The 144179-nt window shown below is 39.1% G+C and overlaps 1 long non-coding RNA gene and 1 pseudogene across 1 annotated transcript; one reads left to right on the top strand and one right to left on the bottom strand.

The window, feature by feature from the left end:
• Nucleotides 1–25939: 25939 nt before the first annotated feature.
• LOC114221206 (uncharacterized) lies at nt 25940–75467 on the top strand. Its single transcript, XR_003611702.1, has 3 exons — nt 25940–26097; nt 74894–75103; nt 75204–75467. It is a non-coding gene; the product is annotated as an uncharacterized LOC114221206 (long non-coding RNA).
• On the bottom strand, nt 66006–66994 carry LOC114221205 (5'-AMP-activated protein kinase subunit gamma-1 pseudogene; annotated as a pseudogene).
• Nucleotides 75468–144179: the final 68712 nt, after the last annotated feature.

The following is a 144179-nucleotide window of genomic DNA, read 5'->3' as shown; positions in this document are numbered from 1 at the left end:
CTACATAACTTGAGGGGCGCCTGGGTGGCTGAATTGGTTAAGTGTCTGGCTCTTGATCTCAGCTCAGGGGTCGTGAGTTCCAGCCCTACATTGGGCTCCATACTGGGCATGGAGCCTACCGAAATTAAATAAATAAATCTCTGCATAACCTCATCATTACATTTTAATTGATATTTATCATGTCTAAGCAGTTCTTATTCCATCTCATTTTCTTTTCTTTTTCTAAAGATTTATGTATTTATTTGAGAGAGAGAGAGAAAGCACACACGTGTTCAAGGGGGCAGAGGGGCAGAGGGAGAGCATCTTCAAACAGACTTGACAGGGAGCATGGAACCTGACTTAGGACTCCATCTCATGAACCAGGAGATCATGACCTGAGCCCAAACCAAGAGTTGGACCCTTAAGCGACTGCACTGCACAGGCGCCCCCATCTCATTTTCTTTCACTTCTTGACTTTATAACTTCACAACATAGCTCTAGTTATGTTTTAACATTATTAAGAGGCAGAAATCTGCTGGTTTATATTTGTGCTTTTTTAAAATTTTTATTTATTATTTTATTTTTATTAAAAGAAGTTGGAATATGAAGTTTCTAGGTGTATGTTTTTATTTTGATTTATTGATGTATTATTTTTAAGCCTTGGGGTTTTCTGATCCCTTTAGCATAAGGCTCCTGTCCATAGGAGAGAAGAGCCTTAGTAGGGCTTCCTGTCTTTCCCACAGTGGTGACAACTTCCCTCCTCTACATCTGCATCATAAGTGAGGCTTTCACTTGTTTCCTGCCATGTCTTCAATCTCTCACATGAGCATCAAACAAAGATTTGTAAAGAAGAGCCCATGAGTGGGTGTGGATTTCCCCGTATCTGCAATTTCCATGGGTTTTACAGTATCATGCTAGTTGACACTGTGACTCGAGCATTTTGTTAAAAATTGTACAGAAATTCTTCTTACCCACCTATATGGATGTCACATATTTTCATTTGTGCTCTGCCCCAAGTAAGTCAATGATCGCATTCTGTCTCTTGGATTTCTGGTCTTTCCTTTGAGTTCAGGCTAAGTGGTTGTCCTCAGATCTCAGCTTTAGAAAAGTTATGATTTTGAGAATTTTCCACTTTTTTGTTGTTGTTTAGATAAGAGTGATACTCCTCCCATCTTTCAAAATTCATAGCAGAAACTTGAAGTCCAATAATCCAGATCTTTTGGATGGACAAATTATGTATTTCAAGCAGAAAAGGATTTCATAACTTAACTAATAGTCATTGAAGAGAGGAAATAAGTGTTCTACCTCAAAATGCTGACTTTACAGAAGGGCTATAAATTTAATTTTTAATGCTTTTCTAAAGAAAAATCTAAACATTTATTAATTATAATTATTTTTTAAAGATTTCTATGAAGGAATTTTACAATTAACCCTTTTAGAAGCAAATATCCAGTTTCTGTTGTCCATAATCTGATTGATCTGATCATAGTATTTATATATGCATTAGTGTGAGGTTTTCAAATAAACATCTGTCAATCATATACCAATAGTGATTGTCAAAATAGATTGTGAGAGAAAACACATTAAAAAAAAAGCCTCACAACAATAAGAATAAAACTTTCTCGCATTACTTAAAACCACTTTATTAAACTTCTTTGTCCATTAGAGGCCATTGCAATACTTTCTATGTGAATATCTGTCTTAAATATGTTTTTATTAATAAACAAATTAGGTAAATGAATGTTCTATGACATTAGTACATAATTGAAAAGCCTATTCTATTGGGCATTTGCTCTATGATGCTAATCAATGAATATTCTATGGTTAAATGTTATATACTTTCGGGTTAAAGAAAGTTAAACAGGATTTGTGTTTATTTTTTTTTAAATAACCAGACCAAAAGAACATGCATTGTAAATCTCATAAAGTAGACTAATTTTCAGTGTTTCCAAAATGTATTTAATTGCCAAACATTTTAGGAAATGCTGTATATTTTTAACTAGGAAAAAAATGGATGGGTATCCACTATGTGCCAAGCTGTGTGTAAGATTGTAGAGATTCTTACAAATAAATTAGGTTCTTGCCCTCATGGAGCAAACATACATTTTTAAATAGATTCTATTTCTTAAAATAGAGCTAGATAATCATTAAAGATTGTTAGATTCATTGCCATAGAAATTAAAAGAAATCATTTTAAGTATAAAATATAATAAAACTTAAATTAATAGAAAAACAGATTGTATAAGATATGAATACTGATAGGTTAATGTAATAATATATAAAGAATTAACATGAGTTAAAGACAAATGTTAAGACCTAGTAGCAAATGAACAAAGACTATAAGCAGATAAACCACATAAACGAAAATGCAAATAGCAAATAAATATTATTAAAAAATCTATTGCCCCTAGGACTCAAAGCCAAATTTTAGTATCACTTAACATCAATGAATTTGTTCAAATTAAAGAACATCCAAACAAAACAAATAAACACAATATTGACATAATTGTAATCAAACAAGCTTTTGGGAAAGCATTAAAGGCAATTCCCATCAATATCCAAAACTAAGTCCATCTGCTCATTGAGTAATATTACTGTTGGGAATTTTTTCTAAGGACATAATCCAACAGAATAAAACTATATTCATGATCCAATACATGTTCACTCTGATTTTATTTATAATATTAAAAATTGGAAACAACCTCAATTATCGTAATAAGCAATGGTAAATTAAATATTGTTATGCTAATTTGGCAGTTGATTACAATTTCTATTATGCATCTAACGTAGACAGCTTAGACTTTCTGGAAACAATGACAAAATTGAGGTTAATTAGGTGTGCTGCAGTGGGTTTACAAAATCCTACATTTATGATGAGTAACACTTCATGCTTATGTGGAAAAGATTGTTATTGGATGATTAATTTGGATGGTCTATGGCTGGCCTTAGGGGTTGGTGGCCAGGGTAAGTAGCTGAACTTAAACTGTGACCTAAAGGTAATTTTGATAAATTAACATGGAAACAATATTTTCCTGTGCTAGAAGCCTGATCTAAAGCAATTTATAAGCATGTTGCATACACCTGTGTAATCTGTAAGTAATCTATCATACTGTTAATAGAATGGCCATCAAATAGTGGTCAAAGAAATAGATAATGAGTAACATATAAAAAGGGTGAAATAACTATGAAGGGGGTACGAAATTCAATTAACTCTTATAATTGAAGGCAATTAGCTGGATTCCATGTGGGTGGTATAGAATTCTATCTATCTGAATCAGTCGATAAAAAGTTGAAAAAATTAATATAAAGGTGAAATTTGAAATATACCCAGAGAATATATTTTAGGAGGGCATAAAACTATATGGCAGGTAAAAACTATTTCTTTTGTGGTTCCCCTGTTGATGTGGCAAGCAGCATTGGTTTGGAAAAAGAAGCATTAATCTGATCCCACATTCTCATCCTCAAATTCAGACTAATTACCCAGATCTGTAGCTGTATCTTAGTTTTGAATCTTTACCCAAGGAACCTGGTCCTGCTGGAGATAGTAATTTTCACTCTGTAGTTGGATAAATGACTTTGCAAACACAGAAAATTGTAAAAATAAGTAAGGAGATGATGAAATAAATCTATAGAAAATATTAATACTGCTGTGGTCCGTTTATGTGGAACATATTTTAAGTCACAATAATAATGTATTTTTCTTATACATAGTTTTGAAATGTCCAAGAGATGTCATGTTAGAGATTGTCTGACATGTTAGAGGATCTAATTTTTTGCCTTGTTCCTTTAATTAGGAACGCCTGATTGCCACTTGTGACTTAAATCTGACATGCATTTGGGAATGTAATTAATTAAGCTTAAAAACAGTGTTAGAATGCTTACTAAAGTTGTAAATTCAATTTGTTATATTTCTAAAAGCTACTTAAGAACTTACAAAGACTGCTTTAGTTTATAACCTGGCCTTATTAGGAATATGATGTACTTGAGGAAAAAAATTAAATTTGCATATGTAAGTTAAAATGTCTAAGGAAATTTAGTGAAATAAGACTTCTTGCATAGGTTTTAGTAATGACATGAGATCATTTAATATATTGAGTTTATTAAAATTAATAAAAATATAAGTAAAAGTGATTGTGCTTATTTTTAATAAAAGTGATTTAATTCATTAATCAAGTAGCAAAAATTCTAAGTTGAATTTAGAGGTTTAAGTAAAATTTAGTCTTTTAATTAACTACAGTCACAAATTGCATATTTAGACAGCTCTAAGTGGTTCACTTTGCATATAAAAGCCCTCCCTTGGACATTAAAATATTCACTGACATGCTAAGCCCAATGATAATTGTCAATTGAACATGACAACATGACAAATGCATAAGTCACTCTGGAAAACCCATTCCATTATACCATTTGCATTTACACAGTGACATTGCTTGCATTTTAAATAAATATTAAATTGAAAAGGATCATATTTGTTATAGAAAATTTGTAAGTTAAAGAAATGTGTAAGAAACAAATAAACATTACCAGTCATCTGCCCAAAGATAATCACTGTTAATATGCTGGTGTATTAGCTCTCAGTCTTTTTCTATATTTTAAGCATTAGCAAACTATAATACATTAAAGTAAATCAGCAGCCTGTAGTACATACTGCACATGCAGCTTTTTGTAGATTGCTTTTAAAATTTTAACTTTTTACAATGGCAACGTTTGCAGATTTTCCACATCCAGAAGAACGAGCCAGGAGGCTTGGGTGACATTTGATGCCATGTGACGGAGGGAGCGTAGGATCTGGTGTTAGCAAATTAAATCCCGCTCTCAGTGTTTATGACAAGGCAGGAAGGCTTTGGACAAGCTCCTTAGCCCCCCTTAGCCTCAGTTTCCATGCCTGTGAAGGGAAGATGATGGCTGCCTAATTTGCTCGTTGGAGAACTGAGGCAGCTATATCTACAGGATACAGGGCAGCAACTGATACTTGCTAATAACAGTTATCTTGATGCTCAGAGTCCTAGAGATTGGTGTCAGTAGTGATTTTTGGCTAAATTTGTGATCTGAGCTGCTTCTGAGGCCAAGGAATTTCAGAGACAGGGTAGGAAGTCTTCCTTGTGCTCTCAGTTTCACGTTCAGCTAGCCAGAGCTGTTCAGTGTGATTGTCAGCAGCTGGGGGTGGGTTTTAATAGCTATGCAAAGGGACCACAGACTGGCTCATGGCAGGAAATTCAAAATCAAGAAACAAACCAAAGAAAAAACGGTTGAGGGTCATAACACCTGGGTTTGTAGGAACGTATTTGTCCCAGCTCCTTTTATGCATAGTGAGAGACGCATGATTCAGAAGGACAAAAACAGGTGCTTTGGAAACTCAGCAAGCACTTCGGACCCTGGAGAGCAATAGTTAGGCTGGAGAAATACTAACAGGGTGGCCCTCGACTTTCAATAGGAAACTCGGAAGCTGTGTTTGCGTGAGTCCAATTAGTGTAGCTGGTCACGTCCTGTCAAAACGTGGAATTGTAAGCAGTTTTTAGAAAGAAATTATTTATGTAATCCTAACAATTGTCCATGTCCTGTTGTGGTTGGAAACAACGCTTTCTGTGAATGTTTCTTCTCAGAAGAGAAGCATTTCACTTTATGTACAAGACATTCTGTCTTCTTAAAAGAAAAATGAGCCTCACAGAAAGACATCCTAGCAATGATCAGAAGCCAAATTATTTTCCACATATACGTTCTGATTTCCAAGTATTCCCATCCACCTTTGCTTAGAAACCCTCCTGCCCTTCACCTGAGGCTGCCCTCACTGCCAAACTTCTTTGACAAGCTTTTTGCTCTTACTTATCCTTGTGCTGATATCCAGTGTCAGAACGTTGTGAATTGTGCTGGGAACACCGTGTAATTACATGGGCTTTCTGTGCTCCGAGTTACTTCCCCGATCTCATCACGATACTTTTCTAACGGGGGAAAAGAAACCCAAGATATAAGACATCAGTGGGAAATTGGCACCATGGATATTGGAGAACCAATGATGGTATATTAAACTTCAAAATGAAAGAAGGATACTGATGGCAAAATTCACTTGCTTCCACTTTCAAAGGTCAACAGGTAACATCCCGGAAACGGGAGTGATTTTTCAAGTGATGTGTAAATACTTCACGTGCTTAGAAATGAATGTTGTAACCTAATCATTGTGGTGACCATAAATTTCCAGACATCATTGCTCTCTGTCTTCCCCCTTATATCTGAGAATCTGCACGATGTGTAGACTACAATAGGTTTCCAGCTAAAGTAGACGATCAAAGTCATGCTTCAGCATTTTTTTATTAAATATTTTAACACAATTTTTACTATGTTCAGATTAATAGGACTGAAAGAAAGTGGGGTTTTGGATATAAATATATTCTGCTTTGTGATTTGAAAACAATATTTATCCTCACAAAGTCCAATAAGTTGTTTTCAATCAATTAGCGTTTTATTGGCAGCGGGGCTAAGTGTTGAAAGAAAAAATGGGAACAGCATTAAAAATTTAAAGCAATCTATTTTGGTATCAAATGACATTATTGAGGTTATCTGATGTTTGCACTTTTGAAACTTTCCAATTCAATGTCTTTTCTACATTGACATGCAAAGATTTATTATAGAAATTAGAGGAAAAAGAAAAACACTAAGAATTACTGAAGTGTACAAGTCATACGATTTTAGTCTTTTAAGCACGTACAAAGGGTGCTTTAAAAATGTTGCATAATAAGTAACATAGTAAAAGTAATGTTTTTTCTTTGTGTAAAAATGCTTTGGGAATCAAGAGCTTTGTCTTCTCTTAGATCAGTAAAAATAATTTTCACTTCATTAGTTAAAGATGGAGAATTTATTATTCTTACTATTGTGGCTTTGTCAAAGGTAGCTTACCCTGGTCAACTCTTAGATCATCAATTTTGATGGACTAGACTCTGACGTTAATTAGGGATTCTTTTTCTTTTTTTAAAGATTTTATTTATTTGACAGAGAGAGCACAAGCATGGGGAGCAGCAGAGGGAGAGGGAGAAGCAGACCCCCCTGCTGAGCAGGGAACCCGAGGTGGGACTTGGTCCTAGGACCCTGGGAACACGACCTGAGCCGAAGGCAGATGCTTAACTGACTGAGCCACCCAGGCGCCCCTTAATTAGGGATTCAAATTTTTTTTTTTTAAAGGATTTTGTTTATTTATTTGAGAGAGAGACAGAGAAAGACAGAAAGAGCACAAGCAGGGGGTAGGGACAGAAAGAGAGGGAGAAGCAGGCTTCCAACTGAGCAGGGAGTCCGACATGGGGCTCGATGAGACCCTGAGATAATGACCTGAGCTGAAGGCAGAAACTTAACTAAATGAGCCACACAGGTACCCCAGGGATTCCAATTTTTAAGAGGTACTAATACACTGGCTGCGACCACTTAAGAGTATCTTCCAATAATAATACATGTATCTTCAAATATTCATTTCTAAATAGGTTCCCTTTAAAAATACGAACATTTTTGTTTGCCTGGGTTTCTACTTTGAAGAATCAGGTTTGTCCTCAGAGGTCAACACTCATCATTGTCTTCTGGAGATGATTAACTCAAGGTCAGTTGACCTAATTGGTTAGATCAGAGTGATGACTCAAGGCAGAGGGTTCAGCCTGTGTGCTACAGCCCGTCACCTTCACAAAGAGAAGAGTTCTGACAGCCACAACCCATGAGCTCTAACACTAGCATTCTAATCTACGCCACTGGCCACTGAGAACCTAGGGAAATTGGGAAATAGGGAAAGCGAAGGCTTTGTAGATCTGCCAGAAGAAGTGGAAACCTGCTCAAGTTTATGTTTTTGGGTCATGATGGTCATTTAAAAAATTTTTTTTTAATTTTATTTATTTTTTTAATTTAAATTTTAGGTAGTTAACATACGGTGCAATATTGGTTACAATGGTCAGTTTTGTATACAAAGAACAGCATACTCATTTATAGCTCTAGATCTGCCTCTGCTAAAGCTGTGGCTTCTAGGATGGACTACCTCTAGAAAGAATAGTAGCCTCTGGTAAATGCAAATGGTTCTTTTCCTTTGTACATAAAGCAACATTTTGACTGTATGGCTTAGTCAAGGAATAAAATAAAGAGCAGGTGCAGGGGCGCCTGGGTGGCTCAGTCAGTTAAGCCTCTGACTCGGTTTTGGCTCAGGTCTGGATCTCTGCGTCATGAGATTGAGTCTCAAGTCAGGCTCTGTGCTTGGTGCGGAATCTACTTGAGATTCTTTCCCTCTCCCTCTGCCACCCCTCCCACTTCCCCCCTGCCCCGCTCACATACATACTCCCTCTCTTTCTAAAACAAATACATAAAAATCTTTAAAAAAAAGAATAAAAAGAGCCAGTGCAGCAGCAGAAACAACAGCAAAGATGTATGAAGCAATGAAAGGAGCACAGTCAGCAGGACAAAGGGTAGTTTGCATCAGGGAGTTGGCAAACTATGGCCGGAGAGCCAGCTGCATGTTTTTGTAAAATAAAGTTTCCTTTTCTTTTTTTAAAATTTAAATTCAATAAATTAACATATAATGTATTATTTGTTTCAGGGGTTAAAGTTTTCTTTTTAATTGTAAAATAGACGTAACATAAAATTTACCATTTTAACCATTTTTTAGCGTACAGTTCAGTGGCATTAATTATATGAACAATGTTGTACAATCATTACCACTATCCATTTCTAGAACTTTTCCATCATCCCCAACTGCAACTCCATATCCATTAAGCACTAACTTCCCATTTCTTCTTCCCTGGAACCCCTGGTAACCACCATTCTACCTTCTGTCTCTATTCTAGATACCTCTTATAAGTGGAATCATATATTGACTCTTCTGAGTCTGGCTTACTTACCATGCTTTCACGTTTCATCCATGTTGTCGCCTGTGTAAATAAAGTTTTATTGGAACCCAGCCAGGCCCATTCACTTGCACATTGTCTAAGGATATTTTTACATCACAATGACAGAGCTGAGTAGTTGTGACAGAGACTTCAGGGCCTGCAAAGCCTAAGAGGTTTACTCTGGACCCTTTACAGAAAAAGTCTAAACCTCTGGTTTAGATGAAAGAACCACAAACACCTCCTTGTTTTTCTAAAAGCCTGTTTCTACTGTTACTTGCCTATGGTGATTTTGGCTTATTTCACAGTCTGATAAATAGGATTAATGAACTGTTTATCACAGTGTGGTCGTTCACAGACTCACATGTCAAGACTTAAATTTTCCTTTCCTGGATCCAGGTTACAGTGAAGAGGGCTCATTTTTGCGTTTTACTGATACATGTCTTACCTGAGGATGTGTGAGCCATAGCTGATTCGTGGATCTTGGGGCAGAAGTCCTAAAACATGACAGACAGTTGCAGAAGCAAAATGATCAATGTTTCACTGCCTGTCCTTGTTCATTGTGTGTTTGTAGGAAAGATCTCAATGTTTACACAGCACGTAATGACAAAAAGCATAGGTTTTTGCTGGAAAGTCTGAAAAATCATTTTCTACCTGAACTATTTGGTAGAGTTCATTATTTTATTGTATTATATTAAACATTTGTTAGGAGTCTCCTAATTAGTGCCACTAAATTATATGTTGACAAGTACAGACTAACCTGACAAGAACATTTCTTTCTCTGTTATCAAAGTAACCAAGAAGGAAATTTATATGGTGGTTGTAAAAAAAAAAAACCCACTGAAATGGTGGGTAATGCTAGTTCCCATGAGATCAGGTTTCAATGATCAGTCCCAGGTTAGCAAAATGTGCAGTGTGCGTGGGGAACATTCCATATAAGACAGCGCCCAGTTTTATCCTACATAATAAACATGAAAAGATCTCAGGGATGTTTTATAGAAACCATCAAGGTAATAATAACAAAACAGTAGTAGACTGTGCCAGGCATTATCACCAAGGACTTGGCATATATCAACTCATTTGGTCCTTGGGCAAATCTATGAAATAGGAATTATCATTGTTATCCTCATTTGACAGAAGAGGTATTTGAGGTGCAGAAGTGAATATTTCTAATTTTACTCTGCAGGTAGAAGTGGCAGTTGGCTACAGAGCAGCTGCTGTGTCTATTCTGTTTTGGAGGTCACGTTCTCAATCCAGAAACCCAGAATGCCCCTTCCTGTGTGGACCATGTCACTGGGTCACAGGGGAAGATCATGATGGAAGTGATGGGTTGGTGACCCTTCTCTCCTCCGGAGTGTCCCCATGCCTGTGTCTCTGTTGCTAGGCTTGCCTCCGCCAACCTTCCAAGGTGTCTTCACCATGGAGACTCTGATCCCTCCTCCTGCTTCATCCTTTGCCCTTCTTTCGCTCCTTGACATTCATGCTTCACTGCAGTCGCATCAAACAATTTGGAACTCCTGCAATGTGTGTGTTCCTACCTGATTTCAAAGGCAACTTTTCCTCGATGTGTTGTGCGGCCCTGAGCAACTTACTCAACTTTTTTTCTTTTTGACCATCTTTTTTCTCTTTTAAAATATTTTGGTAAAATACAAGTAGCATAAGATCTCCCATTAGTAATATTTAGCCCCTTCATAATGTGGTACAACCATTACCACTAGCTGGTTCCAGACATGTTCATCACCACAAAAAGGAAATGTCGAGACTCATTAAGCAATAATTTCTCATCCCCCTCCCTGCAGTCCTTGGCAGCCACTAATCTGCTTTCTCTCTTTATAGATTTACCAACTTTGGATATTTCATATAAATGGAATCATATGGTATGTCACCTTTTGTGTCTGGTTTCTTTTACCTGGCATTATGTTTTCAAGATTCACCCAGATTGTAGCATGTATCAGTACATCATTCCTTTTTATGGCTGAATAATATTCCACTGTATGGATGTACCACATTTGTTTAACAATTCCTCAGTTGACAGACATTTGGGTTGTTTCCACTTCTTAGCTATTGTGAATAGTGTTGCTATTAATATTCATGTGTAATATTTTGTTTGAACACCTGTATTGAGTTCTTTTGGGTGCATACCCAAGAGTGAAATGGCTGGGTCATAGGGTGATTCTGTGCTTAACTTATTGAGGAACCACTAAACTGTTTCCCACAGTGGCTGCAGCATTTTATATTCCCAACAATGTACGAGGGTTCCGATTTCTCCACATCCTTATCAACACTTGGAACTTTCTGTTTGTTTGTTTTTTTTAACAGCCATCCTAGTGGGTATAGAGTGGTATCTCATTGTGGTCACTTAACATTTTTAAGCTTTTGAATCTATGTCTGTAACAAGGAGGCAAATAACAGCACTTAATTCATAGGATAATATGAGGGATAAATGGGGTCCTGCATGCTTGGGACTTTGCAAAGTGCTCAGCAAATGTAGGCTCTATTCTAACGGCTGCCCTTGGGGCTGTGTTATCTCTGCTGGAAAAGACACTATAGGCAAGGCTCAGATGCTCGGACTTGAACTCGAACTCTGCATTTACCAGCTGTGTGACCTCAAGCATTATTTAACTTCAGTGTGCTGCAGCTTCCTTGTCTCTCTGTTCTCATAGTACCTGCATTGCCTGCTTATTTGGAAGATTCAATGATTTGCTGTATGTACAGAACAGTATGGTGCCCAGAGGAGGCACTGTTAGTGTTAACTATTGTTACCCACTCTCTCCACTTCCCAGGATAATTCCTGCTTAATCTCCAGATTTCAGCTGGGGCTTTTTTTCCTCTAAGAGAATGTTCTCTTAACCAACACCCTACTCTCCCCTCCCCACCCCCAGCCTGCTCCCACACAAGGTTAAGGTAGATGCCCCTCCTATTTGCCTCCCGAGTTTATTATGTTTGTGGCACTTTACAGATTGCTGCCTATCTCTTTTGCACCTTTGTGTGCTCAGTATCTAGCACGGTACTTGTCCATAGTAGCGGCTCAATTATTAGCAGTTAACTAAATAAATGGGATGAATGTTCATCAATTAGTATGATGGTAGAGTAGATTCATTCATCCATAAGAAACTAGTATTTTCAGGGTATAATCTTGGGATTACGTATGCCAGGAGAAATTTGCTCAATACCATGAACTCAAGATACTAAAGAATTTTAAATGAAGACTTACTGGAATTCAAGAAATGAAATTGTACACACTAAATTAATGCATCAAGAGAGGCTAGATACAATGTGCTTTAAGTGCTGATCACAAGGTCCATTTGTGTGGAAAAAGTCAGGAAAAACTGTTAACTGGACACTTGATGTAAATGATGTACATCCAGAAAAAAAAGCCCATAGTATACCTATTTTAAAGGGGCTCTTGAGATGTTAAATGTAGAAAACTTCCCAGAAGAGAAAAACTGCAAAGATATTTCCCGTGTTATAGTCATTACCCTTGGTTGAGTCCAGGGGCAGAGTATGACAGAGGAGGGGGAGAGAACATTTTCTGTTATTGAAAACAATTATTTTAAAGCTAAAGAATATTACCTTCCATTAGGTTGGTAGGGACATACAGTGCATGGTATAAACTACGGAAATTTTATAATAATATTCTTAGTTACTGAGGATGGGACAGCTAGTGAAATTAAAAGTTATTAAAGAGGACACATTTAAATTTCTTTAAGAACGAAATACAAAACAAAATCTAGCTAATTTTATAGATTTTAGCAAACTTGAAATTATATCACTAAGGTGCCTGAATTATTTGGTAAACAGATTGAAGTCTGGTCATTATAGGTTAAGATGACAACAAAGTCTTTTGGGGCTGCTATAACAAAAATGTCACAGACTGGGTAGCTTATAAGGAACAGAAATTTATTTCCAGTCCTGGAGGCTAGAAGTCCATGATCAAGGTGCCAGCATCAGTGCCAACATGGTCGGATGAGGACCCCCTTCAGTAACTTCTCATGATAGAAGGGGGGCTTGGGAGCTTTCTGGGGTTTCTTTTATGCAAACACTAATCTTACTCATGAGGACTCCATCCTCATGACCTAATCACTTCTCAAAGGCCCCACCTTCTAACACTCATCACAAGGGGTGGAAGATTCTAACATGAGACTTTTAGGGAAACACAAACATTTGGACCAAAACCCTTAATATAGGTTTTTTTTTTAATTAAAAAAATTTTTAAACGATTTTTTTTTGAGAGAGAGAGAGAAAAAGAGAGTGCTCGAGCATGGGGGGAGGGGCAGAGGGAGAGAATTTTAAGCAGACTCCCAGCTGAGCATGAAGCCTGTTGGGGGGCTTGATCCCATGACCCTGAGATCATGACCTGTGCTGAAACCAAGAGTCAGATGCTTAACTGACTGCGCCACCCAGGCGCCCCCAAAGCCCTTAATATTTGTTAAATTTATTGTATGTACATAAAATGTGCATTTTATGATCACTTTGGTGTTTATATAGTTTTAGTTCCACATGATCCTTGTTTTCTAAGATGCAGCAATGACAGTTTTCAACTATAGTGACTACTGCTTGGGAAACTAATTAGGAAAATGATGGGTAAATATTCTGTTCCGTATGATCCTACAAGGTAACTTACATTTTTGATAAGAGAGTAAGAGTAATTGGAACCCACATGAACTGAAGAGTTCCAGAAACTAAATATTAGCTTGGTGCCAATATTGGGGCCAGGAGTTGAAGTTTAAATGCCATTTCCCCTCAGCCAAAGTTTCCAGACATATCTTTGTTCTTCTTTTCCTTAAAATAAATTCCATTTTATGAAAAAAGGCTTTAGGTTGGGCAGAGTCTCTTTCTCTTTAAATTATCAAAAGTACCTAATAATGCTATCAATGATTCAGGTCCCTCTGCAGAGCAAATTAAAGAACAGTTTTTGAGAATCTATTGCTTAATTTGCTGGATACTGTTGGGGGCATACAGATTATAGAATGAGTTTTCTGCTCTGCAGGAGTCTTCTATCTGGTTGGCATATAAAACTTATACATAAAAAGGGGCACATAACATAGTGGGGTAAATAGTAGATATTTTGTAGATCACATAGATTGTGTATAAAGTAAGGAAAGGAGGGAGGAGGAAAGAATGGTAAAAGAAAGAGCAAGATTTTTATCCTTACCTAGTGCCCTTTATTGAAACAAGCCAACCTGGTTATGGGCAGTTGGAAGGAGATGATTCAGTTGACAGGTACACGAAATGCTGCCCAGTTAGGAAGCCAAAGTGGTAGCCACTGCGGGCCTGATGTGTGATCAGATTCAACATCCAGGATTCTTCTAGAAAAGGCTCTGGACAACACTGAAGTCTATGGATTAAAAAAAAAAAGTTGTGGATTTTTCACTGGACTGTTTGGGAACTTCTTCATGGCATAGTGATATTGATGCGGCAAAAATTGTTCTGTCCAAATCACATGAAGCTATGAAGTTACTCCTGTTTGGCAGAAGTAGGATCACATATGGGCAAGCAGATAATGGGATAGTTTGAACGACAGTCTATGTAAGAGGGAAAGGCAAGATGGTGGAAGGAGATATGCAATAGGAAATTTCAAGTTGAGGGAACCAGAATGAATTGTGGTATAAGCAAGTGAGGGATGTGGCCAAAAACATACTCACCTGTTAATAAAGGTCAAGTCAGATAAAACAGAGAACATGGTAAAAAAAAGTGATTAATCCAGGAAGACAAAAGACACCAAACATGGGGTCTTTACATTTTAGAAGAATACCATTTTGGCTTGGATGACAGAATGGATCCAGAGCCCCATGAGAAATTTCCAATGATACTCAAGTTTCAGGGTTGGTAGAGTCACCAGTGGCCAAGAGGAAGAGAAAAAGGAATACACTGGGCAACCCTCTTGGGTCCCCTCCCTCCTTGGGAGCTTTGTAGTATCACTTTGTTATCACTCAATAAACCTTGCTTTGCTGCCCACCAAAAAAAAAAAAAAAAAAAAAAAAAGGAATACACTGTGAAAGAATGAGAGGCGTGTAAAGCTGCAAAAAGAGGAACAGGAAAATGAGCTTGTACCTTTGCAAGTGTAGTACATACAGTTTATGCCCCATACAGCTGGACACCAGCAACGAGAGAAGGTGAGATATGCTGAGAACCAAGAGATCAGTGCTAACACAGAGAAACAAAGGATAGCCTGAAAGGGAAAAGTGTGTATTTCCTTCGGGGTAGGATAATGGTAGGAAGTCTTCTGATTGGGAACACCTGCCTATTTGCTAATTTAATTTGTATATAAGTCAATTATATAAATACAGTCTTTCATTTGCTCGTATCAGGGTGGTTCTTAAATTCCAAACCCCATACAAAACTGGAGACCATGTCTAGAAACTCCCTTCATATACCATGTAGCTCCGTACAGTATTGCTAAGATACGCCCTCAATTGTTTCTCTGATGCTGGGGCCAGTATGTTGGGAATCACTCTAATATGAAGGAGAGAACACAGGTTTTACTCTCGTGGATCTGGATTTGAAGCCCCAGTAGCACAAATCGGTAGCTATAATGCTTTGGCTACATTTCCGATCTTTACACAACACATTTCCTCTTCTGTAAAATGAAAATAGCAGTATAGTAATACTTATTATCAGTTGGTAGTTATTATAAGTGATAATTTATAGAAAGTGTCTAGGGTAGTGTCTGATAATACATAATACTCAATAAGCAATGTTGTCTTTAGAAGTCTCTAAGGACTTCCAGTATTACTACAAAATGCATTATTGTCTCATTGTTTGAATGTACTATTTTTCTCCCCTCCTAGGAATCAGTGGGGGAAAAAATTGTCACTTTTCACATTCTTTCTTCACTGAGTACAAGGTGATATTTCCAAGACAGGTTATCATGAGTACAATTTACTGTTTTTATGGTATTTTTTTTTCTTTTTTCTTCCTCTCATGGCACTGATGCAGGTTGGATTTTTTTCATTTTTGTTTTTATTTTATTTCTATTGGGCAGGTAGGAGCAAATTTGATTCCCTCTTCCTAGAAGAGAACAATAGACAACCAGGATTGTTTTACTTAGGAGTATCTTAATATTTTTTTTTAAGATTTTATTTATTTATCAGAGAGAGAGACAGAGGCAGGCAGAGGGAGAAGCAGGCTCCCTGCTCAGGAAGGAGCCCAATGTGGGACTCCATCCCAGGACCCTGGGATCATGACCTGAGCCGAAGGCAGACGCTTAACCGACTGAGCCACCCCGGTGTCCCAAGGAGTATTTTAAATTGTACTTTAGGTTCATCTTGGATATAAAAAATAAAGGCAGTGACAAAAAGTATCTAAGAATGACAAGTGAACATTTTCACTTCCCTGTTCAGAGAGACCTCCCGACTGTAAGAAATCTCAACCACCTAATCCCATTAAAATCTGTCAATCCTACTGGTCAAAATAATATATGTCCATTGCTTCCACTTAATGTGTCCCTTCTTTGATCAAGTTTTTCACTTTTAATATAGTGACTTGTGGCAGAATTTAGTGATTTTATGAATCTCTTCTTGACTTCAGAAAAAGGACCGCCATGTTACACAGGTCATATTTTCCTGTCCTCTTCTTCAGTGATTGAATGATGGTCAGTGTTTAGAGAGAGTTGTTACTTTGAGTCCTTCATGCAGATTGCAATAATTCACTTGTGAAGTGTTTAAACAAGGCAGCTGATAAATCACAAAATTCTTCCCTTTCCCCCAGGGATTAGCTCTTGAAACTCACAAGGGAACAGAGGAGATTACTTTCTGATATCTCTTGGAATTATGTGGCATTTTAAGGTGCTGCTCCTCAGGGGAGAAAAACAAACAAAGCTCAACATCTTTTGTGGGGAGAAGAGCAGATCCCTGAGTAGACTTCCATACACCTTGATTTACAACCACATATACATATATATTTTAAAAATTTCATAGCACACATATCCAGCCGCCTGACATTGAAGGAATTTTTCCTAGGAGTCAATTTACTGTACCTTGAAGGCCCCCATAACTTCATTTGGCTTCCAGCAGTCCCACAGAGGGGCACAAAATGAATGTGACACTGAGTAACCCAGTTATTTCAGTCTCCCGCCAAAGAGCTGCTGAAGAGTTTCATGTCGAGGCTGAGTCTCCTGTAATGATGGTTAACGACTCTATGCTCTAACTAGATGTGGCCGTGGGTTACTGCTGCTCTGAGAAAGAGAAGGAAACCATAATTCATCTGATGTGGCTTTTTTGCCGAGAAGCAGGTTAGCATTGACAAATAGCAAACGATTGTGCAAAATCCTGCATAAGTTGTGTGTAACTAGAGGGCCATCATTTCCTCTGACACAGATCCCTATTGCACTGTTAGATGTGGGGCATGGCAGAACACTGAAAATTAGCATTGGGTGACTGATTTCTTTACAAATAGAGAAATGTTACAATACAACTTCTATAAAAATATTTTTAAGCTACAGTTCAATAGGGTCAGTTTGATCACCTGCATTCAAATTATGAGTACCATAACTCACTACTCTAAATCTTCCTAATTCGTTCATACATAGGGGCATGCACACAGCTAATATGTACTAAAGCCCTACTATGTGTGAATCATTGCACAAGGAACTCTGCGGGATATAAAGATGAATCAGATATAGTCCCTGATCCTCATAGCTTGGGAAGAAGTCAAAACAAGAGCTGTATATCATATATATATATATATGATCTCAAAAATAGTAACATAAGAGAACATGTGGAAATGCTGAAATAGAGCTTTTGAGGTTGTTAGAGATGTAGAGGTTACTCCTGGCTAGGGTGGGTGGTCCAGGAAAGCTTGCAGACAAAGCTGGTGGTAGGAGTGCAGACCTCGTGGAAAAAAATGTAACTGTGAGTCAGAGATAATTTCAACAGAGAAAGTAGCATGAACAAACATACAGAGGTGGGTAATTGCCATTCCCAAACAAGGTCACATTCTCAAGTGCCAGGTGGACATGAATTTTGAGGGTACGCTGTTCAGTCCTGTGGTCACGTGGTACAAAAGGTGGCTCTGTAGAGTGCCCCTTGGACAGAGGATATTGGCATGTTAAGGCATATTATGATCAACATATTTAGTCAAGTCGCAAAAAATGTTACTCTAACATGGTATGGATAAAAATGAATAATGCCAAATGGAGGTTTAGAGAGCTGGTATGTGATTCTTTGAGTTCTGTATCCTTCTGTGCTTTAGTCACAGACACCAGTAAGTTACAATTGGAAGAGCTTTGCTTTGAACTCACATAAATCATTCATTTGTTCAAGAAGATTCAAGGCTGATGAGATTCCTCCCTTTATATTGAACTTACAGTTTAGCAGGGAAGTCAGATCTCAAACACTAATATGCAAATAATGATTTAAGTAGGCTTGTAATAGATGCTTTTGAAGGAGCATACAGATGCAATATGAGTGGACATATAAACCAGGCCCCCCTAAGGAAGTAATGCCTAAGCCAAAACCTTAAGAGAAGTTGGCCATGTGTGTCTGTTTGGGTTGGGCACTGTAAAAACCCCCGGGGCACCGTACAAACCCCGGGGGCACTGTTTACGTTGAAATCTATGTGAATTGCGCAGAGCAGAGTCTATAGAGCTGAACATGGTAGTTCTGCTTCACAATGGGTAGGAATTAGATGCAGAATGTTAAGCAGGTGTGTGTGTGGGGGGGGTGTGTGGTGGTGATAGTGCTGAGAAAGAAGATAGATATTTGAGAGAGAGGGAACAACATATTACAGACCCTGTTGTGGGAAGGTGCTTCACCCTCCTAGCTACGAGACATGGAAAAAATTATCTAAACTCTCAGAATCTCCATTATTTGATTGGTAAAACTGGGGATAATAGTATCCAACTAGCAGAGATCTTGTAAGGCTTTGGTGCTCTGGGAGGAGGCACAGTGTCCAGCACTGAGTAGTTTCAGTCCCCGTGTTTCCTTTTGTCTCCGATTTCCTAGACACCAGGTGAACTTGGGGTCACCAGTGTGACACGTAATAAATAGCATCTACTCGCATACACCTCCACCACCAACACTAGAAGTTAGTTCTAGGACTGCCAATGGTTGCTAAATAGAGCTTGCTTTCCAGGCAGCCTGTGTGAGAAAGTCAGGCCTTTCTCATATCTGGCCTAAAGGAACAAACAACTCTAGGCTCGAGATGACCAAAAAGAGAACTGAAATTATGCACCGCCTGTCCCCACCACACAGCCCACACCCTCCTCGGTGCCCACACTCTGATCTTATCTCCTGCCCCATCGGATGCCTTGATCTTCCAGGAGGCAGCTTATGCTGTTCTTTTCCTATGCTCCCACTCATTTTTTCAACGTTTTAATTTCTTTGATTGTGGGAGAACAGACATAATGTGAAGCTTACCATTTAAACCATGTTTCCGTGTACATTCCAGGGCTAGTAAGTCCATCCAATACCAATGCTGTGCAGCCATCACTGATAGGCATTTCCAGAGCGTTTTCATCATCTGAAACAGAAACTCTGAGCTCATTAAACAAGAACTCCTCCTTTTCCTCCTCCCCTGGCAACCTCTATTCTACTTTCTGTCTCTATGAATTTACCTCTTCTAGGTGTCTCATAGAAGTAGAATCATAAGGTCTTTGTCCTTTTGTGTCTGGCTTGTTTCACTTACCTAATGCTTTCAAGGTTCATCCATGTTGTGACATGTATCACAATTTCCTTCCTTTTTACAACTGAGTGATATTTTATGGTATGTACCTATCACATCTCATTGTAATGCTACTAGTGTATCCTCACTAGATGTGAGCACCACGACGGTAGATGTAGTAGGGAGAATGTCTGTAAGGGACCCCACAAATGTCTTGCCTGAGACCCTGGGATCTGTGGATATCTGTGGGTCAGGAGCTATCGTCAGGAGCTATCACTCCTGAGATTTTGTTTTTATATAGGAAGATTAATCTGCATTAGCTAAAGAGGCCCAATGTAATCCCATAAGCCTTAAAAGCAGGAAGTTTTCTTTGGCTGGTGACTGAAGAAGGCAGAGAGAGAAGGCAGGGATGCGCAGTTGTTGGCTTGAAGAAGGAAAGGGCCATGCGAACAGGAAAGCAGGTGGCTTTAAGAAGTGAGAGAGGCCCTGGATGACAGGACAGAAACCTGGACCGCTGTCCCATAACTGCAGGAAATGGAATTCTGCCAACCACATGAATGCATGTAGAAATGGGTTTGTCCCCAGAACCTCCACTTGAGATCCCCCCAGCCTGGCTGACGCCTTGATTTTTTGGCTGTGTCATCCCCTGAACAGAGATTCCAGCCAGACCCAGCTGGACTTCTGACACACAGAGTTGGGAGCTGATAGATGGGTTTTGGTTAAACTCCTACATTTGTGACCATTTGTTACTGAGCAATAGGAAACTGCTATTGCAGGCTCTCTGCTGTTCCTTTAATCCCTAGTGTTCAGCTCAGTGCCTGGAATCGATTAGCTTCCCAGCAAACACTAACCAAATAATTAATTGAAGGAGATGTGAAGTGGGGACAATGGAAGGAAAAGTGAAAAAAGAATGGAAAAGGGAGGGGATGAAGAACAAAAGAGAGATCACGCAGAGGGTGTCTCCCCTGAAAAGTGCCTGATAGAAATATGTCCAAAAATTATCTGGATTCTTCTTCACCTTCCCCAGAAATCCTCTCTTGCCAATGCTCTTTTTATCTGCACAAGATGTTTTGATTATTCAGTTGTGTAAATCAGCTGTTTGCATAGTGTCCTGCTGATGTGACTTGTGACTTGCATGAACAGAAATCATAAACATGATTTTGTTTTAATTAAGAACAGTTCAGATTTAAGGATTAAACATTTGTTTTCTGATCTTGTATGCATCCAGAGAGTAAGGAACGGCCTGCTGGTGAAAGTCTCTGAGGGTAGTAAGTCAAGGGGAATCGGGACATTAATGTGTCTGGATTTTGAAGGAACTTGGCAGAAATAATTGTAAGTTATTTTTGTGAAATTATATGGCTTGTTCTACTCTAGGAAACAAGGAATGAGTTGATCCCTTGCATGACCACATATCTAGATTTTCAATAACGTAAAGAGATGCACAAGCTTCTAATATCTAAAATGTCACTCTTATAGCTCCTCATGTAAATAGGAGGATAATTTCTTTGACACAAAGTGTCGTTCTCCTACACACACTACAGTCCTTATAATTTCACTATGAGACAACCATTTCTTCAGATTACAAATTGATGTTAACCCTTATGAAATACAGCTATATCACTAGGAGGAGTAAAATGTAAGTTCAATAACCTTTACACATTAATAAAACATACCAGCTGACTTTTCTCTCCCTTGCACGTGAGCAGGGAGAAACTGTTTTTATGGGGGGGCAGAACACTGAGGAGAAACTAGCACCAAAGTCAACTTCACTTTTCTGGAATTCTCTGTATCACAAGCCCTAGACAGAAGGATTGTAACTGAGTTCCAATTTTTTTTTTTAAAAGATTTATTTATTTATTTGAGAGAGAGAGAGCATGGTGGGGGTGAAGGAGAGGCAGAGGGAGGGAGAGAATCGCAAGTAGACTCTCCACTGAGCGTGGAGCTCCACGTGGGACTCAATCCCAAAACCCTGAGATCAGGACACAAGTCGAAACCAACAGTTGGACACTTAACCAACTGAGCCACCCAGGCAAGCTGAGTTCCAATTTTGATTTTGCATCCCCATCTTCTGCCCTGTCAAAGTCGTGTTCAAATGTCAAGGCAAGGAAGGCTGCTATAGAGCTTAGCTGCTTCTTTTATCTGATTAGACACATAAAGTGATGATGTTCATCAGGATGTTTATTCAAAAATATATAGGGGCGCCTGGGTGACTCAGTCAGTTAAGCATCTGACTTTGGCTCAGGTCATGATCTCAGGGTTCTGAGATTGAGCCCTGTGTGGGGTATCCCACTCAGCAGGGAGTCTGCTTGTCCCTCTCCCCCTGCTCATGCTCTCTCTCTCTCAGATAAATAAAATCTTCCAATTATATATATATATATTTACCATTGATGCCATTTTTAATTTTCTTATTAAAAATTATAAATCATATTCCCCCCCCAGCCCCCAGCGTTATTAAGGTATAATTGACAAATGCAAGGATTATTTCTCACAGTGATGGAATGATGACCTCATGGGGCTAAAGAAAAACAGGACTGTCTTTGGGCCTGTTAACTGAAGAGTCCAGAAGAATGCAGATTTCAGAGATGGAGGGCCCTGGTGTCAATGTTCACAGAACTTGCTCCTTGCTCTCTTTCTTCCTCACCATCTCTCTCTCTCTTCTTTCATTCTTCCTTCAACCCTCACCACCCCCAATCTCTTCTCCTTCTTTTTTTTTTTTAAGATTTATTTATTTATTTATTTGACAGAGAGAGACACAGCGAGAGCAGGGAACACAAGCAGAGGGAGTGGGAGAGGGAGAAGCAGGCTTCCCGCTGAGCAGGGAGCCCGACGCGGGGCTCGATCCCAGGACCCTGGGACCATGACCTGAGCCGAAGGCAGACACTTAATGACTGAGTCACCCAGGTGCCCCTCCTCTCCTTTTTTCCATGTCTCAAATTCTGCTTCACCCTGGGCTGGCTTTAATTTCTGAAATTTGTTTTCCCCTGGTAAAAGAGATGGTGTCCTACAGGGCTCCAAGGAAAGACATCCTGCTTTCAAGCTTAAATAACTTCACAGAGAAAAAGTGCAGCACAAGTACTAGGAATGACCCTCACTGACAACGGTTTGATGACTGACCTCCTCATCCCTGAACAGGGAAATTGGTTTCCTGTTTGCTATAGGAGAGGGAGGTTCTCTTTATCAGAAGAGGAGGGAAAAGAAAACTGTTTTATGCAGATGAATCTCTGTTTCCACCATCTAATTTCAGGGCTCTACCACGACTGGTGGGATGAACCAACACTTGGCTTCATTTCTTTACAGCAGAGAACGAAGTTTCTACTTCGTATCAATGACCAATGTCATAGTCTTTCAGCACTTCTATATAGCAGAGATGGAAGAGGAGAAGGAGGCGGGCGGGGGGGGGGCAGTCGTGGAAAGCAAAGCTGAAATGTGATTGTTCTCTCTTCTAAGAATACAACGGCTGAATCACTGCCCTTAAAGATACAAAATTTTTTTTTCAAAAATAGATGCATGTGCTATTTTGATGAAGTGGGAGTTCCAAATTCCAATTTGACTCCTGTATTTTTAGAGTTAAAAGGTAGTGACATCTTGTCAAGAAATAAGTTCTGAAATAAGATTTTTAAAGTAAAATGAAGAGTAGTAGGTTTGGATCTGACTCCAAGTGTTTTTTTTTTAATATTTTATTTATTTATTTCAGAGGGAGAGAGAGAGCGAGCATGAGCGGGGGGAGGGGCAGAGGGAAAGGGACAAGCAGACTGCCCCGCTGAGTAGGGAGCCCAATGCAAGGGCTCTATCTCAGGACCCTGAGATCATGACCTGAGTGGAAGGCAGATGCTTAACAGACTGAGCCACCCAGGTGCCCCCTGACCCCAACTGTTTAAGAGATCTTTGTTGCTTAATCTTTTTTCAAATAAAAAATACACAAATACTAGTGCCCATTTATAGGATTAATGAAGATCAAAGACCTCTACATCAATAAAACTAGCATTATAATGCTTCCAATGCAGAAGAAAAATGGATTTGAATCTTATCTTTTTCCTCCTCAAAGTGCTTCTTGTGGACTTGCTGAGGGACGTGTTTGGTACACTCCTAGTGCTGAGTACAAATATGTAAGTAGAGAGGGGTCAGGGCTGCTCCAGGGAAGGATGAAATAAAGTTTAAATCCTCCCAGAGAAGATACCACCTCCCATCCTTCCAGAGTGGTCCTTTTTAAAAAGAAGCCCCAACTAAAAAAGAATTCAATCCAATAGACCTAAAATTACTGCTAAAAGAGTTACTAAATGTTGACTCTCCTGTACTTTGAGTTGTACTGACAAAGAGCATTGCCCTCTCATTTTAAAGATACTTTTATTTTAAAAGAATTTTAAGATTCTTAGAGTTGTAAAAATAGTATGGATTTTCCATATAACTTTTACCCAGCTTACCACAGTACTGTATAACCATAGCACAATGATCAAAACTAAGAAAGTAACATTGGGATAATACTATTACGTAAACTACAGACTTTATTTGGATTTTCTGTTTTTCATCTAATGTCCTTTGTCCTCAATTGAACTGAAGATCCCATGTTGCATTTTACTGTCATGACCCCCTGATCTCCTCCAGTCTGTGATAGTTCCTCAGTCTTTCCTTGTCATTCATGATCTGGATACTTTTGAAGAGTCAGTGATTTTGTAGAAAACTCCACAATGGGGGTTTGTCTGATGTTTTCTCATGATTAGATCGGGGTTATGTAGTTTGAGGAAGGATATAACAGAAGGTTTTCCATCTTAGAGCACATCAGAGGGCACAAGATGTCCGTATGTCTTAATTCTAGTAATGTTCTCCTTACTTACTTGGCTAAGGTAGTGTGTGGTGGTTTCTTCACTATAAAGCTACTATTTTTTATTTTTTAAAGATTTTATTTATTTATTTGCCAGAGAGAGAGAGAGAGAGCACAAGCAGGGGGAGCAGCAGGCAGAGGGAGAGGGAGAATCAGACTCCCCGCTGAGCAGGGAGCCCGACGTGAGGCTCAATCCCAGGACCCTGGGATCATGACTTGAGCTGAAGGCAGATGCTGAACTGACTGAGCCACCCAGGCACACCTAAAGCTACTATTTTTTATTTTATAGTTAATACAATCTTTTAGTTTAAGGCCACACAAATATCCTGTTTTTCCTCAAATTTGCCTACTAAATTCGGTATCCATTGGAGGATCTTCTCTGAACAATTATTACATATTAATTGATTTGAATGCTTCTGTAAAGAACAGCTGTCATTCTTTATTTATTAATTTGTATTGGCATGGGCTTATGGATATTTGTTTTGTTCTCTGGGTTATGACCCAACACCCTAGTTATTTATTTGGTTGCTCAAACTCTTCTAGTTTTGGTCATTGGATGTTCTTTCAGGTTGTCCTGTTCTACACTTCTTGTGACAAGGAATGAAGGGAGGAAAGGGGCCACATGTATTTTGAACACTAGAAAGCCATCTGATGAGAACCTTACCTGAGTTTCTCATGTAATTTTCACAATAGCCCCATCAAGTAAGCAGTAGCGTATCTAGTCTACGTGGATTATAGATCTAACACTCAGGCTAAGCAGCTTGCCTAAGACCACCAAGCAAATTTGGGGTACAAATAGGATTTACATCCGGATTTGACTTCAGAGCCTCTTTTTGATACACGACACTGCCTCACTGTAAGACTCAGGCTTTGCCTTAGGGCAACATTCCAGTAACTGAATGTTTAGTATATGTGCTCTCTCTGTATCAATGCCCCCAATTCTGGACTTCTGTCTTCCTTTTCCTGAGCCTCTTTTTCTTCTTCCCCCAGAGGGACTGAAGTCAGAATCACAAACAATGAGGGCTCTAGAGGACCTCAGAGATATTCTGTTCCAAATCTCTTACAAGGCAAGTAAGAAAAACAAGGCTCAATCTGGCGGACACGGGTATGTCGTGAACTAAGTTTGGACCCCGGGTCCCCTGAACTATAGTCCAATGTTCTCTCCCTCACAAGATCAGAGCCCAGCTCTCTACGGACAGAGTCAGTTCTCTGTTTCTGAGCTTAGAGAAATGCATTCTGGAAGCTGAAGGCTTTCCAAGGCACATCAGAGCTATAAACATCTGTTCATTCATGTCACTATACCAGTATCTCTGTAAGAATAGAGCCCATAAAAGAACTTTTTAACAGTACATTTTTTTGAAATAAAAAGTATCCCGGTTTTGATCCATAGGGGATCAAATGGACCCTTCCTGCCATCTGGGAGAACTGACTCCTTGACATCTTGGAATCTTCCTGCCCCATTTGAGTCTGGGAAGTCCCAACTGAATCAGATGTAGAAAGAGGAAACCAGACAGGTGGTGGGGGGGCCGGAAGGAGAGAAGACTTTTCTGTCAGTTAGAACAAGACTGCTAACGTTTACATCACGTACATTAAAGCTGTCAAGTATTTCATGCAGGCTTTTTTACTCCTCCCCCACCAACCAAAACCAAAACCAAAACCCAAAACTCCAGAACATTTAAAAAATGCTAATGTTATATTTAGAGAATAGAAACCAGACCCAACAATTACTGCCTATTATATCTCAGGTTTTCAGAACCTGAATGATACTTTTTCTAATAGCAGAGAATAAACACAGTCAAGGAGAAAGCAAGATACCCAGCAACTGATGGCCGGGAGATAAGCCCAGTGAATGGGGTGAGTAGAGCCGCTAACTGCACTGGCAAAAACGAGGATGGGACCACTCACTGTCTGAGCATCTAGGGACCTAGGTACTAGGGCAGGGCCTTTACTTATAAATTCTCAGTCATCTACCTGACAGAAGTGCATGATCACTACCATAATATTCATTTGCAGAGAGGCCAAGTTACTCAGCTAAGGTCACATGGTTTAAGTGCCAGTACCCCAGGGTGACTCAAACCACTCAGCATTGGAGGCCGGTGGTTCCTGGAAGAGGTTGTGGTCTCAGCCAGGCAGACAGACTGTGACACTGGAGTAGAAGGGCAGGCAGTGTTCTGGAGTCTTTCGGGCTGCTGGTGTTATCAGGGAAGTCTGTCTTTGGTGTGTATTGGGCTTGGATTCAGGGGAAGGCTCTGAGCCTTCAAGGAGAGTGACAAAGACAGGAAATTACAGCCTGGTCGATAAAAGTTAGGGCTCTCGAGTGAGCCACATCTGGGCTAGAGATGAACACGACAGTGATCTGTGTCTCCGGACGGGGCACCTGACTTCTTTATACTGCAGTATCCTCATCTGTCAAATGGGAATAATGGTCATATCTTCTCACAGGGCTTTGTGAACATTAAGTGAGATAATAATATATGTAAAAACATAAGAAGGCCTCACAATAATGCACATTTCAGACACAATGCAATTAGTAACTGTCTCCCGGGCCCCAGAACTCCAGCTGCTTGGCTCAGAGGTGGGCTGACTCTGATCAGTTTATCAGCCTTGCAAGAAAGCACCTCACATTTTATGTGGCTGAATTTTTGGAACCCCCACTTACAATCTTAATGTGGGTATTTACTCAATAGTACCTGAAACATTGCACACCTTTAATAAACCCACCACGGTCATGATAATAACAATACAAGAAAAAGGAGGAGAGAAAAAAATTTCTCAGGAGCCCGGGCCAGAGTTCATATACATGGGCCCAGATTTAGAGAAAAGCCCTCTCCTATCTCCTCGAAGCCAGAACTTTAATTTAGGAGAGCCTCAGGGGCCTGGAATTCAGTATTGGGATGAGAGGCTGTTTAAATCCTCTTTGCCTTCTGTCAAGAATGACAGAGGAGATGTGGCTGGTGACCCTTCAGGAAGCAAAGTCAGCGCCACTGAGGGGAGTCAGAAAACAGACCGAAGAGAAACGAGATGAAGATTGATAAGTTCATCAGTGCTAAAGACATTTTAAACCAGGGAGACGTTGACGGGGATAAAACTACTCCATGTATCACAGCACAAAATTCTCCTGACAACAGTTTTGAGGCTCCTTGACAGTTGCTCAAATAGAATTGATACTTGATTATACATAATCTGCCTAATAAAATCTATTTAAACTGACGTGTTAAAAATTACCTATCATACCTCATGTAGCTAAAAAGGAGAGTTTTCTTTGGTAGAGCTAAATCACAATAATTGGTTTTAAACTGAATGGAAATGCACTGATTATCAATTAAGCAATGGGGTTGATAAAAATGCAGTACTTGGCTATTTGTTTTCAAGCTTTTTCTTTCTTCCTGATACTCCACATTTACTTCTATCAATCTAGTGATTAGAAAAACAAAGTTCTGGTAAATGATGAAAATACTATACAAACAAGAGCTATGGAGCAAAAACTGTATTGTGCCAAGTAATGATGCTCTGTTCATCTCAATGTGTTTGTCAGCAAGTGCACATAGCAATTTTCATTATGAGCTTTTACTAGAAATAAATACGGACCCAAATTTAGGGAAAAGCCATTGCTTATTTCCTCTTCCCGGGAACCCCATTTGGCTGCATCTTCAAATATGTGACTTCCACATTCTGTTGCTACTGTTAGAGCCAGAAACCTACAGAGTAATTAGCTTAGGTTTTGTCTACACAGCACCAACATAAGCAATTGGAAAGTGAAAAATTCAGCCAAATAATTGGGCTTTGTGTGCGGAGGTTCCTACATGACTTTAAATAGCCAGTTAGCTCTGTTTTGTTCACTAACAGGAAAATGCATTTGGACTAATTGGCTCTCTCTGCACCACATGGACCACATTATTGGTGATTGGCCTGGGAGAGTGCCGTCCATTTGAGTAGGTCTTGGGGATGGGGTGGGGGGAAGGACGGATAAGACTGCTGAGAAACAATGGAGGGGGGAGGCAAGTGGCCTGAGGGAAGCTGGAGGCGTGTGTGAAGGGGTAGGGGTGATGGGCAGAGTATGAGATCCACCATATGCTAACAACGCTGTCCTTTGTTCTTCACACTTCTATATCTTTTTTTTTTTTTAAGATTTTATTCATTTATTTGAGAGAGAGAGAGAGAGAGAGTGTGCACAAAGCAGGCTCCCCAGGGAGCAGAGAGCCCGATGCAGGGCTTGATCCCAGGACCCTAAGATTATGACCCAAGCCAAAGGCAGACACTCGACCGACTAAGCCACCCAGGCGCCCCACTAAAGCATTTTAGATGTCATTTTAAAGAGGAACAGGTGGATGAGAGCCTAACTTGTCCAGGGCCACACCTATCCTGAGTAGGTAGCGGAGCTAAGATTGAAACTCAAATCTCTCTGATTCCATACCTCTGCAGCCTCCCTAGGTATAAAGGTTGGTAGGGACCTGATAATTTAAGCCAACGGGCATTTAAAAATCTGTCTTACTTTACACCTTGTTCCTGAAAATATTAACTCTCTGGTGTTCTAGGAGTCCATTCTCTTCATTTCTACACCTTCTCTTTAAATGCTGATGTCTCCCAGGGCTCCATCTTTGGCCTTGTTCTCCTACTTCAATAAGATATTATTTTGGTATATGAACAGATGCTGCTTTTCTGGTATTTGGTGAGCGATCACCCTTGCTGAGAGCTATACTTGAGGTACTTACAGCTTCATGGTGAGTTGGCACCGAGAACCAGAGAAAAAAGTCATCAAATCCTTAGTTATTGAATTTCAAAAGCCAAGGTTAAGGTGTGGGGAAAAGAAGGTTTGAAAATCTACATGACAGGTAGAGTGCTTATTTTATGGTCTTACTACATGAAGACAACATAAATTGGTCAGATGGTAGGAGTGGGGAGGGGAAAGGAGTGACAAGGTGGAGCCAGGATTTGAAAGGACCACCCAGACTGAGTTGAGTCAACACCCAGAGACTGTCCAGCCTCTACTCCAGCATGCCCCATTGGGAGCTAGTGCTAGGAAGTCAAAAGGGATGAATCAGTGACCCAGACCAGCTGGTATCCATTCAGCTGACAGGCCTGAGAAGGCTCCTTTGATGACCTCCCTGTTGGTTAGCAGAAAGAGGACCTCTCATGGACAGGAGCTGTATACATCTCACTGGCCCACATGCTGGACATTTGGTCCTTGACCTTGCTTAGTCCCTATTCTACCACTTTATGGGGTCACTCCTTTCAGTGGCCTAGGACACTTTTAAAACATGGTGAAGGTATGGTTTTGGGCTCTCAGATATGGATGCTGCTGGACAGAAAGTTGGCCCACCACACACAAGTTAGAAATGCTGACCTGCCTTAGTTTAGTGTAAAGAAGGGAATTTCAGAAGCTGCCGAGGATTGGAATGTTAGAGTGAATTTGTCATTTAAGACCTACTCACCCACACTGGGAAGATCCAGAAAACATACCTTTCATCATGACTGTGAGAAATAAATTCTTGAGGGTAGTCCTGTGATTGCTCTTCTCTGTAGGCAAGATCTTACAGTGCAAATTGTGGTCAGTGAATTGGGACACCTAAACGCAATGGGGTGTTGGAGATGCAGGGGCCAAGTGGAATGTTGCCAAAGGCAAGATGGGAGTGGTTACCGTAATGGGCAGCAGAGTCAAAGCAACCCTCAGGATCATCTGGCTCCCATACACCTCTGGGTTTGGCTAGTTAATTGTGGTGTTCCTTGAAGTTAAGGGATAGGAAGCCTACTGCATTTTTACTTGATTTGTATAAACAAAAGAGTTGCAAGTCAAGCAAACAAAGATCTAACCTGCATCATAAAAATAGAGTCACAGCCCCTCAATCAATTCCCAGACCTGAGCCAGTTTACATATCCAGAATCCCTTGAATGAGAGTTTACATATCCAAAATCCCTTGGTACACTGCTAAAAATTTATGCTGTTACTCTTTCTTCCAGCTTTCCTCAGAGGAGCCTATGGCCTTTCCTTGGCTAATTATGCATTGGGGAAAAGGAAATAATCAGACCTTTAGGGGACTACTAGACATGAGCTCTGAGTTGACACTAATCCCAGGAGACCCAAAAGGTGACTATGGCCCACCAGTCAGAGTAGGGGCTCATGGAGGTCAGATGATCAATGGGGTTTTAGCACAGGTGTGTTTCTCAGTGGACTTAGTGGGTCTCTGAACCCATCCTGGGGGTTATCTCCCCAGTTCTGGCATGCATAATTGGAATAGACATACTCAGCAACTACGGCATCCCTTCCTTGGTTTCCTGACCTGTGGAGTGAGGGCTATGACCAGGAAAATACTAAGCCAAAAGCAACACTGAACTCCTACAGGGACTAGACAGATTAGTGCTACCATTAGGACTGAAGGAGGCAGGGGTGGTGGTTCCCATCTCATCCCCATCTAACTCACCTGTTGGGTCTGTGCAGAAGACGGATGGATCTTGGAGAATGACAGTGTATTCTCCTAAGCTTAACCAGCTCTGACTCTAATCACAGTTGCTATATCGGATGTGGTTTCATTGCTCAAGCTAATAACACATCCTATGGTAGCTAGTATACAGCTACTGATCTTGCAAATCCTTTTTTTTCCCCCATTCCTGTTAATAAAGACCACCATCAGTAGTTGGCTTTCAGCAGGCAAGGCCAGCAATACACCTACACTGTATTACCTCAGAGGTATGCAAACTCTCCAGCCCTATGCCCTAATTTAGTTCACAGAGATACTGGGCACCTTCCCTCTTCCCAGAATATCACACTGGTCCATTAGAGTGTTGACATTATGCCGACTGGACCTAGGCAGCAAGAAGTAGCAACTATTCTAAACTTATCGGTAAGACATTTGAATGTCATTGGGTGGGAAATAAATAAAAAAAAAAAATTGGGAGCCTTCTACCTCAGTAAAATTTGTAGGGAATCCAGTGGTGTGGGCCATGTTGAGATATCTCTTCTAATGTGAAGGGTAAACTGTTACATCTGGCCCCTCCAAGAAAGAGACACATAGCCTAGTGGACTTCTCCAGAGTTTGGAGGCAACATGTTCCTCATTCAGGTGGGTTACTCCAGTTCACTTAGTGAGTGACCTGAAAAGCTTCTAGTTCTGAGTGGATCCCAAAACAAGAGAAGGCTCTGCAGCAAGTCCAGGCTGCTGTGCAGGTGGCTCTGCCACTTGGGCCACATGATCCGGCAGATCCAATGGGGCTTGAAGTGTCTGTGGCAGGTCAGGATCCTGTTGTGAGCTTTTAACCTCAGTAGGTGAACTACGGCGCAAGTCTCCACAGATAATTCCTCTCCTTTTGAGAAACAGCTCTCAGCCAGCTACTGGGCCTTAGCAGTGGCTGCATGCTTAATCACGGACCACCGAGTTACGAGGCAAGCTGAGCTTCCCATCATGAACTGGGTGTTACCTGACTGAGGAAGTCATGAAGCTGGGTGTGTCCAGCAGCACTGCATTATCAAACAGAAGAGATGTATTTGTGATTGGGCCCAACCAGGTCCTGAAGGCACAAGGAAGTGACAGGAAGACCAAATGCCCATGGGCCCTGCTCCTGCCACATTACCTTCTCCTTCCCAGCCTGCACCTATGGCCTTATGGGGAGTTCCCCATGATTAGTTGCCAGAGGATGTGAAAACTCAAGCCTGATTTATAGATGGATCAACGTGATATGTTGGCACCCCTTGAAAGGGAACAATTGCAGCACAATCACAGAACTTTGGGAAGTGCACCTGGTTGTTCACTTTCTGGAAGGAGAAATGACCAGACATGTAATTATATACATATTCGTGGGTTGTGGTCAATGGTTTGGATGGATGGTCAGGGACTTAGAAGGAACATGACTGGAAAATTGGTGACAAGGAAATTTGGAGGAGAGGTCTGTGGATAGGGCTCTTTGCATGGACAAAAAAAAAATGAAGATATGTGTGTTACATATGAATGCTCACTAAAGGTGACCTTAGCAGAAGAGGATTTTAATAATCAAGGGGATAGGATGACCCATTCTGTGGATACTAGTAAGTATCCAGTTACTAAGATACTAGTAAGTCTCTTTCCCTAGTCACCAGCGTTGCTGTCCAATGGGTTCATAAACAAAGTGTCCATGGTGGCAGAGAAGAGGTTATGCATAGACTTAGCAAAACGGACTTCTCTTCATTAAGGCTGATCTGGCTATGGCTACTGCTGATGGAGCAATCTGCCAGTAGCAGAGACCAACAGTGAGCTCCCAAGATGGCACCATTCCCTGGGGTGATCAGCCAGCTCCCTGGTGGCAGGTTGATTACATTGGACCACTTCCATCTTGAAAGAGGCAGTGTTTTGTCTTTGCTGGAATAAACACTTACTCTGGATACAGATTTGCCTTCCCTACACACATGCTGTGTCATTTCCCTTTAGCATGAAAATTTGCTTTTGGGTTTTTTAGTGCAGATCTGCTGGTGATGAATTCAGGTTTTTGTTTATCTGACAATATCTTTATCTTCATTGTGGAAGAATATTTTTGCTGAATGTAGAATTCTTAGTAGGAAGTATTTTCCTTCAGCACGTTGAATATATCATTTCATGGTCTTCTGGCTTCAAATGATATGTCAGCCATTAATCTATCCTTGTTTCTCTGATGGAATGGACTGTTTTACTCTGACCTCAAGATTTTCTTTATTACTTGGCTTTTGGAAGTTTGACTTACAATGTTTTTAGGAGTGGTTCTGTGTTTATTACTTTTTGGTTGAGTTTCTTTGGCCAATAAGTTAGTATTTCCTATGGAATTTGGGAAGTCTTCAGCCATTATTTTTCAAGTATTTTCCCCCCTCCTCTCCCTATGGGATTCCAGTTTTTCCTTCCATCACTTGCCATTGTCGCATGGGTTCTAAGGCTCTGTTCATTTTCCTTCAATCTCTTTTCTCTCTTCTTCAAATTGGATATTTTCTATTAACTTCAAGTAATAGATTCTTCTGTTAATCTGCTTTTTAAAAACTGCTTTTAATTTTTTGTAAGTTTTTAATGTTTAATCTATTATTGGTAAAAGGGAATCATCGTGTAAAATTTTGTTTTAATTTTCACCTATAGAATTTCAATTTTCTGCTGAGATTCCTGTTTTTTTTTCGTTGATGTTATGTTATTAATTCTTTGGATATCTATACATATGTAGATGCTGCTTAGAAGTCTTTAACTGCTAATTCCAACATCTGGACCCACTTGAGGTCACTTTCTATTGACTGCTTTTTTCTATTTTTTGGTCTTTTTTTTTTAAGTTTTATTTAAATTCCAGTTAGTTAACATGCCATGTAATATTTGTTTCAGGTATACAATATAGTGATTCAACACTTCCATATAACACCCGGTGCTCTTCACAGCAAGCGCACTCCCTTAATCCCCATCGCCTATTTTATCATCCCCCCCCACCCACCTCCCCTCTGGTAACCATCAGTTTGTTCTCTACAGTTAGGAGTCTGTTTCTTGGTTTACCTCTCTTCCCCCCCCCTTTGTTCATTTGTTTTGTTTCTTAAATTCCACATATGAGTGAAATCATATGGTATTTGTCTTTCTCTGACTGACTTATTTCACTTAGCATTATACTCTCTAGCTCCATCCACGTTGTTGCAAATGGCAAGATGTCATTCTTTTTTATGGCTGAGTAATATTCCGCTGTGTGTGTGTGTGTGTGTGTGTGTGTGTGTGTGTGTGTGTGTGTATAGAGAGAGAGAGAGAGAGAGAGAGAGAGAGAAAGAGCACTACCCTATGATTCAGCAACCATACCACTAGATATTTATCCAAAGGATACAAAAATACTAACTCAAAGGGATACATGCACCCCTATGTTTATAGCAGCATTATCGACAGTAGCCACATTATGGAAACAGCCCATACAGATTTCTGTACATTGATTTTGTATCCTATGACTTACCTAAATTCATGTAACAGTTGTAGCAATTTTTGGTGAAGTCTTTCAGGTTTTATATATAGAGTATCATCTCATCTGTAAATAGTGAAAGTTTGATTTCTTTCTTTCCAATTTAGATGCCTTTTATTTCTTTTTGTTGTCTGATTGCTGTGACTGGGATTTCCAGGACTATGTTGAATAAAAGTGGTGAGAGTGGACTGCTTTTCTCTTAACTATGGGTCTCACGTTGCTGTTTGCATGACAAGTGTTTTTTGGTTGATACCTGGACATATTGGATGATCTGTTTTAGCAGCTCTCGATTCTTTTGTGTTCTGCTGAAGATTGTTGATTGTTGTTGTTGTTGTCGTTGTTGTTCTAGTAAGCAGTCAGCTTGCCTGGATACAAATTGCAAACTCTGTCTCCCCTACGGTTTATAGTCAGTGATGTTTCTGCCCTGTCCCTTTTGGTTTCCCATCACTGCTTTTTCAGCCTGACTTCACGGAATCTCCCCTGTGTTTACATAATTTGCTAGTCAGTTAAGGGTGGGGCAGAGACCGGCTCCTCCTTGCTGTATTTTCCTTGCTTCTAGGGAAGGAATCTCACTGCTGGTCTTCTGCTTTGTCCTCTGATACTTCAAGTCTGGAGCTACCTTCAGGTTTCTACTGCCTGAGCCATGCTCTCAGTTAAAAAAGAAAAAAAAACAAAACCAAAACAAAAGAGGTAGCAAACTCCCAGATCAAGCCTTGTGTGGATCTATTTTGCAAGAGTCAATTCCTCTCTGGTCTCTGGTCTTTGTTTTTGTTTTTCCTGGGCCATGCGAAACACTCTCATGATGCATAATTAAGCTGTCAGCCAGGGATTTTTGGCAGAATTTGAGTCTTACCTCCTTTTCTAGTTCTCTTGTTGCCTGGATTTCTCCTTTAAAGTTCCACCTGTTTTTCCAGCCTTGAACTTTGATCTCTCACACCTTGAGCTGGTAGGGACTGTAATTTCCACTGCTTCTGTTTTCCACAATGATAGCTTTGGGTACTGGCAAGCGCCCAGTCCAGAAAGCCACAAACTGAGAACTGTTATCTTTCCCATTTGTAGTTTTTTAAAAATAAACCATCCAATGGCTTCTATGTGCTTTAGGATGCTTTTTAGCATTTTAATTTTTTTAAAAATTCGGTTAAAAAAATTTTTTTAATGTGGGATAGTTTCTACAACCACCATTACCAGAAGTCTAGTGAGTTGGTTAATTTTAGAAATATGTCTACCAGGGTGCTCTAAATTCATTCTCTGCATGGAACATAGGCCATCTTTTATTTACAGATAAACCAACAAATTCTGGAATCATGTAAGAGGATTTACAGGATGAAGAATTTTCTAAGCTTTCTAGAGATATCTTGGAATTAACACTGATCTTCATGTGTACATTGGACTCTAACATTATAGGCCTTATAGGAATGCCTACTACACAATAATTTCAATGTGGAATTTATCAGGAAAGTTTCCTATTGGTTACATTCTGCACTATCTCCATTATAATTAGTTTTTAGGTCATTAGAATTTGAAATATAAAACAATATCTTCCTTCATAGGGAGTATCTTTCCTTTTTTAGAGTTGGATGCTTTGACTATCACAACAAAAGTATAAGGTATACCATTCCTCTTGGGATCTCTTAGTTTCTTGAGATTGTATTTTCTATTTGTATAGAAATTGGCTGAGCCTTAGCCAACAGCCTTATTAAGACTGATAGGACTTGTCATTCATGGCTGAATGTTCTGAATGAGCTGGCCAGGAAGGCAGATTATAATAGTCAAGAGTGAATGCTTCTATAATAAGGAAAATTCTTCTGCATCATTTGATCATTCCCCAACATGCCAATCTACAACCATCTTAAACCACAGAATTCTAACATTGCTATTGCTTTAGAGTTTTTCAATTTGTAGATTTTAAGGCTAGCATTGCAGAGAACTATTTTATTTTTAACTTACTGTTCTAAACATCTGGGTATCATCTCTTTGAAGTACCTTTGAAACTACTGGAAAAATACTAACTCCATGACCTATTCCACCTAGAGATAATGAAATCAGTTTTGGAAGGTATTGTAAACTGGATGCAGCCTAAGATATATCTAAAGCCAGGTGAGTTATGTGAATGTTAACAATGACCAAGCACTTGTGTTAACTGTAGTGTATGCCCCTTGGATTGTTTTAAAAATTGAAACCTCAAGGGTCTTCAAATTTTCTAGACTTCAGAGGTCACCCTTCCCTTTAAGATTTAAATATTAACAATCAGAGGTCCTATTCTGTAGGTTATCAAGAAGTTATAGCTGTGCCCCCAAATGTTTATTAGGATCCCTGGGAGGGGCACAGAAACAACTCACCATACCAGTCTTGGAATATAGCTGTGCTAGAGATGCATTAAAAATGGTTTAATCAACTATAGGATAGTCTGCACAAAACTGTTAGTGTCTTAGGAACAAAACCAATACAAGTTAGCTCCCAAAGTATGTCAATTCAAACACTGAGGTTTTTCTTACATTTACGAAAATGTAGGGAAATGGTAGTAAATAAAAGATACTTACTCAATGAAATGATTGACAAGAAAAAAAAAGGCACTATTATGGTAGGCAGAGAAATAAGCCTTAGTAGAGATGCAATCTGGCTTAATGAATGTTCAAGGAACCCAAAGGACTCTGCTTCACAACTCTGGGGAGAGAAGTGATTTAAAAACAGCAAGGTAAATTTGAAGTCACCATCTTCCCTACCAAAGAGCATATTTCAGCCTTATAATCCTAATTTAAATGAATGCTTCTATGAAGAAATGCAATACCATGTGCCATAATAGCCTTGTGATTCGGATTCTCATGGCCTCACACAACACTTGGATTCAGAACTGAGCTGTGTGGGGGAAGGAGCACAGGGCAAAAACATCCATTTTGCTGACATGGACCGTGGCAGCAGCAACAGGCCTCTGGAGCTGGCATCTGTGGCGGCTCATCATTGGGGTTCAGCAGTTTCCCGAGTGTGGTAGGTGCAGCAACATTCTTGGGGAGGGGGGGCGCTCATTGTGCTATGTGGCTGTGCGTATCCCTGCTGGAACACAAATCTCTAGTTTCTTTCTAGAGCTCCTCCAGTGATTTTTATGGGCTACCTACATTCCACAATAAGTCCCTGTATTGAACCTAGAAAGGAAGAGATTCTGTTATCTACAGCTGAGAACCTAGCTCATTATACTTGCCAATTCTCAGTATGTCAGCCCGATCTAATCTGGTATTCATTTATAACCTTGACAAGTACTATTGGAAATCACATAACCAAGCTCATCAAGGCAATAAACTTAAAATACATCTGGAAATCAAGTTTAGTGAAGTGTCAGTGTTTCTCTATTTCAGAGTAAAGTGCCAAGTAGTTTTTGATATTATTTTTGTGCTTTACTCTGATGTAGATCATTAGGGCCGTAGTTCAGGGAAGTGATGGTTAAAGATGTCTTGAGAAGCAGAAATTACTTTAATACAAACTGGAGATATAAGAGTGAAATGTATACACTAAAACCCTTCAACTTGAAAAAGGTAAGGAAGTGCTTATATGAAAAGAAAAATTCAAAATGTCCAAACATATTCCACAATTTTCTACATGATTTTCAAATCTTTTCCCACAAAATGTATTTTCTTTTAAATAGCATTATTTATATTGTTTATCACAAATCTTCTTCCATGATGCCGCCCATAAGTTAAGTTAAATGTAAACTGGGATGTACGCTATAGGGTTAATATTGAGACTTAATAGTCTGAAGATCCTAAATCCCAAATATACTAGCATCAGTAGCTCATTATAAAATTAGAGCTGTCTCGGTTTCTACTTTCTGACTGAATTTGAAAAGCAAAGTAAACATGGAAACACAGTATGTGGTAAACATTTGATAATTGACTTATAAAGTTGATAAAGATTAGGTATGAGTATTAGCATTAAAAACAAAAAAGGGACAAATAAATAGAAAACTTTACTATGTAGCACAAATCTTAGATAATTTTAGATTTTTTTAAAAAATCCCTGAATAATAATGAGAATATGGAAATTACAGAGACAGCTATAGTTAACTCTAGATGTTTAATTCCAGTATTTATTCTATAGTTTTTATTATATAAGTACATGAGAATCCTATGAACTGTTTCTTTCACTTAGTTTTATAAACATATTATTTTTTTATTATTACATAATTCAGATAATTTTATGGGTGTATATTACTGGTTAGCATACAATGGTTTAAGTTAGTCTCCTATTAACTACTACCAAACTTTGGGTTGTTTTCAGTTTTATGGTAACATACACAATTGCATAATAAACATCTTCATGCATGCAGCTGTTTTTCTTATTTAGGATTCCTTAGGAGAGATCCACAGAGTACTAATTAATAGAATATCCTGATTAAAATTAGCTAAACTCTTTCTAAAACAAATATTCCCAATTATACTCCCCTTGAGGTACCCAGTCTTTTGATTTAACACCCCAAAGAACAAACCAAACTCCTGGGAGTGAAAGAGGGTGGTGCAGAGACCATTGTACTCATAGATTTCCTTTGAATTTTGTAATTACTAATGAAATTGAACAATTTCCCATATACTTGTGAACTAGTTGAGGCTTCTCCTTCACCGATGGTGGTCTTTAAAAAATTATTAATTGAGGTCTTGAAAAAACCCTAACATTTAGGAAGACAAAATTTCAATATGGGGCCTTAGACAAGGCCACAAGGTAGCTGAGGGAGAGACAGATCTCAGAGTCCAAGTAACAGCTAGAGATACGTACGCCCCTTAAAATAGACGTCTGAGCAGCAGGAGAGACCAGAGAAATAAAGATGTAAGGAATGAAGGCCTATGTCCAAAGTCAGCTTGTTGGTGTTCTTGTGGCCTCATAAAAGAGTTAGTGGAACTAACTCATATTCTTGGGTGCTTCCTCTGGAAGTGTCAGTGTAGTATGATGGACAGCTGGGAAAGTTGAAAGACAAAGTCCCAGCTCTGTCCTTCAGTCAGGTGTCCGTATGTGGTAGATAGCACTGCTGGTCACATTCGTTTTGACTCTATGCACCTGCCCCTGTGCAATGTGCTTTTGCAGCTCCTTCCATTAGAGATAAAGCCTATTTTCCCAACACTTGAATTAGTGCTTTGTCACATGAATTGCTTTGGCCAATGGGTCCTTAACAAACAAATCTGGGCTGTGGGAATCACTGTATGTTTTTAAGCAGAACCGGGGATGTTTGAACTGTGATTTTTATTTTTTATTTTTTAAAAGATTTTGTTTATTACAGAGAGAGTGGGAGAGAATGCATAAGCAGGGGAGTGGTAGGCAGAGGGGGAGGAGGAAGCCAGCTCCTTGCTCAGCAGGGAGGGCTCCATCCCAGGGGACGCATGAACTGTGATTTTTAAAGTAACTCTGATAGTGATATAAAAAAGGGATCATGGAGGGGCGCCTGGGTGGCTCAATTGTTAAGTGTCTGCCTTTGGCTCAGGTCGTGATCCCAGGGTCCTGGGACTGAGCCCTGCATCAGGCTCCATGCTCAGCAGGGAGTCTGCTTCTCCCTCTGCCCCTCACCCCACTCATGCGGGCACTCTCTCTCTCTCAAATAAATAAATAAAATCTTTAAAAAAAAGACAAGGAGGATGTGCAAACAGACAGTACAAATGGCACCACCACTGAGGGGAGTTACAAGTTATTCTGGAGGAAACACTGATAGGGGCTTTGAAAGTGATTAGATAGACATATGGGGTGAGGGAGAAAACTGAGTGAAAAATAACAGAAGTTTCTAGATGGTCCTGGGAAGGTAGTATTGCAGGATCGAGGTGCTGGCAGGTCATTCATCTGGAGATAATCCGGAGGCACTGAAGATGGTGCCACAAACACATTATAGCCCCAAGTCAGTTTCTCATTTTTCAGCTGGCTTACTTGATTGTGTTATGTGGCTGCTCCATGACTCTATTCTGGGACTCAAAAGGCTCAAAGGACATTTGTGGGAAAAGAAGGCATCATTATAACTCCAACTTATATTTCAGAAGTATAGAGTTAATTTGTTCTATGGCTCTTATATTATGACTAATTAATTTTCCTCATTACTATGTAACACTCATCAACATATTACCTGTTATAATAGTTATATGGTATGAAAAATAAATAAAATTGTGGGCATGCTTTAGAGTTTCTCTTCTTACATTGTATTATTCATTGAGTAGCTACAGAAAAGGAAAGACAGTAACCAGTAAAGACCAAGGTTAGGGCTACCAGATTGAGCAAATGAAAATACAGGACACCAGTTAAATTTGAACTTCAGATAAAAAAAAACAAATAAGGGCGCCTGGGTGGCTCAGTCAGTTGGGTGGCTGCCTTCGGCTCGGGTCATGATCCCAGAGTCCTGGGATCGAGTCCCATATCAGGCTCCCTGCTCAGCCTCCCTGCTCAGCGGGGAGCCTGCTTCTCTCTCTGCCTCTGCTCCTTCTCCCTGCTCATGCCCTCTCTCAATATCTCTCAAATAAATAAAATCTTAAAAAAAAATAATGTTTCTGCTTAACTATATCCCATAACGTATTTGGGATATACTTAAACTATTAAGTTTTTTTTAAAAACTGAAATTCACACTTAACCCAGTGACCTATATTTCACCTGGTGGTCTACCTGAGGTATCTTTTACTGAACATTCCTCTCTGAAATGCTGATACATGTTAAGCGGAAAAATTTTACTGGGAACTAAAAAATTAGAGAAGGGCTGGAAAAAGCAAGCTGAAACAGAATTCCTTTCTGTCAGGACTTCTCAGAACCTTTAACCAGCTACTACATAGTAAGTCTCCTAAAGGAAGATAGTATGAAGCATTTCCCACCTTTTATTTGACCAGATGTTTCCCTGATGCTTTGTAGATACTGTGTGGAGGAAGGTGGTTAATCTACTACTCTGCTCGCGTAAGTAACAGGTCATGTGATGCAGTCGACCTGGCATAAAATATAAACTAAAAAATCTGGGTTCAAGTCCCTGGTCCATCAATCACTGGGTGTTTGCAAGTTGCAAACTGGACTGAGCTTCAGTTGCTTCTCTAGGGATAACATATATCTAACTCACAGGATTCTTCTGCGGCTTAGAAGGCATCACCTAGCAGAGCACGTTGCATACCAAGAAGTATAATACAGATGCCCCGAACAATGTAATAAGAGGAGAGAAACAAAATGAAGGATTAGAGCTAAGGAGGAATTTCCCAGCAGGTACTGGAGTTACACGCTTCACAGCACACCTGTCTTTGGGGTCCTGGCCATACGATTCGAATTTGCAGGCTGTCTGTCTGATTTAGTGCATTTTAGGCACACCACCAAGCCTCATCATTGTCTGATACTGCTGGGTGTTTGGGAATTGTACTGTCTGAGGGGAGTTTCCATCTCGTGGTTGTGACTAATAGTTGCTACCCGGTACAGATTTCCCCCAGTTCTGTCCCTGAACATAGCTGTAGCCTATGAGGATTGATAAGAACACACAGGATGCAGTCTGTCGAATTCTCTGAAAGCTAATTTAGCTAATTTACTTGTTTCCATTAATTATTTAGTTTCAGTTGACTGCTTTTCATTGTCATAACAACTGTGGTTGTTTTTGTACAAAAAATCATAATAGAATTTTGAGGGATGTTCAGTTTGTCTTGCCCCAGCTTCTTCCTGCAGCTGGAAACTGAAGGGGATTGAAAAGAGAATTGGGCCAGAGAGAAGGGAGATACGAGGGGCTTACTTGAATATGAGGGATCCTTATGAAACTATTACATTACTAATAAGTTATTATTTGTAAAGATTCTTCGGACCTAATATTGATAAATGAGTCATTTGTTAATGGATTTTAGGAAACTTGGGGCTTCTTGGCCCCAAGACAGCAATTGATATACATGTACATTCTTAAGCTTTTCTGTCATTAATACAAAATCAGCAAAGTGACCGGGGAACATTGATTCCTGAGTACATTTCTAAAGAGAAACGTGGGGCTTTCAGGCTTCTTGTGATAGTTAACATTTCCACTGTTTATTTCTTAACATTTCTCACCTGCTCATCATTTCGTGTTGACTCACAGATGATGATTTCGGTCTCTGGTTCCATTGTCTATGAAATGCTGAGACTCAGAGGGACTTCCTTCCTCTGAGTGTTATTAGAGACTTAACAGAAAAGGGTGTCATTTAACTTGCCAGCTAAATGCATAACTGTAGCTGCATAGAACAAACGAGGGGAGTGTGTGCTACAAGCTGGTACTCACGTGACCTTTAACATCTTAGTGATTTATGGTTGCTGTGAGCATAACTGAACTATAACCAAGAGAAAAGAATTTATTTTCTCTTCAGAGTATCATACCCCTAAAAGCCTTCTCTCACCCAATTTGTTAGCAGTAAAAGCTTACAACAGTAAGAACTTGCAAAAGGACGACAGAATGAAAGAATTTTAATGCGTTTTGCCAAAGGGAAATTTACCATCTGCCTGTCTTCATGAATCACATATGCTGAGAATAATATTTTAGAAGATTCTGACAACAAGATGCAGTAATTTGTAAATGAATATTACTGATGCTGCCCTTTTTAAAGCAATCTGTGGAATAAATCAGTACAGTAATCTATAGGATTACAAGTCAAAGACTTGAAATAGTAGAATAATAAACTATATTATTGACTTTTTGTAATTGTAATAAAGATCCCAAATCTTTAAAATGTAATTACTTTGATTCAAATTTCACTGTTCCCATATGCATCCTTTCAATGTGTTGCTGTGTGAGGTAGGATAGGAAAATACATTATTAGGCCAAGACACAATAAAGTCTTACCGGCAGACATTGTCAAACATGCAATTAAAGAACACAGAAATGTGTCACTGACTGGTCTGATTTCTCGGAAAGCATCCCATACAGCACAAATCTTGAAGGTGTCATCAGTGGAAGACTTCATTTTTCAACGTGTAGAGCTAACTCAAAAGACTTGATTTTAACTCTCAGAAAAAGCAAAACATAATTTAAAATTATGGAAATTCAGTTTGGACCTTGAGAATAACCAAATATTTTCAAGCAGTGGTCTAATGATGTTCTTGCTTTATCTATCATACATTTAGAATGAACACTCTTTACAGTTGATGAAAATTAGGAATTAGGTATGGTCCCTTAAAAATTGGTTTGGGGAGCACTGGGGTGGCTCCGTGGGTTAAGAGTCTGCCTTTGGCTTAGGTCATCTCAGGGTCCCAGGATCGAGCCCCCGTCCCCTTCCCCCTACTTGCATGCTTTCTCTCAAATAAATAATAAATAAATAGCATCTTAAAAATGACTGGTTAGGAAGAGGGGCACCTGGGTGGCTCAGTAGGCTAAGCGTCTGACTTTGGCTCCGATCATGATATTGGGGTCCTGGGATCCAGCCCCACCTTGAGCCCCGCATCAGGCTCCCTCGCCCCACTCGTGCTCTCTTTCTCTCTCTCTCTCAAATAAATATAAATAATACAAATCTTTAAAAATTGTTTGGAAGAATATAAAGAAAATGGAAGAAAAGGGTTGTATAATCAGTGACAATTGTTCTATCATAAGTCAGGTGATTTGAGCCTGATTGTATATGACCTGAGAAAACAAATTTTATACCATTTTCTCTTCTCCCACTATGTCAGTGGTGGTACTGACACTACCACAATTTCTTATTGGCTAATAGAGGATCTTAAACATGATTTTTTAATGATAGAGGCATTACAAGAAAAGCAAGTCTATGGTCAGTAAGGAGGAGGGGGATTATGACAATTGTCATTTTCCAAAACAATAAGTAAATTTTTTCTTCTCTGGAAACCGAATAAGAGGAAAGCTTATGAAAATGAAAATATTCATGCAATATTTATGCATGTTTCTGCCATTATTTCCTTCTTCCGTAAGGCTAAGTTTTTTTTCAAAGAATAAAAGCATGTTAGTTAGGTATACTCATCTCTTGAATCTGGCAAAGAAAAGTCTGGCAGTTTCATAATTATCACTATCATATGTGGTAGAATATATGGTATATACTTATCACATATTGTAAATAATATAGTCATAGTTCCTTTCTGAAAATAACCATTTGCATGACAATTAAGTGGCACTTTGGAAGCTATTTTCTGTTTTCGTAGTCCCTTGAGGAGTAGTCTCAAGTGATTAAAAAAAGTATATTTTCATTTTACCTTCATTTCCCTCCCCCTATAATTTTTAAGGAGGAAAGATACTTAATAGTGTCTGGATGTGACACTGAATCAGTATGAATTCCAAGCTGTTAGACATTCCAAAGGAATCAAAGTGCCTGTGGAAGCTTTTTGCTTTTTCCTGAGATCTAAGAAGTACTAGGTCATATTTTGGAAGCTTCCAGAAAGAAAATGAGGGAAAACACTGTTCTCAGAGAAGAGTGCAATTCTCAGATTACTGTCTCAGATGATAATTAAAAAAAAAATATTGTGGGAACAGAGCTGTAGGCAGAAGAAATGTGAATATTTTACTCATCATTTTCATTTTGCTTATTTCTAGTAAATGTGGAAATATGGTCACAAAATTTACTTAGGAACAGGCTTCCCAAGCATATGTGGGTTGTAGACTAAATCCTCAGCCTGGCAAATTATTTGTATTCACCTAAAATGGCAATAATAAGGAGTAAAGATTAAATACAGGAGAAACACTATTTCTAGGTTAATCTGGTGTATGATAAATATATGAAGAAAAGGTGAAGAAAGAGCAATCTGGAAAAATTGTGGCCCAATGTATGGTGGTAAATTACAAGCTATTTATGATTTTGACATTAGAAGGCATGACAAATTGTTCTATTTTAAGGTTTAAAAGTATGCATAACTGGTTCAGGGTAATAAGATTGGATTCTTATTTCAGTCTATGTAACAATAAACTGTGCTTTATCTAATAGTACCATAGAACGCAATATTTAAGTCAAGCAAAAAGTAATATTTTGATGAAGTCATAATAAAAATCAAAGGAAAATTAAGTGAACATTTGAATATTTTATGACCTTGAGGGTGGAGAAGGCTATACATACATAAATGCAGAGGAAGGGACCCCAAAGGAAAATACTAATGATTTGGCAACATAGAATCTTACATACCTTACACATGTCAACAGACACCATAAATAAAGATAAATGACTAACTGGGGAGGGCGGAGGGGGAAGAATATATAAGCATGAGCCTGTGATGACTTCATTGATGCAACCTGGTCAATTTGTTTATAAACTCCCCTTCATAAAAAAAGGATGGCTAGGAAAAGAAGCTGGCATCATAGGGTGGGCCACTGTATTTACCTGATGAGTTGATTAATGATCATGTTCCTTACAGCTATCATCACGTGACACAAATATTCTTACTTTGTGCCCATCCTTCCTGTAACTAATTTTCCAGTTGAACTTGTACAGATCTCTGACTATTCATCTTGACCATTAGCCCTACCAATGCTGTGTCCCATAAATTTTGATATATTTTTTTTTCATCGAGCCTAAGGTATTTCCCATTTTTCCTTGTGATTTCTTCTTTGATCCATGAGTTATTTAGAAATATATTGTTTAATTTTCAATTATTTGGGGATTTCTGTTGCTGCTTTCTAATTGAATTTCATTGTGGTCGGAGAACATCCCTTGTATGATTTCATACAAGGGATGCTTTAAAGTTACCGATTTTTTTTCCAGCATAGCACATGGTCTATCGCAGAGAATGTTCCATGTGTGCTTGAAAAGAAAGTGTATGTTATTGTTGCATGATGTGTCCTATACTTATCAGTATGGTCCAGGAGTCTGAGAGTGATGTTGAAGACTTTTACATCCTTACTGATTTTACTTGTAGTTGTTCTCTCAACTGGAGATGAGCAATGAAATCTCCAATTACAGTTGTTGAATTGTCTATTTCTCCTTTCAATTCTCTAAGTTTTTGCTTTACATAGCTTAAGGCTTTTTTAGGTACATAGACATTTATAATTTTTCTATCTTTCTGAGATATTCTTTATCATTGTGAAGTGTCCCTCCTTGTCTCTAGTCATATTCCTTGTCTTGAAGTCTGTTTTTATGACATTATAGTTACTTCTGCTTTTATGGTTACTAGTTGCATGGTATAACTTTTTTTCATGCTTTTACTTTTAACCTATTTGCATTTACAAAATTTTTTTGAGATATAATTGACCTATAACATTATTTTCACTTTAATATAATGATTTGATATTTCTATATATTGTGAAGTGAGCACCACAATAGGTCTAGTTAACCTCAACACCATACATAGACATTTTTTCCCTTATGATGAGAATTTTTAAGATTCTCTTAGCAACTTCCAGATGTACAATATAATATTTTTAAGTATAGCCACAATGCTGTATATTACATCCCATGACTTTTTAACTGGAAGTTTGTACCTTCACCCATTTCGCCCACCCTCTACCCCCTATCTCTGGCAACCACAAATATGTTCTCCGTATCTATGAGCTTGGTCTTTTTGTTTGTTTGTTTTGTTTTGTTTTAGATTCCACACATAAGTGAGATCACATGGTATTTGTCTTTCCCTGACTTACTTCACTTAGCATAATGTCTTCAAGATCCAACCGTGTTGTCACAAATTGAGAGATTTCCTTTTTTATGGCTGACTAGTAATCCATTATACATTTTATATAAATCACACCTTTTTTATTCATACATCCTTTGGTAGACACTTAGGTTGCTTCCCTGTCTTGGATATTTTAAATAATACTGCAGTGAACATGGGAATGCATATATTTTGAATTAATGGCTTTATTTTCTTCAGATAAATACCCAGAAATGGAATTGTTGGGTCATATGATAGTTCTATTTTCCATGATTGGAGGAACCTCCATACAGTTTTCCATAGCAGCTGCATCAATTTACACTCTCACCAACAGTGCACAAGGGTTCCCCTTTTCCTCCATATTTTCACCAACACTTGTTATTTCTTGTCTTTTTGATATTAGCCATGCTAACAGTTGTATGGTGGTTTCTTATTGTGATTTTGTTTGCATTTCCCTATTTATATCTTTAAGTCTACTAAAGTATGTCTCTTGTAAATGGTGAGCCCATTCTAATTTAATCTAATTATTTGATATTACTGAATTTATACCTGCAATTTTCCTATTGTTTTCTCTAAATATCATACCTTTTGTTCCTCTGTTCCTTTTTGACTGCCTTGCTTATATTAACAAAATATTTTCTATTAGGCCATTTTACTTCCTTTGTGAATTTTTTAGCTATAATTTTTGTGTTGTGTTGTGCTGTGTATGTGTGTGTGTAGTGTGTGGCTATTTTAGGCATTAACATATGTGCTTTTATCTTATCACAATCTATTTTAGGTTTGTTCCAATAAATATACTTAATAAATATACTTACTTTCTGTAAATAGAGTAAATTTATTCCAATATAGTTCCATTAACTTTTCTCACTTTTGTGCTCTTATTGTTATATATATTACAAGTGCACACGCCATAAGCTGAACAATACAGTCTCATAGTTATTACTTTATATAGTCTTATGGTTTTAAAAAATATTAAGATAAGAATATGTACATATACACTTTTAAAAAAATATATTGATCCATGAATTACTACATTGTACACTTAAAATTAATATAGCACTGTATGTTAACTGGAATTAAAAGAAAAACTTAACAAAATCTATTAATCCCCATATTAACCATTTCTGATGCTCTCCTGAGTTACCATCTGCTCTCATTTCCCTTCAGCCTGAAGGTCTTCCATTAGTATTTCTTGTAGAAAACATCAATTGTCAATAAATTCTCTTAGATTTTTGTCTGTAGGTAATTTCACTTGATATAGAATTATTGGTTGACACGGTTTTCTTTCAGCACTTTAATATGCTATGCAGCTTTCCTCTGACTTCCATTGTTTCTGATAAGTCACCCATTAATTGTACTGTTTTCAGTATGTGGTGCAACATTTTCCCCTTGCTTTTTCAACAGTTTGTCTTTCAGCAGTTTGACATGACACTTCTGTGTTTTGGTTTCTTGTGTTTATCCTTTTTGAGACTCATCTGGCTTCTGGAATCTTTAGGCTAATGTGTTTCAGCCAAATGGGGAATTCTCAGCCATTATTTCTTCAAATGTATTTTCAGCCCTTTTTTTCAATCTCCTCTTTTTCTTCACTCTTGTTATATGTATGTTGGAATGCTTGATATTGTCCCAAAGATCCCTGAGACTCTGTTTATTTTTTCTTACTTCTTTAGGCTGGATGATTCCTATTGATTTATCTTGAAGGTCACTTATTCTTTCTTTTACCATCTCAAATCTGCTCTTGAACTCATCTAGTGCATTTTAAAATTTCAGTTATTGTATTTTTCAGCTCTTGAGTTTTTATATGGTTCTTTTTAATTTTTTAATTTTTAATTTTTTTTAGGGGGGGTTTTCCTTTTGTCCAAGGGCAAGTAGAAGTTGCTGAAGGACTTTAAGCACGATAGTGACATGATCTAATTCACAGATTCCATCACTTTCTCCTCTTCCTTTGTTTTTTTTTTTTGTTGTTTTGTTTTGTTTTTTTCTTACTGGGATGTGACTTCACTACCAAGTCCTGCAGTATCGGTCTTGTTGTAGAGAGTATATGGTTCTTTTCTTAGTTTCTACTTATTGAGATTCCCCATTCATTGGTTTATTGCCATGATATTTTCCTTTAATTCTTTAAATGTATTTATAATATCTGCACTGAAGTATATAGTATATGTCTGATAATTCCAGAATCTGGGCCCACTCAGGGTCAGTTTCTATTGACTCCCCCTTTCTCTCCACCCCAGATCCCCTGTGTATAGGTTACATCTTTCTTTTTCATGTTTAGCAATTTTTGGTTGAAAAGTGGACTTTTTAGATAATATATTGTAGCTGCTCTAGAGTTTTTTTCTTTTTCTGGGGGGTTGTTAGTTATGTTTAGTAAATGTGCCTGAAGTTAAACTTCAGAATATGTGTATCCCATACTGTTCATCTGCTTATGTGTTTTTAGTGTTTCTATTTTTTTTTTAGCCTAACATCCTAGAAGTCTCCACTGTGTCTACATAATTTAGGGGTCAGATACTAATTTGGGCAGAGTTACTCTCAAGTATCTCTAGCACATAGAGTTTCCATTCGGTACTGAAGTTATCTTGGTGTGGACTGAGGGATACTTTCAAATTTGCAGCCAGTTCTCAGCTCCCCCTTTGCTTACACTTTTTGCTAACCTCTTTCAAGTTGCTTTAGGCATGAATTATATCCCAGTGAACCAGGGATGTGTGAGGAGCTGAACTCAGACAACTTATTTCTCTCTTATTTCTAGGATCTCCCTGTTAAGTTTTTTGGCTGGTTTACTACTCACCCCAGCTAGAGCTGCAAACTTGGCTCAGTGAAATTAGGTTTTTCTCTGCCCATTTCCATTCCACACCACCAACTTTAGCTGGAAAAACCACCATCATTTTGTTTTCTACTCTAAATAAAGTCTAGATATCTCTGGCAGCAAACCTGGGTTTCATGGTCTGCTTCAGGTTGGTAATGTTGCATTCCTGTCAACCAAGCCAATTACAAAAGATGACACACTATATGATTCCATCCATATGAAAGTCGAGAATGGGGTAACCAATAGAGACACAAAGTAGTTTAGTAGTTGCTTAGGACTAGGAAGGGACTGGAGTATGGAGATGTGGAGTGGTGGGGGAGATAGCTAAAAGGTACAGGTTTTCTTTCTGGGGTAATGAAAATATTCTAGAATCGTGTTGATGTTGGCTGCACATATCTATGAACATAGTAAAAATTACTGAATTGTTCACTTTGATGTGTGAATTATATGGCATATAAATTATGTCTCAATAAAGATATTAAAAATAAAAAGGATAAGCAGTTGTGGCCAAGAGCTATATAAGACAAAAAGAGCAAGATCAGAATATAGACTTCAATCAGGCAGTGAAGAAATTTGCAGAATCCAAATAAAGACTGTAAGAAATAATCTGCAAACTGAAGGGAAGCATAATATTCTATTAAAAGATGTCAGGTGCTAAAATTAAAAGAGATTATGAATGAATTATGAAAGGTATAAAAACTCAAGAGGTATAGGTTATTAAATTAAATTCCAGCTATATGGTACAGACTTGGAGTCTTCTACTGACACAATGGCCTTTCAAAACAGTTCACTGTATGCCTGCCATTCAGATAAAAGCATTCTAGACTAACACAATCCTTGATCCCATGTCTCAGTCTTGAGTGTCTCACTGATGAGTAACCATACCTAGGTTCCAAGTTCTATGGCAAATCTGTTCCACTAATTAAATGACATTTCATACAGGGAACATAAAGAAATAACTACAGAGGGAATATAGTGTGACACCATTGTATTAAAGTCAAAAGAGTGGCACCTGGGTGGCTCAGTTGGTTGAGCGACTGCCTTCGGCTCAGGTCATGATCCCGGGTTCCTGGGCTCAATTTCTGTGTTGGGCTCCCTGCTCAGTGGGACGTCTGCTTCTCCCTCTCCCTCTGCCCTTCACCCCTGCTCATGCTGTCTCTCTCAAGCTAATAAATAAAATCTTAAAAAAAGATAAAGTCAAAAGGATCTGGTTCTAATTTTAGGATGTTTTAAAATTCTTATCCATTTGAAGCAGAAAGGTGTGAGAAAATTTTATTAAGCTATAAGAGTATCAGAAGGAGACAACTTGAAATTTTTATTTGTAATTTTAACTTATTATATTTAAAAGAGAAGTATTTGCTCATTAAGTTCTTTTTTTCAAGATTTTATTTTTAAGTAATCTCTATACCCAGTGTGGGGCTCTAGCCTACAATCCTGAGATCAAGAATCAAGAATCAAGTATGTGCCTAGAAAATATTTGCAAATCATATATCTAATGATATTCAATGAGCCAGCTAGACACCCCTTTGCTCATTAAGTTTTAAGTTTATCTTGTCAGATATTTGCAGTACTTAAAAAGAAAATGTTCAAACTAAGTATAGTTTAAAATATTTAACTAATTAATTATGTTTCTAAAAGGGAATGATTATATAATGAGATTTTGGTTTGTTCAACTTAAATTAAACAGTGATCAAAAAACCAGCAAAAGTAATCTAACACAAATTTTTATATATTTTTTATATTTATCATATTTAAATTGATGACAATTGGTAGGTTAAGACATTTAGAGAAGTAGAATTTGTTTAAGGTGGTTGTGTGGCCAAATTAGAGGGTTTTTTTTTTTTCCTTCAATGGCAGTGACCACAAGGACAGAGTATGCTCAGAGCATATTCTAATGCACAGATGACAAGAGGAAAATGTATAGCATCAATGCATTTACAACAGCAGCAATGATACAAGTAGGTAAGAAAGATCACTAGCTGTATGTGAGTTCATAATTAAGGCAGAAAATCCACACATTTCATTAGTGGAATTTGAGAAGCTGCGGAAAATCACAGTTAGTATTTTAGTACCGATAAGAAAGAAAATTCTCAACTAGAGAATCAGAAGGAGGCTATATTGTGGTACAGAGGAAGGCAGCTCAATAGGAAAAAGGAGAAAAGTTGAGAAAAAATGATTCTGGAGTGCGATGGCACTCCCTGATTTCAAACTACGTAACAAAATTATAGTAATCAAAACAATGTGGCATAAAAACTGGCATAAAACTGGCATAAAAACAGACACATAGATCAATGAAACAGAATAAAGAACCCAGAAATGAACCCACATATATATGCTCAATTAATCAAGTACCTCAATTAATTTATGACCAGGGAGACAAGAATATACAATGGGGAAAGGACAGTTTCTTCAAAAAATGGTGTTGGGAAAACTGGGCAGCACACACAAAAGAATGAAACTAGACTACTACCTTACAAAAAATCAACTCGAAGTGAACTAAATATTTGAATGTAAAACATGAAACCATAAAAATCCTAGAAGAAAATATAAGTGGTGAGCTTCTTTTTAAAAATTTTTCAATTTTATTTAAATTTAATTTAGTTAACATATAGTGTATTATTAGTTTCGGGGTACTGGTAAGCTTCTTGATGGTGGTCTTGGTGACGATTTTTAAAAATCTGACTCCAAAAGCAAATACAACAAAAGCAAAAATAAACAAGTGGGACTATGTTAAACTAAAAAGCTTCTGCACAGCAAAAGAAATCATCAACAAAATGAAAAGACAACCTACTGAATGGGAGAAAATATTTGCAAATCATATATCTAATAAGGAGTTAGTATCCAAAATATATAAAGAGCTCACAAACAACTCAGTAGCAAAACAACAATCAAATTTAAAAATGGGCAGATGATCTGAATACACATTTTTCCCAAAAAAAGACATATGAATGGCTTACAAGTACATGAAAATAGGCTCAACATCCTTAATTATCAGGGAAATGCAAATCAAAACCATAATGAGGTATCACCTCACACCTGTTATAGAATGGCTATAATCAAAAAGAAATAACAAGTGTTGACTAGGATGTGGAGAGAAGGGAAAGGAACCTTGTGCACTGTTGGTGAGACTATAAACTGGTGCAGCGTCTATGGAAAACAAAAATTAAAGTAGAACTGCCATATGACCCAGCAATTCCATTTCTGGGTATTTATCTAAAGAAATGAAAATATTAATTTGAAAAGATAGATGCACGCTTATGTTAATTATAGCATTATTTTACAATAGCCAAGATTTGGAAACCACCTAGGTGTCCGTCGATGGATGAATGGACAAAAAAAGATGTATCTACACAATGGAATCTATTCAGCCCTAAAAATGGAGATCATACCATTTTGATAACATGGTTGGACCATGAGGGCATTATCCTAAGTGAAATTGATCAGACAGAGAAAGACAAAGGCTGAATGATCTTACTTGTACATGGAATTAAACAAACAAATCGCAAGCTCAAGGATACAGAGAACAGATTGGTGGTTGCCAGAGGCAGGGGGTGGAGTATGGGTGAAATGGGTGAAGGGGGTCAAAGGCATGCACTTTCAGTTAAAAAATAAATAAGTCATGGGGATGTGACATAGAACATACTGATCAGAATTAATAATCCTGTATTGCCTATTTGAAAATTGCTAAGACTATAAACCTTAAAGTCACTCATCACTGTAAATGTATGGTGACACATGGTAACTAGACTTGTGATCATTTTGCAATATATACAAATATCAAATCATTATGTTCTGTACCTGCAACTAATATAATGTTATGTGTCACGTATACCTCAATTAAAAGAAAAAAAAAAAAGACAGCCACGTGAAAACACAGAGACATACAGGGAGAATGTTATGTGAAAATGTTGGATGGAAAGGTGAAGGATTGGAGTGATGTATCCTTAAGCCAGGGTTGCCCAGAGCTACGGAGAGACGAGGAAGCATTGTCCTACAGGTTTCATAACAAGCACGGCCTTGCTGACAGACTTCCAGCCCCTGGAAATGGGAGACAATAAATTGCTGTTTTAAGCCAGCACATGTGTGGGACTTTGGTACAACAGTCCTAGGAAACTGACACAGTGACCTTGATCAGTTTAGTTTTCTCATTTTTAAAATAGGAATAACAAATTTACCCACCTTTTAGGATTGAAATAACCCATACAAGCAATCAAATATGTTAGCTCTTTTTCTAATCCTGGGTGTTTAATGGTTGTTGGCCTACAAAAACTGACATGAAGGTCCGAATATACTTCTGAGCACAAGTTGGATGCCCAAAGGCCTTAGAAGCTGTCAAACAATACTGAGAATAATAATAGAGTAAAAATACCATGATCATGTGAATTAGGATATTATGCAATTGCTGATTGGCTTTCATTCTCTGCCCAGGTTCCATTCTCAAATTGGGATAGATAAAGCAGGCAACTCAATCTTGGTAAATGACAGAAAAAAGAAGAGCCTTGTAAAACTCCAGTATTTTTCTTGTGCAGTCTCCGCAATCATACAAATGAATTGGGCACCAGCCAATGGGGAGATTCTTGGAATGAGGCTTGAGTCCTGGAAGTCCCAGGCAGACACAGGAGCCTGATTGTTCTGTTGATATTTAAGCTGGAAATGGCACAAAATTTTAGCTGGAACCAGAACATTGTTGATTCAGGTAGCCGAACCCCTACAACTGGGCTGACTATGTGGGTATGTTTGCCCTTGAAATAACGCAACTCTGAATTTTCTGCAATTTGAGCTTTTGGATTCTTCCCATCATTTAATGTTTAGCAAAATTCATCAGTTTATGAAAAGCCTTGAATCGGTATTTACAGTATTAATCACTTTATCAAGTGAGTGTTTGGAAATACCTCATGTGAATCATTTAGCTGGTGTCTTTCTATTTTGAAATGGAAACCAATTACGCAACTCAGGGATGTGAATACCTGTATGTGTGCAGCTCTTTTCTTTAAATATCAACAGATATGCATATTGCACTCAAAATTAGAAAGACTGACATAGGACTTTTTTTTCCCAAGGAAAATGAATTGCAAATAAATGGTCCATTAGCACGCAGATGAGTGTTTCTGATTCATGCAGCATTTCCACCTGCTTAGATATTGTGCTCTCTGACACGAATCATCCAGATATTTGGTAGATTTCCTTCCCCTCCCCCAACTTGTCTGGATATTTGGACATAACATGGACCCGGGCTTAAAAGGAGATGTTTGATTTGGAACTTAATTTTCAAGGAGCAAATTAGCCAGATTATACGTTACTAAAATAAGACAAATTAAGAGTGACTTGGATTTTCACTCAAGTGGCAGAATTAGAGGAGGAATAAATAAGTGACTAGGGCTATTCTAGTTTGTTGGAGCAGGAACCATAAATGATTAGAGGGAGACTATCTAAACAGTGAAGAGGTCTCTATTCTCCCTCCCAACGCTCTTGGATTCTTTTTATTTTCTAGAGTCATAGAGACTAAAGGCACTCGACAAATATTTTGGAGTTCTAATTTTAGCCGTGTGACTGGTATTAGAATCCTGAAGACCGAGAGTCTGTTCTCAAATGGTTGATAAGTTGAAAGGATAGGTAAAATAAACCACCAACGACTGAAAACAACCGTGTGTGAGGGCCTGGAATCTCATTGATAATGTTCCTCAGAGAAGGCTCAGTTTGTTGAACTTCACACTGTTGCCTTCTACTAACATATAAAGTGGTGTGCAAATTACATTTCACAGTAATACCAAGTACTTGATCCTTCCCTTTGATATGCTATGAGCAAAAGGACATTCTCCAAGATTCACTGGGACATAAATGAGACAGGGCAAGGCTGAGCCCTGGTGGGTCTGTTGCTTCTAGCCTGCCACACAACACGTCAGAATATTTTGAAAACAAACGTGGAGGATTATTTTGTGTCTTGATACTCCGCTTGGCTTTTCACTTATCCCTGCATTACTGCAATTGTCATTGCATGAGAGCAAGACAATGGTACATTCTTTTAACAGGAAATACATCTCCACATGGATAGTTCCAAGAGCACAGGTGGCTCTTCACAAAGCCCAGAGCCTAAAATGTTCTAGTTGACATGGTCTTTACACAAAGGGGACACCTGGTCATCTGTATACAACGTGGGCAGTATCTTAGCTCAGATATTCTAAAATTTCATGATTTGAAAGAAACCACTGTAAAGTTTGAACCATATGAAATTGCTAGTTTCAAGTTTGTCTGACTTAAAAAACAGTCACATGTAAGATTCAACCTAATACTGTTCAAAGTTTGGGAGAAGCAAGGGAGAGAGGGCAGTTCATTTGCTGATGCTTTTTATTCTTTTTCAAGATTTTATTTAACCATTTGAGAGAGAGAGAGAGAACACAAGCAGGGGGAACGGCAGAGGGAGAAGCAGACCGCCCTCCCTCCCCCCCCCGAGCAGGGAGCCTGACGTGGGCTTGATCCCAGGACCCTGGGATCATGACCTGAGTTGAAGGCCGATGCTTAACCAACTGAGCCACCCAGGCGCCACCCCCTCTGCCATTTTTTTTCTCATTGAGAACACGTTAACAAATTGAATGAAATATTCAGTTTGGTTCAGAATCACATTACTAATTCTACACATGAAGATATTTACTCTGCCTACCTCAATTAAAAAATTTAACAAATGGGGGCACCTGGCTGGCTCAGGCTGTGGAGCATGAGACTCCTGATCTTGGGGTTGTGAGTTTGAACCCCACGTTGGGTGTAGAGATTACTTGAAAGAAATAAAAAAAAAAAACACTTTTTTTTTTTTTTTACAAACTTTATTCTGTTTTGGGTGCTTTTCTAATTTCTACCTAAACAAACCATAAACCTGATTTATAATATTTGTGTTTTCAGTCTTAGAATTGGTCATCTTTCCTTATTTTAGAAGACTCCAAATCCACTAAACAAAGGAATACCAATATGTCTGAGAACAAATGCTCCACTTCCAGCTACATATTAAACTATTTAAACCAGTCACAGATTAAAAAGAAAAAACCCCAGATAATTTGTGCTTTTCTGTAGTACCTCTGCCAAGACAGAATATAGAAAGTTTTATCTTTCTCATCTCTTTTAACTCAGCAAATGTCCTATGGGCCAGCTGTGAAAAAGGAGGCAGACTTTCCTTAGTGCCACCTCGTTAAAGGAGCTCTGCAAGGAGATGACATGCTTTGCGGTCCCGTAACACTCACATTAATAATAAAAAATGGTATCTGCTATGTAAAGGACTCCTATTAAGGACACATTTCTGGATTAAAAATTAAATTCCATCTAGCCTTTCAGGTAGCTCCATTTTCCCCAGAGACTGTCTCCAAGAAAAAAATATTTGATTTGCTAAGGCTATGTGGCATTTCTTGCTGCCAGCTAAAACGAGGATTTTCTGAGGAGAGTGAGGAAAAGCAAACAGGAGAGAAAAAAGGAGATAAGATTTCAGATACCCTTTTGGAACTTGTTCCAAGTGGCTGTAATCTATTAGATTTTCTTCTTTTACTTTTTCTTTCTTTAAAAAAAAAAAATCAACTGGACTCAGAATTGGCAGTTTTTATATATGATTGCTTTAAACTAATCTCCATTTGTCTCTTCTTAGCAAAATGGCGACCCTGTTTATGGGAATACTAACTTCGGAATATTCAGATGGAGCGTGGAAAAAACAAAACCAAAATTTTAACTGGGTTGGATATATTTATCTTCTACATAATTAAAAAATATTACTCATTTTTTAATTGCTTGCTTCATGAGTTTTTCTTTTCAGTCCATACCCTATTGACCAGCTTTCATAGCATGTGATGGTGTTAAGTATGATTTAGCCATGTGAAGGACAGTAGGTATTAGTCACAGTAATAATTTTTTTCTACTTATACAATATCAGCTGAAGGATCTTAAAGCACATTCTAGCTATTTTTGTTTGCAAGTACTGTTGTCTTTATTTTGATGATGCTAGAAAATCACAGCGAAGTTAGGCATCTTTCCTAGGGCTTCAGATAGAAACATGGATAGTCACAGAAATGGAATTTGGAAGGCAAATTATTCTAAAAGACTGTATACGATCAAGGACGCTCATAGAATAGTAGGATTTAAAGGCACTTAAATGTTGGATGGTTAAAAGCCCAGACTGAGTCAGCACTTACTCTTTTCTGTAACATCCTGGTCTAGTGTTTGTTTTATCTCTACTGATAACCTACTCCTTTGGAGCAGTCCATTCTATACAGTGACTCACCACACAGAAGATCAAAGCGTTCCAGTCACATATGCACGAGCGCTTGCACACATCTACAGAGAGAGCTGGACTCGGGGTCTCAAACTGGAGATGGATTCCCATGGATTCATTAAAATAAATAAAACCTGGCAAAATGTACACACCCTAAAATTTACCACTGTAGCCATTGGTAAGTGTTCAGTTCGGTGGTATTCATTACATGCACATTGTTATGCAGGCATAGCCAACGGCCATCTCCATCCACACCATTTTCCGGAGCGACTGTGCCATTTTACATTCCCACCAGCAATGCACAAGCGTTCCAATTCTCCACATTCTTGCCAATACTTGTTTATTTTCTGTCTTTGTTTGTCTTTTAATAAGAGCTTTTCTACTGTGTGTGAAGTGGCATATTCTTGTGTCCTTGGATTCATTTTGTTTGGCCATGTGGGTAGGCCTTCACAGTGCTTTATAAAAATTTGATTTAGTTGGCAACATTGAAAATCAGCAGCATAGAGATGGAATTTCCAATTTCTGCCTTTTCATAAAAAATCAGATGACCTGGTAGCACTCACTGGGTTCTAATTCTTGCATGCCTATCATTGGCTAGAGTTGAATGGCTGGGGTCCCCTCTGGATATGGTAGGAGATGCGCTCTCAAATTTTCCACAGACCACACCATTCCTTATTGCAAACTTCCTTTAGATCCCGCATGCTAATTTATTTAACTGCCTAAATTTACATAAGCGTTCGAGTTTGAATTATGACCTGAAGGGAGTGTCTTGGAATGTGAAATATAAAACATTGAGTAGGAAGCTTTTATTCTGGATTATGCTCCTCAAGAGTGAAGAATAGAGTTTACCCAAAGGAATAGTTAGGAGACTATAGCAATATGAAAAGATACATATGCTATATTCAATGTTAAATCAACAAAAGGACTTATTGAGCACCTATAATGTATCAAGTATTGTTTCAAGCACTTGAAAAATACCAATGAACAAAATAAGCATCACTCCCTTGTCCTGTTCTTGTAACATTTATATTCTAATAGAAGGGCAGAACATAAATCATAAGTATAATTAAATAAGTGAATAAGTAAATTATAATTAAAGAAAAAGCAGTATACAATATTGTGAGATTTAATTGTATCAGGTAAAAATCAGGCTGATTTAAAAAAAAAGGAAAAAAGAAAAAAGTTAATAATTTATTAGGGTTTAAGATTTTATATTTTTTAATGTATTACAAAATTACAGTGACACTATTTTCACTTGGTAATGTAAAAATAAATATAGATTTTTGGAAAAGAATAAAGAAAAGTAGTTCATTCAATTGTTGGGCACCAATTTTTTGATGAGAGACTGCAAATAAATAAGAAGCTGTTGTTTGACCATCCGGTGCCCTAAATTCAGGGGTAGAAATTATGTTTCTGGACCCAAATTTGTGAATATTTATTTTTTCCCCTACTCAAAACAATGCAAGAGTCAATATAGAACTCTACTCTCAGGAAGACCTTATCCTCCAGAGATAGTGACCCTCAGGGTTTAGAGCAAGTCTATTTTTATTTTTCCAGGGGCAAGGCACCTGATCTGAAATCTTCATATATTTGGCTTGAATGTCTTTAATATTAATAAAAATGCGAGTCTAGTAAAGCCACTCTTAGCATGTATGGTTTTCCTTACTTTTCAATTAGCCTTTATAGTATCTATCCTTTTAAATCTTGCTGAAAAACATTTTCATTGAAGCATAGTATATTTATAAAGGTGTGTGTCTGTATCTATAGACATGTGTGTATATATATGCTAGGCTTCATCAAGTCATATATATGTATGTGTGTGCACATATATGACTGGACGAATTCTCACAAACTGAATGCTCTTCCCTTTGACATTCTCACTACTGTTCTTTCTCATCACTTGCTTCCTGAGCTAAATGTCGTAGCTTCAGAGAGACCTTCTCTAACCTCCCAATGCAGAGTATCAAGTCATTTTCCATCAGAGTGATTCTTGAAATATGGTCTGGGGATTCCAAGAGTCCTTGAGATCTTTGCAAGGGATCTATGAGGTCAGGCTGTTTTCATAATCGCACTGTCATTCTTTGTCTTTTTATCCTCATTTCCTTATGAGTGCATGGTGGGGTTTTCCAGAGGCTACTTGGTAGGTGACCACATCTCTCTGATGGCTATTAATGGAATGGGTGCTCGAGTGTTCCTGTGTATTAAGAATTTTTTGGTTTTTATTTTGAATACACTAAATGTTGACAGATACAGCCCACATTGGCGCCCTCAGTAATTTAAAAAATTGTAAAGGGTTCCCGAGACCAAAACTTTTAAGAACTATGCTCTATTGTTTTACATTACCACTTTAATTAATTAATCATTTTTAAGGATTTTGTTTATTTATTTGGCAGAGAGAGAGATGGCAACAGCAGGAACACAAGCAGGGGGAGTGGGAGAGGGAGAAACAGGCCTCCCGCTGAGCAAGGAGCCCGATGCGGGGCTCCATCCCAGGACCCCGGGATCATGACCTGAGCCGAAGGCAGACGCGTAACGACTGAGCCACGGGTGCCCCTACATTATCCCTTTTAAATAAATGCTTTGCATAGCCCTTTCTGATCGGATTTAAAAAAAAATTTTTTTTAATCCATTTACTATATGACTTTCCCTAGTCTGATAGCACCATGAGATCAGAGACCTTGCCTTTCTGGTTTACTGCCATTATTCTAAAGTTTCAAATAGAAACTGGTGTGTAATAGTTGCTCAATAAATATTTGTAAAATGAATAAATAGGTGAATGGATGAGGGACAGAAAACGAAAAATTTTTTAAAGATAAAAACAACCTCAAAGGTATATAACAATGTTAAATGTTGTTTGTAGCCAAAAAATAAAAATAAAAATTATTAAAAGGATTAAAATTATTAATAGAGCTTTAAAAGTGATAATACACAGTACTGGTGAAGGTATGAGGAAGCAGGAATTCTTATTTCCTGTTGATGAGAGTGTCTATTGTTTCACTGTTTTTCAAAAATAGTAAGAGCCATAAAAATGTGACTACCCTTTTGAAGCAATAATTACACTTCTGGTAATACATTTAAAAGAAATAACTTGAAATACCACATATGTTATTTATAGCAGTAGGAAAATGAGAAAAAAACTAAATGTTCAAAATGTGTGAATGGTTACATCAATTATAATATATCCTTACAATGAAATATTTTTTAGCCATTGAAAATAACATTTGTAAATCATGTTTAATAGCGTGGAGACAGGGTTATATTTATAATTTAAATGAAAAAAAGCATGGTGAAGATGTATAAATACTGATCTGAACTAAAAAAATATGTACTGAAAAATCGTAGCATGAAATTTATCAAAATTATAATAATAGTTATCTCCAGGTGGTAGGATTATGGATTATTTTTATTTTCTTTCTTCTTTTTCAACTTTCTCACAGTAAGACTCCATTATTATAATAACTAGAAAGTTATTTTAAATCACAGTACAAATGCTAACAATTTGATACATAAAATGTTTAAAATTATATCTCAATTGTTAAACCATCCTAGAGATAAAATTGGAAAGACAAAATGATATTAAAATCAGGATTAGAACATCAAAAGCCAATCTGTCTGAGACTGACTTCTGAGCTGGGTGATTTACCAGCAAGTCACTTAAATCCAAAATTTCAGTGTCTTTACCTATAAGATAATAACAGTACCTACCTCAGAGAGTGGTTGTCAGGATTAAATTTAACATATATTTATACGTCTTAACCCAGCACTTGGTACCCGGTAACACTCCATAACATCAATCGCTATTATTGTTACTACAATATTTAACTACATCTTTGTTTAGATATATACTGACAAGGTCACAGAGTTCTATTTCTTTTAACTCTAGATTCCCCACATACTTTGAGAAAATAAATCAAAGACAAAAGGGATATTCCACAAGCCTATGTGGAAATTGGTAAAAGCTGATAAACACTAATGAGGTGTTACTAGCCTTCAAACTCTTAGGCTTAAAGGTGGCTATCAAAGGTAGGCTCAGTGACAGAAAGCTGTGGGTGTCATAGACTCCAGCCACGTTTGGGGTGGTTAGCAACTAAGAGAGAGTTTTCGCACTGCCTTGCCTGGGACGCAGTGACAATTCTGTCTTTGTGTTCTATATGGAAGCTCCTGTTTCCTCCAGTGCCAAGTGCTGCGGAAGCCCAAGCCAGTCACTTGGGTGCCATCTTTGACACCTCTCTCTCCCTCTTCCAGTGTTCAATTTCTCACCAAGTCATGCTGTTTTGACTCCCTAAATGTCTCTAACTGTCCACTTCTGTCCTGTCACTACCCTAAAACTACCGTCTCCTTCTCCTTCACAGATTGCCTTCTCTCTTGATGCTCTCCAGTCTCTTCTCCCTACTACAAGTCCTTTTTTTTTTTTTTAAGATTTTATTTATTTACTTAGAGAGAGAGAGAGAGAAAGGGCATGCAAGCAGGGCAGGGAGGGGTGGGTGGGTGGGTGGGAGAGAGACAATTTCAAGCAGACTTTGTGCTGAGCCTGGAGCCCGATGTGGGGCTCTATCTCATGGCCCTGAGACCATGACCTGATCCAAAGTCAAGAGTTGGACGCTTGACCAACTGAGCCACCCAGGCACCCACAACAAGGGCCTTTTAAGAATTTAGCTCCATCATGCCCCTTCTGAGGTGAAAGTCTTTCAATGGTTTCTTAATACTATTGCTCTTTGGATGAAGTCTAAACTCCAGCTTCCCTTGGTAACTTGCCTCTCTCTAGTATCCAAACACCTTACCTATTGAATTATGTGCAGATCCTTGGACAGTCTCTCAGTTTTATGTTGCCTTCCTGAAATATTTTCCGTGCTCAAACCCTATTCTCCCTCCCCCTACTTATGTGTTATGGACTGAATGTTTGTTTGCCCTCCAAATTGATATGTTGAAGCTTCAACCCCCAAGGGGACTGTATTTGGAGAAAGGGCTTTATAGAAGGTACTTAAGATTAACTGAGGTCATAAGAGGGGGACTCTTATTTGACAGGATTAGTGTCTATAAGAAGAGATACCAGAGGGTACTCTCTCTTACTTTCCACTCCCCAACCCACCATGTGAAGACACACAAGGAGTCAGCTGTCTACAAGCCAGGAAGAGAGGTCTCAGTTGAAACCACATTGTCCGGCACCTTGATCTTGGACTTCCCAGCCTCCAGAATATTGAGAAATAAATGTCTGTTGCTTAAACCACTCACACTGTGGTATTTTTGTCATGTCGTCCCAAACAGCTTGATACACCATACCCTGAACACTGCCACTTCTTCTCTCATCTCATCTTCCAAAAGACCTCAACTGAGGCAATTTTTCTGGGGGGAGCCTTCCGTAAATGATCCATTTGGGTGTGGTACCTACCCTTCATGCTCTCAGAGCATCAGGTATTACTACCGCCCTATCTCACATCACAGTATTATCACTCCATGTTTCATATTTGGATGAAATATGGACTCGATACCACAAAGCCAAAGAATCTTGTAGCCTGAGGATCTCACACTGGGTCTGATATAGTGATGTCTCTATGAATATTTTGTTGAATTGATTTGACTGTTTGAAAGGGCAGGGTATTTTCACTCATTCTCTCTCTTTCCTAGTCATGAAAAGTCTGAATTGAAATTTTTGAAAAATACATTGAAGAAAAGACCAAGAAATAACACTCCAGGGCAGTAAACTGATTTGTTTAAAAAAAAAAAAAAAAAAGGTCTTTCCTATGATTTATAAATATCCATGAGACTAAAACCAAATAAAGAAAGACATTGTAAAAGTCTTTCCCAAGTATTTTATAAATCCTCTGAGTGTCATATTACACAGTGGCTAAGGCTAAGGGCTTTGAAGTCAGGCTGCCTCCAGTGGGATCCCAGCTTGCCATTTACCACGTGTGTGACCTGAAGAAGCTTTTATTTAATTTCTTTGTCACCCATTTCCTCAGCTGTACTATGGGGATAATAAATAGTACCTGCCTCTTAGAATTGTTGGGGGAATTATGTGAAAACAACACAGGTAAAAGTTCTCAGACTAATATTGAGCACTTACTAAGGATGTGACAAATGTTAGCAATTTTAATTTTTTAAATTAGTAAACCAGGTTCAGGAAAAGGCAAACTGCATTTTGTTGCCCAACAAGCCCCAGATGAAGGGCTGGGGTTGTACTATTGTAGGCAGTGGTAAGAATTATTGATTTCCGTGGGCTCTCTTTCTGAAGTTGCCATGTCCAACACAGAGTATTTTATTTTATTTATACCCCACTGTGTTCCAAAAAGGATTTCAGGAAGCTTACAGATGAACATAAAATACAACAAGTAACATGAGTTAAAGGCAGAGTGAAAGAAGAGAGAAAAACACGAGTGAGAACAAAGTTGGGCTCAGAATATATAATATATTACTAGAAATTATGAGCATGTTAAAGCTTAAGATGAAGCACTAAATCAAGAGAAGCGAGGGTAGGAATGTTATTTTAATTTCTCCTTCATTCCCTCCTCCCCTTTTCTTCAAGATGATTTAAATGCTACTTTAATTTTTAAAAACCCAAACTATTTCAGTTACTTTCAGCATCAAATAAGTCTATAGTTATGAAGACTGATGTTCTGTATTTCAGTTCATGAAGGTGTATTTAAATACATGAAGGTGTATTTAAACTTATAAATAGGCATATGTATTAATTAATGGGAATGAAGGGGCTTAATATTAATTAAGCACCTATGACCTGCTGAATACCGGTTCAAGCTTTCACCCAAGTGGTTTTTTGATACCACAACCCTAGGAAATAATTCAATATCCATTTTATAGATCAGACACAAGTGATTTGCTCAACTTACCATAGTTATAAGTATGTAACTCAACCCTACATCATTTTCCCATTGAGAGATTTTCTTGGTAAGTGGTATATATCATTACTTGGCTTTGTTTATATAACTGGATACTGGTAGAAGAAGAAAAATTTAGGAGGGGTTGGGAAAAAAAGTCTTAGCCAAGATACGCAGGGCTAGAGGAATCACTCAGAAGTTCCAGATCATCTCACTTGTGTGTGAAACAAAAACAAAAACAAAACAAAACAAACAAACAAACAAAAAACCCTAACAAACAGGTGTCACAGAGGCTAACAGATGTGAAGTTTCAGGAGTAAATATGGTGGACTTAAAGCCTATGGCGGATCAGAGAAGATCTTTAGAAATGTACTTGGAGTCAAGGGGGAAATGAAGATGTTAAAGTCATTATGTTCATTTTATTCACATCTGAACACTAGGGAATGACTGTAAATGGAAGTTAAGAACATTTCTTCCCCCCATAGGTAACTTAGACTCCAAAAGCACAATGGAGGAAAAATTAAAATTTTATCTATTAAAATAGATATCTCTAGTCATTCCTTCTCAAGACGCTCCTCCCCCCTCAGTAAGATAGAAAATTGTCATTAATTTATTATTACACAGGAGCCGTTTGATTTAGCCTGTGAAACACCAGGTCTAAGCATATTAACTATGGTTAGTTCAGTTCTCTGAATAGTCCCTGAATTGATTGTTTTTGTTTTTTTCATAGCTGTAATTTTCAATCTGTTTTGGTTATATTGCTCCTCCCTTGACCCACTATCCTGAAAAATTCTTATGCATCTTTTAACTCTTAGCGAAAACAGGAAATTGGACATGCACCACACTTTTTATCTTTATTTATTTATTTTATCATGAAGAGGTTCCTGTCATTTTAATCAGGTTTGACAGGAAAAGCAATAACCTCAGCTAATCACTCTGCATTCCTCCTCCACCTAACCCCCATCTCCCTTCATATGCACGTAGCACAGGAACCCAAAGGCCCTCCTCCCCACGATCCTCCCCGCTCCCATTATGGGAAGAAATGTCACTAAATGGCCTCAGCCTCCTCCTTACAGCATGGAACAGGATGAATGAAAATACCATTAGGAAGAGTTTTTTTGTGCTATTATCTTAGGATGGAGTCAAGGGCAGAGATAGAGGCCAAAGGCTGGGTGAGGTCTGTGGATCTCTCAGAGATCTGAACTGGCCTGAGGGGCAAAAGCCCATCCCTCACCCAGAAAGGCGGCTACCTCTAAGAGGGCTGGGGCTAGGCTGGGCTAGGTGGTACGTGTGAGGATAAGGACCGCTAAAAATCCATTCTCCTTCCTCCCCCCACACCTTCCCCAGCTCCCGAGCAGGGAACAAAGTCATACTTCTCACAAGGTTTCATCTGTGGTTCCTAGAAACCCTGGGCAGGCAGTGAGTGGGGCATATCCCCTGGTGCTGCCTGACCCCCCTTCCCCAGCTCAGGGCTTGTCTCCTGTGAGCACCGAGGCCTGCAGGATGTCAGGCAGGGACACAACCGCCCTGACCACATCATTCTCACCTACCACAACAAGCCAGTGAAGTTCTGCTTCCACCAGCCCTTGCTGCTGGTCTCCAGAGTCTCATGCAGGTGGCACTTGAGGACACTCTCAAAATAATGGGATCGATGTTGCAGGGCTTTGGTCCCAGACACTTCTAGGTTGTTGTAGGTCTTTGCTGCTGCCAGATTGATAACATCAAACTTGGAGTAGATGTCCGCCACACACCTTTTCTCACCTACCACTGGCAGTGCTGAGACTCGGTGTTGTACAAAGATGCCCAGAGCCACGTAGACAGTGGTGGTGGTGCAGACCATAACAATGTTGGCAGAGGTACCAATCTGCAGGTCCTCCAGAGACTTAGACATGAACTCTGGCTTGAGAAACTCAGTGATAAACCATTGGAAGAACCTGAGGATGTGCTTGTCAGTGAAGATGTACAAGGTGTTGCCTGACTCCGGGTCAATAACTGGCAGCCTGTGCATCTTGTTTCAAGGTAATGAGGAGACAACATCACACAAGCTGGCATTAGGAGAAATGCAGGTGAGCGGTTTGAAGGAGTCCTGTTGGTACACCTCTCTCCAAGTTTCTATCTTGTGTTCTTCCAGCTCATAGATCTGTTCTGAGGCTGATTTATAGTAGTGATGCAGGATATGGATGAAACTGGTAATGGCCAGCATGCCTACAAAACTTCGCTTCTTACTATCCCACAAAGGGGCAGCTCATACACCATTAGTCACCAAAGCAAAGACAGCTTTCTTCACCTGCAGGGAAGAATCAAATACAACCAATTTGGAGCTCATGGGAATCAGGTCATCGCAGCGGTGAGACTTCATGAAGGAAGTATACACACTTTTGTTGGATTTTGGGGTTTCTTGAGGATGCTCATTTTCCAGAGCTGGGGACCTGTCTGAAGAAGTGACTGTCTCCATTTTAAGAGTTGCTGACTGGGTTGGCTCGCTTCAGGAAGCTCTCGCACCACACTTTTTATTACAGATCTCTGAGGTTTGGGGTAAGGCAAAAGTTGATGAACTAGGACTGAATCCAGTTGGTTGCCTATTTTTGTAAATAAAACTTTATTGGGCCACAGCCACGCTCATTCGTCTGTGGATCATCTGTGGCTGTTTTGTGCTACAGTGGCACTGTTGAGTGGCTATGACAGGGGCTGTCGGGACCACAAAGCCTAAAATATTTACTATTGTGCCTTCTACAGACGTTTGCCAATCCTAAAGGTAAGAAGGGAAAGGCTTTTCTTATTTTCCCATGTGAAAAAAAAATGAAATTACAAAGAGGTAATGGAGGTGTTGTTTTCTTTCTGGTGTGTTTCTCGGTATTACAGGAAATTTCTCTAAAAACGTATTTTTAATTTAAAAATATTTTTAAAGATTTGACTCACATGGTATTTCATCCATGGAGCCTTTTTTTTTTTTCTTTTTTTTTTTGGCAGCAAAACTTGAGCAATAGCAAAATGATAGTATAAAGCTCCCAAGGAGGGAGGGAACCTGAAGTAGTTGTCCCAGGAGTTTCTAAGTCTAGGGGTTTTTATGGGCTTGTTAGCGGGGGCTGTTTTAATCTGATGAACCCTCCCTGTGCCTATCATCCAATCAGATTTTTGTCACCTACCTATCACCTGTGAAAGGATGGAGGACCCCTTCCAGGGTGGTGGAAGATCCTTTTAAGGGTGGTTTCCTCTTAGGGTGGGGGGGCCCCTTGTCCCTGCCTGCCTTCCTTCCAACTACCCTTCATCATTCCCCCCTGTGAAGAGGTAACCCTAACTGCTGTTAGGGAAGAAAGGCGACGACCCATCGTAGCTACTTCCTGCTGGTCAGGGGCATTGGATGGGGTGGCAGTCAGGGTTCCTCTCATCCTGATCAAGGATCCCCTGTAGATGTTTGGTTTTGACCTTCAGGTGAGGCTCCATCTGAACCACCATTTGGAGTTTGATCTTTATTGGTTAGTTGTCCTTAACGATGGTGGAGATCCCGGAGGAGCCCCCATAAATGTTGCAGGATTTTTTCTCCATTGGTGCCCACGGTTCTTGGTCTCACGACTTCGAGGAATGAAGAGGTACACCAGACAGAGTGGTGGGCAGCAAAGCAAGGTTTATTGAGCAAGAGCAAAGTGATAGTACAAAGCTCCTGAGGAGGGAGGGGACCCGAAGGCGTTGCCTCCCTGAAGCGTTCTGCTATGGTCTGCTTCCTATATGTTTCCATGGTATGTTAGACTTTTCTACATTAGTACTTATCATACTGCATAGCAATCATTGTTTACATATCTGTCTCCCAGACAAGCCCATGAACTTCATAATGACAGAGACATTGGGCTGAGTGCTTTTTTAGGGCCTAACCCAGAACACGGTGATTTTATAGCATGTTGAAAGAAAGTACGTCTTTACCTTTATAGTTTACAGAATATTTTCATCATGATTATTTAATTACCTTACTAATTTTACTCAAATGTTGCCTAATCAGAGAAGGCTTCCCTGAACATCCATAAAAAATAGTAGCTCATTATACTCTAACCACTTTATTCAATTAAATTATTTTTATAATGCATATAACTACTTGATATAGTAATTGTTTATGGATGGTTCTTCTCCCCGCACGTCCCTAGAATGTAGGCTTCCCATGGCTAAATACTTGGGTATCTACAGTTCACTGCTCCATCCTATTGCCTAGAACACTGCCTAGAACATAAACTCCTTACAGGAGAGCTCTCCCTATCCTCATTTTACAGATAGTAAGGAAACGAAGATGGAAGACATCATTTTTTGTTCTTAAGTAGAAAGGATCTTATTTGAATTACATACAATTGTCTTGTTTCTTTTTCCTTGGAAAATAAAGACTAACTTGCACATTTAAAATTTCCTATATGTTTATCATTTTTGAGGAAGATAATTTTATCAAGCTATGGCCTCTTTTCTAAAAGAACATCTTTTCTTTTGCATTTAATGATCTATTATCTATTTTTATTATTTTTGTGGTTTTAAGCAAATTTTTTCAGCTTTACTGGGTACAATTGACAAAGCTGTATGATACTGAAAGTAGAAAGACATGATAGTATGTATACGTATGTATATATGGTAAAAGGATGAACACATCCATAACCTCACATATTTACTTGTTTTGAAGGAGTTTAAAATGATTGCTTATAGTCACACTGATGGTGATTGTTGGATCAAGGAGTAACAAATGAGGACAACAAGAGATAAGAAACGGGGGAGGGGGCAAAGACAGAAGAAAGAAATTACATTCTTTGAGGATCAGATGTGTCAGGAAGAACATTTAGCTAAAAGGACAGAAAATGAAAACCGTCTATGTCTTCATAGTAAGAGTAGTGATAATAGTACCAGCAATACTGTTATTTCATAGACTATAAGTAGCTATTGTGTATAAGATGCTCATTTTATGTACCACTAAGAAAAAAATATTTCCAATTAATCTATGATATGCCATTGATTAGTATGTGCATCCTAATTTCAGAGTTGCTAAAATGGAAAAAAAAAAACTGTAAGAATCGATGTAATGAAGTTAACCACCTGCTCCACCCCCTGCCCTACCAACAGTGACTATCATTTCTCAGTTGTCTGCTGACTTTCACAACTGTCCTTGGAGTTTATAGTCCTTATAACAACTTCTGCCTTCTTTTTTTTTTTTTAAGATTTATTTATTTTAGAAAGAGAAAAAAAGAGAGAGAGAGCAGTGTTGGGGGGAGGCCAAGGAAGAGGAGAGAATCCCAACCAGACTCCCTGCTGACTGCAGAGCCCGAGGTGGGGCTTGATCTCATGACCCTGAGATCATAACCTGAGCCGAAATCAAGAGTCGAACGCTCAACCAACTGAGCCACCCTAGTGCTCCTGCAACTAATTTTTAAAAAATTTATTCATAAGTATTTAATGATCATCTTTGTATAACCTGTTTTGAAAACATTACCATATTATGTCAAAAATTAAATTTTGTGCTAAAAAATTTAAAATAGTATATCAAAAATTAACAATAATCCCTTTATATCATCTGATAGTCAACTTTCAAGTCCTTGATGTAAACATTTAAAAAATAACTTTGAGATACAATTCACATGCCATAAGAGTCATTCTTCTGAAGTGTACAGTCCAATGACTTTTTAGTATATTCACAAAGTTGTGCACACATCACCACTATCTAATTTCACTACATTTTTACCACCCATTAAAAAAACATCCCATAACCATTAGCAGTCACTCCTCATTTACCCACAAACTCCCCAGTCCTAGGAGGCCATTAATCTTTGCTTGTTTCTGTGGATTTACTTATTCCAGACATTTCAACATAAAAGGAATCAAGCAATATCTGGACTTTCATAGCTGGCTCCTTTCACTTAGCATGCCTTTCAAGGCTCATCCATGTTATAACAGTTATCAGTACTTCATTCCTTTCTGTGGCTGAATATTAATCCCTTGTATGGATTTACTACATTTTATTTAACCATTCATTCATCAGTTGATGGACATTTGCGTTGTTTTGACTTTTTGGCTATTATGAATAATGCTGCTATGACATTTGTTTATGAGTTTTGTGTGGACATACATTCTTAATTCTTTTGGGTATATATGTAGGCATGGAATTTCTGGGTCATATGGTAACTCTATGTTTAACTTTTTGAAGAACTGCCAAACTATGTTCTGTAATGACTGTACCATTTTCTCAGCTGCAATGTATGAGGGCTCCAATTTCTCCACATCCTTACCAACACTTGTTATTGTTTGTCTTTTTTATTATAGCCATCCTAGTGGATGTGAAGTAATCTCAGTGTGGTTCCATTAATTTTTTAAGTATCAGTCTCTAAGACTGAAAAAAAAGTGTATATATATATATATATATATATATACACATAATTATATATATATAATTGATCATCATGACTGTGTTCTCTGAAAATTTGGCAAATTGTCTTTAAAGCCACATGTGTACACATCCACCTCTCTTAAATTTTCAGGGCTTGATCTGATGGATATTAACAACTACTCCTGTGAGTAAGTTGGTAGGAAAATCATCATATCCAAGAGATATGAGCTGAGAAAGGCTGCCAGCCAAACATAAATCATCCTATTCGAGGTTCAGTGCTTTATTACCAGGTCACTCTGCCCATGGATAAGGAATGGAAGAAATAAAAGACACAGGAAAGACTCACTGAATTGTAACCTCCATTAGAATATCTAAATTTAACACAGAACCTGCACCAACAGTATGTCTTTTTATGATTTGTTCCTTTCACTTCTAAAGGCAGGAAGGTGACAATAAAAAGACTCTGTATCATGTAAAATGACACATTTTATTTTTCATATTTGTTCCCCAAAGAGGTAGCATTGCGAAGAAATAGCATCTTGCTGAAAGCCAAAGTACTTCCATCATTTATGAACTCTTCATGGCACTGGCAGAAAGGCAAATATTTCAGTTCTCAAAAATCAAGACACATTTAACTTTTAACACCGAGTCTTGTTATAAATTGTGTATGTACATGCGTATAGAGATCCGTTTTGTATCAGATCCCTCAGCAATAAGAAACCATCATGTACTGCTGTTTGTCAATCAGAGCAAGACTGTAATGTTTATATAAGAAGTTCCTTTTTGATGAAACAATGGACAGAAGCAAAAGGACAACAAAATATCAGCCCCCACAAAAACCCAAACTAGTTGACCCAAACACCCACATTCTAATCCTTCAAATATCTATTGCATGAGTTATCTCTTTGATACCTACTCTAGGAGAAAATGAAGGAAACAAAAGGAGATCTTTTAAGTTGTTAAGTTGCAACCCTTAAATGTATATTTTATCGATAAGGTATTCCTAAATATTTTTTATTTTTTTCCAAATCAATCTACTGTCATGCCCATATATTGATTGAGATTCTAGAATCAGTCGATTACTTGATACTTTTATGAATATCCACTGTGCTAATTCATTGCACGTATACTGAGTACCTACTATGTGTAAGGCACCAGGCAAGGCTATTCTTCTCTTGTTGGTCTAGCTAACATTAACAACGAGAACTTTCTTGCTGTCTAGAATGTTCTGACAAGGTAATTGTATCACTTCATTCTTCATGTACTTTAAATCATTTTGCAAAGCTCACTTCATAGTTGAGGAACACCCTATCTAAAAATGAAAAAATCTCCCTCCCTTCCATACCTTCCATTCTCCTACACTGTCTTGTTTTTCTTCAAAATACTTATTACCACTTAATCTCATTTAAGTTAGTTGTTCATTTTATTATTTGTTTTCCCCACTATAATGTAAGCTTTATGGGGGCAGAGATTTTTGTCTCTTTTCTCCCCCCCCATTATTTTATTTCCAGGATCTGAATAACCCTTGGCACTTAGTGCTCAATAAATAGTTCCTGAATAAACAAATGAGTGACAATGGCCACTATTTACTGGGCAGTCATAGTTTTTGACTTCCGAGATGTCTTAGATTTTTTTTTTATAGCATGCATTTATTAGTCCTTTCTTAACTTCGATTTTGACTTTGGATAAACTTATACTTTTTCATTTTTCCAGTTTCTTCTTTTCCAGTTTGCTTCTTTGTTCAGGAGCCCTTCTCTCTCATCTCTATGTTGTCCTTTGTTATCTAAGGTGCTTTCCTGCTTTCTCCGTGTTGAGGAGGTTCAGCACTAACCCTCTCCATTTAATCCTGCACTCTACTGCCTATAGGTCATCTCTACCTTGAGCACCACAAATAGAATATGTCCCAAACAGAAATTATCACCTTCCCCCCAATACCTGCTGTGGACTAATAAGTTCCATCTTCACTGATAACATCATTAATACTCAGTCTCCTAAGCTAGCAATGTCTGAATCCTCAGTTCCTCTTTCTGATGATCTGATGAATGTGACCTCTTCAACATCCTGGACCCTACTTTCTCCACATCCACACTGTCACTGTCTTAGCCCAGACCCTTACCCTCCCACTCTGAGGCAACTGTACCCTTCTCTAAGAGAGGAAATCTCAGGGACTTACTTACCACACCTAGCTACGTTTGGAGGAGAGAGGATTATGTCTCTCCATGGCAAGTTACAATAGCTTGTGCAGCATTTGCGGGGAGGAAGCTGTATCGCTACACAATCCTATGATCAGAAAAAAGCTCAACATAACCATATGTGGGCTAGTCACGGAGGGGTAGGGGTGCAGTCATCTCTGAGATGGCTGGTGAAAATGAGAAAAGCAACCCCTGACTTGGGGATCTGGCCTAACAGCTGGGTCTCTATGTGGTTAGCAGCTGACCTGGCATTCATAGCTAGGTCATGGTGTTCTCAGAATCTCCCAGCACCCTAAAATCTGATAGGGTCACTGTTTGATTGTGATCAAGTGACACCAAAAAACCACACACACACACACACACACACACACACACACCCCAAAAAACAAAAACAAATTTCATAACCTTATCTAAGCACAGATGAAAACAAGGTCATGGTATAAACCACAAAATGCCACATGTCCCTTCTTCCAGTTCATCCGAGTGACTGTTGCTGCCATAACATTTGCAGCTTTAGCCTCATTCTAGTCTTCCCTTATCCTAGATATGATGGAAGATACCCAATCAGAGAATTACCTCCACTTCTGGAGAGCATCCAATCCTCCGAAAAGACCTCTTCCTTGAGGGGCGCCTGGGTGGCTCAGTTGGTTAAGCGACTGCCTTCGGCTCAGGTCATGATCCTGGAGTCCCAGGATCAAGTCCCACATTGGGCTCCCGGCTCAGCAGGGAGTCTGCTTCTCCCTCTGACCCTCCCCCCTCTCACGCTCTCTCTCAAATAAATAAATAAAAACTAAAAAAAAAAAAAAAAAAAGACCTGCTTCCTTGAGCCCTTCCCAAATCAACTACCACCAGCTCAAATCCCATAAAAAGTGCTTTCCAACACTGTCTTACTGAGATGGCTCTCAGATCCTCACAGTGTGCTTTCTCCCTTGCTGCAAGGAACCACAGCCCCAGCTGGGCTTTATTCTTGGTAGTGTCTGGCTGCAGAGCATGAACTCTGGTATGGGGAATTCCACTCCATATTCGAATGAACCAGTCAAGTCATTTCTTTTAGGCAATATTAGAGGCTGAGTAGGCAGAGATAAGATGGGTGGCTCAAATTCAGGCTGTAACTCAAATGCCTGAGAACATTTGAATTAAGCAGTCTTGAGAAATCTAGTTCCGGAGTAAATATATGGTTAAAGAAAAGATATCACTTGCTACTTTAGAATCCCATGGATTATTGAAATAAATCCTTAAGACTTCAGATAATGTACACCTTTAAAGAATGTGTTCTGAAGTTGGAAAGAGGAAGCAATAGCTGGCTACCTTGGATGTTGGTATGATGTTCTGGCTTTCCTCATTAATATGAAAAATATTTCCCAAGTGCTCACTATGCTCTGAGCATTTTTCTAGGTGTTGGAGACATAGTAGTAAACCAAATATACAAATTCCCTCTTGCTGTCTTGGATTTATATTATAATTGGTATGAAAGGCAATAAAAATAGATATATAAGTCTGAAAAAAAGGAAAATATCAGCAAGTACCAAGTAATATGAAGATTGTTAAATTAGGGAAGGTTAGAGTGTATCTTGACAGTTCCTCTAGAATGGATGATATTAGTGAAGGCTTTTCTCAGGAGGTGACAGTCAAGCAGAGTTCTGGATATCAAGAAAGAGCCAGGTCCGCATAGATCAGAGTGAGGGCATTCCAGGCAGAGGGACTGCGTAGAGCAAAACCTCTAAGGAACTATGAGGACTGTCTTAGTTTGCTTGGGTTGCTGTAACAAACTACTATAGATTGAGTGGTTTAAATAACAAGTATTTATTTCTCACAGTTCTGGAGGCTGGGAAGTCCAAGAGCAAGGTGCCAGTGGGTCTGGTCTACTTTCCCGGATCGTTGGTTAAACTGTCAACGGTGGAAGGCTAAGACATACAATGACAATACACAATGAAGACCTCTCCCCCGGGAGCATGAATAGGAAGTTCTGTCTCAAGTCTGTGGAGCTATGTGGTAGTCATAAAACTGATTTTCATCACAGTTAAAGGTAGGAATACTGTATCTGTTTAATTTTTTCAGTTAAAATATTGTAAATCACAGACCAGAAAAATTCCCCTTCCCAGTCTTAAATTTTGTATTTTCTCCAGGAGATGGACATTGATACTCTTGGCTTCCACTTAAGAAACCTCTCATAGTGGTTTCGGAGTCTTTCCCAGCCTTGCTGAAGACAATGAGCAAACAGGAAAATGGAATCTGAAGGCAGTCAACTTATTTCTGGAGCCAACAGCCTTTATGTTTGTTCTACTTAAATTTCCATGTCCACTTGACCCGAATGTACTACCTTGAGACTCCTCCATGCAAAAGATTTGGATGCTGCCATGTACCCAGTAAACATACAAGAGTGCCACCAACTATTTGTGGGAAAACTTACGTTTGACTTTACTGATCAGTCAGAAGGGAACGGCAGCAGTGCTTAAGTAATAAGAGTGTACCAAATGTGAAGTTTATTTCTCTTTGCCAGGTCTCTGGGTGTGTAGTGGTGGGTTAGCCACAGATATGGTCTGGGGTCTCTGTCATGAGGTCAAGCTCAGTCAAGTCCAGTTATTCTAGAAAAACAGCACAACGAACCCCTTAGTTGGAGAAACAAAAACCACCTAAATACCAAACTGAAACCTTATTGTATCTAAGTATGCAACTTCCTTGAGGTTCACGTGGTAATATGCAGATATTTAAGCCTGATCCTATAGAGATTGTGGGATGATTGTCTGAGAAGATGGGTCTTAATACTGTGGACACCCTGAGAAGAAGAGCAACACCTTTGGACAAGGGTTTTTTAACCTGGTTGAGTATCAGATTCCCCGAGGGGCTTTAAAATCAATCAGTTAATTTAATATATACATTGCAGCAGGCTGAATTATGCTCCCCAAAGACACCTACTTCCTAAACTCCAAACATGTGATTATGTTACTTTAGGGACGTCACAGATGTGATTAAATGAAGGATCTTACGATGGGGAGATTATCCTTGTTTACCTGATGGACCCAGTGTAATCACAAGGTCCTTATCAGAGTGAGACAGGAAGGTCAGAGTGAGAAAGGGACAGGAGACTGAGGCAGGAGTCCTAGTGATATAGGGTCATGAGCCAAGGCGTGTGGGTATCTTCTAGAAGTTAGAAAAGGCAAGCAAATCGACTCCCCCCCAGGACTTCCAGAAAGAACATAGTCCTACCTACTCATTTAGACTTCTGACCTCTGAAATTCTAAGAGAATAAATAAGTTTTGCTTTATGTTACTAAATCTGTGATGTATTACAGAAGCGCTAGAGAGCTAATAGATACACTTTACTAGATTCCATCTCACACATCATAAAGGTAACGGTTGTTTGTCACCACAGTGACATAAAATAAAGATACAAAGAAAAAAAATCCCCACCTACTCCATTCCGTACCTCCTCAAACCTCATTTCTAGCTCTTTAGTTAACCAGTTTTTAATTTATAGCAGTTAAGTATTAAGTATCAAGGCCTTTTAATTAGCTTATATTGCCCTACTACCATGTTCTTTCACTGAAAATGGCAGATTGCACAAATGGCCAAAAATCACTCCCCTCTCTCCATCCAGGTCCCTTTGAAAAGTGATTTACAGCAGTTCCCATCAAGAGGTGGATTTTATCTTCCATACTAACACTGGGCTTAGTCAGGTGACTTGGTTTGGCCAATGGGACAACAGCAAATAGAGCTCAAGCAGAGGCTGTTGGGAATTCTGCTATTATGTGACTAGGCCAAGCCAGGCCAACCCACATATAATTTATTATAAAACAAAAAGTAACTCACCAATTAACTAAAGCTTTTGACACCTTTTCAGGTGCCAGAGGATTTTGATTTTTCTCTCTGGGTCTGAATTTCTGAATAGAATGATACACAGATAAAATCTACATCAAGCTGAGGCACCCTATAGTTCAGTGTCAATAAGCAGTCACATTCAAAGATACAATGGTAAAACAAACAAGCAAATAAATATGTAGGTTAAATGAAAAGCAACTAAAATATTTTCTGAAGGTTCTTGAGCGAATGCCAAAGGGGAATTACATTCATAATGCACTGCAAAACTTCTTAAGATCTTTGGTGCCAGGTTTTTTTTTTTAATTTTTAAAAAAGATTTTATTTATTTATTTGAGAGAGAGGGAAAGAGAGCACAAGCCAAGGGAAGAGGCAGAGGCAGAGGGAGAAGCGGGCTTCCCGCTGAGCAGGGAGCCTGACGCGGGGCTCAATCCCAGGACCCTGGGACCACGACCTGAGCCGAAGGCAGATGCTTACGACTGAGTCACCCAGGTGCCCCAACCCAGGTGTTTTTCTTCTCAGTAACTCCCACACATGCCAGCTGCTTCCAAACCCAAAAGCTCCCTCTTCTCTCTTCTAAAGTCTCCAAAATCTCTCTTACACCAGGCGCATGCCCCTCACTGCTCAGGTCTACTTCTTTGGCCCTTCTTTCTAGAGTAACTCCCTGTCTTTTCCAATGTAAATTAGCAAGCCAGCAAGTACTCATCTGTTTTTGAACTTGTCCATTACCCTGATGTCAACTTCGTTATCAACTGACATCAGGAATGAAGTTGGAAAGATGGAATAATCTGTACAAGTGTGTGTGGTGGGGGGCGGGAGGGGGGGAGCCATGGAATGTCTGTGACTATTCCTGCTTCTGTCTGACAAGAACCTTTGGTGAAAAAAGACACTGATAAAACTTATAGCTCAGTTTGAATGAAGTGGCTAAGATTATGGCAAATTAATTTAAAAGCTTTCTGGGAAAAAAAAACAGTAACATACAATGAATACTTCAGAGGATCTCAGGTGAACCTGGAAATTGTTGGCGATTGTGGGTGATGAATTAAAATAGGCCACAATCTTGATATTGATAGACAAACATGTTATTATTAAACATGTTTTGTTAAAAATTTAAGGAACCATGCTAGAAGAAAAGAGTAATAGACATAATTTCTAAGTCACTCGAGTAGGAAGACCTCTAAGATTATTCAATCAGTCCAGTTCAAGAAAAGAACTATTTCAATTAAAATAATGTTAGTCTTATAAACTAATTTGGGATGAACTGGTATCTTCATAGTGTTTGGGCTTTCATGCAGACAAATCTTTCAATATTTCCAAAAAAAGCTTGTAGTTTCTTTCTTATAATTCCTGCATTTTCTTTTGCGTTTATTCTAGGTATGTTGCCATACATTGCCATAAATAAGAACAGAACCTTAGCTTTTGATATTTTTAACATTTTTATATTTATTTAAAATAGTATGTTTTCACATTGCACTATCACTTTAGCGAATTCTTAATGATTCTAAGAGATTTTCACTGGCTTTCTAAGTATATAATTCTATTGATTAAAAATAATCATTCTTCTCCTCCTTCCACTAGTTATGCCTCTTATTTTTATTTCTTATCTTATGAATTGGCCACAATACTCAGAAGAATGTTATGTAATATTTGAGACAGGACATCCTTTTCTTTTCTTTAAAATTTGAATGGAAATGCCTTTGGTATTTCACCATCAAACATGATGTTGGTTCTTGGCTAACGAGAGAAACTACTTATTCAAGTTGAGGAATTTGGCCAAAACTTAAAAAAAGTTTTACAAAACTAACATTAAAAAATTAATGAATATTGAATGTTGAATTTACAACAAATCTTTAAAGCAACTAAAATAGATCAAAACATATTTTAATATAACTTGAGTGTGTCTAGTTAGATTAAAGTCTTTCATAAGTAGTACACAACAGGTAGGAAATCTCTCCACAACATGTAGGAAATTTATAATAAATAGCCATGTGAAAGTACAACAGGAATGCCGTGTTCCTGCTCTTTTTCTCTTCATTTAAGCATAATAACTCAAGTGCATGCTTTCTAATATTGTGCTTATTCAATTATTTTTGAGTTTCTGTCACAAATATTTTTCCCCAGTAGGTTACAATACATCAAATTTGATTAATGCAGAAAGATCTGACAGATATTTTAGTGAGTTAATTTGTACCTCTTAATGTTGAAATTTATATAGTTAGTTGACATCCTGGCTAAAGCAATAAAATACTGAGAAATAAAAACACAGGCTCATATGTTTTTTTGTATCTACACCATAAAATTCCACACGTATGAATTCTGTTCATATGTTGTCATCTCATTGGAAGTAACAAATTGTTGTAATATGGATTTCTCTGAGTTAAAAAGTAGCAATCTAAAGACCTAGTTTTGTTTGCTTAGCTTTTCTGGCTTCCACTTTAGAAAAGATCCTTAAACCAAATCTCTGTTTCAGTAACTCCGTTTGAAGATTTGCCTATGTTAGTTTTGCCAAAAACATGTAGATTCTCTCTATTCTTTAATTCATTGATTGACAGCACTTATTGAAAACCTACTATGTGCTCTACATGCTTGAGATGATTCATGAAGAAAACAGTTTCCCCACCCTAGAGGTGTATATGCCCAAAGACAATAAACAGGAAGTATTACATGTGAATTATGTGCTGTGTTAGAGTCCACATGTTAAGTGGTAAGGGGTTGGGGGCAGGGAGGAAGTGCAGAGTGCAGTATAAAAAAAGTCCTCAGTATAGCCCTCACTGGGGTGGGGTTTGAGGAGACTTGACAATGGCAGGGAGTTAGCCAAGTAGATGTTTAAGGGAGAAAGGGTTCCAGAAAGAGAGAGAGCTAAAGCCAATATTCTAAGGCAGAATTACACTGGCTTGCCCGAGAAACAGTAAAGAGACCACTGTGGCTGAGACAGTGTGAGCGAAGGGAAGATGACAAGAATGCAGAAAGGTAATGGAGGGTGATTGAGAATCACTCTAAGGATTTTGACTTTCATGGGGGCCATTGGAGGGCTTTGGGCAGAAACCTGACATCATATAACTTACATTTATCAAAGGTTCTGGTTACAGAGCTGAGAATAGCCTACAGGGGTGAAAGGTAGAGGCTGTAAGATTTGTTAGAAGTTATTTCAATATCTTGAAAATCAAGATGGGGAAGGCTGCAGGTGGAGCAGGTTTATGCAGAGGAGTGGAAATCAGGATTTCAGTTTTGGACTTGTTGAGCTCCAAATTTCTATCAGACATTAAAGTAGAGATGCTGAGTAAAGGGTTGGAGATACATGCATCTAGAGCCAGATTTATAAATTTCTAGCCATCAGCATTTAGAAGATATTTAAAACCTTGTTTCAAATCTTAATCCTGTATCCTGGACGATGCACAGAATCGTGTTTCTGCACACTTAACAGATGCAGAAATTGCGGCACAAAGGTAAAAGTATAAAAATGCCTAAGCCAAATAGATGCAGGATTCTTCCCTGGCAGGGACAGAGAACATGCTTAGAGGACTAAATTGTGTGTGTGGTAAGCAAACAATATAATCAAACATCATAATCAATACAAATTCATCAAAATAAAACTTTACCCACAATCCCACTCAGAAGTCTCAGTTGTCTCCAGTTTCTACACTGTCCTCCAGATCTAATCCATTCTTTTTTATTTTAAACCAATGTTTTCAGGTAACATTGTATAACATTTCCTATATTATCTTTCAATTTCCTAATTTTCACTTGGATAGCTGCATATTCTATTGAGTTGACATACCATCATTTACTTACCTCCAAGCAATAGACATACTTGGCTAAAAGTGTTCTTACAATTGTGCAAAAATAACAAACCAGGCTTAGGAGGGAAAGACTGCAAGGAAATGTGTCAAAGGTATTAGTCGTCCTTGCTGTCACAGCCTGGAAGCGACATCCTCCGGGAAGTTTTCCTTGAAATTTTACCCGGGTTGATTGCCCTTCCTCTAGGTGTCTAGCACCTCATACTTTCTGTCACACTGTAGTGGCAGCCTGTGGGATTGCATCCCTCACACACTACCAGTGCCGTGGGTGACATGACTGCTGTGAGCTTGCTCACCGTTGTCTACCTGTGGCTCAGTGAACCTCTACACGATCACATACATTGATCAAAGAATGAACATTGGATGCTATGATAGGAATGGGTGGTAGAACATCACCATCTCAAAATGTGTGTTCCTGTTTCCCAAATGTCCTTTAACATACATTTTATAATATTTAAAATAGTTCTCACATGAGCACGTACATGCAAAAGACAAGAGTCAGAAGAACAGAAAATCTTGAAGAAACTTTTTCCCCCTTCCTAAAACACAAACAGTAGCTGTGAGCCCCAGCCGTGAGTAGGAGATACTATTTCTAGCTTTCTGCTCTTCTGGGACTGTATTTCCGGGCCCTCTTGTGGAGGGGTGGGATAGAGCCATGTTACTTGTTCTTAAAAAAGAGATGTAAGAAGTAACACATCACTTCCAGACTAGAGTAGTGCTGGTGTGACTCCCTGCAGAGTTTGCTTCCCAACTTCAGACAGTGTCCAGAATGTTCCAGATAGTGGCTTATCTGTCAGCCATGTCCCAGCATGAGAATGACATGAAGCAAAATTCCCAGTCAATTGGAGATGGACGTGTTCTATGCGTAAGCAATTAACCTTTGTAATGTGAAGTCATTGAGATTTGGGGGTTGTCTGTTATTGAATTATAGCTTAGCTTATCCTCTGACAAACTTTGCTTCATTGTGCCACAAAGAGGGACAGTCATTGAGCTCTAGAAACTTAAAATCTAAGCACAGGAAAATTAGCTGTCTCTCTAAGGACAGAATAGAATGTAAATGCTGTAAGATGATAAGAGGAAGCATTCCACGGAGCAACCACGGAACCTCGGCGGAAAACCATATAGCCGTCTCTCCTGTGGCTTTCACTCAGGGGGAGTTAGACCTACAGTTTTGCTAAGAGATTAGTAATTGGATGCAGTTCTTGAATGTAACACTGGGGCCTTCTGGACATTTTCTACTTAAGTCCGGAAGTTGTAGTATTGACAAAAATAGGATGTGGCCCATCGGATTACTTCAGCATTTTTTTTCCAGTAGCTAGATTGATACTTATCACCTTCTGAAGTACAGGCAGTAAAAATAAGGGTTGTAAATGTCAGTTTTGATGTGTGTTTTTGTACCTCTGATGATTCCCGGTGGAGGAAACCAGCCGACTCTTAGTATGGAAGTGCCTTGCCTTACTTAAGGCCCTACGAGGACCTGCATTAATTGGTAGCTTTTAGGGAATCTTTAGAGGAATGCAGCTCCAAGATCATTGTAAAGTACCAAGCTTGGTGTCAAAAGAGCTGGATCTGAGCATCAGCTCTGTCACTCTGAGTTAGGATACCATATGAGCCAACTTTGAGAACTTTGGCAAATTTCTTAACTTGTATCTCAACTGCCTCAATGATAAAATGCCATATTAAAAGGATTCTTGTGAAAAGTGCATGAGATAAGGCCCATGAGAACTCAGAGCTATCTGAGGGATTAACATCTTCACTCCTAAGGTTCGTTCTACTGATCATGTTCCTGACTGAGACTGGCAGCTGTCAGAGATGCATTCAGGGAGAGCTCAATGCTAAATTCATCTTTTAAAAATCTCAAAGGATGAGTATCAAGCAAGGGCCATTTTGGGTGTTGACTCGGAGCTCTCCCATGAATAAATGGAAACAGTCCATCACATAATTGGCCATCGGTATTCATGGCCAAGCCTCAGACCACGAACTCTAGTGATACCTGTCACTCTGTGCCATTTGGGCAAATTCTCATCAGCACCTTTGGTCTTTGAGAGGGAGTGGCCCACAGCCTTCCTGGTCTTACTGCTTGGCACCTGCAGATGATGAAGAGCCCTATTCACAACAGAGCATTTCTGCAGCATAAATGCTCAGAAGCATGATGCTCATGTTTTAGCTAAAACTTCTGGCTCTACCTGACAACAGCATGCCTGGGAAATCATCAGTCAACTCTCATCAGGTTCTGACATTCACTGAGCTAGGCCCGCTCACGGTGGAGCCTCACATTTGAGGCAGAAATCATTTTAAAAAACTGACTTGGAATTAGCATCTTGGTACTGGCTACAATGAAACAGTTCCCAAGCATAGGTGATGGAGCATGAGTCTTCAGCATGTACTTCAGATCTTCATAATTTAGTATTTATAGATATTCTAAGAGATTATCTAAGAAGAGGAATGATAGGAAAGAGATTTATAGTTTACTTTGCCCTCCTCCATAACTCTTGTCCTGAGGCTTTATTGAATTCAGTGGCAAAAAAAAAATCTCTCCAAAAAATTTTTGTTTGGTCTTTTAAACTTGTTTCACCTAAAAATTCCTTTTCAAATATACTCCAGAAGAGAATTCATTTCAGGTTTCCTTTATATGTGTGGATCAAGATAAGGAGAACATAATTTGGAATTCTCAGTCCTTACATACAGAAGTCTAGCATGCATTTATTTATTTATTTATTTATTTTGAAGTCTAGCATTTAAAAGAGAGTTTGTCTTTTATGACAATGCAGGATAGGCTATTTTCTCTTCCTTTGACTTTGAGGTCCCTGGTCAATTTTTTTTTTTTTTAAGATTTTATTTATTTATTTGACAGAGAGAGACACAGCGAGAACAGGAGCACAAGCAGGGGGAGTAGGAGAGGGAGAAGCAGGCTTCCCACGGAGCAGGGAGTCCGATGCAGGGCTCGATCCCAGGACCCTGGGATCATGACCTGAGCTGAAGGCAGATGCTTGACTGAGCCACCCAGGTGCCCAGGGCCCCAGTCAATTAAGGGGGCACTTAATTCCCACATTTATTGAAAACTTACTATTTGCCAGGCACTTTGCATATGCCATCATATTCAAGACTCCCTAACAGCTCTGTGAGGTAGGTACTTTATCCTCATTTTACTAAGAAAAAAGTAGCCCAGGGAGATTAATGCCTAGGATCACTCAGCTGGTAAAGCGTATACACCGCATGCTAACAGTGTTAATCTCTGTGGTGGTGACTGTCATCATTTCTTATAAACATAGCGCCCTCTTGATCTCCTTTATCTACTTCTCCCTCCCCTCACCCTAGATGATTTTTATGATCAGAAAAAAAAAGAATTGGTTTCCATTTTGATAAAAAAACAAAACGGGACACCTGGGTGGTTCCGTCAGTTAAGTGTCTGCCTTCGGCTCAGGTTGTGATCCTGGGTTCCTGGGATCGAGTCCCACATGGGGCTCCCTGCTCAACAGGGAGCCTGCTTCTCCCTCTGCCACTCCCCCTGCTTGTGCTCTTTCTCTTTCTCTGACAAATGAATAACATCTTTAAAAATCAATCAATCAATAGCCCTCAGGGGGGAACAAAGATACCCCACAATTCTAGCTTCTTTGGTTTCTGAGTTCAAAGGCAAGTTAGTGAAGACACAGATGACAGGCTGTAAGTGTCAGTTCTGTTATCTTAGCCAAGTCATTTAACCTGGGCCTTGTTTCCTTGCAGGATTATTACAGAAAACCAAATGGGTGAGTATCCGAAAGCACCTGAGCTCTCATCAGGGGCTATAACTCATTGTCTCTTTTGCAGGCTTTCGAAGGAACATTTTGTTTCCAGGGCTTAGAACTATGACAACCAGCATTTTACAAATAATACTAACAACAACAACAATGACAAAATCCTGTCCAAACCTCAATGGCTCTTTATTATGTTAAACAAACTGCATGTGCAGGAATCTCAGTATTTTTAAAATCCTCTTCTAAATATTATCTCCATCTATTGAGATGATTAGAGGACATTGAATGCCCACACCCATGGCATCTGCATGAGGAAATGAACCACGGATTCTCCAAACCCCACTCATTTGTCCCAAAATTTCCTCTGTATCATTTGTACAAATATATTATTCAGCACACTGTTCCACCATTAAAACCACAGTAGACTCATTTGGAATAGGAATACAGAGAGAGAAGTAAGCAAGAAAATGGTCTCATTCTCCTTTTCTCTCTCTCTGTAAGAGCTGGTCCCAAAGTCTTTATTGATTATAAAATATTAATGTCCCAAGACATCTCAAATAAAAATAAATCTTATTTTATAACCAAATAAATATCACAGTGGAAAAATTGAGCATGAGGGTGTACAGATGGGCAAAAGTTAGAGCTGTTAGTCTTTGGGTGGTTTTAACACAAAATGATTGAAGTCTTAGGCTTTTCACTCTTGAGTCATGACTTTTATTTTGTCCCACTCCTAGATGCAAAAAATAATACAATTTAGATAGATATTTTTTTTTAAATTCAACTATAGCAATAAATTTATCTCTTCCAGATCTGCTAGACTAAAAGCTGACTGCCCTCTGGTGGGCTGTTACTAAAATATTTAGCACCTCTTCAACAGAATTGCTTTATAAAATACTGCACAGTGCCATGAGGCTATTTTGCATTCAATTCTTGTGAATAACAAAATTACGTGGGAAAAGGAGAAAACCTTAAAAAGTGAAATGCTCTTTATTAATGTAAAAGCAAATTATAACTTGAGGTTAGATCCTTTCTAACTTTTAAACTTGTTTTTCCTTAGGTGTAAATTTATTTTAGTTTCAAGCTGCAATTAGAGTGGTGGAGGCAAAGCAAACAATTTTGGAATTTCATTTTCATTTCTGACATAGCTGCATTTTTGATAAGTATATTGTTTTTCAGTTGTTAAGCAATGGAAAAAATCAAGTGTGAATTCACCACACGTGGGTTCTGTTTCCTGTTGCTGCTTAAGTGTAATTTTGCTGTTTGAAAGAAAGAAATAGAAGTAAGATAATTATATTCTTGACCAAAAAAAAAAAAAAAGATCGGTTCAGGGGAAAAAGAGCCCTAAAAAATACGACATCAAAGTATGACAGCTAGGAGGGTATAAATAGGAAAGCATATTTAGGGAGTATTGATAAAACATTTGGGAATTAAAAAAAAAAAACTCCAATGCTTTTGATCTTGTCATACAACAGGATCTCATTCTCCTCTGTTTGCAATTCCCCCCCAATACATAAGCTCCAGTGAGCTGACCTGTCAGGCATGCCAACTAACTGAATATTTTAGTCTTCATCTAGCTATTTGGATTGTATGTATTAACTACCTCTGAGGCATCACTAGCCTCATTTTGTCAGAACATTAGCACTAGCTGAGAATTCCAACTCACAACTGAAAATATTTCCTCAGCACATATCTCATACAAACAAATCGTATGGGGCACCTGGGTGGCTCATATGGTTAAGCGAGGGCCTTCGGCTCAGGTCATGATCCCAGGGTCCGGGGATCGAGTCCCGCATCGGGCTCCTTGCTCAGCAGGGAGTCTGCTTCTCCCTCTCCCTCTGCCTCTCCCCCTGCTTGTTCTCTCTCTGTCTCTCTTGCAAATGAATAAATAAAATCTTAAAAAAAAATACAAATTGTATGACTCGTACTTGAATTCACATTAACAAAGTTATTTCAAATAGATAAAGATATCTATTTCAAACAGATAAAAGTCAAGAATCAGCAAACTACTTAAAAAAAAGAAACAGTTTCTGCAAGGAAAATGAAAAAGAGTACTAAGCAATTAATCTGGTCAGTTTCATCAATATCTATAACATATCTGGAAAATTCAATTTAACATTCCCCCTTCCTTTTCTTGGTAACACTGTTTTGTGGCAATGGCATAAAGATTAATTTATTAACTCTCAATTTCACTTCACATTTGCAAGTGGAATCTTAAAAAACAAAGAAAACTCTCCCTTTGTAATAATGGAATTGAAGATTGCAATCAAATTACTACATTAGGTTAATTTTGCGGTTGCAAATACTCAGGTTTAAGAGCAGCTAGAGGAGTATTTAGATAAACGCAGATCCCCCAAATTCAACCTCTCAGGCAGAACACATTTGAAACATACAATAAAAACTAGAGCGTATTTCTCCAAAACAGCCAAGACAATCACACAATTTAAAATGTTACCTGCAAGTGTTTTGGTGCATGTTAGTATTTTTCAGATTTGCTTTTAAACTGACTAACGTACGAAATGGTCTTAAAAATGTAAAGATGCCACCTCGTTGAGATTTTCTTCCCAACGTCCCTCCCCAATCCAATACATAGTAAATGGAAATACAGAAGTGGTGAATGTCCATCAGTGAATTACTGCTTTAAAATTATAATAAAATTTACTGTTTTATAAGGGCTTGGTTTAAAAGCGGTAACAGCAAACCAGGCTCTCCATTTTTTTTTTCCTTGCCCCGCAGAGACAACACTGGGGCTAAAGGCTGCTTCTCAGCGGTTTTGCTTTCTGTCCCCCGCCCCTTCGGCACCCCCCACCCCACCCCTCCAGCCTGGGGGAGTTAGAAATCGCCGTGTTCAGTTGAGCTGTTGGTACAGTTTTTCATTTAAAAATTATTTAAATTATAGATTCTGGGCATTGAGATCATTGTTCATGCCAAGTTTTCCATTCGGTTTCAGAAACGTGTGAATGGAAAAACATGCGTGTGTAGGTGAATCTAGGTCTATACAGAGTAAAAAGTCGTCTTACCTAGCATCTCCAGGTACATAGAAACTGAATAATTAATGTGTCCGTGTGTAAACATATACAATCCTACAATTGCCTCTGAACTTGCAACAATCTAGGCTCTATCAATGCCCATTAAATCAATATTTTTGTAGTTTAAAATGGGATTTTTACATCACAGATGTGTACCGGCTAATTGCAGCTTTGCGACTTCTGATGGCAAAGCTGGTTGCATCCTCCGCCACACATTCCTTTTTCCATCAACAGAGGGCACTCTGTCGTTTGCCAAGGAGCTCTGCTATGCGAGGGGCCCAGGGCTGGGAGTGCAGCATCTGACAGATGAGGTTTGCACAGAGTTTGTTCCAATAACAGGCAGAAGCTCTTCCAACTGGTCAGTGTATAATTTATTGGAAATGCTACTGATCATTGAAACAACATACCTGAATGAAAGAGAACCCCGTGATTTACGAAAGTTGGATGCAAGTGACTTTTAAGTCAGCGGTGTGTTATTATCCGAGTATCGCCCAAATGGTTGGTATTAGAAATCATCATATGCATAAAACCCCGATGCACGCTCAAATACGAGCTCACCTTGTAGAGAGAGTGACAGCTTTATTTATGTTGCCTGCCCTTGCACTGTGTGCCGGGGTGTCTTTAGTGTGCCGGCTTCAGTACAACTTAAATGTATTATAGCTGTTTTATATTTGATCCAAGAAAAATGAAATAATTCCTCATATGGTAATCAATCTGGGTCATAATTGACACATTAGAGAGGGTCTAGCTTTTTTCTCTGCCACAGGTTATAGAGAAAATTTCAGGTGCTGGTGCTATTAATTTTTTGCCAGTCAAAGTCACTAAATTTAAACTGAAAACTTGAAAGAATGAAAAAAGATGCACTTCAAGAAAATTAGATTTTCTCGGGCTATTTGTCCAAGATCTACATTTACTGATAGGTAATTTATTAGATGCTTCAACACAACAAAGTAATCATAACCAGGTAGTACAAGGATTGCATTTTACTCTCTGTGGCAGAAAAGTTTTACAAATGTCTTAAAGCCATTGTAAAAGCAACAGTGAGAAATCCTAATAGACACCAAAATCAACATATTTGACAGAAGTGTGTGCATTATCCCGGCCCATTATTTTAAATGAGAGTATTCTATCTCAAAAATTGGAATGATACCACAAATAATAGGATAAATGGGAAGGTAAAAGTCAAACAGCATGACAGAAACTGCTCAGACTTAGGAAAAAAGGGCTTTTTAGGATACGGATGTGTTCTAAAAATCCTCTTATGAGAAAAACGTGCTCCATTATCACAGAAGGAAAGAAATGCAGACTTTCTTATGCCAAATGTATGTTTATGTAATATTAAGGAAGATGAAGCAAATATTTAACAGCTAGGATACTGCCTACGTCTAACAATAATTCCTTTATCATTTACCCGACCAGAAGATAAGTGCCGTCTTCCTTCTTTTGCAAATATATTTGCCAGCAGCTGTTTCAACATTTATAAAGACCATTTCCACGGATTGCCAAATAACCATAAATTCATTTACGCATATTTTTGCGTTGGAGGCATAAAAATAATTACATGTCTGATTAAATCCACTTATGCCTTCATGTCTTACTAGATCTATAATAGATGTGAATTGTTACAATGTATTACATCAAAGTGCATAAATAATACAATGCAGATGTAGAGTCCAGCTCTCCTACAACAGAACGTGGGGCAGTAATTTACACACACACACAAATTATTAAAAATAATTTGTTTTAGAAATTGTTATGGAATGCCTGGCACATAAAAGTAGGACTTGAGCTGCAAAACTGAAGAAACTGTCCTTATTTATCATTGCTTCACTGTCCTGAAACGCATATTAAATAATTATTGTGGTAGGCTTGTCATTAGAAGAGGATCATTAAGCCTGAAACTCCACTTCTTAATATGCAAACTGTGGGAAATCGTATATATACTTGCGATTTTGCCGTATTCTCGAGGTCTATTAGTTGCTCCTCCCACCAACCTCCTGCCCACCCCCACCCCATCACTCCACCCTCCCCCACCCACCTCCTCTGCCACTTGGAACCAAGGTAATTTAAATGATTACAGTATTTGGAGCAAGGCTCTAAGGGACTGTTCAAAGTTAAGAATTGCAATGCTTAGAAACAACAGTTTGGTTCCACTCTTAACTCCCTGCAATAAAGCTGGAGTTTTGCTTTCTTTTGATGGAGACTCAGCTTATAATAACTTTAATCAAGTAATATTTAACCATATTTGTTATACCAAAACACTTGGTAACACTTCATTTTGAGTGTCCCAGCATTATTAATTCATTTGGTATTCATTGTAATAACACAGATCATAATGAACTCATTTGGTATTCATGTGGATGTCTTAAGTACTTCCATAGGAATTCTATTGCATTTCAGCATTAATTAAACACACTCCCTAATTTCCTCAGGAAAACAGGAATATATTGTATTTCTTAAGTACTATGTCTTTCAATAGCACATACACCGGACTGTTTATTAAGTCACACATAGAATTATCTGTGCATGCCTTTATGAACCTATCATTTTATATGAGTAACAGCTAACACACCAAAAATCAGTGTCTAATTTTTGTGGATCATATTTTCTTAACATCTGCATCTCGTGAATGCACAGAGAAGTAGTATTTACAATCACATTTCTCACGCAAAGGAGAAAACAAGCCTACATTAATTTCCAGAATCTCAAAGACGGAGGTCTTTCTTTAAAGACAAATAGACAAAAAACAAATACCCAGAGAATGAAAGCCATCTGAGCAGAGGGAGCTGCCCCTCCGCACCTGCCTCCCCCCAACCCCCGCCGCCACCCCTCGCTTTCCCAAATCCCAGTGATGCCCATGGCTCTGTGGACTTCTATCTGCTAGTGTGTATATGCCACTTGGGTGATGTCATTTACTCAGCAAGGAAAAAACACCGGCCCTCATCAGCATCCTGAGACGGCAAACCAAGTGCCTTATCAAAGAACAGTATGAAAAAATTTTAGAGAGAGATCTCCTAAAATGTACTAACCTTCAATCACATCAACTTCTCTAAAGTTAACCAGCCTCTTAATGTGTTCCTAAGAGGAGCTGATCCCCAACTCCGTTTCTGCCAGCAGAGACCAATCATATTTCTCAGCCCCATCTTACCCCTTATATTAAAGAAAAATGATAACGGATTTGAGAGAATGTGAGATCCTGTCATTAGTTTCAGCCTGAAGCACCAGGGGGTTTCTAGGTTGATATGGGGGGCGGTTGTTTTTTTATTTGATTTTTGTTTGTTTTTTGGCTTACCACTTGTCTGGAAGCTGAAATCAGGTAGCAGCATTAGGAAGTAGACCCTTACAGGGAACTACATCTTTTCCCCCACTTGATTGTGCAGTTTCAGAGTGGGGTGGGAAGGGTGGTATGGAGAATTATTTAACTCCTAAAGCATCTTAACGTGCCTTAAAATGGAAATCTCTAAATACCACTTGAACCTTGGCATTATTTGTTCATTATTTCTCAGTTAGGACAGGAGTAGACAAACATGGCTTCATGTACGACATCGTTACCAGGGAAATACTTTCTCTCACTTCTGTGATAGACATGCAACAGTTCTAGCACTTTCTATAAGAATTACAATTTAAAAAATATTTTTAAAATAACACAAGCATTGCACTATTCCAAAACAGAAAATGAAAAGGAGGACCCTGCAGTTAATGAAGACATCTATTTTTCCGGTACATTTAGACAAAATGCACTTATTTTCAATGGCACCCCATGCAGTGAGAGGAGAGAACTCACTTCTCAATTCTAATGCAGTAGAGGAGACAGACCTGGTTTTTTCTCTCATGGTTTGTAACTCCTGTTACATTTAATAGGAACTGTACATCAAGGCATGGGGGAGAGATCACCATTCCCGTTCCGGAGCCTGGAGAATTACCGACTATTCAGCATCTCCCTGACACGTGGGTACAATGGGACAGGTTAAAAATGTTGCCTCCTATGGATTCTTGGCTTTTCTTCATTTCAACATTCAAGGCAGACCCTTCATGTACAAAAAGTACTTCACAGGGATGCATTTATTTTTGTGTTTGTTTGTTTGTTTTCAGCTTTGCAGTCCTTTCCCTGAGAATAGGTCGGATTAATCTTTGCACTGAAATATTTTTATTATGCCAATGCCACTTACCTCGATGTCGCCTGTTTAATAGTGGCAGGATCTGTTTTGCCACTGGTGGCAAACAATTTAATTAGGAACACAAAATTGCTGCCTGCTTTAATCTCCCCCTGCCCCCCCTCCCCAGCAAGTGTCTGTTCCTTGTCTAAAAATAAGAAACTACCACTATAAAAATCTCTTTCTTTGAGCTGTCTCTAATGAAACTTCCTGATTCCACTTGTTTCCCTGAGCTTTCTCTGCAACAATTTATTCTTTCTTTCTAAACAGACCTTTAGGTATGCGAGGCTGTTCGTAAATTATATGGTACCGGCAATATCATGAAATATCATGACTGCAGTTTATAGGCAGATGAAGGGGGATGAGTTGTAACAAGAATAAATTACACAAAATACATTGGGGTAGGAATGGGAGAGCACGGTGCCAGCAAAATTATTAAACTTTAGAGTGGTACTTAATGAGGACACTAAATTAAGTGACCTCACAAATGGATGGACGTAGCAAATGGGATTCTCAGGGAATTATCTTCTATTAGCTTACAAAGAAATGAGGGGACACAGTATCGCAGGCCAAGATCAGAAAAGTACAGGTGAACCGAATATTAGCAAATAAAGCAGTTCGCTGAAAACAACTACCCCTTTTGAATCTTCCTGAATGTACTGTTATCGATTCAGGTGCTGGCTGGTGAGAAGAATGTAATTCATGGTTTGGGGCCAGAAGTTTTATACCTAATTGTGCCTTTTGACAAGTATGTCTGGCCAAAAGCATAAAAGCGTGCCTTGTCTCTGTAATTAATATAAAGTTATGAAGAATATCGGGAACGAACTAGAAAATAAGTCGTGTGCTAGAGAATCCCCTTTCTACCTGACAATCTGTTGGTGAAATGGGGTGCTCATTCTGACTGACCATAGAAACTAAGTGAGGAATCATTAATATGTGGCTGAATATAAATTAGAAAATACAGTCATATGTACATGAATACATGTATGTGTATGTATTTTGCTCATGGGTACCTTTTTTAATGAGGTAAAATGAACATGCAGTAAAATGCACAAAACTTACATGTTCAGCTCAATGAATTATTGCTTACAGATACTACCTTGTGACCACTACCCTAGAAAGTATCTTCATGACCCTAGAAAGTTCCCTCCTGCTCCTATCCAGTCCATACTTCTCCAGAGCTAACCACTCTTCTGACATGTCACCAGAGATTAGTTTAGAATGTTCGTGAACGTATATACATATATATGCACATATCTATGAAATCATAGATATGTGTTCTTTTGTGCTTGGGATCTTTCAAACTCAGTATGATTTTTGCTTTGTCACCATCTTCGATTATTAAGGATTGAGAGGGTTGGGATAAACAAGATAAGTAACGGTGAAAGCATCCAACAGCCTCCTCTCTTCTTCTTATGTATTCATTCATTCATTCATTCATTCATTCATTCATTCATTCTGTTCTACATCATTAGAGTTCAGAGGTTAGGCGTGTGGGCTCTGCCATCTCTCTGGCTTGGAATTTTAGCTCCCTCACTAACACTTGTGTGAACTTGGGGAACTTAAAATCTCTAAGCCTTAGTTTTCTAATTAGGAAAATGGGATTAATAACTAACCCACATGGTAGTTGCGAGGACTAAGACAATCCACATCAAGTGCTCACTATAGTTTCTGGCCACTCAGTGATAATATTAAGATTGGTATAGAATATTCTAAGTCAAGAAAAGAAGAGCTCTTTGTTGGGCTGCTCATGAGGACAACAGGCAGAAGGATTGAGACTTCTAAGCTATGAAAACAATAGTTCTATGAAAAAAAAAAATCAACCCCAAACTGTCCTACCACATCCCATTAGAGCAAATAAGGTTGCTGATAGGGGTTCTTTCCTAGGTACATCTGTGTCATTATTAGTTATTTGTGAATAAAGGAAGCACTATTGATAAAAATGTATTTACGTGGATTTCTACAATTACCAATGTGTATTTGAGACGACCACCAGAAAGAATGGATAGATTTTTAGAACTAGAAGCAAACTTTAAAATCATCCAGTTTGTCCTCATTTTATAGAGGAGGAAACTGGGGCAAGTCAGGTGATTTATTTAAGGTCATTGAAGAAGTCAAGATTTCTGCCTCATACCCTGGGCAATGGTTCTCAAAGTTCCTAAAGCATTAGCTACAGCATCATTAATGCTGATGGAACTGGTTAGAGATGCACATTTTCAGGCCACACCCAAGACCTACTAAATCAGAAACTGGGCAACCCTCCCACCCCTTGGCCATCTGTGCTAGCACGCCCTCCAGGTGGTTTTTACCTGCTACCGTTGGAACCTCACTCTAGGGCCTTGTATTGTCTGTGGACTAGCAGAATCTACCTCACCTGAAAGCTGGTTAGAAATGTAGACTCACAGACCCCAGATCTACTATATTCCACACTTTAATAAGATGCCAGGGTGCTATGTATGCCCGTGAAAGCTAGGCAGCATTGATCTACATTAGCAGCCAAGGTCAGAACCATCTGAGCCTAAATTGTCTACCAGAACTGATGCTGTTTTCTGCCATCAGAACCCATTGACCCTAGCCCCATCCAGAGGATCTGCCAAAACAACTTTATTAACACCCCAAATTAGCGAGTTCCTCCTGTGTGTCAGATCCTGTGCTAAGCAACCTTTGTGGAGACAATTATGTTTCCAAATCCTCTAATAAAGAAATAATTATCTCCTTACTAATAGGAAATTCCTCTTACTAAGAGGAAGAACTCTCAAGTTCTTCCCCACCCAAGGTCATGCCATTAGTAGATGGATGAACTGGGGCAAAATCTCGGCTGTCCTGGAACTTTTCCATGACTCTGTTTTTCCAGGACTAAGCGCCATGGTAATTACCTAAACTGGGACCTGTTTATCTGTTCTGAAACCAATTTTATTTTATAGAAATCACAAAAAACCTAAGGATGCCCAAGGATATGATACTTTGAGTATTACTAGTGATCCTTTTTTTTTAAGTTTTTATTTAAGTAATCTCTACACCTAACATGGGGCTTGAATTCCTCACCCCAAGATCAAGGGTGGCATGCTCTTCTGACTGAGCTAGCCAGGCATCCCACCACTGATAGTTTCTGAGAGATTAATGACAGCACTAGGACAATAAGCCAGGCCAGTGCTTCTCAAACTATCTGTAGTGAAGGATTATTCACCCCCCAAACCCCTACCACTGCAATCTGTCGTATACCAATATTTCTGTAACATACAATAAAACGAATAGAAAAATGAGTTTAAAAGACATAAAACATGCCAGCCAACTTTTTAAAAGATTCAATAGATGTAAAATTACACCGTCAAGGTGCTATAAAAATTTCTAAATGCTTATTCTCTTTATCTGTATTTATATTGTTATAGACCAGTAACAAACAGTTTGTAGACCGGTATGGTTCTAGAAGTACACTTTGAATAGCAAGAAACTAGGCAATCTACAAGTCAAAATTAAGCTATATAGTCCAGACCAGTTTTAAATAACACGCAATAGGTAAAGTGAATTCTATGACTCTATTATTTCCATCCCCAGAAAGGTATGTAAGGCCATTAATACTCTCTCCCAAGTCAGCTCTACAAAAATTATTAACATTTCTTTTTTGGAGCATTCATTCATTCATCCAACCAACATGTAATGACAATTGATTAGGTGCCAGGTCCTTGGACTAAAAAGCTGATTAAAACATTGTCCCTATTTTTAAGCACTCACATGGTGGTGGGTAATAATAATTTCCTTTCTGTACATTGTGTATTTATCTCTCTATCGATATGTCTATATGCTTCCTCTTAAAAAAAAAGAATCTGAAGTGACTTTACAGGATAATGAGATAAGATAAAACCAATAAAAGTTTTATGTTGTATAGCATTTTAATAGTATCTCATTCTAATCTTGCCTTTTCATACTGGTGGTATAATTAAAATAGGTCTGGGTCCATTTTAAAAATGAGAAAACAGGTTCAGAGAGATTGCCTCATGTGCTCAAAACCATGCAGCTTATGCAGGGCAAAGCAGGGAATCAAATTTAGGTTCACTGCCTCCAAACCCAGCGCTCTGTTCACCACACTCTAGCCAAGGTTGTTTTTTGCCTACAATCCTTCATCCACTGTAACCCTTGCCTTTCCTTTGAATACTTGTCCATCCCCAAGCGTGATGACCTCATGACCTTCCTGGAGGTGATCATGACCTTCCTGGAGGTGACAAAGCTTTTACCTGGGCTTCCATTTACATTTCTGTAGAGCTAAGGATCTTTTCTCTTTTTCAAATTCAGATTTAACTGGTCTATATCCTAGTCATTCTGGAGCTCACACTATGCTGGATGCCAGCTCACCAAAAAGATTGGAACACACATTTCTACTTATTGGTATCCAAAGGCCAGTTTTTTCTTTCTCTCCGGGGAAAGACCTAGTTAAGATGATGAGGGAGGGGAAGTGTGTCTTCATTATTTCTCTTTTGGTGTGGTGTCTTCATTCTCAAATCAATGACCTATGCGTGAATACTTTTGTCTTCATTCCTTTAGTGAAATATTTTCTCAGAGCATTCATTCATGTAAAGGGGTAATGGTGGCTAGCAACACAAAGCACATCTGCATTTTGTTTTCTTTACTATTGTATTGCCTTAGCTCAACATCATGTCTCTCATGTGGTAAGTACTATGTATTTATTGAATGAATGTTAAATGAATTTGTAAGTTGGTATGAAGAAACCTTTTTTTTCCCCTGAAGGACTCACAGAAACAGAAACCAATATGTAAGTTTCCATCATTTCCTTGGCATCATGTTCAGTGCTCTCATGCTTTTTATTTCATTCATGCCTAACTCATTTATCTCCTGGCCTCTGGTCTGCCAATCTATCCTCTGCACATCTGTCTGAATGATGGCTCTATAAAATAATTCACATCTGATTATGCCACAACCTTGCCTTAAATGTTTTCTGTGTATTTCTATTGCCTTCAGTTTATAATCTAAAAAACTTCATCAGGTAATATTCAAGAGAGCAGAGGGGAAGCAGGAAGAGCTGACCAAATGCAGGGTTATTTGGAAGATGAAATGGATAGGAATTGGGATCCGACTGGATGAGGGGGTTGATGAAGGAAGGCATTGGTGGTGATGTTAAAGATCAGGCTGATGAGGAAGGTACTAGAACAAGCCACATTAAGAAAAGCCCACTTATATGTCTGGTCCTGTTTTCCCACTCCCCTCTGCCTTTTCTCAAAATCTACAGAGGCTAGAGAAACTCTCTTAGACTCAGCTTTCTGCATGATAAGGAAGTCAGGGGTGATACAACATAATTAGAAGACCTTAGTTTTACGCACATATATTTTGAAGGATGCTACCTTTCCCATGTTAGGTTAAAATATCTGGGTTTCCCACTGTGAAGGCAATGAAACCCTTAAAACCATGTGCACTGCATATTTTCTCGTAAGAAGAGGGATGAGTGGGGAGAGAAGATTATTTAGATGGTGTCTCACTTCTTTGTGGATGTTGGTTGTGAACAAAAGCCCAGAGCAATGGGTGGTGGAAGCCCTCAAGAACAGAAGAAAAGTCCTGGAGGACTGTCTGGGGCCAAGTAAAAGGCACAGAGAAGTAGAAACTATGGAGATGAACAGCATAAGGTCTGGCATCAGAACCAGCTACGTCCTCTCTACCACTGATTTATTAACTGGATGATCTTGGACAAGTTACTTAACCTCTTCGTTATAGTTATAAAATGAGAATGATAAAATATTTACCTCACAGACATATAGGTTAAATAAGACTTTTCTCAACACAATGCTTGGCCTCCCCAAATGTTAGAATAATCAATAAAAAGAAGAACAGGTTTCTGGGGCAGTGAGAAACCAGAATTAATTTATGAAGTGTGCTTTTTAAAGATATGCCACAGAATGCGGAGTGTTCTTCTGCTTCTTTCTCCCTGCTCCACATGGAAAGCCACTCTGAAACCACCAGGTCATGGGGACGGAATTCTGGGGAAGCTGAGAGGGCTTATCTGAGGTGTTTTGATTCTGACAGTTTTTTTTTTTAAGATTTTATTTATTTATTTGAGAGAGCAAGAATGAGAGAGAGAGAGAGTACATGAGAGGGGGGAGGGTCAGAGGGAGAAGCAGGCTCCTTGCCGAGCAGGGAGCCCGAGGTGGGGGCTCATCCCAGGACCCCGGGATCATGACCTGAGCTGAAGGCAGATGCTTAACCAACTGAGCCACCCAGGCACCTCCTGACAGATGCTTTCTCAAGCTCCAAGACAATGGCTTCAATCTATAGAACAGTGGGGGCCAGACAAGCTCGCATCAGAATCATTGTAAAATGCACATTTCTGGGCCTCAACCCAGATTCATGGATCTGGGGTGGGACCATTTTGCAATTTTTAACAAGTTTCCAGAAGTGATGCCAATGATGCTGGTCTGGGACCACATTTTAAGAACCACTGCTTTAGAACTGAGAGGTCATTCCCTAGCTAAAAAGAGTTTCAAAGTATAGGCTCTTCTTGATGAGCTGTTAGTATTATTTTTAAAATGTCCTTTTCTTCTTAGAACACTCTCTATTTATGGCCCTAACATTTCAACCCACATCATCAACATGTCCCTTTGCCCATTGTCCTTCTTGGCAGGTTAGTTTCTTCCATTTTTCCAGCATCCCTACTTTCCTCACACAAGTCTTGCCAACACATTTTGGGTTAGTGCTTTGGAAGCTTTGTATTGTTTTTCTTGCTATGTCTATATTGGAAGTTTTGCTTGTTTTATAACTGAAGTCTGCCTTTTGCTTTCACCTTTGACCTACCAGTTCCACCAAAAGTCCTTGTCCGTTTTCTTATGTATAGAACACAAATATACCTAATAGAGCTAAGTGGAATAGTATACTTCATCAGCATATACTTACCACCTAGCACACATGTATTTTTAATCGAAAGCAAAACTGAAACTACCAGCACTCACAACTGATCATTTAGGTTATGTGTAATGAACTGACTCCTTTAGCAACTGTAATGAAGATTTTGCTACTGACTTTGCTTCTATCAAGGGACACTTGGGCTGAAAACGTACTGAAACTTTTGTTGACTTTTTTTTTACTTTTTACTTTTGTATTTTGGTTTTAGCATAAATCTTCATATTGACCTTGTTATGGCCAGGTTAAAGATTTTTAACTTTTTTAAAGATTTTATTTATTTGAGAGAGAGAGTGCAAAAGCATGAGCAGGGGGAGAGGCAGAGGGAGAGAGAAAGGGAGAAGCAGACTCTCTGCTGAGCAGGGAGCCTGATGTCAGGCTCGATCCCAGGCCCCTGGGATCATGACCTGAGCTGAAGGCAGATGCTTAACTTACTGAGCCACCCAGGTGCCCCGCCAACTTAATATTTAAGTATCGATTTGCAATACTATCTCAATTAGATCCCCCATTGTGTCCAATTTTGTATTTTAATTTTTAGAATGGCCAAATACAATTTTTAAAATGTTGCTCAAATAGAAATATATGGCCAGGAATAAGAACCCTAGTCAAGTTTTAGCTTTGACTTAATTCTGCTCTCTCTTTTCAATCAAGAAGAGGAAATGGGTACTCTCATTTTACTTATTACAATTGACTGCCTTCTTTACAGCTGTGAAAAAATGAACAGCTTGCCATATTCATCAAAGAGAAATCATGGTGCCTGTGTGTTTGTGTGTGTGTTTGCGTGTGTCTTTAAAAAATGCTGCATCTGCACTACGTGGTACTTAACCACAATGACAGTGACTAGCATATAATAGAAGATTACATTAATTTGTGTTCTACTTCAGAAAAGTGAGCATTTAAGTCAGCTCCACAGATTCAGAGAATAGGTCTCTTTCCTCAGAAGGCAAAGAAGGGAATAAATAAAAACTCAAGTCCAAAGGAGAATTAGCAGAGAGGATGATCTGGTAACCTGGTTAAAAGACAAACATAAATGTCCTATCTCTTAGTTGAATTTCCAGACATTCAGTTTTATCCAGTCACTATACTTGGAGTAAGCACACTCAGGAAAAAAGAGGATGCAGACTGAATGTCCCTTTATTAAATGTGGAAAAGGTCAGGGAGCACTAAGCAAAGCTAACTCAGGGGAGAGAGGATTTGGCTGGAAAAAAAGGAAAGGGAGAAAGGCTTCAAATTCCCCTTTTCTCTTTTTGGCTTATACTTCAGATCCCTCATGAATGAATTCCCCACATATAAAATTTGAAAACTGCTTTTTCCATGGGTATTGAACCATTTCAGATGATCTCAGGCATCAGACTGAGCTCAAATAAGATAATTTTCACATTTTAAAAAAGATTTCCAAATGGCTGTCTTGAAAAAAACATAAGGATTCACCCATATTTAATACTATCTGGGATCTTATTTTAACCTGTAACTTTCACCAAGATCAATTTTGGTCAAACACTCTGTGATGAGAAATATGACGGTTCCAGCACACTTATTTTGGTGGTAGGATAAATTGGTATAATGTCTATGGAAAGTGGTTTATAGTATGCATTAAGAGAAAAGTGGATATAACCTTTGACCTAGCAATTCCTCTTTATGTATCTAAGCTACATATACAATTTCACATGTGTGCAAAGATACCCATTCCAATGATATTCATTGAAATGTCATTTGTAATATTTATCCCTATGCTACTGAGTTATAAATTGTTTTATCCATCTGATGGAATACTATGCAGCTTTTATTTTTTTTCATTTTTATTGTTATGTTAATCACCATACATTACATCATTAGTTTTTGATGTACTGTTCCATGATTCATTGTTTGTGCATATCACCCAGTGCTCCACGCAGAACGTGCCCTCTTTAATACCCATCACCAGGCTAACCCATCCCCCCACCCCCCTCCCCTCTAGAAACCTCAGTTTGTTTTTCAGAGTCCATTGTCTCTCATGGTTCGTCTCCCCCTCCGACTTACTCCCCTTCATTCTTCCCACTATGCAGCTTTTAAAACAAACTCAATATGTATTGATATGGAGTGATCTCAAAGAGATATTAAATAAAAAACCCGCATGTTTATATTTGCTTTACCTATAATACCTCTGAAATGATATGGAAGCAGCTGGTACATGTGGTTAGATCAGGGAAGGTGTTAGGGAAGGCAGGGAGCCTGAGGTGGGAGGGAACTTGTACCACGTTCTCTTTGGGGTCTTTTGAATTTAATACTCGAAGCATCTATTTCCTATTCAAAGTGAAAAATTTTATTTTTAAAAGATTTTATTTATTTATTTATAGAGAAAGAAAGAGAGAGAGATTGTGAGCAGGGAGAGGAGCAGAGGAAGAGCGAAAGAGAGAATCTCAGGCAGATGCCCGCTGAGTGTGGAGGAGCCCCAAACAGGGTTTGTTCTCATGACTCTGGGATCATGGTCTGAGCCAAAACCAAGAGTCTGTTGCTGAACTGAATGAACCACCCAGGTGCTCCATCAAAATGAATTAAAAATTTTAAAAGCTCATGGAACCTCAAGTCACAAAGAAGTCTGAAAGTGGGTTAAAGCAACTTATTTCAATGACTTCAGTAAACCAAGAACTGAAAGTCCAAATAATTTACTTATCTTTAGGTCATTTACTGTAATTAATTGATTATATATAGAATGCAGAAGTCTTACCCTAGGCCAGGCAAAATCAGGGCCAGAGAAGTATTTGTTTTTAACAACACATTTCTCAAACACACATTTGAAGAACTCAAACGGACCCAGTCTGCTTTTCTTGACATGCTTAGTAAGTTTGAAGTTTGTCTGTGTAAGGTAAAATAAAGGAAGCTTTGTAGCCATCATTAAATGTCCTCACTGTAAGATTTACGGCCATAATTGTGACAGAGCAAATGATTTTTTTTCCTGGCAGCAAAAATAGTCTTAAAAAGAAACTAGGTATTGTTTTTTCTTTTCCAAGCAAAGTATAGATACCCCCCAAATTACATGGTGTCACAGAGCATGCCATACTTAGAAAAAATGATGCACTGCCTCTTCAATCTTATTAAGAAAAGTACATAGTTAACTCTTTATATCTCTGAAGGATGTATCTGATAACCTTTGTTATAGAACAACATTCAGCTGGAAAGTGTTTACCGAAACTAACTCATTTTGGAGTTAAAGTAGATTCTGAAGTAAAACCGGAATGTCATATCGATAGATATAAATCCTACAACTGTGGCTGACCATTTCAGGGCTTTTTATGTAGTTGTGGGTGGTGGGAACAGTAAGAAATGTAAGGCTTTCTACTCTACTGAATGATTGACAAGTCAGTTATTAATGAACTAAAGGTAGGGACCATGCCATTTTCTGCATTACTATCTGCACACACTAACATCATGGGGTCCATGCTACTCCCTCCCTCCCTCCCCCCCCCTCCCTCAGGAATTCATCTTTTTTATTTGGTCCATCAGTCACCAACCACTGGTGTCATTGCCAGGTGCTGGGAGATCAAAAAGTAAAAAGGCACAGTGTCTGTCCTCCAAGAACTTAGAGGTGAGTGAGAAGGAAGTTGGGGGCAGAAATGAACACAGAAAGAGATAAATGTAATGCCACGTAGTAAGTGTGATAAGAGAGAAAAGCCCTTAGGAGCCCAGAGGAAAGTCATTTAAATCTTCTTCAAGTGTGCATGGATTTGTGTGTCTAGGAGAGGTGGGGTGGAGAGGATCCAAAACACTTATCAGGAGGCTGTGATATTTGAAGAGAGTTTCAATGATATGTGGAGGTTGCCAGGTGTAGGGGTGTGTGTGTGTGTGTGTGTGTGTGTGTGTGTGTGTGTGTGTGTGTGTGAAGCACCAACATAATTGCAGGCAGAGAATATCGCTCTAGAGGGATATGGAGATAAGAAATGCCGAGGAGAGAGTGGGAGTGGAGGGAAGCTTCCAGCAGTTGGGAACGTATGGCGAAAGGCAGGAGGGAAAAAGTGGGTATGAGACAGAAGCAGGGTCCACCCAGAAGATTTCCAGCAAACAAGATGTTTGAATAAGTTTGGACTAGGAGAGATAGGCAGCAAGGGTCCCACATGTGGCCCCCTGGAAATCTATTTACTTCAGAAATGGAAACTACAACTCTAGATGCTAACTCTATATCATTTGGGTTAGGAGGGGACAGCTAACATAATAAATCAAGACTATGATAACAATCAGATTGCTTTGCTCATTAACTGGAACTTTAGAAAAGAAGAAGATTTGCTTGGTAGAAAACATTGCTTGTGTGGAATTGGCTACCACCTCCACAGGGTGCATCTGACTCGCACAGTTCACAGAAATGTCATGGGTCTGAAGTCTGAGGGTGCTATCACTAGATAATGCTTTTCATTTGGCAACCCTCCAAAATATCTGGATTTTTCAAATAAAAAAAGCTGAGTCAACTGTAAGCACGAAAATTCCTTATTAATACCTAAAGTAACCGTGATAGGGTAGGGTAAAATGACATGAAGTGATTTTTTTGAACATACATTTGTGCTTTCAGTGTACTTTTTTATTGTGGTAAAATATATTCTGGTAAAATTGACTGCAGCCTCTGTCTTTTTTTTTTTTTAATCTTTATTTATTTATTCATGAGAGACAGAGAGAGAGAGAGAAGCAGAGGGAGAAACAGGCTCCCAAGGAGCAGGGAGCCTGATGCGGGACTCGATCCCAGGATCCTGGGATCATGACCTGAGCCGAAGGCAGACGCTTAACCATCTGAGCCACCCAGGCGCCCTGCAGCCTCTGTCTTAAGCAGGGTAACTTGGGCTTCCTTAGAGTGGTGGCTGGGTTCCAAGAGAGCACAAACTCAAGTGGTCTGAGGCCCGGGACAGACCTGCTGCTGCTGTTCATTGGTCAAAGCAAGTCACAAGGTGAGCCCAAGATAAAGGTCAGGGAAGTTAACTCCACCTCTTGGCAGGACAAGAGTGACAAAGACTTTGAGGCCATCTTCCGTCTACCACAGTATTTCTATTCAAAATTATGAATTTAGGTACCTAAAAATAAAACAAAACAAACAGAAAACCTCTTTCTATATTAGGTTGCCTGGAAGGACCACATGCTCTTCTCAGTTTCTTCAATAAAATGATCTTTCCGTAGGGCTGAGGGTCGAGGGACGCGGGGAGGGGGTAGATTACTGGCATGTATTGTCAAAGTGGGCATGTTTATTTTTCTTATTTTAAGCTTCCCGATGACACTGCTAATTTTGTTTTCTATCTTCTGCTATGTACACGGTTATTCCCCTCCTGGTATTTTTTGCAGTTACTGGAAAGGGAGAAATCTTGAATTAATTCTATAGTGATCTATATTAAACTTATATTGAAGCCTGTATTTCTTTAATTCTTGAGGTCACAAAAAATACATTTTGATTCTACGTCCTCACATAACACATGGCCAAGACCTTAGTGTTCTCTTAGGTTTTTTTTAGCCTGTCAGAACGCCAATGCCAAGTTTTTACTTCATTTAAGGTTATAAACCCAGCTTACCTTTATACATCATTTTTAATCACTCGAATCTCCTATTTCTGTAAGAGTTCTAGGCTTCTTATTGAATTCCGATCATAATAGCTTAATTTTCTAAATTTTACACTGATTTCAGTGAATCCTGCCAGTCTTTTACACTTGATGCTGCATTCTTGTTTGTTTATTCATTTCTTTATGTCAGCTGGATTCACTTCCAAGTATTATAATTGGGAAGGACACATAGTGCTATGTCCTGAGCCCTTGCCTGACTAAGAGTCTGCACAGACATGCCATCAGATTTTATATAAAATTCTTGCTTTTCAACCTCTTATAGCTTAAAATTCTATAGATATTAGTATATAAGTTTTTTGTTTTCCTTTCAATAATTTGAAAAAGAAAGTTGAGTGCCCTTACTGTTGCATCTTTCTGAAAACTATCCTTCTTTTTAAAAATTATTAGTCTTCATTTAGATGTAGGTCCTTTTTATAATTTTGCCTAGATTCTGATAAGTCCCTTTGAGTTGTGATTTTTATTTCAGCTCAAGAAAATTCCTTCTACTACATCTTTGACTATTGCTTCACATGTATCACTCTGGTTTTTGCATTTGGAAAATTATTATTTATGTCTGACCTGAAATCCCTGTCTTTCACATTTTTTCTCATCTCTCTTACCTCTTTGCATTTTTTACTCTGCTTCTGGGGGAATAACTCAGGTGTGTCCTCCACAGTATGAATATGGATTTGCAAATTTTTTATGCTGTCTATAAACAACATCAAAGCAAATTTACACTTTACATACTAATTCGAAGGGATACATGCACCCTGATGTTTATAGCAACATTATCAACAATAGCCAAATTATGAAAGAAGCCCAAATGTCCTTTGACTGATGAATGGATAAAGAAGATGTAATATATAGATATACAACAGAATATTACTCAGCCATAAAAAAGAATGAGATCTTGCCATTTGCAATGATGTGGGCGGAGCTAGAGAATATTATGCTAAGTGAAAGTCAGCCAGAGAAAGACAAATACCATATGATCTCATTTATATGTGGAATTTAAGAAACAAAACAAACGATCATAGGAGGAAAAAAAAAAGAGAGGTAAACCAAGAAACAGACTCTTAGCTATAGAGAACAAACTGATGGTCACCAGAGGGGAGTTGGGGATGGGGGATGGGTGAAATAGGTGATGGGCATTAAGGAGGGCACTTGTTGTGAGGAGCATCAGGTGTTGTATGGAGTTGTTGAATCACTATATTATACACCTGAAACTAACTACACTGTATGTTAACTAACTGGAATTTAAGTAAAAGCTAAAATTTTTTTTTACAGTTTTCCATCACATTTTTTACTTGCACTGCTTTCTTATTTTAGCTGTATTTGTAGCTCTGACTTTATCACAGCTTGATTTTCCCTAAGGATGCCTGCTTTTTTTTCCAGAGATTTTTTTCTTTTTGAATTCTTTTGAGGGATCGAGCAGAAATCTTCTTTCATTTTTACCGGCTTATTGTGTGATATATCAAGTTCTTCTTCTGAGTCTTTGGGGGAATATCCTCTTTCCCTCAAGTGGCAATATTGATTCAGCTTCTTTTCCACAAAAATGATTTGCCAGATTAGTAAAATGAAGAGAAAATCAAGTAGAGGCAGAAAAAGGAAAAATAAGGACAAAGAACTTAAACAGATCTAAGGGTAAAGCCATATAAAATGCCTACTCCAAAGGCCCATGCTCTTCTTGGTATTAGTAGACACCCATTTGGACCATCCTTGTAAGCAACAAATGGCAATACACCAGCCACATTATCCATAAAACAGAAATGAACGAATGTCAGAAGTTCAGTTCCTCCAGACACTAAGGATGAGGAAGAAATTATCCTGAAGGTCCCAAATACATGGGACTGTGTATCATAATGACCAAAGTCCTCAACAATATTTGGAAGGGTGGTACATGACCAGCGTCATAAAAGCCTACTGACATGGGCTAACATCTACCCCAAAGGCAATTTAAGTATGGAGATTGTGCTCTGGCAATTATATGGAGTGTGATTGTTCTCTGTTCACAATTAAATTTAGAATTATACCGTTAGAAGTTTTAACCACAAGTATGGTTGATACTTATGAAGTTACTGGAGTCTAGCAAAAAACACACGACCACAAAAAAAGGCACTTTAAACTATTCTATCTTTATGAGCAGAATGAAGCCTCTTCTTTGAAAATAATTTACCATTACTTTAATGCACAGAAAAATGGGACTGGAAGCCTCAAAGTTCTACTTCGAGACCTTAGCTACAACAATTTTAGCACAGAAATCTTTAAGGCAGGTGGGTGTACTCAAATACTCCAGTGTAGCCATAAGGCCAGTTCAATAGAGTATTCAGGTTGCACTGCTTTGAGCAAGGTTACTTCCTCATGTGTCCTTTAAAAAAACTGTTGCCTAAATAAATACAAAGCAACTAAATAAATAAAATAGAGAGTATTATAAAAACACTTTAGTATTCTTAGTTGTCTACTTTAGTTGGCTTTAAACTAATCGAGAGGCATTTAGAGAAACAATCAGACAGGAGAGCTAGATGTCCATAGGGATACACCTTGATCATGACAATGAGATCCTATGTTTTCTATGTTTGAAAACTCTTATTTTTTCAACAGGACATTCTCTCCGAACATATTAGACAACAGCTGAAATGGCCTCCCTAAATCTTTGAAGAGCTTTGGAGGGTTCCTTTTTCCTCTTTAACTTTGGGTTCTCCTCTCTGAAACACCAGAAATATCACAAAAACCCACTGGTGAGATCATTAGCCTCTAAGTATTTATACACTTTCCTGTTTTGTGTTCTTGGGAGTATTTTCTTCAGACAGATTCCAAGATCATTTGTGAAAAAGTTTTTTCCAAACTGCTTATAGAAGTCTATTTGTCAACAGGCAGAACAGTCTCTCCTGGAGATTTGAGGCCAGTATAATCCTTCCTGGAAGAAGTCTATGGGAATATCATCCGGTGTACTTTCCCCACAGGTGAGAGAGAGAGAGTGATTGAGAGAGAGGGGGAGGGAGGGAAGGAGAGGGAGGGACAGGGAGGGGGGAAGAGACAATAGTGGACAAAGATAAAGTAAGTCTCATTGTGTTTGAAGCACTGCACTGTGCTTGAAGGTAAAAAGAAATCTTAAAGGACACTGCAGCCCAAGGGAGCAGTGGCAATAGGGTTAGGCTCATGGACAGAATGTAAGGCTCCCCTACTGGCAGCTTCCCTGAGTCTCTATAGAACTAACAGCAAAGGGGTAGTTTCCCCAAGAAGGGAGCCTAAAACTGTTTCCCTCCACAGGGCTCTCAATTTACACCTTCAGGAAATCCTTGACTATATATGATCACAATGATTTCACTATAGCTAACCTCATAATAAATAAAAAACCTATTCGTTTCCCCCATCAGAATGGTGTGTGTCCTAAAGAATAAAATAAAATCAGCAAATTTTTCATGCATTTTCAAGTGTCAATGCAAAATATGGCAAAATGCATCCAAATGCAATCCAATTATCCCTTTCCCATTCCAATGGGAAGATCGTTCTGGTGTGACCTGACCCTTGAGACAAATCTGAAAGAAATGGTGCACTTTAAGGAGGCTCTTCTTGAGGGGGGGGGGGGCACGTAAGCCTGTGAGTGCTGCAGGGGCTGATGAGGAATACAGCTCTGAGTCTGCTCCCACTTCCAGAGATGCTACTGCTTAAGGGTGTATTTCAACATTGTGAACGTCGTTCCTATTATGTGACAAGATGACAAATACTATCCAATGAACCACAATACATAAAAAGGAAAAATAACATTTTCTCACCTTGGGAGGGCTTGAAGGGTCCATCTAGCTGCAGATACCAGCTTTTATTATTTTGCCAACAAGATTTCAACCCAGGGTTGGGTTCAAAGAGCAGAATTTTAACTAAGAAGGAGGTTGAAATAAAATAGGGTTTTCTCAACAAGCCAGCCCAGGCCACACAAGATGGACATTGATGAAATATTCAAAATCTAACTTTCTAAATGGAGCTTCTCGTCCCCCCCTTCTTTAAGTCTGTATTTCCATAGGTGAATGCGTGAAAATGTTTTCTACAGTCGAAGCAGACGCTCTCAAAATAAGAAAAAGTCAAAGAGTGCTCTAATAAACAGGCCTCCAAACATCTGTTTCTCAGTCCTAACCCTACCTGGGTATCACTTACAAGCAGATCTTTTTTTTTTTTTTTTTTTTATTGTTTCTCCAGGCTGCTACCAGATAAAAATTTACCCTCTATATGATCAATAGTCATTTTGTAAGTCAGCTCCACTTATGGATGCAGGCTTGCAGCAAATGGGCTGTCCGTCAATTGAGCCGTCCCCTTAAACATACAGGCTTGACTGAATGATTCAGTTTTTCACAGCCTGATCAAACAAATAGCATCCAGAATGTTATTTTCTCCCACTCTGGGTTGTTTAAGTTCAACAAGTGCCAGGGGGAATTTAATGGACCAAGTGGTAGCAAAATCATCTAAGTGAGGGATGCTTCCTTTGATGTCCCTGTTCTTACAAGGGGATAATATGGAATATTTGTAGACTTCAGAATAAATCTGGGGGGACAGGGCTGGTCAAATTGTATTCTGGCAGAAACTTAGTATTATTTAGCAGCCACGATTTAAAAAAATGCACTACCTTCCGCTCCTAGGCAAGCTCCACCTCCGAAGATAATTTACAACAGAGTAGTATTTGTATTTGTGGAATGATTAGATCTTGGTTGTGTGGAGGGACAAGGGGTGACACTGAGCTCTGGAGGTCCCATTTTGTGATTCCATGGGTAAAAGGAAATTCATGTAAGGGTGAGAAAAAAGGTTCATGTTTCAGAGCATTAGGTTTTGCCTCTACAATTATAGAAAATTCACCCATTTTGAGAGCTTCCTCTTTATATAGGTTTTACATTGTTGGCTCTGTATTACTTCTTTGTGATTGCTTATTGAAACCTACAAAATAGTTTGGAATTCCAAGACTAAAAATAAAAGGTGCAGAGAAGTACTAATTTAGTGCACAGGCTCTAGACCACGCTGTCAAGTTCATATCCTGCATCTGCCCATTGTCTATTAGCACTTGACCCTGGATGAGTTACTCAACCTCTCTGAACCTCAGTGTTTGCAGCTGTAAAAAGGGGATAATAACAGCAATGCCATGGAGGAGCTCTGTGAGAATTAAATGAACTGATGCATGTACAGCTCTCAGCACGACGCCTGTTGCGTCAAGATCATTCAATAAATGATCATCACTGTGAGATGTGACAAAAGTAACCTTGAGGAATGTAATGCTTGCTCAAGAGGTGCTTTTTCCATGTGAATTAAGTAAACACTACCTGATTAAGGGTACAATTACCTGATTCCACATTTTCCCCTTGCTTGCCTTTCCTTTCGTTACCTTTCTATCATCCATCATAGCGTCAATCTCCGCACACCCAGTGCAGGAGAGTTCTGCTCGAGGAGAGCAGAGCAGAGTGGGGAGATGGTGGGATCCCATGAAGATGAGTAGAGTGAACAAATGAATCAAAAGAAACTTGTCATCTAGCTCAGTGTGGAATGCTCAGTAGGGGAAATGGTAGAAGTTGTTGCTAAAATATGTTTTTTTTTCTATTATGTGAGATGTCAATTATTATTTTCTTGGCCACAATTAATATGGAGCATCAAGGGGTGAGACAGGCATGTGCCTGCATCGGCCTTACTCCCCACACTTGCACACCCATGTATGTGTGCATGCACACCCATGCATGTGTGCACACATGAGCACAAAATTTCCCTCTGACATTAGTTTCCTTACATTTATAATAAATTCTGCCCTCAATTCTGCATGACATTGCTGGCAAAAGGACACAGTTGCTAGATAAGTGTTTGAGGCACTGACAGTAGCCCCTGGACTCAAACATTGATTTGCTGGTGTTCTGCCATCTTCTGTAGAGGAAAGATCATGTCCTCTGCATCAGTGATAGAAAAATCTTCAAAGAAGGGGTTGGTTAAAAATTAGCATTTTAGTAAAAAATACTTCTATTCCTCTGTCACTACTCAAGATAAGAAGATGTGGAGTCAATTTAGTGAGCTTCAATTGCAGGTGACTTTGGAAGGAATAATATACTCATGTCTCTTTGGATGAATATCGAATAGGGAGCTCTCTCCAGGGCTGCGATTTTGCAGAATGCAACCTGATCAGACTTCCACACACATAACATCCCCTTAAAACAGTAAGAGGCAAATCCCGAGATTTTTCGAAGGCCAGTGATTTAAGGGCTTCCCACTTCATTTCTAAAACCTATGTGGGAGCTTCTCCCTTTTCGTCATTTTCTCGTCAAGCTCGACGCCAGGAAGAGGTATGAAAAAGGCCAGCTGTTGGGAGCACCCTTCCATTTGTTAGATGGGATGCTGTCCATTTCATGAATCATTAAAGAAAGCCGATCAGATCCTTACAAAAATTAAAAAGTTGTTTAAAAACGAGAAAAAGGGCCACACATTACAGGTAGGCAAGGTGTGCAGGGAGGTTGCAGAGGTGAACAAAGGCCTGGTCATGTCCCTTCCACACGCCAGACTCAATGCCTGAAGAGCCACCGCAAGCCTGCCTTCTAAAATTAATTTCTTTGGAATCCCAAGTGTGGTAAGGTGAATTAAGTAGCTGTGGTGGGGAGTGGCTAGGGAAGGGACAGGGTAGACACAGTCTGCCTCCTCAGTTTGTGCACTGCTGGCTTGGAGGTGGCAGCAGTGAGTGGTCTTCAGAGAGGCAGACCATAATGACCCACTGAGTGGGTCTAATTAAAATGAGCACGACACTGAAAAGGAGCAATGGTGCTGAAAGTCGTTATTTGGCTCTATTTCGTGGGAGACCTTTGGAGAGAAGCCCCTCATGTGCCTGAGGCCCTGACACCGGCGTATAATGATGTTTCCTTCTCTGAGGAAGGGCAAGTAGTAAATAGACTGGGAATATCTCAAGCGGGGTACCTAAAGTCCTCTTTTCTGAAATTACTGGTTTGTTGGCAAGAAGAGAGAATGTGTAACACCATTAAACAGCCTGGTAAGGGCCCCTCTTCTTCCTAAAATCTCACATTTTTCTTTTGTATTTCTATAAAAGAATAGGCAGACACTTGCCCATCTGTGTTCCAAGTGAGGCATAAGAATACTGTGTTTGGCTGTCACCACAGCCTTTATTCCTGCCTTGGGTTAAACAAAAAGAGAGGTGAGGGACACCTGGGTGGCTCAGTTGGTTAAGCGTCTGCCTTCAACTCAGCTCATGATCTCAGGGTTCTGGGCTTGAGTCCTACCTTGGGCTCCCTGCTCAGTAGGGAGCCTGCTTCTCCTTCTGCCTGTCACTCCCCCTGCTTGTGCGCTCTGACAAATAAATAAAATCTTAAAAAAAAAAAAAAAAAGAGGTGAGAAAATCTTCCCCTCCTCTGGAGTATCCAGCGGTGACATTAGGGGCTTGGCGGGAGGTCTTGAGCAAAACCTTTGGGGTTCAGCAACATGGTCAAGTGTCCTATGTGAGCCCCAATGTGCATGACTGTCCGGGCGGTTGAAGAATCCCACCTCCAGGCGGAGGACAGGTAAGATTTCAGGAATGCTTGGCTTGGCAACTGATAAGGAATGGAGAGAGAATGAAACTTTGCAACTCGTCTCAATTTCTTGCCCTCAGTATGTCCGTTGGAAAGCAATCAAAACTTCATGTGAAGTTTTACTGAGTGGTGGGGCTGAGTCTAGAAACCCCGTATGCTAGGTCAGTCTGGAAAGGCACCATCTTGGGAGGCTTGGTCAGGATATCAGAGAATAGTTGGCAGGTAACACACACACACACACACACACACACACACACACACACACACACACATAACCTAGGGATGGAGGAATCTACTTTCTTATCATGAATATACCCTCAGTATAACCCTACTGAGTAATACAATGTAAGACATCACGCCCACCGAAAAAAGGAAGTGTAGAAATTTCTTGCTGGGAACTGGACACATGAGAGAACCACTGGTAGTGTACCTCAAAAGGAAGGACAGTCCTCACATGGTTAAACATTGGTTTAGGGATAACCATGAAACTCCACTGCTTTCAAAGCTCTCCTTCCATCTGTGTCTGAGCGAGCACACAGTTTCATGTCTCCTGGACTTGGAAGGAGAGGTTCTCAAGAACTGGGGGCATTGAAGAATTTTTAAAGTTTGTATTTCCAATTCACTCATCCATCTATTTGTTCAATTAAGTATTTATTCATAGCCTAAACTTGTGCCAAGCACTTTCCAAGTGCTGGGGATTGTACGGTGAACAAAAAACATAACAAAAAACCAGCTTCATCTCTGCCCTCATAGAACTTACATTCTGGAAGATGTGATGGGTATTAATAAAATCATCATACTGGGGCACCTGGGTGGCTCAGTTGGTTAAGCTTCTGTCTTTGACTCAGGTCATGATCTCAGGGTCCTGGGATCGAGTCCTGCATCAGGCTCTCTGCTCAGCGGGGAGTCTGCTTCTCCCTCTGTGCTCTCTCTCAAATACATAAAATCTTTAAAAAAATAGTCATACTAATTATTAGAAAATTTCATCCTTGGTTAGTGCTAGGAAGGGGAGGAATATTATGTCTTGTGTGGCTGACATAGTCTGGAAGGGAAAGGGAGGTTACTCTGAAGAAACAAAAACCCAGATGAAATCTGAGGTAGGAGTTGGATTATTTAGGTAAAGAGGTAGGGAGGAAGAGAATTCCAGGCAGAGGGAACAGTATATGCAAAGAGTTTGTAGCAGGAGAGGTGGGGTGTGGAGAGTAAAGGAGTGTGGAGAGGCTTGGGCTGTGGAGAGGAAGGGAGCACCTGACAAGGTAGGTCTGGATCATGTAGGGCCTTGTAGGCTATTTTAATTATATTGTTTGCCCTTAAATTAGTGGGGAGCCTAGAAATATTACCAGCTTTTAAAAACTGGCAATGCCATGAAAGAGGGCATTCTGAAATTTTTTAATGCTGAAGACTCCATAAAATGCTGAGTATTTCCAGAAAACAGGGTTAGTCTCAGGGCTGCCACATAAGGCTCCTTGAGTTGCACACAGCATAGTCATATTTTACTCTGTTGTGACCAAGTGGGCTTCCAAGAGTTGTGGGGATGGCGCAGCCTTGGTTAGATGTTCTCTGATCAGCAGATGGGGTTGTTTTCTCTAAATGGAAAGCCAAAGGACACACTTGAAATTGAAAGTGGTGTGAAAGGAATCTAAATTGGTTAAATGTCAGATACATCCATGATTTATGTCTCCTTTACATCTCATTGCTGATAAAGCTAACACTCCTCTATTAGTTGGGTGTGTGTGTGCGTGTGTGTGTGTGTGTGTGTATGTGTGTGTGCATGTAGGAAAAAAAATTTCAAGGCAAGGAGACTAGAGGTCCATTGCCTTAATTCTCCTGGCGCAAGGTCAGGGAAACATGTGACCTAAGAAAAATGTAAATTTAATTCTCTGCACTAAGCAAACTCCTTATTAATTTTTTTATTGTATAAGCAATTCATACTCATTGTAGAAAAAGTAGGAAGTTCATAGAACCAAAAAGTAGAAAATTGCAAACTCCCAATTCTATTAATGTTTTTGTATACCACCAGATTTATTCCTGAGTGTATGTACCTTTAACATTTCTAACACACCCATATGAATGCATGAGTGACATGTTCATTTTTAATAGAAAAACTAATTCCGGGCTCCTGGGTGGCTCAGTTGGTTAAGCGACTGCCTTCGGCTCAGGCCATGCTCCTGGAGTCCCGGGATCGAGTCCCACATCGGGCTCCCTGCTCAGCAGGGAGTCTGCTTCTCCCTCTGACCCTCTTCCCTCTCGTGCTCTCTCTAATTCTCTCTCTCTCAAATAAATAAATAAAATCTTTAAAAAAGAAAAAAAAAAAAGAGAGCGCCGAATCCTAACCACTAGACCACCAGGGAGCGTCTAAAAAGGAAAAAAAAAAGAAAAACCAATTCCTATTTACAATAGAAGTTAGTCTGGAAGCAACTGAAAATGGAAAAGTTACAACCTCCCTTGTGTGTTGAGTGTTTTCCCATGAAACCCCAAATTCTACAACAAACAATTCTGACTTCCAACGTTCAACATAATTATTTCAAGTTATTAGTAACTTTAGGTAATGATGAGAATTAAAAGTATACTATGAGGAAAAGTAAGTCATTGTTTTCAGATATCTAATAATCAAAAAAGAATGCTCCAGGTACCTTAGTGGGGGTTTCTCACTTATGCTTCTGGAGGCAGGGGAAGTCCTGGCTCATTCTGACTCTTCTTTTGCCAGAAAAGAATCTGAACTGTGGGGCACTTGGGTGGCTCAGTCGGTTAAGCGTCTGCCTTCAGCTCAGGTCATGATCCCAGAGTCCTGGGATTGAGTCCCGCTTCGGGCTCCCTGCTCAGTGGGGAGCCTGCTTCTCCCTCTGCCCCTCCTCCCACTCGTCTCTCAATCTCTCTAATAAATAAATAAAACCTTAAAAAAAAAGACTCTAAACTGTGGTTATTTGACAAATTTGCATATTCTGCATGTATCCATGTCCTAGGGCTGCCATAAGATGTGATCACAAGCTGGGTGGCTTAAAACAAAAAAATGTATTCTCTTCCAGTTCAAGAGCCAGAAGTCTAACATCAAGGCGTTGATAGGATTGGTTCCTTGTGGAAACTCTGAGGGGAAAATCCATTCCATGTCTTTTTCCTCGCTTCTGGTAGTTACCAGCAATCACTGGCATTCCTTGGCTTGTCAGTGCATCACCCCAACCTCTGCCTCCATTGTTACACAGCCTTCCTCCCTGTGTGTGGCCCTCTGTGTCTTCTACCCAGATCTGCTGCTTTTTCTCTTGTGAAACACTAGTCAGGGACGCCTGGATGGTGCAGTTAGTTAAGCATCTGACCCTTGGTTTTGGCTCAGGTCATGATCTCAGGGTTGTGGGATCGAGCCCTGAGTCAGGCTCCATGCTCAGCATGGAGTCTACTTGGGTTTCTTTCTCCCTCTGCCCCTCCTCCCAGGCTCGCTAGCACACACACTCTTTCTCTCTCAAATAAATAAAGACAACACCAAAAAATAAAAACAACATTGGCTTCAGGGCCTACCCCAATCCAGTAGGACACCATCTTAATTGGATTAGATCTCTAAAGACCCTCTTTATAAATAAGGTCACACTCCCAGATATCTGGGATTGGGACTTGAACATATCTTTTTGGGGGGACACAATTCAACCCACTCGACTGATTATATTACCCAGTGGGTAATAAGTTATTTCACTCATTACTAGTAGCATATAGGAAAATTAAAATTGCAAAGCAGTTTTATTTTCATTAATAATCCAAGGATTCTACATGCAATTCTCTACCCTACACCAAAATTATTGAATACTCAGAACAAAACAAAAGGAATCCCCTCCTTCAGCACACTGTGAAGAGACCCTAGGCCAACAGCACATAAAATCTGGAGAAGAAAAGGGCCGAGAACAGATTCAGGAGTCCTAAGAATAGTATCTTCAAGTATTAACTTATGGATGAATCAATGTGTTAAGGATGAAAAATGCAGATAAGAATATCTTGTAGTGAGTGAATTTTCATTCTTAGCATTAAGAAATACAGCAGTGCACATAAAAATAAAGCAAAAACAAATGTATTACTCTACACTTTTAATAGAGTTAGAATGCTGTCTTTGAATAATAGGGTATGAAAAGGTTCATCTTTTTGGGTGGAATTTTTTTATTTTTTTTTTTTTAAGATTTTATTTATTTGACAGAGACAGACACAGCAAAAGAGAGGGAACACAAGCAGGGGGAGCGGCAGGCAGAGGGAGAAGCAGGCTTCCCGCAGAGCAGGGAGCCCGATGTGGGGCTCGATCCCAGGACCCTGGGATCATGCATGACCTGAGCCGAAGGCAGACGCTTAACGCCTGAGCCACCCAGGCGCCCCTGGGTGGAATGTTTTAATATAAAGTCTGGTTTTTCTGAGATTTTGAGATTTAGTATAATTGCTGGGAGCACCAATCCAAGCAAATATTGTAAGGTTTCTCCTAATCCATACTGAATTCCTATATATAACTCATTTCTCTGTAATTTTTATATAAGATGTTTTTGGAAATTAAAAACTTTCCGTAAAACAGTTCTGCAAATTGAACCACATCTGCCCCCAGATTTATACTGATTGAGAGAAATGCTGTATGATGATGCTATCATCACGGGGGGACGTGAGATAAGGAGAGAGAGGGCCTGTGTTATTCCAAGGGATCTCCTTAATGGCTTTACTGCTCTGGCCTCGATCCTGTGATCGCTCACACACTCCCCACTTTTTCCACCCAGTCCAGGCCCCATGTCCACTGCAGCGGACCTCATTCTGTTGAACCATTTCTGCAAGAACATCATCAGCTCTTCGAACGGAGCCTCCTGGTTTTGGGAAAGTGCTGCTGGGGAAAGAGAAACCACTCAACTCCAGGGATGGGTGGAGCTCAACAAGTTCACGGTTTCCTCCCTCACCTGGGACTTCTGGGTTGAGCCGGGAGGTCTCTGAATGATCCTGGCCAGGCTGCTCACTTGCTCTATGCCCATGTGGAGCGGAGGAATCCCTTTCTGCAACACAGACGTGCCGAAGGATTCCCCCCCAGGATCGCAGGATCTCTTCTCTAATTCAGGTGATATTAAATAGGCTGAAATGTCGTTACAACCTACGTTCAATAATTTTAATCATTATAAAATACTCCATTGGGGGGGGGGACACTAGTAACAATCGCAGAAGAAAAGAGCTGGCAAATTCTGTCATCAACGTCATACAATAAGCTGACAATTCCCTTTATGAGGCTGTCACAAAGTGCATGTTAAAATGGACCTCCGTAGAAGAGGATTGAAGTGCCGAGCTGTAGTTGAAAAATACCTGTTCACTGATGTTTAAAGCTGGCCTGTACTTGCTCCGGCAGCGGAGATTAGCATGGGCCCCACGCACGGATGACACGCAAATTTATGAAGCACTGCGTATTTTGAAACTGGAATTTAGATAAAAACTTAAAAAAAAATTTCCAGTGAGTTAAGAGTAAAAGAGAAAGGAAGGGAGGGAGGGAGGAAGGAAGGAAGGAAAAAAGGAAGGAAGGAGGAAAAGAAGGAAGGAAGGAAGGAAGGAAAAAAGGCAAGCAAGCAAGCAAGCAAGCAAGGTGGTCTAAGCTTTAGACTTCGTTTGTTTTGGGGCCTTACTGTTGTTTGTCTTTATAAAGAGTGACATGTGCGAAAGAGTAAGTGCCACGGAGCTGTTTAAACACACTCTTTGGGCTCCTTTTCCTTTCTGATGGGCAACAGGGAAAATTACTTTCTATTGCTAGCAGTTGAGATTTCATGGTTGCCAGCCCCCCCCCCCCCGCCTCCCATAAACCATTAATTATTTTTTTGTTAGATTGCATAATTTATAGTATCAGTTGTGAATGCATAATGTAATACTGTATACTGAAGGGTAGTCCTTCTTCAAATAGGTTACTGAAAATGAAATAAATACCTAGATTAAATTTCCATACTAGGGAAAGAGAAATGAAATAATTTGCTGAGTTGCAAAAATATGTAATAGACATTGTGGAGGTAATCTAAACTCTAAAAAATTACTTCATTGTTCTAGTCATGTCAGATGGTTTCATTCTGAAAGCAATCCCTAAGAAAAATGTTGCGATAATTGTTGAACAAAAGTATTTTTCAAAAAAATGAGTTGAAAAATAATCTCTAAATATTAATAAAGCCAAATTAGTTTATAACTTACAGTGTAATACAAAAAAGTGACTGTATTTATTTTATTGTCTGCTCTTGTGAAAGAAGGGGCCACAGAATTGTTAAAATATGATTAAGAGCTGGAAAATTTTGCTTGCCTTTCGATGTAACCCTAAACTTTATTCTAAGAAAAAAAATTACCAGAGGATTACTTCTACTTCTAGAAATTTGTTGGTATTTCTAGAGATTTATCTGTAGATTTTCTGTGGTTATAAGAAATACAATTCATAAAAAAAAAGAAATACAATTCATGTTTCATATTAAGAGGCATCTACTAAAATGACTCTCTGTTTTTTTTCCAAATGACCATCTGCCCCTTTCTTGTGCCCTACTATAAATCAATAACATTATTTTGTATTTCTCCTTTTGCTATGATTACCATATTTTTCATGGATCCAAACCCCTTATTTTACTAAGCTGTTGTCTTCCCAAGACACTATCAAACTTCAACTGTGGGATTGATACTAGACCCCACGGGAATCCCAAATAGAATTTTAATTTTCTCTGGGCATTGGGCACCATTGTTGCTTATTCCTCCAAAATGGTTTTATTTTAATTACAGTAACAGGATTATGTTCATCTAGACATGTGTTACCTTCTTTAGTGGAACCTTACTTTTTCCCCTTTAGAAAGGAAGGAGTAAAGGGAAGGCACGGAAAGATTAATTCAAGGAGAGACAGTGGTGAAATTCACGGTTGGGTTAATGACTTTGATGCTTTTAAAATAAGCACACCTCAAAATCAGCAGGGGAATCTGATTTGTAAAAGTAACAAGTTTTGATGGTATATATAAATGAACTCCATAAAATTCTTCTTTTTAGAGCCACTTAGGATCTTTTAAGGCTGTTTCTGATACATATATATTTCTACTTACACTTTCCACACAATAAATGTTTTAATACCTCCATTTGGTTAGGAGAGGCTCTTAAACATACAGAACAATTTTGCCTAGATTGTTTATTTAAGGTGACTTGTAAAAACTGTAAATCATAAATTATTCGGTGGTTTAACATTTTCCCCTATTTTGAGGTACTAGTAAATAACACTAACATCATCATCATCATAATTAATACCCTTTAAGATGGAACTCTAGGGAAAAAAAATTAAATGCTGAATTTATCTAACTTTTTTACTCTCTTCCTAAGCGTCAGGTTGATTTACAAAAGCTTAGTAATTTGGCTGATGTCTGTCCATGTCTATAAATTCACTCCATTTCTAAATTTAGAGATTCTTTGCTCACATGATTAAAATATTTCCTCATTTGTTCTTATCTTCTTTGGGTTGTGCACAAAATAAAAGGACTCCAAACTCAAGCCAGACAACTCATACGTAACCCCGATAAGCTTCGTAATGCTAATGTTGTTTTGATAGAGAAAACCACAAGTAATGCAAATAGCAGCCTCCACTCCCCAGTACAGGTGTGTAATAAGCGCATATAATTAAGCCAAAGATACATAATGGTTTGTTGTTGGATACGCATTTACAACAGCTGACTACGCTCTTAATGTGTGGTTCATGAGTTAGGTAATTTTCTTATGTCTCCTATCCTTGAGCAGAATATTCCTCATGGACTCATATACAAAATGATTCTGTGCCTTTTATACAGTAGATTCCCACTGCTGCCTGTGATTTAGCGTCTTCGCCATATCAGCATTACCTAAAGATGATTAAAAAGAGCATGTAAATTCACAAACAAGTCATTTTATTCTTCAACTTAAATAATTTAGAAATGCCCCCCAAAAGGAAAGTTATCAAAATGTAAGCCTTTCGACATGGTTTCCATCTTAGTGAAATATATCAAGTGTGCATTTAATCACTGTTATGCATAAAATATGGTTTATGGCTCTGCTCTATATATCACATAAACTTCTTTGTATATCACGAATCTGAGTCCTTTAAAGGGCATAAAGCAAATATGAAACACTAGTAAGGGTTTTTAAAAATCAGCACAGATACAGGCAACAGTGCATAAACTACTTGCAGTTTATTTTTAATTCTATACTTCCATTGAGGTTTTTTTATAATGCAAAACACGTCCACACATTCATTTATATAGTCCTGGGGTTTTGAATTGGGCAGACTAAAAATAAGAATGATGATCCTATACTAATAGCACGTGAATTTCTTAATTTTAAACACTTTTAATCCTTTTTCTCCTTTCCACTAGGATCCCATAAAACATGATACTGTAAAGAAACATTACCATACAGGCAGAAGCAAGGTGAGGCTTACTGCTTTGTAATGGAAATGGTCAAAAGAGTCTACCTCCTGAGATTGATAATGTGGAAAAAAATAGATAATGTAAATTTGTTTTTTATTTTAAAAAAAGGGGATATCTTTCACACATATTGAACTACAGTGTGGTAAAAATGGTCAGGATGATATCTGAGCTCAATAGCATTTTCCCATAAATTACTATGTAGGTACCATTAATCATTTTATTCAAGTGCTATGCATCGCCTGCTTAATTCAGTTGGTTCTGATTTGCACATTTCAAAGAATGAAAAAAAAAACAACCAAACCCAGAAAAGTTTTGCTTTCCACATTAGCTATACAACTCATCCTCTTCTAGTTGTATCTCAGAACAGGAAGTAAATTATCACCCTGATTCCTTTGGTTCAATTTTAAAGCCCTGTTTACAATTAATTTTAGTCAAAAACTTTATTTTAACTGTGTCTTATGCATGAACTATAAGGAATGGAATTCAGTCCCAACATAGAGTTATTTTCATTATGGTTGTTGCTATTTGGGTTCCTCACAATAATCGAGGCCTTTCCCCCTCTTCTTGAGTATGTGTGAATGTATGTGTGACTGTGCCCTGAGTGTGACTGTTAATGTGTATGTGTGTGTGTGTGTGTGTGTGTGTGTGTGTGTGTGTGTGTGTGTGTGTGAGAGAGAGAGAGAGAGAGAGAGAGAGAGAGAGAGAGTGAAGGGGGCATTATGTCTTCATCCTATATATGTGGTTAGTATAAGAGGCGTGGACCGTTACATTTCTTTTTTCAAAAACAGAAATCCCCAAAAGGGAACTCCCATACCTTTCCATTACCATGGAAAAACCCGCCTCTGTTTCTAGCTTCTCTCTTCCTCCCACTTTAAAAGACCGTTGAGTTCAGATGTGTTCTGGTTCCCCCTCTCCCCTTCTCATTCTCTCAGAGTCTGGTTACTCCTTACTGGCAGAGTCTCATTCACTCTCTCCCCCGAAACTGTGTTTTTAATCTCTCTCACTAAAGGACTCGAGCATATTCTCATTTTGGTCAAATGAGGAAAATCCACCCAACTTTAAAGCTCTCTCCAGGTTTCCCCTTGTATTTTTTCTTTTCCTCAGTCTTTTCCACACAAAGTGGTTCTACTTCTTCACCTATCAGTAACTTACCAACTAACCGATCGAACTTCAGCCCCTACCTTGCCACTAAAGTGTTCTTATAAATAAGCTTCTTCCTCATTCTACCGAGCCTATTTTGTGTGCAGTCCTCTTCGTTAAATGCAGAAAATTCCAAGAATGACTGAGCAAGGTATCTGATACTGGGATATTTCAACTCTGACTGTATTCTGCAAAATCCAGGCTAAGAAATGACCACTGACAGAGAAAGACAAATACCCTATGGTTTCACTCATATGTGGAATTTAAGAAACAAAACAATGAGCAAAGGGGAGAGAGAGAGAGAGAAACCAAGAATCAGACTCTTAACTGTAGAGAACAAACTGATGGTTACCAGAGGGGAGGTGGATGGGGGGGTGCATGAAATAGGCGATGGGGATTAGGAGTGCACTTGCTGTGATGAGCACCGGGTGTTGTATGGAAGTGATGAATCACTATATTCTACACCCGAAACTTGTATTACACTGTATGTTAACTAACTGGAATTTAAATAAAACTTAAAAAAAATGACCACTGAAAGGGTGATACATGTCAACGTTGCCAAGCAACAAGAAGTTCACAGACACAAAGTTTTCTCCTTGGCGGAGGCCTCTTCATTTTGTCATTCTTGAAGGATCAGGTGGGGGCTTTCTCAAAGTTTCTAACAGATGCCAAAATGCAAATTTCATTTCAGATTAAAATCAGGAAGCATAAATACTGATATAAAATGAAGATTGATACCAAAATAAAAGTATTTCTACTACAAACTCATTGTATAAAGAAAAGAAAATACAGATTTAGGGAAAAAAGTTAATATGATCTGTGTTTCAGCCATTCATCACTATAGTTAACTATGTTTTACTTTGAAACCTATGTTTATAAGCTTTAGTTATGTGCAAATGCAAACATAAAAATTTTTTAATGGCATTGTATGTTGCTTATTGAGTGGATAACTAATATATCTGAAATACTTTTCCATGTTAAAGATCCATTTTTTTTACAACTTTTATTATGTGCTAATATAATATGGTGTAATATTGTCAGTAGAAAAGTATACATTATCCAGGTTTAGTAAGTGTTGATATTTTGTTATATTAGCTTTAGATTGCTTCAGAATGACATGTTACAGATATGTTGAAGGCACTTACTAAACTTTCCCTGATCTTTTTAACTTCTCTGACTTCCTTAAAGTGTAGATTTTCCATATTTTAATTCTTTTGCTATATATGTATGTGTCCATAAAATATATAGTGCAGCTTTGTGTTTTTAAATGTACACAATTGATTTTAGGTTTATGTACCTTTTTATACCTCTTGCTTTTCTTGTTAATCATGGTTTTTTGTTTTGTTTAAGAGACAGAGGGAGGGGGGTAGGGCCAGTGAGAGAGTGAGAGAGAGAGAGAGAGAGAGAGAGAGAGAGAGAATCTTAAGCAGATTCCAAGCCCAGCGCTGGAGACTGATGCAGCGCTCTATCTCATGACCCTGAGATCATGACCTGAGCAGAAATCAAGAGTCAGACACTTAACCTAACTGAGCTACTCAGGCATCGCATTAATGATGTTTTTGATATCTGTGTTAACATATGAGGATCTCATCCATCTTACCTGACTTACAGCTTTTAACTATATGAATAATAGATATGTTTCCACGACATCATTTTAATTGACTGCAGAGTAAAATAAATTTTAGTGTACCACACTTCCTTAAACCATTCCACTATCGTTTAGATTTTTTTTTTAAGATTTTATTTATTTATTTGACAGGGAGAGACACAGCGAGAGAGGGAACACATGCAGGGGGAGTGGGAGAGGGAGAAGCAGGCTTCCCGTGGAGCAGGGAGCCCGATGTGGGGCTCGATCCCAGGACCCCGGGATCATGACCTGAGCCGAAGGCAGACGCTTAATGACTGAGCCACCCAGGGGCCCCTATTGTTTAGATTTTATACAAATTTGTGTAATACTATATAAATCTTCTAAGAATATTCTTGTAGCCATACCTTTGGTTACACCTTTCATTGCTTTCTTGCTGGGCCAAAAGGTATACGTATCTTAAATTTTTCTGTATATATTTCCAAATATATATATAAATATATAAATTTTTATCTCCATTTTTATACTTTTACAACAATGAATAAGAATGCATTTTCTTGTCCAGTTTGATGCATGACAAATAGACATACTATTTCAATTTGCACTTACTTGATTATTAAAATATAACTTCTATCTTTCTTATTAGTCACTGGTATTTCTTTTGTAACTTCTTTGGGTATGTCTTTGTCCATTTTTCTATGGTGTACTGATCTGTTTCTCCCCATATATTAATACTTATAATCCAACTCTTTGCCCTTCTAACTGTATACCATGAAGAGTTTAGAAATTCTATGAAGTAAAATCTATTTTTTTCCTCTGTCTTTTCTGCCCTGGATATACCATTTCATTTTATTTTTATCTTTTATTAACATATAATGTATTATTTGTTTCGGGGTACAGGTCTGTGATTCAACAGTCTTACACAATTCACAGTGCTCACCATAGCACATACCCTCCCCAGTGTCCATCACCCAGCCACCCCATGCCTCCCACCCCCTGGATATACCATTTTAAAAGGTGTTTCCTCACACCTTAAAAACTCCAATTTTTACACAAAACGTTCATCTCTTCCCATAATGTCAACATTTGGTGACCTCTAATCATTACACCTGAGGCCAATATAAACACTATTTCCTCAGCTTTGTACTTGTTGGGTAATACAGATAGGATCCAGGTCAAGGTTAACTATTGAGGAAGGTAGGAGTTCCCTCATCATTTTTTCACAGCTTACTAATTATCTGTGAAGACTCTGAAGATATGAACCTAGTATTTAACCTTTGATCAGGGGAGCAACAACTGTTGAGAGCCAAGGCAACTTCAGCTACCAGGAGGTCTTGAGCACATTTCTTCTTGACCCCTTTACCACCATTCTGTACATGCCTTTGGATTGAGAAATTTAAGTAATAATCATTTCAATAATGTAGTATTTTTGACATAGCTTTCATGTTACAGGAACAATTTCATGGCCTTTTTTCCTGTCTTCCTATGAGAGGGATTCAGACATAAAGAAACACTTCACTTCTCTCTCAGCCCAGTTACTGCCTCATAAGTTTTCAGACAAATCAGTTTATGCCTGTACATAAACCTGTCTATTGCTGAGGATTTTTGGTGTATAGAAAAACAGAAGAAATTTTTCAGAGGGTAAAAGTGCCCTTTGGAACATCAGTGTCCTCACTACTTGTTTGGGAAAAAAAAAAAAAAAAACAACAAACAAAACAGAAACAATTAGAAAATGATGGGGTTTGGGTTTTAGTTGATCCTAAAAGTTTTATCAGATACAGAGGAGCCTGGGAAGATGGTGGAATAGGAGGACCCTAAGCTCACCTCATCCTGCAGATACAACTAGGTAACATTCACATCAGTGTCAATAACCTAGAAAACAACCCGAAGACTGGCAGAACAAACTCCACAACAAAAGGTACAGAAGAAGCCACAATGAAGAAGGAGGAAGGGTGGAGACAATGGGGAATTAAAAAGACCATGGCCATCCATGGGGTCCAGGGGAGCCAGAGACAAGGAGAGGGGAAAGAAACAGACTACCACAATGCGGAGCCCATGGAGGAAGATGAATCCCCTCCACATTTGGCTTTGAAAGCAAGAGGGGCCAAATTTCATGAGTTCTTAAAATCAGTGGGACTTTAAAGCCTGGAACTTTAAAAACCAGGATTGGCTCTGAGAGAGCCTGGAGGGCACAGGAAGCTGAGTTCCCACCCTTAAAGAGATACCATGACAAAGAGCCGGTGGGGATACAGCAGAGAAGCTGCAGTTTGAGAACGGCCTGGGGCAGAGGGGAGGTAAAATGGTTTACTCATTCTGGAGCAAGTCCCACCGGGGCAGGGGCAGGGATTATGGAGGGACTTTTCTAAGAACAAAGGAGCTGGCATGAGCCATCTCCCTCCCCCACCCCTCAGCATAAACATGGCCACCTGCAGGAACCAGCGCAGTGAGGGAGGGCGGGCATTCACTACCTAACTCGCTTACACTAAACCCTGCCCCCACACTTCGGCAGAACCACTCTTCCCAGTCGCATTTGCCTCAGTCCTGCAGTTCCCCTCTCCCAGGAAACCAGTGCAAACCTAGCCAATACATCTCCCAACCTGAGTGCTTTGCAGAGTTTTGGTCCCTGAAGCAGTGGTAGCAGTGGTGGTGAGCAATGCAGAAGTGTGAGGTGTACCTTGTTAAAAATGTGCACCCCTCTCTGGCTGGGGACCAAACACTTCCCACAACAGGTAAACAGAGTCTCTGCAGATGACTGGACTAAAAGGAAAAAGCAGCCAGACACAATAGCAGGGCACATGCAACCCACATAGGAGACAGCACCTAAAGCTCCAGGTTCTGGTGAACAGGGAACACTGCACTGCAGGGCATTAGAGGATCTCTTCTTCTTAAGGCCATTACTTTCAAGAGCAGGTGACATAGCTGACTTTTCTAACACATAGAAAGAGACATAAAATTAGACAAAATGAGGAGACAGAGGATTATGTCCTAAATGAAAGAACAGGGCAAAACCGCAGTAAGAGATTGAAGCATAACAAAAAGAATATGCCTGATAGAGAATTTAAAATAATGATCAGTGGTGCCTGGGTGGCTCAGTTGGTTAAGTAGCCGACTTTTGATTTCTGCTCAGGTCATGATCTTGGGGTCGTGAAATAAAGCCCTGTGTCAGGCGCCATGCTTAGCCCAGAGTCTGCTTGGGATTCTCTCTCTCCCTCTCCCCTGCCCCTCCCCCTGCTTGTGCTCACTCTCTTTAAAGTAATGATCATAAAGATATTCACTGGACTTGAGAAAAGAGTGGAGGACATCAGTGAGATCCCTGACAAAAAGATAAAAACCAATCAGAGATGAAGAACACAATGAATGAAATTGAAGATACACTAGATGGAATAAATAGCAGGCTAGAGGAAGCTGAGGAACAAATTAACGATCTGGAAGAATAATGGAAAGTAATCAAGCTGAGCAGGTGAGAGAAAAAAAAATCATGCAAAATGAGGATAGACTGAGGGAATTCAGTGACTCCATCAAGCATAACAACATTTGCATTATAGGGATCCCCGAAAGAGAAGAGAGAGAAAAGTGGGCAGAAAATGTATGTGAAGAAATAATTGCTGAAAAATTCCTGAATCTGAGGAAGGAAACAGATATCCAGATCCAGGAGGCACAGAGATTCTCCAACAAAATCAACCCAAGGAGGTCCACAACAAGACACATAATAATTAAAGGGGCAAATAGTAGTGACAAAGAGAGAATTTAAGATTTTATTTATTATTTCAGAAAGAGAGAGTGAGCGAGAGCAGGGGGAGGGGCATATGGAGAGAATCCCAAGGAGACTCTGTACCGAGCACAGAGCCCGATGTGGGACTCAATCTCATGACCATGAGATCATGTCCTGGGCCAAAATCAAGAGTAGGATGCTTAACTGACTGAGCCACACAGGTGCCCCTGTAAAGAAAGAATTTTAAAAGCAGTTAGAGAAAAGAAGACAGTTACATGTAAGGAAAATAAATAAATAAATAAATAAACCCATAAGGCTATCAGCTGATTTTTCAGCAGAAACTTTGCAAGCCAGAAGAAAATGGCAGGATATATTCAAAGTGCTGAAAGAGAACAATCTGCAGCCAAGAATACCTTATCCAGCAATGCTATCATTCAGAATAGAAGGAGAGATAAAGAGTTTCTTAGACACACAAAAGTTAAAGGAAGTTATGACCACTAAACCAGCTCTACAAGAAATGTTAAAGGGGACTCCTTGTGGGAAAGGAAAGACCATAAATAATAGAAAACTAGGAAGCACGAAAGCAGTAAAAATTAGTGTATCTGTAAAAATTGGTAAAGGGTTTCACAAAATAAAAGGATGTAAGCTATGACATCACATACCAAAACGTGGTGGGGAGAGGAGTAAAGAATAGGTTCAAACTTAAGTGAGCATCAGCTTAATAGAGACTGTTATATGCAGAAGATGTTATATACAAACCTAATGGTAGCCACAAATCAAAAACTGGTAATAGATAGGCAAAGAATAAAGAGAAAGGAATCCAAGTATATCACTAAACAAAGCCAGCAAACCATAAAAAAGAGGACGAGAAGTATCAGAGAAGAACTACAAAACAACCACAATACAAGTACCAAAATGGCAGTACATACATACCTATTAATAATTACTTTGAATGTAAATGGACTAAATGCTCCAAAACACATAGAATGGATTAAAAAGACCCATCCATATGCCTGCACAAGACTCATTTCAGACCTAAAGACACATGCAGATTTTTAAGTGAAGGGATGGAGAAACATTTATCATGCAAATGGATCTGAAAAGAAAGCCGGAATGGCAGTACTCTTATCAGAAAAAGTGGACTTTAAAACAAAGACTGTAACAAGAGACAAAGAAGGACACTATATAATCATTAAGGGGACAATCCAACAAGGAGATATAACAATTGTAAATGTTGATGCACCCAAATACATAAAGCAGCTATTAACAAATATAAAGGAAAGTAATTGATAGTAACACAGTAACAGTAGGGGGTTTTAACACCCCACTTACATCAATGGACAGATCAAACCAACCTAAAATCAACAAGTGAACAGTGGCTTTGAATGACACACTGGACAAGATGGATTTAACAGGTATAATTCAGAACATTCCACCCTGGGGCACCTGGGTGGCTCCATTGGTTAAGCGGCTGCCTTCAGCTCAGGTCATGATCCTGGGGTCCTGAGATAGAGCCCTGTGTCAGGTTCCCTGCTCGGCAGAGGGCTTGCTTCTCCCTCTCCCTCTGCTGCTCCCCTTGCTTGTGTGCTCACTGTCAAGTAAATAAATTTTAAAAAAGAAAGAAAAAGAACATTCCACCCTAAAACAGCAGATTACACGTTCTTTTCAGGCTCACATGGAACATTCTCCAGAATAGATCGCATAGGCCACAAAACAAGTCTCAACAAATTCAAAAAGATTGAAGTCACACCATGCATCTTTTCTGACCACATCACTTTGAAACTAGAAATGAATCACAAGAAAAAATCTGGAGAGATCACAAATCAGGGAGGTTAAATAACATGCTAGTAGACAATGAATGGGTCAACCAAGAAAGCAAAGAAGAAATAAAAAATTACATAGAGAGAGATGAAAATGAAAACACAATGGTCCAAAGTCTTCGGGATGCCGCAAAAGCAGTTCAAGGAGGGAAGTTTATAGCAATACAGGACTACCTCAAGCAGCAAGAAAAATCTCCAATAAACAACCTAACCTTATACCTAAAGGAGCTAGAAAAAGAAGAACAAATCAGACCCAAGTACAGGAGGAGGAAGGAAATAATAAAGATTAGAGCAGAAATAAATAATATAGAAACTAAAAAAATATAACAGATCAATGAAACCAGGAGCTGGTTCTTTAAAAAAAAGAATTAATGAAATTGATAAACTCCTAGCCAGACTCATAAAAAGAGGAGGGTGGGGAGGGAGAGGGAGGTGGCTAGGGAGGGAGGTGGGCAGGGAGAGAGGGGACTCAAAATCAGAAATGAAAGAGAAGTAACAATTGGCATCACAGAAATACAAATGATTAGAAGAGAATATTATGAAAAATGATATGCCAACAAATTGGACAGCCTAGAATAAATGGTTAAATTCCTGGAGACATATAACCAATCAAAACTGAAGCAGGAAGAAATAAAACATTTGAACAGACCTATTACCAGCAATGACATTGAATCAATAATCAAAAAATTCCCAACAAACAGCAGTCCAGGACCAGACAGTTTCACAGGCAAATTCTACCAAACATTTAAGGAGAAGTTAATACCTATTCTTCTCAAATTCTACCAAACATTTAAGGAGGAAGTTAATACCTATTCTTCTCAAACTTTCCCAAGAAATGAGAGAGGAAGGAAAACTTCTGAATTCATTCTATGAGGACAACATCACTCTGATCCCAAAACCAGATAAAGACATCACAAAAAAAGAGAACTACAGACCAAGATCTCTGAAGAACATAGCTGAAAAAATCCTCAACAAAATACAAGTAAATCGAATCCAACAATACATTAACAAAATCATTCACCACGATCAAGTGGGTATTTATTCCCAGGGTGCAGGGGTGGTTCAATATGCACAAATCAATCATCGTGATATGTCGCGTCAGTAAGAGAAAGGATAAAAACCATATGGTCATTTCAACAGATGAAGAAAAAGCAGTTGACAAGTACAACATCCATTCATGATAAAAACCCTCTGCAAAATAGGTCTATGGGGAACATATATCAACATTAAAGGCCTTATATCTTATATGAAAAACCCACAACAAACATCATCCTCGATGGGTAAAAGCCAAGAGCTTTTCCCTTAAGGTCAGGAACAAGACAAGGATGTCCACTCTCACCACTCTTATTTAACATAGTATTAGAAGTCCTAGCCACAGCACTCAGACAACAAAAAGAAATCAAAGGCATCCAGATTGGTAAGGAAGATGTAAAATTTTCACCACTTGCAGACGATGTGACACCATATATAGAAAACCCAAAAGACTCCACCAAAGAACTACTAGAACTGATAAATGAATTCAGTAAGGTAGCAGGATACAAAATCAATGTACAGAAATCCATTGCACTGCTATATATGAATAATCAAGCAGCAGAAAGAGAAATTAAGAAAACAGTGGTTGACCCCCATGCAAAGTTGAAGGCTTAAACAAAGAAAATGAATGGCTTTGGGATATTTGAGATTACATATTTTATACACACATAAATATATTGAAACATGCAATGGTATACATGCCCATGTATATTTTAAATGTATATTTTATTAGATATGTCTTATATCTATCATCAGAAATAGTTAAGTGTAGTCACAATGGCACATTTAAGAAACCTGGGCTTGAGAATCCAAGTCAGAATGCCATCAGTGCTAAAGAATCTGTGTGTCCATTCTCAGCATCAGGATATACAAATCCTTAAATCATTCAAGAGGGTGTCATGGACTCCTTTGGCTGACTAATATGATACCTCTAACTGTTCCCATATGCTTAGGAAAAGAAGCCTTGGAGACATGACAGTGTTCTTCAAATACAGTTCTCTCCCTTTTTAAGGGAAAAAGCTCTCATTCTCTATAGTCAACTCTCCATAATTCAAATTTAATCAAGAATTCTGTAAGTTCAAAGCTAAAGGGCTAGTGAATTGTCCTTCCCTATTGCTCCATGGAAGCACGGCTTTAGCCTGTAAAGAATAATCACCATCCTTTATTAGTCCCAGTTTTCATCAGTTTTGAATATGGAAGGTCTTCAGGAATGTATTCCTCACAAAAAACCACAACTTGCCTTAGTCTGAAATGCTGTCATGTGGAGGAACTTTAGATTTCCTGGGCATTACTCCAACCAGGCTATGAGCAGTGGAGCTAAGTCATGAGAAAGGCATATTTTCAAAGGAGGTAAAAGATTTACTCACAATTAACTTCAACAGCCTGTTTAAAAATCTAGTGGACTCTGTGTCTCTGGAATTGTCCAAGCAAAGATAGAATGATCATGCATCGAGGGTGTTGTGAGAATACTCATCTGTTAAAAAGTTGGGTGGAACAGCACTTACGCTACCTTCCATTACAAGGTTTTGTGACTAAATGGATCAATTATTTTAAACTTTTCTAATGAGGGCTATCTATCTTGTATTTCTTCAATAATCCCAGTTGTCATTTATGAATTTTTCCAAATTATTTACATATATAAATTTTAAATATATACATATCACTGATAAGCAACATTTATCAAACTATATATTTGAAGTCCTGGACTTAAAATATTTGATAAAGGAGCCAAGAATACTCAATGGAGAAAAGACAGTCTCTTTTATAAATGGTGCTAGGAAAATTGGATATTCACATATAAAAGAATGACACTAGACCCTATCTTACACTACTCATAAAAACTAATTCAGAGTGGATTAAAGACTTAAGTGTAAGACTGTAAACCATAAAACTCATAGAAGACAAAAAAAGGTTCTTGTTGATGATTTTTTGGATATGACACCTAAAGCAAAAGCAACAAAAGTAAAAACTAACCAGTGGGACTACATCAAACGAAAAAGCTGGTACAGAGAAAAAGAAATGATCAACAAAATGAAAGGACAACCTAGGGAATGGGAAAAAATATTTGCAAACCATGTCAATATCCAAAATACATAAAGAACTTACACAACTCAATAGCAAAAAAGCAAATAATCTGATTAAAAATGGGAACTGAATAGACATATATATATGTATATATATATTTTTAGAGAGACTGTGTGTGTGCATCTGCGTGAGCAAAGGTGGGGGAGGTGCAGAGATAATCTTGACCCTGTTCCACACCCAGCACCAGCCTGTTGCAGGGATCTGATCTCACAACCCTGAAATCATGACCTGACCCAAAACCAAGAGTCTGATGCTTAACTGACTGAGCCATCCAGGCAGCCCTCTTTTTTTTTTTTTTTTTTTGTAAGTGGGCTCCATGCCAGGGGGCGGGGGGAGCCCAACACGGAGCTTGAACTCATGACCCTGAGGTCAAGACCTGAGCTGAGATCAAGAGTTGGATGCTCAACTGACTGAGCCACCCAAGTGCCCCCTGAATAGACATTTTTTTTAAGGCAGATATATGAATGGCCAACAGGCACATGAAAAGGTGCTCAACATCACTAATTATTAGGGAAATGTGAATTAAAACCACAATGAGATATCTGGATGCATAAGGAAGATACCTTATGCCTATTAAAAGGACTATTACTAAAAAGATAAGAAATAACAAAGGCTGGAGACAGTGTGGAGAAAAGGAAACTCGTGAACTGTTAATGGGACTGTGAATTTGTTTTAACTTTATAGCACAGTCTTTTGACTATACCTTCTTTTTTTCATTTTTTAAAATTTAAATTCAACTAATTAACATATAATGTATTAGTGGTTTCTGAGGTAGAGGTCACTGATTCATCAGTCTTATATAATACCCAGTGCTCATTACATCATGTGCCCTCCTTAATGTCCATCATCCAGTTACATCATCCCCCCACCTCCCTCCCCTCCAGCAACCCTCCATTTGTTTCCTATGATTAAGAGTCTCTTATGGTTTGTCTCCCTCTTTGATTTCATCTTGTTTTGTTTTTTCATCTCTTCCCCCATGATCCTCTGTTTTGTTTCTTAAATTCCACATATGAGATTGTGGGAATTCAAGCTGGTGCAGCCACTCTGGAAAACAGTATAGAGCTGAAATAGAGCTACCCTACAACCCAGCAATTGCACTACTGGGTATTTACCCCAAAGATACAAATGTAGTGATCTGAAGGGGCACCCACACCTCAATATTTATAGCAGCAATGTCCACAATAGCCAAACTATGGGAAGAGCCCAGATGTCAATCAACAGATGAATGGATAAAGAAGATGTGGCATGCATATTATTTATACACACACACATACACACACACACACGAAGGAATACTACTCAGCCATCAAAAAATGAAATCTTGCCATTTGCAATGATGTGGATGGAACTAGAGGGTATTATGCTAAATGAAATAAGTCAAATAGGGACTGTGAATTTGTCCAGCTACTATAAAAAAAACACATGGAGGTTCCTCAAAAAACTAAAAATACAACTATCATGTGATCCAGCAATTACACTTCTGGGAGTATATCCAAAGGAAACAGAAACACTCCATCAAAGAGTTATCTGCAATCCCATGTTCACTTCAGCATTATAATACCCAAAACAATCTAAGTACCCATCAATGGAGGAGTGGGTAAAGAAGTAGGTGTGATATAACACACACACACACGAATATTAGCCTTAAAAAAGGAAATCCTGCCATTTGTGACAACGTGTATGGACCACGAAGCCATTCTGTTAAGTGAAAGACAGAGAAAGATAAATACTGTATGATCTCACTTACATGTGGAATCTAAAAAACAAACAAATCCAAACTTACAGAAAAAGAGATCACATTGTGGTTACTGGGTGGGGGGGTGGAGTCAGGGGAAGTGGATGAAGGTAGTAAAGGGTACACACTTCCAGTTATTAAGATATATAAGTACTAGGGACGTAATGCACCACATGATAACCATAGCTAACATTGCTGTATATCTGAAAGTTGTTAAAAGAACAAATCCTAGGAGTTCTCATTATAAAGCTCTTCTTTTTCTTTTTTAATCTATATAAGATGATGGATATTAACTTACTGTGGCTGATAATCATTTCACAATATATTTAAGTCATCATGAGGCTGTACACCTTAAATTTATACAGTGTTGTATGTCAATTATATCTCAATAAAACCAGAAAATAAAATTAACTACAGGTCACTGGGAAAATATATACCATTAGTGAATGCAATGTAGGTCTGTCCATAGAGCACCAGAAATCTGCCTCCAAAGTTAAAAATTTAGCCAAAAGCCTGGTGATTTTCTCTGCACAAAGCTAAATAATGCATTAATTTGTCATTATTTTTCAGTTTCCCAGGAACCCACATTATAAATCTTGATATCACTTTTGATTTCTCTTATCTTCCTTTTCCACGTTTGTGACACCCATTGATGATAGTTTCGCACTATCTTTTCAATACATCTCCCCTTTTCCATTCGCATTGCTGCCTCCCCAATTCCTCCTTTAGAGTTGCTTACTCAGACCATGACAATCACTCCCTGTTCGCTCACATTCATTCATTCAACAAATGTGTAATGAGTGCTCACTATGTTGCACTTGGGCTATGGCAGCCAACAGCAGCAAAACCCTGTCCTCTAAGAGTCCATCCTTGTACAGAGAGATGGACCGAACCCTCCCTCTTCTCCCCACCCAACCTGCACACAGGAATTGTTTTCTTAAAAATCATGATGGTGATTGTGTACCCTTTAAAAACCTTTCTAGAGTTTGTACTCTGAAATTTAAGATGCTTCATGGACTGAACCTAAAATCTCTTTCTAGGCCAAGAGCCCCCAGCCGTCTCTATCTTTTCATTTGGTCCAGAAAACTCTGACATATTACCAGTCTCAAAAATCTCCAGAGCTTCCTGCCCTACCCCTTTATCTCAAACATTGTTTCTTACAGTGCAATGCCAGATGGCCCCCAGAGTTCTTACCTCCTGGTATACGCACCTTGTGTAGTACTCTCCCACCTCACAGAACCTCTGAATACAATGGAATGCCACTCCTGTGGTTAGGCTCCTAATCAGGTGACTGTGAGTTAATCAAAAGAGAGATAATCCAGGTAGGGGGTGACCTAATCAGGTAAGTACTTAAGAGGGACTGGACTCTTTTTAAAATCAGGAAGATCCATCTTGACGATTTTTTTTTTTTAAAGTAAACTCCTTGCCCAGCATGTAGCCCAAAGCAGGGCTTGAACTCATGACCCCAAGATCAAGACCTGAGCTGAGTTCAAGAGTCAGACGCTCAACCAACTGAGTCACCCAGGTGCTCCTGCCATTTTGCTGATCTTGAAGGAACAAACTCAGGTTGGAGAGGGAGCCATGTGGCAAGAAATGACAAGTAGCCTGTAGGAGCTGAGAATGACCCCCCAGTTGGCAGCCACTAATTGAGTGGGGAATTAGTCCTACAACTGCAAGGAACTTAATTCTGCCAACAATCTCATGAGCTTTGAGGAGGGAACCAAGCTGCAGGGACCGCAGCCCTAGCTAACTCCTTGATTTCAGCCCCATGAGATCCTGAGCAAAGGACCCAGCTAACCCAGCTCCTGACCCAATGAAACTGAGCTAGGAAGTTGGTGATGTTGTAAGCAGCTAAATATATGGTAATTTATTAGGCAGCTATAGAAAACTAATACAGCCACTCTCCAGGTTCACCTGGAAATATCCTACTATGCACCAGGACCTGGTTTCAATGTTTATCTCTTTCGTGTTTGCCCTGATTTCCCTACCCAAAAGTTATCTTCTCAATTTCTATAGGACCTTTTTTTTAACCTTTTGTGCCGCTCCCTACTTTTATTACAGCCATTTGTGTGTCTTAGTTCTCCTCCTCGTGTGTTAAGTTCCTTGAGATCAGAGATGGCCTTGCCACTGTACCCATGTGCTAAGTTTTGTCCAATCACCGAAAGGACTATTAACTTCTGTTGTCGGATCATTATTTCTCAGGGTTCTAAGAGTTAAAGCTTCAGTTTCCAGCCTCGCACTCATTTGCTTGTGCTTATGAGGAGGTTCACATGACTTAGCCCAAGTACAGAATTTGGTGACCTGACCCTCCCTAAAACTGTTGTCCAAAAGGCTAATTCTTTTGTCCAAAGAGTCAACAACATGTAAGTTCAGCATATTTAAAATCCAGAGTTGAAGGTCATTAAGCAGAGATTTTGGAGCTGGGAAATTTACAAATAAGCCAGGTAGCATTTAGAGCCACGGGGAAGGCATGCTGCCTGCTGGACAGACGCCAGGTTTGGGACAGCAGTTGCTCTCCGCACAGGTCACTTCCTTTTTACTAAAACCGCAGCTCCTCACACCTGTGTGTGCTCACGTGAATTTAAATAAGAAATAACCAGGAACTGAGGCTTGGAAAAGAGCTTCCCCCAGCAGTGGAAGCATTACGGCCAGAGTTGGTTAATTGAAATCATGCATCGAACTAAGTTGCCACTCTGATGCGATCTGACAAAAATGATCATAGGATAAAATTGCCTCTTGCTGATCCCCACCTATCTTCCATTTCAACTTGCAGCCAGATTGAAGCAAACTGCTCCAATTTACTGCTCCCGACCTGCTGATAATGGACACTTTGCCGTGCACTCTCCCTTCATTACTGCTCAGGTCAGGGCTGTTAACAGGGACTCTTGCCACTTTTGACAGATAGTCACTACCAAGATGAATGGCGGGAGCCACATGACCACTTAGGACCGGGCCTTCCCTCTCCAGCACCTTCAAAATGCCTTTAAAAGTAAAAAAATAAATAAATAAATAAAAATAAAAGACCACACTTCACTGTTTAACTCTTTATTAACTAGGAGAATCAATAGAAACCAGGCATCTGTGACCTCGTGATTCCTTTACTGTAGAGCTGCAAATATGTCAAAGAAATCATTTAACAGCCTTTTAAAATGAAAGTTGCTAGTGAGGATGCCTTGGTACATTTTCTTCTGCGGGATGGAAACTGCACTGTACGCGGAGTTCTTTGCAGGGACTGAGGAAGTCATTAGCCCAAAGTCTCGACTGGGCTAAATCTCATGAAGAAGTGGCTACTTTCTGAGTTAAAATGGGCTTGTTTAACAATGATAAAAATGATTTGTTAGAGAAAATAGGCTCTTTTTACTACCACAAAGATGAACGGAACCCAAGAGGCTGGTACTCTTTCAATTGTTTGCAAACAACCCTTTTTGGAAAACTTTTTAATACCAACATTTCTAAGTTATTCTACTTCTATTTAGAAAGAAAAAAAGATGAGAGAGGAATGCGTACATCAGTATCTTATTTCTTTGATACACAAGTTCAGATAGTGTATAATGACCAAGTTTCAAGAGCATGTTAAAGGGGAATGCAGCGCTTATGTTTGTTCCTTAAGACTTCTGATTTAATTCTGTGTATCAACTACGCAGTTTGTATAGAATGCTCTCGTTTCTATTTCCTGATCTGCTCATCATTTCTCCATTTGACAAACAAACGAGCACTCAGAACTCTTATTAGATTTACACTGCGTTGTCTAATTCACTCTGCCTCATGAAAGCAGATGAACTATTAAGTACCATAATCTGTTATCCACCATTAAAATTAATTGATTTTTATGTCACTTTAGAACTAATGAATTATTTAGAAATAGTCTCATAAACTACAAAGCATAGTGGGAAAGCTCTTTTATTCCCTATCATTTCTAGTAAGGTTGAACAGTCCTATGCCTTCCCTAGTTTTCCCCTCAGCAGAAATCTCAAAAACATAGCTGTTTTCAATAATTACACTTCATGGAGAAGAGCCACATTTATGAAAAAGGTTTTGAAGATGTGGATGATGCTCAACATTACTCCGGGAGAGGTTTGTCATATGGATGGATATTTCCAGATACAGTCTGGTGTTGCCATCAGGATAATTGGAATGGACATGCTATTAAACAGAAATAAAACCGTAGCAAATAGTAATAATCATAAAAATAAATACACGGATAGTATTTTATTGTGTTGCCTGAAAAAAATCTTACTTGATATTTTGGTTCAAAGATTGCATAGCTACATTATGATGATAATAAGTCATGGTGATGGAAAATTTATTATGTGCCAGGCACCATGCCAAGCAATTTCAACATGCATTGTTTCATGTAATCCTCAAACACTCCCACAATACAGGCTTTACTTTTATCCTCCTCTCACAGGTAGGGAGACTAAGGCTTAGAGAAACTGAGCACCTTGTCCCAATTCACAGAATTAACAACAAAGGAGTTGGCATGTGAACCAGAGCAGTCTGACTCCAAAGTCAAACTCCTAAATGTTCTACCCTGCTGCCTCTTTCTTCTCAATGTCACTTTATCACTTGGCATGGATGGTGGGAGGGGTCATTAATTGTTCACCATTTTTATCCATTTAATGTTTATCAAAAGAGAATCCTTTCACTTGCAAATTGGTTCAATGACAAAAAATTCTTGCTTTCTAGAATTATCTTCCAATACTAATAAAATTGCTCCGTGTAAATTTTAGCAAACTAAGAAAGTTCTGTATTTAATGGCACTCTTTGGCCCCTATTGTGACATCAACAGTGGGCAGAAGGTAATAGGTCCACGTGTACTGAAGAAACCTTGAAGAGTGAAAAGGAGGACCCAAAGCATTAAGGACAGCGGTTTTGATGAGCACCAGCCCTTGTGTGTAAGTGATGAATAACTTTCTACACCAGAAACTCATACTGCACTGTGTTAACTAGCTGGAATTTTAAAACCCGAAAGACCAAAAAAAAAAAAAAAAGCCCCGAAGCATCTCAGGCTGAGTGGGGGGGGGGGGGGGGGACTGTGGGACCATGTATTCTGCTTTGTTTGGGACTGTCCTGTGTTTTGTTAGTGGTCCTGACATAATTATTGAAAGAACCCCCTTTTTATTCTCAATATTGTCTCAGTTCGAATAGTAAGCTAGAGGGCTACCACAATTTTAAAAGTGAAGTTATTCTGCTTATCAGTAAACTCAGGTTTAAACCACCTCTACCAATCCCACAGAGTTGAACAGGCTATGGCTTGAGTGGGCTTTAAATATTTCAAATATGCATGCTGGAGCATCGAGAGTAGATGGATCTGCTTCACCTGACTCCTTACCCTTTTCTCTCATTTCCTCTTGTCAGTTGGCCGCTGGGATGGTCTTTTTGATACACTGGCTTCACTAGGCTAGAGCCCCCAGTAACTCAAACAAACACAAAAACAGGTGTTGCTCTGCGGGTGTTTGTAGAGGTGAAGTCCATAATCGTTGACTGTAACTAAGGGAGGTGAGCCCCCAAAATCTGAGGGTATGCAATTCAGTCAGCTGAAACGCCTTAAAGAGCAGAGCTGAGGTTTCTCAAAAGGAGTTCTACCTATAGACCACAGTGTCACCAATCCCCAAGACTTCCAGCCAAACCCCCTTCCCTATGGATTTTAGACTTGCCTGGCCAGCTTCTGTAACCACGTAAGCCAACTCCTTACACTCAATCTCTTAATATACATCTCCTGTTGGTTCTGCTCCTCTTGTTCAATCTGACTGATACAGTCCCTAATGCCTGTTGAGTCTTCCTTCAAATCCTTTGCACGCTCCTCCAGACTATGCCTGGGTAAGGTCAGTGGCTCTCTGCCTCCCCGCTCTCCTTAGCCTGCCACCAAAGCCAGATAAATATTCCTAGATCACTAATCTCATAATTTTGCATTTAATTCCTTTTTTAAGGGCTAATACACCCCTAAGCGCTCTGCCAGACACTGAGGACACAAAGGTAAAGAACCGTTTATGTTTTCTAGGGTCTTACCACCGTGTCACTCCCCAGCATAAAACTTGCAAAATTCCCTCCAAAACATGAAGGACAGGAGAAACTACTCAGCCTGGCAAAGCAGACCCTGCTGACTTTCATCTGCCTCCCAAGACTCTGACCCCACAAGTGCCTGATGTACGAGCTTACCTGCTCTCTTCATGGCTTCCAACGAGGCAGGTCTACGATGGTATTTCCCCTTTGTTTTCAAGTCAGTGTTTTGTTGTGGGGGGCAACACCAGCCACTTTAAGGCAGAATGAGATTCAGAGAATGAGTTACAAAATTGCTGGAACATCTGGTGACACGAGCGCATGACTGGTCCTTCAAGAACAGCTCTCAGAGTCACTCCGCCAAACTGGCCCATCATGGAAACTGCTTCCTGTGTCACAATTCGGAAGGCAGAGAATCCACTGCACTGGGGGACGAGAATTTTATCTTAGAGTCAGGAAGCTGTTGCTTGCCACCACTACCACATCTGCCTCTCAGCTCCGGAGAAACTAGTGGCTGGTCATTGAGAAACTGCTACAGAAAAACCAACATCTCCATGACGACGCTTGCTGGCAGAAAACTGGTGAAGCAGCAGGAAGATGGCTTCCTCTTCACGTCTGCCTTCCACGTCTGGCGTGAGCGCATCTAACAGGCCCTCAGAACTGCAGCTGCAAGGGATTCTGGAAAAACAAGGCATTTAGCTTCCCAGCTGCTGGTAGCACGAGAAGGCTCAGCAGAAGGAGGTTAAGGAGCATGCTGAGTGCCAACCCACATTTTCCCTCACTGTTGTTTTTTTAACCACTCTGGGAAGTTTGTATACCCATCTGCCTCAAATAAGGATTATTCACTTTAGTAAGAAGTCTTACTGTCCTTAGGACATAGCATAATTTCTGGCACATAGAGATGTATCAGATAGATATATGTTCAATAAATGAATGAAACCCAATTATAAGTTATTCCTTTATTGACACAATGACAAGGATAAATTATAGTTTATCTTAAGTAAATCTTTTCCAACAAATTATAAGAACCATATGCCATACGGTGCCCAATACAACACTTACATGTAGAAGACACTCAATAAACATTTCTTGAATGGATGGATCACAGAATAGGGTCTGGTATGCATACTTCAAGTAGTCCTGCATAACCAGCATCAGTTTTCTCTAGGACACTCAGTCATTGGACTGTAAGATAATATTTTGAATATCATAGAAGCCCATGATATAAATATTGCCTCTATGTTTATGTTTTAGCTCCTAGGAATTATTTTTATTGGGTGTTCTTCCTCCTAAAATAGCAGCCTAGTGAGAACTAATTTTATACAAACATGATATAATTTTCTGAATAATACACTTCATTCTAAAAAGACTAATGGTAAGGAAGATTTATATAATAATCATGTTCCTGATCATTTATGTTTGCAGTGAGGAGAAAGACAGATAAAACCTAAATGAGAAAATTCGGGGCATCATTTGATGTGCCCATGGTGTGATGGTCTGTATGTTTGTGTCCCCTTAAAATTCGCATGTTGAAATCCTCATGCCCAATGTGATGGTATTAGGAGGTGGGGCCATTGGGAGGTGATTAGGTCATGAGGGTGAAGCCCCTTGTGAACAGGATTAGTGCTCTTATAAAAGAGACCCCGCAGAGCGCCCCAGCCCCTTCTGCTATGTGAGGACACAGGGAGAAGTCTGATACTCGGAAGAGGGCCCTCACCCGACCCTGAGCTTGGACTTCCAGCCTCCAGAACTGTGATAAACAAATTTCTGTTGGGTATAAGCCAGTCAGTGGTATTTTGTGAGAGCAAGCTGACTGGTCTAAGACACATGTCAAATATATAAAAAGTGCCAGAAAGAATAGAAAGATGGCCTTTGCAAGAATGGGATAAATTCCTACAAGAGAGGTTTGTTGTTAGAATGCATTTCATCCCCCCTGAAATCTGTCCCCACACACGTGAGATGCTTGCCATGCACACTGTGTCTCTTGAGAAACTTTGAACTAACTGAAAGAAGAATGCTTCAGAATGGGAAACTTTGACATCTGTTTCATCTGTATTGCAGACGCTGTAATGAGTCACATGATGTGCTGCCCATAGGAGAACAGGCAGTGCCTCACATTCACTGTCCGTACCTACCAAAATGCCTCCAATAACCATCTATGGCTGGGTAGGTTGTTCCTGGAAAGGTTAGTGAACTGTGTCATTCTTTGTATTAACTTAGGGATATCACTATACTTTCAAGAAGTCTTCCCACCCTTTCATTAACTAAAACTATTTAAATTTAATTAAAAAATTATATATTTCTTTCCTATTAAACTGTAACTGCTATAGTATTATACACATTTTCCAAAACACATGGTGGTTGAGACATTTTCTTTGCGATAACTTCCCTTGTTAACATTTTCATGACAATAGACTAGGCTCACCCTTAATACTATAGTTTAGGGTTTCTTGACCTTGCATTGAGAGCATTCTGGACCAGATCAATCCTTGCTGTGGGGGCCATTCTGTGCATTTTAGGATGTTCAACAGCAACCCAGACCTCTACCCATTAGTTGCCAGTTACAAATTCCTTCTCCCTCTTCTCACCCCCCTCCCCCACTAAGTTAGTGATAATCAGAACTATTTTTATTCTTGCCAAATGTCCCCTGGTTGAGAACCACTGCCTCAACTCCTCAGGGTCAGAGTTCTTGGTGATCAAATAGCCTTTCCTAGAAGTCACAACAACCAAGGCGGTATCTTCACAGAATTAATCCTTTTTTTTTTTTTTAAAGTAGGCTCCACGCCCAATGTGGGGTTTATACTCACAACCCTGAGATCCAGCCAGGTGTCCCTAGAAAATCATTATTGCCTCTTGTGTGTGTGAGATGTAAGACACCACACGGTTATTTAAATCAGTTTAAAGTGACACAAAACATGAATTTTTCCATTATTTTAGAAAGATAAATCTGAGATGCCTGGTACCACCTCCAACCCCTGTTTTTCTGCACTAGATTACTATATAACTATAGAGATCAAAGTCTTTAGAATTTACATTTCAATACCAAAGCTTTATTAAACTTTCTTCATTTGAACTTCAGTTAAAATTGAGCTAACTCCTGGGGCGCCTGGGTGGCTCCATAGGTTGGGTGGCTGACTCTTGATTTCTTCTCAGGTCATGATCTTGGGGTCATGATCTTGGGGTTGTGAGACTGAGCCCTGCGCTGAGCCCCTAGGTGGGCTCCATGCTCAGCGGGGTGTCTACCTCTCTCCCTCTCCCTCTGCCCCTCCCCCTGCTCCTACTCTCTCTCTTTAAAATAAATAAATAAATCTTAAAAAAAAACAAAACTGGGGTGCCTGGGTGGCTCAGTCAGTGAAGTATCTGCCTTCAGCTCAGGTCATGATCCTGGGATGGAGCCCAGCATTGGGCTCTCTGCTCAGCGGGGAGCCTGCTTCTCACTCTCCCCTCTGCCCCTCCCCTCCCCTCAGCCCCTTATACTCTCTCTCTCAAATTAAAAAAAAATCCTTAACCCCCCCCCAAAAAAATTGAGCTAAATCAGGGTAGTGAGTGTTAGTTCATCTTTCGGGCTTACATAGAAAGAAACTACCACAAAGTATGCAGGAGGCTTGACCCTATTTTATAATAGAAGAGAGGTGTGTTTAAGTTGCATTTTCTTTGCCCTTTCTTCTCTAGCTCCTGAAATAAAGACCTGAGTTGTGTTGGGGGGTCGGGGGAGGTCTGTCATTAGCTTGAACAAATGTCCCAGGAGTCAGACCCTGAAGGGAATGGGGCTGTTCCACTGAGGTTTTCCCTCCTGGTGCTTGGGCACATTCCACGTTGCTCATGGTTTCATGACTGCGTTCTTGGTGGCTCTGGTCAAGACTTTCCAGCTTGCCATCCTCTGCTTTTTGCTTAATCCTGATCTCTTTGTATTTTAGGTTTCCTGTCACAAAAAAAGACCTCACATACTGAATCTCTGTATCTTCCTTTTAAAACAGGTTCCTCTCTGCTGTTTTAGAGGAGGGCCTTGAGTTTCTTTTTTAATCCATTCTCAATTACACAGACACAATTATATCACATGAGTACAAGGAACCTGTTTTTCAATCCTTCCTAAGTGAAGTTGGGGCTCAGCAGCACAAATATTCCATAATTGCTGCCTGAGACCACAGCCAGGAGAATGTGAGGACAGTCAACTAGAGATTACTGATGTTTCCTCTGTTTGTGCTAGGAAAGCATGCCATGACCCACTGGCCACCATGACCACACTCTAATGACCCAACTGCTTCCTTTCAGCGTCCACAGAAGCAGGAAGTTCTTTACTGTTTGTGCCCTGGGTTGAAGTAGTCTATGACTTCCTGGATTCCCCATAGGGCTTCCTGGTGGTGGTTAACATTCCAGCAAGTTCCTGATCTCTGCGATAATTGCCACAGTCTCTACGTCTGGACTGGGTTGGGAGTGTCTGTCCCATGACACAGAACACAGCTGACGCACTGTATCCAACTCGGCTCAACCTACATCCCAGGCAGTTCCTAAAGGGATCCGGTGCTACGGTAAGCCCTGAGGTTGCTCAGTCAACACTGAGGCTCTTCTGCCCCACTTCATTACCCACAAAACCACTTGTGGATCCCTCGTGGATCCCATCGTGTGGACTGGCTTCATGGAGAAGGCAAGGGATCACATTTGTCTTTAACTTGTCTGGGCATCTCAAGGAGCCATGAAGCTAAGCATGGATCCACAGGGAAAGGAAGCTAGAGATTAATACAGTCACACACACACACACACACACACACACACACACACACACACACCCCTACCATCTATTGCTTTTGTGCTTTCAGAGCCTCAGCTAAAATGGATTAAGAAAGAGTCCCATGTTAACATACCACTACGTTTATACAGTAAGGAACAGGCTAGTATAAAAATGTCTCTGCAAACTCCAGCATTCAAAGCCCAGAGACCTGTGGTCTCCGATTGTCTTTGGCCACAAAATAGTTTTATGCTTAGATTGGCCACAGTGCCTCAGAAACAAGGGGATTAATCCTTTACAGCCTCCTGTGCTAAAGGGCTTCAGAGTGAGCCTCATAGCAGAGAGGGGTCAGGAGGCATGACGT

Source organism: Eumetopias jubatus, unplaced genomic scaffold (genome assembly GCF_037043125.1).
Source record: "Eumetopias jubatus isolate StellerSeaLion01/CBP00866 unplaced genomic scaffold, mEumJub1_p1.0 scaffold_14, whole genome shotgun sequence".
NCBI classification, from domain to species: Eukaryota; Metazoa; Chordata; class Mammalia; order Carnivora; family Otariidae; genus Eumetopias; species Eumetopias jubatus.
The sequence above is the reverse complement of the archived record's forward strand: the minus strand, read 5'-3'. Positions and strand labels throughout refer to the sequence as shown.